The 144,179-nt window shown below is 42.9% G+C and overlaps 1 protein-coding gene across 9 annotated transcripts; it reads left to right on the forward strand.

Annotated features, from left to right (window-relative positions):
- Positions 1 to 44,402: 44,402 nt before the first annotated feature.
- Positions 44,403 to 112,314, forward strand: LOC143693919 (bifunctional heparan sulfate N-deacetylase/N-sulfotransferase 4-like). Of its 9 annotated transcripts, none has more exons than XR_013181933.1 (6): positions 44,594 to 45,731; positions 58,935 to 60,172; positions 79,473 to 79,556; positions 83,837 to 83,977; positions 86,354 to 87,879; positions 93,734 to 112,314. XR_013181933.1 is itself a non-coding variant. In XM_077176785.1 (4 exons), the coding sequence occupies exons 2-4, from the start codon at positions 59,192 to 59,194 to the stop codon at positions 79,691 to 79,693; spliced, it is 1,083 nt and encodes a 360-aa protein (XP_077032900.1). In that variant the 5' UTR covers positions 44,406 to 45,731; positions 58,935 to 59,191; the 3' UTR covers positions 79,694 to 82,276. The 9 variants fall into 9 exon arrangements, 3 of the variants coding, with proteins under 3 accessions (XP_077032899.1, XP_077032900.1, XP_077032901.1); XR_013181934.1 differs by lacking the exon at positions 93,734 to 112,314 and adding an exon at positions 91,962 to 92,507; XR_013181935.1 differs by lacking the exon at positions 93,734 to 112,314 and having other exon boundaries at positions 86,354 to 86,500; positions 87,740 to 92,507.
- The last annotated feature ends 31,865 nt before the right edge of the window (positions 112,315 to 144,179 follow it).

Consider the following 144,179-nt stretch of genomic DNA (forward strand, 5'->3'; position numbering starts at 1 on the left):
GGCAGCTGAAAGAACACAAGATGGCCCTGAGGAGAGCTGATGCCACACAAGGCTGGTGGAGCTGCCCAGTGAAGCACACTGACCACAGCAGCACCTCTGCCTGCTGCAGAGGCAGCTGGAGCACAGAGCCAGCAGACACAGCCCCAGGCAGGATGGGCACTCACAGCACTGGCAGAGGGGCCTCTGGACCCGACCTCCTCTCACCAGAACAGCCAGGGACAGCAACACCCTGCTAACCAACAGTGCCTGTGCCAATGGAAAGTTTGGCACCTTTATTCTGAGTTGCCTGCAGGATTAACAGAAACCACTGTGCCATTATTCAGCTCCAAACCAGACTTCATCACTGCTGTGACATTTGATGACAGCATTTCCCTTCTGTGAGGGCTTTATGGAGGTGCAATAGAAGCCACTTAACCAACCACAGAATTCCTCTTCTGTACTCAAATGTGATGTTGTTACAAGTTGTTGCAATGCCAGTTCACCTAGCAATAACTATGTAAAATTGCAATGCAATTGAATTAAATCAATAACCGGAAGATTGCTTTGGGGTTTTTTTATTGGTTTGAAAGAATATGGGGGGGGAAAAGGCCCAGATGCTAAACAAAATAACTGAGAGAAAGAAATTATAAAGGCCATTACACAGTGATGTAGACTGTGAATCTGAATTTAAATTGTTAGAAGACTTATTGAATTATCAAACTGTTCAAAGTGAAGCTAAGAATAGCTGTAGAAAGATCATTACATTCTCATGGTTTAGTGCTGCCATTTGATTATTTGAAATGTCCTTTAGACTTTCCAAACTGATGCAATATAAGAACAAAAACACTTATCTCGTGCTCAACTCAAAAGTGCTTTTCAAATATTACATGCTGTATAGTTTAGCATTTATGGAACAGTTAAAGATCTTACTGAGCTGGAAAATAAAGTGACTTTTCTTTTCTAATTTGTTCTTCAGTTGTTCTTCAGTCAAGTAACATAATCCTACTTTAAAACTTAGAGTCAGTAAAAGCTGTTGACTGTTCACAAGTTTCCAGCAGGACAAATTGACAGTTACATTTGATAAAATATGCGGCCCTCTGAAAGGAAGTTGTTTTGACAATTTTTAAAATATAAATTATGTAACTTCATGCATTTTATTGTATTATTTTCCTGTAACTGCCTTTTATGTCACAAGCCAGTATGTTTATATATTAGCATGTGTTTTTACATGTGTTTGTGTACCAGTAAAAATGGTACTGCTTTAAGTGGAGAAAGAAATAGCATGTGCACAAAAATAAAAAAAATCCACATGTTAAAAGAAATCTACACATAAAAGAAATTTCTGGCTTAATTTTCATTTGCTTCATTGTAAATAAGCACAAAGCCTACACTGTGTATCGCTGATGCAGTCAGCACCATCTGTGGTAAAAGGATTAATGTATCATAAATAGTTTTAAATATTATCCATTGTGTACATTATGGATAAACAGACACAGCAAACACATCTCCAAGCAGTGCAAGATCCACCTTTGCTGAAAGGTTTTGTTTCAGAAGCAGAACCCTCAGAAATGCATCAGTTTTGACAAAGCTCTGAACGTGAAGCTGTCCAGGGTGAACCTTCCCTGGTTACTCCTCACTGAGAGACTCAAATTGAAAACTTGACCTTTCAGACTGGTAAGAGACATTTCAACAGTTCCATTTCACAAAAATAGATAAATTCTTCTGTTTCATTCTCACCAAGAATGCTTGCCAAGGACAGCTGATGCTCTCTAAACATCAGCAGCCAATCATTTTAACAAGGATCATGTCATATTCTTTACTTGTAACTTTCCAAAAAACTAACAAATGCTAAGATGATGATATTTGAGTTTGGGGCTTTTTTTGGGGCAAGGAGGTTTTTGGTATGGATTACCAGGTTTATTTTAAATAATTCCTGTCCTTTACATTGTGGAGACATGCAGTCCTACAACCAGAAGAAACATCATCTCTCACCAGCTATCCAGGCAATTAAAAAGGTGAGAAAAGATAAATGAAATTTAAAATGTGAGCTGTTCCTCTCATTTGCAGTAGGAGTTTAAGCTAACCACATCACCATCCCAGAGACCTAAATGCAGATTGCTGCAATGTGAAAACTCATGACAGCCTGGCACCAGGAAAACACCATTTAAAGTACTCTGGCTTTGACTGCCCACCCAATTCCTCAGCCATTCCAGCTGAAATGTGCATTGTCCATTAGGTCCATGTAATACATTTTGGTGTCCATCCTGGGCCCACCCACACCCAGTCAGATGGATGTGATCAAGGCTGCTGCGCTCCTCCTGCACAGGCAGGGAGCAGCTGGCAGATATCCTCCATGGCATTTCCATCACTGCAGCCAGAACAGGCACAGCCCTCACACCCACAGCCAGAGCACAGCACAAGCCAGCCTTTCATGTCAGAAAAACAAACACCTCTTTCCAACACCAGTAAGAAGTTTCTGGAACAGTAAGGGCCTGTTAAGTAACCCAGACCTGAGCTGTGCTGTGAAGCTTCCATGGAACAGCTGCTCAACAAAGATGAGCCTGAACTTTGAAGATGGCAAAGCCTTCACCAGTGTTCAAAGGAGCTTCCAGGAAGAAGAAAACATTAATACCCTTTTTTTAAACACTAAAAAAGATCAGGCATATATACGAGGTATATCATCATAAAAGCAATCTAGAAATTCTAGTATAGCTTCTTTTCTTCAGCAGAAAGGAAAATGTAAAGTCCCAAGGCAAAAACCTCAGAACACAGGATTCAGGCAAGAAAGATGTGCAAATATTTCTGAAGAAGAAGAGCAGGCTGCTAGTAGAGATGAACCAAATGTACCAAATGTTCACATAGAATGGCTAAAAGAGTTTGCAATTGCTGTCATGTCACATTTTCTTGTTTTTGTCATGGGCCTCCATTGTCTTTTAGGTCAACCAAATTTCAGTAGGAGTCTGTCACCACACTTGAACTCAGCTTCAATCTGTTAGATACATCCTTGCACAAGTGTAAGGTGAGACAGTTTTGAAAGAAGATACTCCCCCAGTCCTTTTGGCCCCTCCACAGTTCACAGTTCTGGTACTGAAAGATATTATTTTCAAAGAATATGGGAGAAAAAGCCATATTTCCAGAGGGAAACATCAATGCATCCACATTTCCCTTTGTTTTTCCTCACTAAATTCCTACATATTGGTACTGCAGATTAACATACAGCTCCTCTTATCAGGCAGGAGCCAGGATCACCTATTCCGGAGTTTTTCACTATTATCTAAACACCTGGACTCAAAACCAGAACTGATAAATAATTAAAAGCAGCAAATGAAAAGAAATGTTTCCTGAGGTTCAGAGGAGAAAACATAAATGGGAAAGTTTGGATCAAATCAATCACAAATGAGTTGCAGCATTTTGCCAATAATTGATTAGTTCTGATTTCACTATGATGAGAGTGCACCTGCTCCTGCTCATGTCTAGTGCTGGTAGACATTTGCTGCTTCACACTGAGTGCTCTCTTTCTTTGCAAGCAATGCCAACTCACTGCCAAGCCAGCTTTTGAGCTCCAGTGGCACTGATGACTCCAGGATTTTTTTGGAGTGAGGTGCCACCAGTGTCATCCACAAACCCAGAAAACCAAACCTGTGCCTAAATCACTCTCCTGTTCTGCGTTCCAGGCTGGTTCTCAGAAGTTAAGGTAAATTCCTGGTACTTTTGGCCATTTGCTAGTAACTTGCATGAAAACAGAATGTCACTTTAAATCTTGCACCTCAGAGCCTCATTAAACATAGAATCTGCTACTGAAAAAATGCCATAAAGACAGTAAGAGCCAGAAGAATGAATCCTGGCTTTTATTCAAGCCACAGGCAAAAGGATTACAAACTTCATGATGTGAAATGATGTCTGCACAGAGTAGGAATGACAATTAAGAGCTGGGCAAGGGATTTATATCCAACAGGCACAGTGATGATGTGTTTTGTCTAATGTGTTCAAGTCCACATTCTCAATACATCTCTGTATTTAATATTAATTTTACTTTTCTCTGTATCAATTCCATCATTTATCTATAAATATCTGATTTTATTTTTCTCCAATTTTTAAAGTCTAGCTAAAAAATAAAGCCTATGCAGAAATTGCACCAAGCTTTGCCCCCAGTGACTCACCAAAATCCCTGAACCATTTAAGAAAACCTGCTCAAAGCTTATCAGCCCACAGCATGTTCTCTCCTTGACATTGGGCTTTGAAACATCTTCTGGTGCACTCCAGTGTGCTCTGCTGAGTTATTACCTTAGAGGCTGCATTTCCAAAGAAGGAGACTGACTTTTGCTTGGCTGTAAGGCTTGCCGATTGACAAGGGGAAAAATCCCCACAGTGCTTTAAGGGCACAAGCCCCCATCACCACCTTTCCTAAACCTTGTTTACTCTTCCTGAGAGAGTTCCTAGAGGTAAGTCAGCATCCAAGGAAAAGATTGAAAGGATTCTTTTAAAAAGGTACCTCAAAAGAGGAACTATTAGCCCAGCAGATAGTCTTCATTCTCCACCTCATGTTCTGAATTATGCATCTTTTATTCCATATGACTTTGCTTTAGCTCCAAGAGCAGTATCATATAATAAAATTGGAGACAAACAACATTTACCTAGCTCCGTTTTAAAGGAGTAATTATTTCAGCAGAGAACATGACTTAGAATTTCAAGCACATTAAACTATACTGACACATGCTGTTACTTTAGATATTTTTCTGTTAAAACTTTACTGATTATTTAGAAACAAGGAGGCAAAGTGAGTGTTATTTCTGGAAAATGAGCCATCTTTCAACACTAGCTAAGACAAAGTCCCAACAAATGTAAGTGTTTGAGGAGTAATTAATGCACTTGATGTCTATTTCTATTGCAGGACTACATGATTAATGAGCTGTCATGTTCCTAAGGCATTCCCTGGCATGTCTCTGTGAGCCTGTTCAGATAATGAGCCTTAAGAGATGAATGAAGCATGTCCTGCCAGACCTGCTGGGATGATTTCCTTGTACCATAACCAGGGGACATGAACTATCTCAGCTATTCCTAAAACAAATCTGTCTGCTCATTAATCACATCCTGTCTCACACTGTGTGAGAGCCACGATGAAGAGGAGAAGCACACGACAATAATGCACACACAGCATCCAAAAGCCTGGACTCCTCAGCTGTGTGGGCTTCCCCAGCTGGAGGAAAGGTGCACACAAGGTGTTGTCAGTGTGCAGTGACCATCACCAACAGATCACCTCAGACACAGCCAACAAAACTTACCTCAGCCTGATCAACCATTTTCCAGGATCTTGGGAGCAGGACTTCAGTCAGGAGACAGCACAGCCCTCCAGCCACTGTCCCTTCCTGTGGGCTTACCTCAGAGAGAGCAGGTGCAGACAGGACATGGGGGCATCACTGCTCCAGGAATGAGTTCTGCTCTGGAAAGCAGGATCAGGGTGGTCAGCTGGCAGGTTCTTCTGCAGAGACTAAGTCAAGAGGTCATTAGAAAGCATTTTTAAAACAGAGGAATTCTACAGCAAACACAGGGTACCTTTAAAGCCTCTTTGTCTAATTTCTGGGTGGTGGTGTAGTGTTTTGGTTGCTTTTTTTGTCTTTCTTCAAAACATAATCCGAACTGTGACTTCCTTGACTCAGATATTGCACCTAAAGCCATGTGGACAGAAGGCACTGCCCAATAGTCTTTGCTCACTTAAGTTATTTGGCAAACTCCTGAAATGCACCTGCTGATACCAGGAAATTATTTGGATGGCTTTCAACAAGTGTGGAGCTAGACACAGTGAGAGCTAGAACTTGTGCCCTGATGGTCCCTCTGTACCTACCAAGTGAAGGAGAGAGTGCAGCAGAAAAGCCACCCCTGCATCTACAATAGCAGCTCTGGGCTATTCATCACTAACACCAGCACCAAATGCAAAGTGACCAATTAGAAGTGAAGCCCTATCACCTCCTGGGTTTCTTTTCCCTGCTGTCATGAGCAGAGCTTTAGACTGCCTGAACAAAAAGGAAAGCTTGTGAAACAAGCTGTAAAATTTCACATCACTGTCACATCCAATGAATTTAGAGAGAAGCATCTCTGGACTGCAGTGTACTGTGAGAAAGTTGCCAGGAAACAAAGTATTCCTCCTGTTCTCTCTTATGTTTCTCTAACCTGGTTTTCCTTTCCCTGTTCCCATTCATCAGATCCAATGACTTGTCCACCTCATTTTGTACCATAATATTTTGACAGACTACAGGTTTTTGATAGTCAGATGGTAACTAGCTTTACTAGTTTTCAATTGCAAAAGAAAATAAATCCCAGCACAGCCAGCATTTCTTATAACTTGTCTCTTTTTGTTCTATTTCTTTTATTTGCCAAACATAAAACAAGGACTGAAACTAGATTAAGTAATTTTCACAGTTTGTTCCAGCAGAGCAACAGCAAGTTATGATGCTTTCTCTCACTTCCTAAAGATCTAGGAGACAGGATTTGGGTTTTATGATTTGTTGGTTTTGTTTAGGGTTTTTTTAAACAAGAGTTAAAATCTGAAGGATTAGTTTGAACAAAGAGGCTTTCAAAACAGAAACAGTTATTGTATGGTTAGCTGCAGAGAATCCTGATAGAGATCAGGGAAACTGGATGCAATGATTACAGCTCATCTCTTGACTGAAGTCTAGGCCAGAGAAAGAAAACTGCAATCTTCTAACTAGACCACTACTTTTGCAACACAATCAACCCATGCTGGTGCTCATTAAACAGCAAAATCTGTCCACACCAACTGAATGAAATACATTTCTAATGCCTGAGAAAACAAACAGAGGACAGGGGAAATCTCTTCCTAGTCATTTCTCAGCTAACTGGGGGGAATCAGCTTTACTAGAAGCATTTTTGCAGTAACAGGTATGGCTTAGCACATGATTTATTGTGATGCAAGGGAATGCACATCTAAGTTTACATCAAGAATTAAGTCCAATATTATGGGATAATTAATGTGACATTGACAGAGCAGCTCGCTGTATGCACACATTACTTAGCAAGCCCCAAATACATTTGTCCTTTTCTGATAAGCAGCTGTGCAATAAATTACAGAAGCTTTTTTGCCTAATTCTGCAAACTACAACTTAAGGACTGACAGAATTAAATCAGGTCACTTCCAGCTCCATGCAGGATCCAAGCAGTTTCCTGAACTGGGCATGGCCCCTATTGGAATTTAACCATGGCAGGCACCCGGGCCTAAACTCAGCAAAACATGGAACCACACAGGATACCACAAGGGAAATTAAATTCCCTATGTCCAGCCCAAAGCAGCACAACCCCCCCACACACAATGGCAACACCTGTCAAACAAGGCTCAGTTCTGAAACCTCAATAGCTGAGACCTCCCACAACAAGACAGGCCCAAGGAAACCAACCTCTCCTGTACTCAAATGACAAACTCTGGGGGATTTTGTGTGTCTGTGTGGGTGGGTGGGAGAAACAATGCTGTGTAGTTTGAAAAAGAAAACATGAAAACAAATACATAGAAACATTGCTTTCTTTTTGGAATTTACAGATGACTTTTCAGTAGGCTGCCTTTCAGCATCAAATGCTTCATTAAACTGAAAAGGTGCTGGAGTCTTAGGAAGCTTTTAAAAGAATAAAAACCAACAAAACAAACCAGAACATTTGCTAGTAAATAAAACAAGCTGCATCAGTTCTAGAGGGTAAAATAAGACACATCTCTCTGGGGTGGACACCATGAGAACACCGTTTCTGTCAGTCCTCAGAGCAGGGCCAATCAGGACCTGTCACCAGAATCACTTCTCAATCAGTACTAATGTGCCACGTGCAACACAGACCATGTGGAGGAAAATGAACAAACGCTGAAGAACATCACAGAGCTGCTGTGTTGAGCTGCCTGGAAGGCTCAGATCTTGTTTTGCTCTGAGCAAGACCACACCAAGTCTGCTCCTAAGCAAGCACAAGTTGGGTGTGCTTGTGGTTGCTGTGCTCTGCCCAGGTTCAGCTCTGCCCTATACAAACACACACAGTGCAGAAGGTAAAACTGAGTTTATCACACCTTGTATCTCCCTGAACTCCCCCAAAAAACCACTGCCACCCCAGGCTCTGTTCCTGGCGCCGTGTGCCCGAGCACAGGAAGCCCAGGGCCGGGGCCGAGCAGGAAACAGGGCCCCGCCGCGGGGGATTCAGGAGCCGGCAGGAATTGGGAACAGCCCCGCCGCTCCCGCTCTAAGTACCCAGCACTGCCCCCGATGAGCTGGAGCTGCTGACAGGTGACAGAATCATTTGTCTTCTATTCAACTCCAGCGCTGAGTTACTGCCGGCTGGATCTGTCTGGGGCCTAGAGGGAGGCATCGTGCTGGAGTTTCATTTGCTGCTATCGAAGCCAAAAGGTTTATAAAAGAAATACAGCCAGCAAAGAGACTGCAGAGGGTCTCCATCTCAGCAGCAGCACATAGATGCCTCTGGCTGTTACACAGGGCAGCAAAAAGGCACCAGCCTTTCCAGGCTCCAATGCCATCCAAAATATTTAACATTTTCACTGGAACTGCTGGTTTTCCATCATTTGACTAACTGCTAGAGCTGTTAATTTTCCTGACTTTTTTATATTTTAAGTCAAGCACAGCAAGCTTATAGAACGGACACTGAAATGAAGACAAAATAGCCCAATGCTATTGAATATTTTCATGCCTTAAGAGAGTCTCTCAAGCAGTCCATGCCTACAATTGGCACAGTTAAAAATCTGCAGTTAAAGATGTCTCCTGCACCAGCCTGTTGTTAGGGACATGGTCTTGACCTAAGGAACGAGTCTCATGTAGACTCTGACTACAAGTGCAAATCATTTCCAAAAATCTTTCTGACAGTTAAAAATTTAATCCTATATGAGGCACAGAAAGTCACATAATCCTAGTGTAAGATGAAAAGCAATTTGACAGAAAAAAAAATTAACATTGCTTTAGAGTCATCACCAAAAGACTTAACACCCGTTTACAAGGCTTGGTTGTGTGGGTTTAAAATAAATCTCACTAATACTTTGGGAGAAATCATGATGCTATTTGCTTTCTGGGATATAAAAAGAGATTAAAGTGTCAGGAAAAGCAGCACGTTTTCTAAGATGCACTATTTACTGATAATGGCTAAATAACTTTCTCTCATTACAAAGGAAAATGATTCTGTAGCAAAATATCCATGGATATCCAGTGTGAGGAACTCTGTCTTTAAAGCAGCAATGCTCTTCCACTAGAATAACCTGGGGAGAAGAATTGCTCACACTTTTCTCTTTCAAACGAAACAAGGGCAAAAAGGTTGACCTTGAATGTCACTTGTATTACAGCAGTTCCTCCAGCTCTGTCACAAAGCCCCAAGGCTCTGGAACCCAATTTCCCTGCACAGCAGCACCAGTGCTGCTCTGGCTGCTGAGCATTTCCTGAGCTGGGCAGGGGAACACCAAGAGGGCTCCAAAGGAGTTTCCCAGTGCCTTGCCTATCAGAACTCCAAGCCTGTCTTCTGTGCTATCAGAGCTGCTGCCCGCACACCTGAGCAGTGTCCCAGGGAAGGTCCTGCCCCAAACTGCACAACACTGAACTCCTTGTTCTTCACCCAAACTCTCTCTCCATAAATCTGCACACTCTGCCCCTTCTACAAGCACCACAGCAGAGCTCCTGCCGGAACACCACCTAACCCCTTCCCATCCCCTGCAGCTGATTTTCTGGGGAAGCTGAATGTTGCAGTAATTCCTGTTCTGCTTTTGACCATCTCAGTCAGAGAGGCAAATGAATAAACAGGACAAAACAGTGAGAATACAGGGGCAGGTGTATAGGTGGCCAGAGGGGAGCACAGAAGAAAAACTGCTGCAAAGAACCAAGAGAGGGGAGAGGAAGGGAGAGGGAAATTGTCAGAGGAGGGGAAGGAAGTGGCTGAGCAGCACCCCAGGTGAGGCTTTCCTGTTGCTTCTGATTTCTGCTACGAGCAAAGCTCCTCTCCAGTTAAAAATGAGCTTTTTCAAACTGCTGCAGAATAAAGCTGTACCCACACAACCCCTGAACTTCTCATTTGTCCCTGGGTGAGCTCTTAATTCACTGCAGCCAAGCACTGCTGTACAGCACCCTCCAGCCAGAACCCCTTATTCATACGCAGATACAAAAACACACCAACAGTCCCACACTTGCACATTTATTTACAGCTCCCTTCAGTTTTCCTTCAGCATTAACAGCAGTGAAATATCAAGCATTGTGGGTTTTACCTTGAAGGCTTCTGCATGTCTGAGCAGGCACACTCTTACCTGTAAAAACCTGGAGGCTGCTCCTCACCTGATAACATTCAGCCTTAGGCCAGGATGAAAACTTCCTTTGCAAAGAAGCTCAGAGGCAAACAAGCTTTATTTACTCACAAGACTTGCAGAAAGGTAACAGTGCATTCAGAGCAGAGAGAAGTGAAAGTTTTTCAACTGAAAACCGATGTAGGAACAAGTAAAACTTGAACAATGACTTCAATGTTCTTTGATGTCCATGAACTATTTTCTTTCCCCATTATGCTGTGTTGCAGATTCATTTAGTACACACCAGATACTCTTTGCTCTGTGGAAATGTAATCCTATTCTCTCCAAGTAAAGCAGATTTCTTTCCCAAGAAGAAGCGGGATTGCACCCTTGCAATTACATCCCCCAGAGTTACCAAAGTACATTAAGCACTCTTGTCAGAAGTAGTTTTATCAGTCTGTCATTTCATAAAAGACTAAATACTGTATAAATCCCTAGAAATGATTGTGTTGACCATTTTAATACTCTCTATACTCCGTTTTCACTGCACTGGAGAATGCTGCATGCATATTTGCCCACAGTGCTCTGCCTGAAGATACTCACTGGTTTTGCACTGGTGAAGAAACACACTCAGATTTCTGAAAAAAATGCTTCTCCTTAAAGTTTAAAGCATTTTCTTCTTCATTCTTGTTCATTCTTTGATATATCATTTCTATAAAATACCTGCTTTTATGCTGCTCTCTAATCTTGTTCAAGCACTTGAACAAGTTGATTTTAGGGGAAGTTTAGGGGTTTTGTTTTGTTTCTTTCCTTGATCAGTTCATTTATTTTTCCAGAAAATTTATTTAGTTGGTTTGGGGGTCTTTTGGTGTGTTTTTCTTTATTTGATTTTCCTCCTATTATCCCAGATTCAGATTTTTTATGCCAAATTATCTAGGTTCTCTTGTCTCACATTTTCCCCCTTTTTCCATCCATGGAACCAGACTGTCTTCACGCTTTCCAAATGCCCCAGCAGAAGCTCTGAAATCACGGGAGACTCCTGTGGAAGCTTTTGTACAATTGTGCAGAATTGTGTTTGCCCTGAAGAATACTTTGTTAAAAATTCTGAAGGTTAGAATGTGCTCAAAGCTCATGTGATGCTCAATTTTTTTTTTGTGCTAAGCCAAGCACAAAAACATTGAAATGCTTTTCAGATTATTGAGAAAATTGATAGTCTTCAACAAGCAGGACTCACCTTTCAGCACCTCACCATGAAAAAAGCTCCACAGGATTCCCACCCGTTTAGCTCGGCTTCAGAAGCAGGAAAGCCAAGTTTCTATAGCAGGAACACAGCTTTTCTGTCCTTCAAAAAATGACATAGGAAAACATGATATGCACACAAATTTGAACACATGTCATCAACCAGACACTCTACACTGAACCAGCCATGCACGAGGAATAAGGTTAATCCCGTGTTCCTCATTTAATCTCATTGCAAACACTTGGCTGATGTCTAACTGTGGAGATCAACAGGAAAACCAGAAGAAACCTCGCAGCAAAGACAGCAGGGCAGGTAATAAAACAAAATAATAAATATAAGTTTTTATTTCATGACCCTAGGGTTTAGGGCTGCCAGGCAGTGTGCCCATTCCCATCCTGCCTGTGCCTGAAGGAGCTGTTCCAGGGCCATGTTTGCTGGAACCCCCGCACAGAGGATGGAGTGCAGGGTTTCAGCTGGAGCACTCACTGCTCCCTTGGCTGATACTGACTGACACTCCTCAGTGCTCCCTGCTGGTGCTCTGCAAACCCCAAACTGGCTGCAGTGCCACAGTCCATGCTCCACAAGTGCCTCGGGCCAGGATTGCAGCTGGAAGTTCCTGCTAGAGCAGCCTGTCATTTCCAAGAAACATTATCATTTCTCTTCACCTTCTCTCCTTCCTCCCCCCTGGAAGACTTTGTTTAATCCATGCTGAAATAGGCTATTTTTATTCAGCTGTCATCAGATTTCCATACACCTGCTCAAGGCACTGGGGTTTGATGGTGATGCTAAAGGTCATCCAGCTGCACATGCAACTCGATTTTATGTCTATGAGCATCCACCTACACACAGAAATGCCAAGTGGGGTTTTTTTGTTTGATTAGAAGTTTGAAGTCTACTGTCACTGATTTCCCAAAACACTAAGCTTTTAAACAAAATTCACATGCACTGAACATACAACACCTTGAGGTTAATCAACATTATTTGCACTCGATTCTCCCAGGAAATGAGGGAGGGTCTTACAGAAAGAACTTCTGCATGACAACAGAACCAAGCAGATCTGCACTTGCCGAGCACAGTAACACAGCAGCTCACAGCTCCCACCTAGATGTGTGTCAGTGATTCAGTCCAACCCTGTGTGACTTGAGGAGCCCTGGAAAAACTCAGCTGTGGCTGCAGCCTGTGGCTCACAGCTCTGTTCCTCTTCTCTCTCTTTTCACTGCCCTCACACCCCTGCTCATTTCACCCTCCCACACTGTACCCAAATCCAGGAACAGACACACCTGATAATTCTGCACTGGGAACGTGCTGACTCCACACAGACTCCTCAGTCCCCCTCTGCCCCTTTTAGGAGCAACTTCAGGATCCCTGAAGGTGAAGAAGTTGAGAGCTAAGTCAGAAATCCAACAGCCAGCCACACTCTTTTCCTGTAGGATTGCTGTTCAGCCTATGTAGGAGCTCCCTCACTGCACTGGGTTTGTGCTTCTTTCACACCCACTGTCTGAAGCAGACTCTGGCCTTGTGAAAAAGGCTTTTCTGCAGCCCCCAAATGTATTAATTATGGGAAAGATTGCAGATTTTTACTATGTTTTCTCAGAGAAACTGAATGAAAAGTATCTGAAGATTTTCATTAAAACCTTGCCACAAGCAAAAAACCTTATATTCCACCAGAAAATGTGCTGGATTTCTCCTTTGTGGCATGCAGAAACAAATGACAGAATGGTTTGAATTGGAAGGGACCTTAAAGACCATCCAGTCCACCCCTCTGCCAGGGGCAGGGACACCTTCCACCAGCCCAGGCTACTCCAAGCTCCATCCAGCCTGGCCTCAAACACACCCAGGGATGGGGCCAAGCCACAGCTCCTTGGAGCAACAAACTGGGGAACACCAACAGCACTGCAGAGTCCTCCACACACATCTGCACAAAAGTCATGAGGAAAACTCTCCCCCTTTAAACCTTCCATCAAATGCTGCACCTGGTTTAATTGGAAGCCAGTCTCCCCCACTATAATGGACACTGAATTCTCAGCTCCTGTAGCTTTCAGACTCCTTGTCACAGGAGGGAACTCTTAGGACAGTCATTCTGTGTGGCCTTGTGTGCATTTACTGTTCACAGTCAGGCATTGACAAACACCAGTGTAAGAGTTTCTGAAGGGGATGTCCCTGCACAACAGAAACCATTGTCATTTTGGCAATTCAGAAAAGTCTTGAGCTTCAGCCCTGTTTAGGATGGGAAATACTCAGAATGACATGCCATGCCTTTCTCTGTTATGGGCACTGTTCAGGGAATGTGGTTAAGGAGCTGTCAGCTCTCACCAGAGGAGCATTTCTGCTGCACTCTGCTTGGAGCATCTCCTTTCACCAGGAGAGAGAAAGGAAAGGGTCAGAAGCACACACAGGTTTCCTCCAGCAACTTTCCCAGGCAGGGATTTGGAGCATTTTGTCACCACCCATGACTGGTTGGGCTCAGTCAGTACTTTGTACTCTGGCTCTCCAAGCTGTACCCAAAGGGAGAAATATGCTCTCTTTAGATAAAGATTCATTTGCTGTGTCACACCCGAGGCCCTGTCTTGCTGTGCACGGATTTGAGGCTCGGCACAAAGGGGGGTTTGTAACCCGATCTGACCACGGGGATGCCAGGCTGCTTCCACAGGGACCCTTGGATTTGGGAGGCTGTGAGCCCGAGATGCCAAACTCTTAAAGGCTCCTCCCCAACATCTTCTGAACTGCTTTACAAGTCTGACTTGAAAAGTCCCCAGCATGCATTCACAAAGCCAGCAATAATCCTTTAGGGGATGTGAAATGGCGTCACAGCAGCCAGGGCCCAGACATTTCAAGGCCCCAAGATAGAGGCTGGCTGGCATAAAAGAAAATGTCTTGTACAAAAAGCTTTAAAGGCTTTCAAAGCCTGCAGTAAATTCCTGCATTCATTCCTTTCCCCCGTTACACACTGCAGTGACTCAGCCCCCTGCAGTTACCCTGCACTTTAAATACTGTATCAACATCTTGTTTCAGACAGAAACAGTTTCACAGCCATCACAAAAATACTGTGTCTTCCTGCTACCGACACCAAAGCCTTGTCTATACTTACACCTTCCATTTCCTTTTCTCCTCATTTGCTGTAGTTATAGCGTTGGACCTAATCCTTATCCCTTCTGCTTGAGGCAACATTAACATCAAGGTATTTCCAAGCAGATGTTTGCCAGTTTACAGAAAACACAGAACCTCCCAAAGAACTTACAAGTATTTGCTTCCATTAGAGATAGGACTAGGCAAAAATGTAACTCAGTTAAGATACATGCAATTCGGTAAGTTTGTGCTGAAAAAACAAACATGGATTTTATACAGAGTAACCTTGAAATCAGCTGGAAAAGTAACAGCCCAAAGCTGCTGCACAATTACCCAAAAGAGTGGTAAGAGGTTAAAAGCAATACAGCTAAAATGCCATTATTTATTTAACATAGTAAGCCTCTCTCAAGAACATTTTAGTTTTTACTTTAGGAACAAAAGGCTCTCTAAGAAAAGATGTCAATACCACCATGCAAGTTTATCTGATAAGAATCGAGATAATGGTAACCAAAAAGCCAGGAAAAAGGAATTCCTAATTAGCCCTGTGCCCTTACAGCTGGAATGGCAGCCTGAGTGAACACATGGGCCTTCTTTTCTCTTAGGTTCACCTGAAACACCTGGTGGGCACTCGAAGGCATTTCATCTCTTGCCTTCACAGCGGCCCAAGCATTTCAGCATTGAAGCTAAAGATGCCAAACTTGGACATACACAGTAGAATTTACATAGTACTGCCAACTTCAAATAAATCAAGACATGAACTATACTTTCTGTCGCTGTTGTGAAATATACCTTATTAAATATTAAGCCCCGAATGTTTCGGGGTGTGTCCTGCCTGGCTTCGTCTGGCCTTGCTGCTGGACCAAAGGTGGCAGCTGTGGCGTTTTTCACCCCAGAGATACCTTTGGCTGGCTAGGTGCTGCAGCTGGGTGCTCAGAACAGGTCCAGGCAGAATAGGAACTCAGTTTACCTTTGGTGGAAAGGGTTCAGACGGTGAAGAGAAAAGGAGCGGGTTCTGCCATGTAGCTTAGATCCAGAGTTTATTGTAGCATGGTAGACCTCTGAATGTGGTATCCGCTCCAGCCAGACAGGCAGAGACCGAACCACGGCAGAGACAACGGCAGAGACCCCGACTGCATGGTCTCGTGTCCTTTTTAAGCCCCGGGCACAGGGGGAGGGGACGGATAGGTGAGGGCCAACCAGGTGTGAGCAGGGGAAGGGTCAGGGGATGTGGACGCTAGGACAAACCAATGAGCCCAGGCCTGGGGGGGCATCTGCCAATCATTTGACATCTTGCTGGAAGGTGCCAGGCAGGAGGGCAAAGGGGGAGGGGGAAAGGTTGGCATCCTTGAGGGGGATGGGATAGGTGAGACAGGAAATGGTGACACACTGCAACAATACCTAACACATACAATGACATGTAGCACATATAGTTCAGGGAGCACAGTATATTGGAATAGGAGATGTCAGGCTCCCCATGGCTGGAAGACACACCAGTGTTAGCTAGGAAGTGGAAGGAGAACCAACCAGGCTGTTCAAACATATGAATTAATGGCGTCCTCAATATATTTTACATCTCATACACACATAGCCACATTTCTGACATAGCTATTCTGCCATTAGGATGTGTTAAAGTGAGAAAGTGGGGATGGAAATTACAGTACGAGGCCAAAAAATTCACTTTAGCCCCCAGGGAAGGGGACAGAAACCATATCAGCCCAGACAACTGCAAGAGACCTGTCCTCACCACCCTGGCAGCCCTGAGGGGCCCTGCCCTGCGGTACCACCAGGCTGTGCCTGCCAGAGAGACTGCCGAGCCCTCATGGCCTCCCCACAGCAACCTCCTTCGCTCAACACCGACAGAACTCGCCCATCAGGCTAATCAAATACACCTACCTTCAGCACTGCAAAAAGTCCCATCCATCCATGTCTTTCCTCGGATCAGTTCCCTTTCCTCGGGTTGGAAGAGCCCCGACCCCCGAGGGGCTCCGCCTCAGCGCCTGGTCCTGCTGCCTTCGCACCTCGCCCCGCCCTCAGCGTCCTTCACGCCGCCCTATCAAAGGCCAGAGCTCGCCAAGACCTGGTGAAGGTCATTGGCGCAGTTTAATACTTGCCTGCCCCGAGCCGCCTCGTGTCCATCTCTTACCCCGGAGGCTCTTACAAGGAAATAATTCGAATTTACACCGCTCCTCCCGCTCGCCCCCCGCCCCAGCCCTCAGCCACCCTTGCGCGCGAACCACCAATTCCCGCCCTCAGGCGCCGCGCGTGGGGGCTCTCCCTCAGGTGCTCCCAGCCCGGTGGGCCCGGCCCCGCTCCCCTCAGGGGCACAAGTGGGCAGGTTGGTGACAGGAGCTGGGCAAAGGAGAGCGATCGAAGACCAGAGGCAGCAGCGGTGACCCAAGATGGAGGTGAGGGAACCCCGTCCCTAAGCCCCCGCTGTCGGCTGTAGCCGAACTGTTCCCGCTCAGGCCGTACCTGGTGAGGAGCTGCTGGCTCAGGTTGATTTCCAAGAGCGCTGTCCCTGGGACTTAGCAGGTGTGGTGGGCAGGCTGCCACTAGGTCTTTGAGATTCTAATTGTAGATCACAGGAAATACCACCAAACTGTTCCATTAAATCCCAGATAGATTTAAAATCATATTTCCTAGACTGTTATACCATGTGGTAATTAGTAATAACAGTAATCCAAATCTTAGTACCTGTAACCTCACCTATATGACCTGGAAGTGTGAGCAATCTCTAATTAAAGTTTGGTAAGTGGCAGCTGATTGCAAAAGAGTTGATAACCCACAAAAATTCAAAAAGTCTCCGTGCAGCAAAACAGCTCATAGCTTTAGCAGAGAAAGTTTGGGGAACATAGAAGGGTTTTTGCACCAGTGCTAAACCCAGTATATTTTGTACTCTGTATTTCGCAAAGTGCTGCAAAATACAGAGTACAAAACCTTGGAGAGGAGCAAAATGTTTACCAGTTTCCAAAACTTCCATCTTGGAAATCAGTGGTGGAAAAGCTAAACAGGGTTACGTAGGCCAAAATAAAACCGAGAGAAATGTGTTATGTGAAGATTAGAAAAATTAGGCCCAATTTTGAAGGAAGGCTTTACCAAGCCTTCCATTGATTCCATTGATGCTTTTCATGGCCATTACCAGCACAGTTTTTGTGAACAACTTGAAGATTAGCTTCCCTCAAAAGGCCCATCCCATTTCTTTGGCGATAAAGCTGATGGGATTAAGAATAAATCCATTACTGTGAATAATGCATCATATGAGGAGTTATATTGGCTGAGTCTGAGTACCCTCTCTGTCAGAGGTAAATTCAGCACAGAAATGCTGCCCACCCACTCTGCAGAGCCCAGTTCAGTCACACTGAGCTCAATGTGTTACAGCAGAAGACACCAGGCATGGCTTTTCCAGCAGAACACCGTGCAGGAGGCTGCCGCTCATGAATGTTTCACACAGGTCGGGTTAATTGCAGCAGTAATAATCAGCTTTTTGTTGTATGAGGCACCACAGTCAGATTCAGCCTGCCCTGCCCTGGCTGTGGGGACGTGCAAGGAAACATTCCATCAGTCAGCTCCCAGCAGGCCTCTGCCTTATCCCTGTGTTAAACAATTTCTAACAGCCTGTTCCTAAGCACAGCTTTCTCCCAGCCTTCAGAGCAATCCAAACTTGCAAGCAAAGCAGGAGTTTAGGGGTTAACAGTAATTGGAGGAAAAGATTCACCCATTGTAGTTGTTAAATGGGGGTTTGTTTCACTCTAATCACCCATTAATAGTGAAACATTATTTGTGTGCCTCTATATAATTCAGAATATATAGCTCTATACTTAATGCCTATATTTAGACATGTATAAAGTATATGCATTTATAATTCATACTATATAATGATATAATCAAGTTTAACTTCTGAAATGAACAATTCATTTACATTTTTACCAGGCACCTACCAGAAATACGGGAATGCTTAGATTAGCCTGATCCACTCTGACTCAGCTTGGTTATGGAATGAGTGGATGGCAGCAAGTGTCCCCTGAGATGTGGAGTGCAAGGAAGGATCCAGCACACCTCAAAGTGGTTTTGTTTAATTCATGCAAGTCCATGGGTCTCAGGAATTGGTTTAAGGCTTTCTTGATCCAATTTTGTGTAGCTTCTTCCCCTTGTATGGTGTTACTGTGCTCAAGGGGCCACAGCTCAGGGGAAAGTGGTTCTGTTCTGCTCGTGGCATTCCAGGCTTAAGGCCAAATGGAGCTGCACAGGTGTAAATAAAGAGCAGATTTGGTTCCCAGTGTCCCTCGTGCAGGACTTGAAGCCTAACTCGTAAGAGAAAGGAAAAAGTGGACTGAGCTCCTGCCTTATTTAATTCCCCTAGTAACTATCCTGTTCTTTAATTACATTTATGTAATTGCAGAACCTAGGAAAAGACTGACATGTAGTCCCTGTGACTGGAGTTTCTGCTTTTAAATTTAGATCACTGGCTCGTTAAATACATCCTGTAGTTGTATGGCCAGGAACTGACTTAGTGTTGATCTGTTTGACATGATAATTCCTCCTGTCACTGAGTTTACAGCTTCTCCTTGGAGCAGGGCACTCCAGAGAAATCCCTGCTCAGAAACCTTCCTGCCAGGCAGGGCTGTGGCTCAGAAGCTCTGCAGCACTGCTGATCCATGAACTGGCAATTAAGGGCTGGTAATTCAGGTACTGCAGGGCACTGAGTCTCTTCAGCAGCACAAGCACACCAAGGTATGAGTCTGTGCTGAACTCACCTGATGGTCCTTGTTCATGGATGGGCAGAGGAGCAAATGTCCCTTTATTTTTCCCAAATGGAAAAAGGATCTCAGGAGAAACAGGCTTATTTAGTGTTTGCCTCCCAACTACATTTGACTTTTCAGTTTCAGAGAACTGATCCTGTTTTTACTGAGGAAAGGAAGTTTAAGAGCAATCATTCTATGCCTCCGTGCAACTTATCCTTCTGCCAGGTTTTGGTTCCACTAAAGAGGGAAAATATCCTTGTATTTTAGATTTGCTCATTAACCAGAATTATGAGATAGCAGACTCTGAACCTGAGCTGTAGAGGAAGCAGAAATGGCTTTGACAACACCCACTGCAGCAATTTTGCTCTGTGGGTATTAATTAGACAACATGAAAAAAATGCTGAAAAGTTCAGGGCTGAGCTTCTCTGGCCCAAGGAAGGAATTTAACTGTGAGAGCAATTCCTCACATTTCCAAAACCAGCTCCTGGTCGGTGCAGTGGACAAACACCATCCATGTGTTCTCTGGCCAAAGGGACATGCTCTGATTTTCTCAATGCAAACTCCTCCAGTATCCATGGAGCAGGACCCCTGGACTGCCTGGCATGAGAGCACGTGGCCTGGCTGTAAGGCAAGACATCTTCATCCTCATGCACACTGCTAATGTTTAATTTAGGTGTGCCCAGTGAGCAAACACATGAGTGTATTAATTCCTTTGCAGTCTCCTGATGTATACAGCAGCTCTGTGATTTGATTTGAATTGATTTTGCTGCTAACTCTGGTGACCTCCAATAAGAAATGGTTGCATTTGCCACAAAGTGATTTATGATGGCAGAACACTCTATTGTATAAATACTTTGCAATGCATTAGTCAGAAATCCACTATCTTACTTCATTAAACCAACAAATACAATCAATTCTTATCTGATTTAAAGTTTTTATGCATGGAAAAATGATTTTACCTTTATGCCAAATGGAGTTGAAACGTAGCTCACATAATAAGAAATGTCTCTGCCTCAGTGTGTAAGTGCCACTAATCGCAGTCAGAGCCTGCAGTCCAGGACCGAGGCTCTGATCACTCTCTGGCTGGCACATTACAGGAATGAAATGCACATGCATGTTTAGGTAAACAGTGCTGAGCATTAGCACCGTGCCTGTTTGCAGCTAAACACCCACCTCGTTTTAATCACAATGGGAAATGAAAGGCATGGCTGGAATGCCAGCATGGAACAAATGGCATTAGGGGACCAAGTGTTTACCAGCAGTACATTATTAGTTACTGTTTCTCCTCTCAAATATCCCCCAGGTCTGTAACAGCTGATATGTGTCTCTTAAAAATATCATACACAGGAATCACTTCAGTCAGACTTGAAATGCAGAGCTAGGAGTTGCTTGCTGTATGTATGCAAGCAGAATAACACATTTTCAAAAGTAATGCATCTTCTAATTTAAAAGGATGGATGTGCTGCTGAATCTATGGCTCGATGTTGTAGTGCGTTTTTATATTTTGTAATACTTTGAAGTAGTTTTGTTTTGTATTCCCATATTTTTCCCAAATGGTTTATCCCAGACTGTACCCCCCTCCCTTTACCTGTGTAATTCCTCTCCCAGGATGAGATCATCCCCAAACCCCCACCCTGGCTCTCTGTCAATCACTCAGCATCCCATCCCCTCCATCCAGAAGTTTTGGTCCAAGTCATTGAGTGATTAGCCAGAGGCCAGGGGTCAGCCTCCCCAAGCCTTGCCCCATACGCTGTCCTAAATGTCCATCCCCCAGTACCCATCCCTTAGGGATACCTATTGGTTGGTAAAATGTTATCTACTTTTGGTTTCCACCTCCCTTTAAATGTGACCTTGGCACATCTCCCGGGGCTCTCGGCAGGAGGCCCCCTGAGGTGCAGGAGCTCCTTCGGGACTCCTAATAAAACCTTGGATTAACCCCTGCTAAGTCGGCCCTTTCTCTTCTACCGATGTCTCTGCTGTCTCTTCTGCAGTGAAGGCAACCAGCCTAGGTGCCCTCAGTACCCTCGGGGCACAGAGAGTGTCCCCCGCTGTCGGCCGTGTCGGGGCTGCCCTCCCCGGTGTCTGCCGACTCGGGACTGGCCCAAGGTTCTTGAGAGGCTTGCAGAGGGACCGAGACAGCTCCTTATTACAACACAGAGTCAATGAAAAGAGCTCTCACCCAACTGCTCTGCAGTCCATCCATAATTCTGCCAGAACCTCTAAACACTACATTGCCCATGGAGTCCCTCTGTCCCAGTTATTTGCATCATCTTTTTGAAGTAAAACTACCTGGGGCAAGGTATTGGATCCTTTTTCCCACACTGACCCTGGCCCCTTGTGCTTAGAGTGTGGGGAACAAGAAAGATTTTAAAAACCTAAAGCAGAAAATGGAAATAATTGAACTTTTCTGTGAGTGATTACTGAGATGCTGTAAAGAGAGGTGGCAGAGGAGAGTTCTGTGACGTGTCCTCTCCCTGTGGCAGATGTGCTTTGCCAAGAGCTCGGTGAAGCCACCTCAGCCCTCTGGAGGTGACTTCCACACTCAGCCAAGGGAAGGTGGCACTTTCCTGAGGAGGAGTTCCAGCACAGCAGAGCCACCCTGTGCTGTAGCTCTGGCAGCCCCCAGTGGGTGAGCATGGCCAGCCTGGGTTCAGGGCCTCTCTCAATGCTGCCTGTGCTGAGCTGGCTGCTGCTGCCATGGCCATGGGACACAGCCCAGGCACAGCTTTGCTGTCACCCTGCCCTGCGTGAAACCTGAGCCAGCCCACCCAGGCTCTGAGTGCTGGTGCCAGGGCTGCCCCCAAACCCAGGCACACTGCAGCCTGAGCCTGTTTGGGATTCTGTGCAGGGATCAATGATTAACAGCAAACCCCAGCCATGCTCCAGGTTCTGCTGATGCACAGCCCTCCCCTCTCTCCCATACTGATGGGGAAAGGGCCCTGCCCGTGGCTGCTGCTGCTGCTGGGAGGGCTCTGCATTTCTGTGACATCAGCTGCACCTCTGCAAAGGCACATGGCAGCTCCTGAAGGAACAATCCCACACAGATCCGTTGCCCGCATTCCTATTTGTGGGCACAGGTCAGACACCAGTGGGGCACTGTTAGCAGCACACTCAGCATCATGTCATTTGCCAGACAAGTTATTTTTGAGCTTTTAGGACCCAACACTTCCAGTTCCACAGTAGGCTTTTTTCTGTAAGGAATGGCAGGACCCTGGACAGATGCCTGGAATGTCAGGGGACACTCACAGAGGAATCAATCTGTCTCTTTTTGAGCCCCTCAAGCTAGAGCAGTAACTAACTTACAAAACAGTAATTTCCTGCTAGCTGTCAGAAAATCACAGCCCCCTCTCTCTCTCTCTGAAGCAAAACACCTGATCTTGATCATAAAGCCTGTGCCCTACACCATTAATAGGAAAAAAATATTAAAAAACCAGGAAACACTTGATAGCTGGGAAGGAACAGAACCAAAAATCTTTGTGGCCTCTAAGAGTAGTTTCTGTTCTCTCTTGATGCAAGAACAAGAGGGAAAGGATAAAAACCACTGGTATCAAAGAATTTTTCTTGTCAGAAAGGCTGCATTGTTGTCCTTACTAAAGGAATTTCAAGTGGGTTTGATTCATCCAGACAGTTCAGTGATACCTGTCATACCTATGGACTTTTTCCAGCTCATACATTTTTTATCAGCAGGTAAAATGTTGCTACATCTTCCAGGAGTTCCTAAACACTAAATTGCTGTTTCTGGAATCAGAGATCCTTTTGTACTTTTGTACATGATCCAAGAGGTTGGATTTCCACTAGTTCTAAGAAACCTGCCCAATTACACTGCAATACACCATGAAAGCATCTTCATAAAGATGAATTAACAAAGATATCAGATGAATACATAGACAAAGCCTGACTTCCAGAACCAAAGTCCATTTAAGAAGATATTTCTCCCAGGCAAGGAGATTTCTCAGCTTGATGCACTGTCAGAGCATTTTCCTCTAAGATTTTTATCTTAACTTCATGCACAACTGAGTGCACAATTCATAGGTCAAAACTCTTTGTTTCATATTTTCCCACACGCTCCTTTTCCCTTTGCCCCTGTCACACCGTGGCACTGCAGACTGTGCCTGTGCAATGTCACAGGGGGTGTGCTGGGCTGGGACAGAGAGCAGTAACACCCTCCTGGTTACAGGGTACCCCTGAGGAGTGGCCAGGTGTGAGCGCAGCTTTTTAAGGGCTGACCTTTGGAGAAAGGTCAAAACAGAAACTTACTTCTGATTTGGCATCCCCAGTTTTGCAACTGAGTCCTCTTGCTGAAAGGTGAGAATGAACAGCAGGGACATAAATGGCCCTCAAAGCTCTTTAGGCTGGGGCTGACCAGCTGCTGCAAACACAGCTGCTCACAGGCACAGGGCAATGAAGAAAAAGAGTTTTACAAGTGCCACAAAAAAGTCTTGCTGGTTGTTCCTCTGGCTCCACTTCTCACTGGTGGAAATCTGTGCTTGGGAGTGACAAGTAGTGCCTGAGCCAAGAACCTGACACCTGGTGGAGGGGAACTACCTCATTGATAAATTAATGGACAGAGTGCTTTTCTGGCTGTGCATGTGCTCCAAAATGGAACCAGGAATAAATAAATGTTTGGAAGATCCTCTTGATTATGAAAAAATGAGAGTTTGCATGTGTTTTCAATGAGATGAAGGCTTATTTCCTGCCCATTTCCCCACTGAGAGCCCAGTTGTAGGGATGTCTGCCCCTGCCTAATCTTTCCAGAGTGGGAAAGCCACTTAGCTTATACACCAAGAAAAATATTTGAAAAAAAAAAAAAAAATTTAAAAAAAAAAAAAAAAAAAAAAAAAAAAAAAAAAAAAAGATATGAGACAAGTTTGATGTGAGCTGCAAAACCCCAGGTATTCATTCTGTGACCAGGTGAGAAGCTCTCATTAGCAGGTGCAGTGCTCTTACAGAGAAAAATGGCATTTGGAAATTACAGCCCACATGCTTTCTTCAAAGCAAACAGCCAAGGGCACAAAGAAAACTCCTCAGTGAATCATGAACTCCTGTAGTGCAGTGTGCCTTGTGTTCAGAGGTTTGGCTGAAAGGGTGAAAAAATCACCTCCTTTGGTGGAGCTGTATTAGCACAGTGCCGGACAAATGAGACAGAAGAAATTTCTTGGTGGCCTAATAGTAGACAAGCCTTGCTTAAATGATATTTTGCCATGTGAAATGTGTGTTTTTAGCTATTACCTGTAGATATTCCTTTCAAAGGTGTTTTCTCTAGAAAGGATTTTGCCCTCAGAATGATGTGAGACCATTTATCCATGAGTTTCAGGCCTATCACATGAAATTAAGCACCAGAATGCTCAGTAATTAGAGACCTCACCCTGGAAAATGGATAATGACAGAGTCCTTGAAATCAATGAAGGTTAAAGCTGCCTGTTTATAACAACACCTCTATAAACCCAAAATAAGATGTTGATTAGGATATTGTATCAGCCACATAACAATTCTATTTAATGCTGTAGGGAGAGTTTATTTTGAGCATTGCATGACCTCACAGGTTTATCCAGCAAATAACCCCCCTACTTTGCAAAGACACAAATATTGTGCTTTGTTTCAACTTGTCCCATGTGCATACACTTCTCCCAGATAATCATTTAGGGGCATAAAGGACACATGAGGGGTTCCTGAAAAGAAATGTCTGCAGCATATCAACAAGTCCAATGTTGTTTTTCCCAATAGGAATGTGTAAATGAGCCATAAGTCAGCCAAAGCTCAGACAAAAGTTCCCTACAAAATAACTACAAATTGTATTTAGGTCAGTTTGGAACCAGCTGATTGTCAAAGCAAATAGATGTGGTGCTCTCCTCTTGCCCTGCCTGCCTGAGAGGCTGCCTGGCAGGTGGCAGATGTCCCACCCTGGAACCATTCCAGGCTGAGCACCCTGATGTGGCTGCAGATGTCCCTGCTCAGTGCAGGGAGCTGCTCCAGGTGCCCTCTAATGGTCCCTTCCACCCCAAACCATTCTGTGACTCTGTGACCTTCCCAAGGGACTGACATGGGTAAACAGAAACTATCCCTTGGCCTTTTTCTCATGAATTCTCATTATTAAGTAATTACAGCTTTTGGAAATATGTTGGTTTAAGTTATGCTTTTAAAAGAAGTTTATAAATATTTTATGATTTTGCTTTCATACAAGAATTTTAATCTCACAGGCAATAAGGTTCTCCAAAATGATCTGTACAACCTCATATCTACCCCTGAGCAAGGATTCTCACACAGGCAGTGCCTAATGCAAGGTAAGCCCACATTCTTCATTTCTCTGTTTGCATCATTCCTGCAGTTAACCCTTGAATGTGCCCCTAAAGTGTTAGGAAAGATCAGACTTCCTTAAAATTTGATGCATGCTGTTCATAAAGAGTTAAAGATTTCAGGGGGGGGTGGAATTGTTTTAGTACTTCTCAGGCCTTACAAGCATTTGGGTGTTTGCAACAAGATGTGTTTTATTTTCCTGGTCAAGAACTGAAAAATAGGATTATGAGGGAGAAGGAAAGAATATCTGACCTTCTCCAAACACTGCAATTTTTGTCACCTGAAATCAGATCTGCCTTCCATTACATCCACACAGCACTGTCAGCATGTACATGACTGGAAAGATGAGCTCTAAATCCTTCTGAGAAGTTCAAGTCCACAGGTTTGCAATAGATCTTCCTTTGCGCTCTTTTGTCTTTAAATTTGCTCTCACAAAGAATCCATGAACTGCAGGATTTATTATTTCTCACTCCTGGCTGCATTCAGCTTTTGGAGACCAGGCCCTGATCTAATTTTGGTGGTTGTGAATAGTTTCTTTAACTGAAAAGAAAATCACCAGAGAATTTCATTGTATCGCCCTGTCTCCTAATGAACACAGACAGTACTGCTCTAGAAAGTTCCAGATTTCAAAGGACAAGGTTTTGAGTTTTAGTAGTCCATATTGGCCAGTCAGAGACTTCCTTCTGGCAGCATCAATAACCTTCAATGCTGCAGATCTCTAAACTGTGGAACCTGTCAGCTGAGAACTTGCTCTACACTGACTGTGATGAAAGTGCTAGGTGATAAAACTTTCCAGCTCAGCCTAACTCTGTTATTAAGCCTTTTTTATGATTTCTAAGCCAAGGCTCATCGGGGATTCTAAAGTGAATGGAACCCCACACCTGCAGCTGGACAAGAGGCTGTCTACACTCTGCCTTGTTTCTATGCCAGAGCCTAAGTAACCAAGGAATTCTTCCTCAAACATCACTTTGTGAAAGGTTACGTTGTTTAAATAACAGCTTTAGGCCCAGAAAGATAAAATAAGACACATCTGTTATTTTTTCCTCTTAGCCTTAGTATCTGGTAATAATAAGAATCGTTCCTTCAACTGACTCAAAGCAGCAGGCTTGTTTCTTGTGATGTTCCTGCTTTTGCTGGAAGGTAAGTTAGCAGCATCAATTGTATTAGTGCTTCTGTCAACGCCCACATTAAATATGTTTCTGTCTAGGAGACATCACATTCCAGCCTACTCTGGACATCTAAATTTATCAGTCTTTCATCACATCCATATTGAAATCCAGCTACCACCTGGATTCCTGTAGGGTTTACTTCGTGAAATGTTCAGAATATTTCTGCTCCAAATATCAAATTAAAAATTAACTAAAGTTTATATTTAGGCAGGACAGCCAGTAAACCACAGACACTTTCTCTTCTATCTTTCTGCTTTTTTGTAGTGTCAGAGCAAATTCCCATTATCCAAATCAGAATTTGGTACATGCTGTGCTTTTTTGATATTCCTTTATGCTGCATTTATTTTCCCTTATTTTCCAAGTTTAGAATGCCTTAGTGGCACAGCCACTCAGCCCTTTGCACTCTTGACTCCAAAACCAGCTCCAAAAGGGAAATATTCCTGCCTACAGTTTTGTTTGCTGATTCCTTCCAGTTTTTTGTAAGACAAGACACTCTTGATTCAGGCCAGGGAAAGCCATGACAGGCTGGAAACAAAGGTGGAAATTCTATAAGCCTATTAAAATCCCAGCTGAATGCAAAATTTAGCCCAGGCTTAGCTGTAAACATTTAAGTGGCCTTGTTTTGCTGAACTGGGGTCTAAAGCTCCCTACTTCTAATGGACAACATAATTTAACTTTACACTCAGGATCACTATGAATGAGCTAATGCAGAAATCAATGGTAAAACCTAATGGAAAGTGAGAAGATTTGAAGTTTCACTTTTTCTTTCCTTTGGAAAGAACTATGCCCTTTTTCCCTCAGTCCTCCCCACCTACCATGGCATACCCATAAATGCACATTTAGGAATGCTAATTAAGAACATATTCAAAGCAAGAGCAGTAGAAGGGTGGACGCAGACAAAGAGTTCAAGCACCAAAGGGCAAATTAATACCCATAAAGAAGAAACAAAGACAGGAGAGAGAAAATGGCACAGAGTTTGCTCTGTGCCAACAAATAAGCTGAAAATTACATTCCCAGATGGATACCAATAGCCTTTTCTGTCTGCAGAACACCAGGATTACTGCCACATGATTGAACATTATACATATTTCTTGAAGTTTACAGGACTTTATGTGAGCATCCAGCAAAATAATTAAGGAGCCACTCCAAGCTTCCCCCATGAAAGCGCTGTGGTGTCTGGTTTTGCAGAATAATAGGGTATTAAAGCATCCATGGGAATGCCCATTTACCTGCTAAATGGATGTGTGCAGCCCTAAGTGTGGATACAAATTCTCCAGGAGCAGCTTTTCAGCTGCCATTTCGGGTGATGCTTGGTAACAGCACCCTGTGCCTGGGCAGAAGCACAATTGCCTGAACAGATGTGGGACACTGACTACAATTTTCCTTTTGTTAAGGTCAAGGACCAAAATTTCTGGTGTAAAAAAATTATTGCAGATAGCCAAAACATCTCAATCATTGTAAACAACACAGCTACTGCTCAGAAATTCTGATGACAAAAAGTAGTCTTTCAATTATCTTTGAACACTTGCCCTGAAGTTTTGTTCATGCACACAGGTATTTGTATTCAGGGATGTTGATTTGCTGCCATGGGATGAGACTGCTGGATCCTGTGGTTATCAGCATGTGGTTAATGGAAATATAAAAATGTGGTGGGAAGAAAGCACAGCCCCTTTGGATCCTATTTGATATCAATTATTTTTTGAACAAGCCTGTCCAAAAGAGTGATGTGCTGTAAGGGATTTCAACTCAGTCCTTGTTTCACATGAGATTTGGAGGTGGGAAGGGGATTTTGTTATGAGTGCCTGGCAAAACACCTACACGCAAAGGATACTATGTAGTGTACAAAGAGTGACTCCTTGTTCTTGCTCACCAGAGTCGGTAAGGGACACTTGAAAAACATCATTGTTACCTGAAATGCCTTGGTAGTCTCCAAAAAAATTTCACAGTGCCCATCAAAAATTTATTAGCTAGAACAAGTTGAAATGGAAGGTCAGAAGTGATGCATTACCTATAACAGATTATGAGTATGACCAAGGCAATTTTTATCCACTTTTAGGGACCTATTCAGATTAATTATGAGAGGCACTGCCACCAGAAAACACATGAGCAGAAGAACAGGATGTTGTAACAGGTTTAAAACGTGTCCAAGAAAACACTGAAGGTTTGGATTAGCATTTCCTTAATTGCTGGAGCTGTGAGCTGTCAGGAACCCCTCCCATCTAGCTCTGTGCCTCAAGCTGTTTAAAACACTGGTTCATCCAAAATAACAGCATTGGCTGAGTTGAAGCTGTTGCCTCAGCTGGAATTAAAGCTGGAGCTCCTCCTACACAAGAGGACTTTTACTGTAGTCCCAGTTTCTCTGGGAAAAATGGATGAGTAAACTGCCTTTAGGGCAAGGGCACCTACAGGCTGAGCAGACCTTAGTGCATCCTACTGCAGCTAACTGAGCCAGGAATGAGCTTCCCAAGGAGTGCCAGGCCAAAGGAGAGAGACCCTGCCAATGAAAGCACAGCCCTCCTTACAGACACTCAGCATTTCCCCACTGCTGTGACATGTTCTGGCTCATTTTACAGAACCGACACTGCCTGCAGCAAGGGATGGCTTGGAGTCCCACAGGTATTGATGCTGGAGAAGCCTTTCCCAAGTGCTGAGTGCTCATTTCTTGAAAACCAGCTACTTGGAAAGTGCTCCAAATTGAGGAGCCAAAACCACACCTGTCTTAACACATCAGGTTTGTCATGGAGAATGCCAAACACAAAGCTTTTCCAGTCTTTACAAGGATTTTTTCCGTTATATTTGGAGAGCCTGTAGAACACAGAAACCAGCTAAAACCCAAGCCCTGATTTACTCCATGTGTAAGCTGTGCTAAATCACACACTGAGAAAACACGGCATCTCTAGTATTTCCAGGCTCATTTAAAGTTAGATATTTAATATTCTGTCTTATTTGTTGGATAAAACTTTTAATTTCTTGGATTCAGATTATTCCTGAGCAACCAACATTTGACATGAAGAACATTTTGATGGAACATTTGGTGCTCTCAATATAGGTTGCATGCAAGCCCTTAGAAAATCAGAGCCATGCTGCTTGTATTCACAATTCCAAATTTAATTGCTGAAACTGTTCTGCAATTGTTGCTTTAAAGGCTCTGGTTTGACCAATGCTCATAGTCTCACAAGGTGAACTAATACAGTTCAAATACAAAAGACCTTGGTATGGAGCAGGAGGGACAAAAGCTCTCTCCATCCATTTTCATGTCAGGTTTCTTCAATCAAAGTCCAAGGGTCACAGGCACCAGGGCTGGGACAGGAAATTCCCTCCCACAGCTCCAAGGACAAGCTCATCTCCCCTGCAGTGCACCCCCTGCACTTTGCTCTCACTCTGTTTCCCACTTGTGAGCATCTTTTGCTCAGGCAGGGAAGGCACCAACTGATCATCTGTCCTTCTGCACTGGGAGCTGCTCTGTCTCATGGCTGGGACAGCAGCAGCTTCTCTGCTTAACAGCTTTTCAACTCTGTTTCCACCTTTTTCCCATCTACCTTTCCTGCATTGTGAGATTTCCAATATGAACAGGACTCCTGCTGGCTACTGGAAAAGTGAAATACCAATAAATAATTTTGCTGGATGGCAATCAACCACACTTCTCCCACCCATCACTATTCAGACATGCAAGTAAAGCAGAAGTATTGGAACAGAGATCCCTTATTTTTATTTTCTTTTTCCCCCCTTTCTCTTCATTGTGCTTTATTGATAGGTGAAAGGCTAATTCAGTCTCAAGAGTGTTCTGTGTCCACCCCAACTATTTCACTGCAATAAATGACCTTGCTGTGAATACATTTTAATTAGTGATATCATAGTTGGAATTGTGCAACTGGAATACAGTAGGCGTGAGGAGCAATTGAAATAGTATAAAAAGGCATAATTATTTTCAAAAGTTCTGTGGGAAAAACACAGGTAAAAAAAATCCCCTGCTGGCACCTGTTTTCTGTGTCCAATGTATCATTAGCACCTCAGATTCTCTCTGTGTTCATCAAAGGCTAGATCACAGGTGCTGCAGGATGCTCCCACAGCGCTGGAGATTTTTCCTTCTTTGTTTGCTGTTTCTTGCTGAGGTCATTATAATGAAGACAAGATTTTTACTTCATCTGACAATTCTGTTCTAATTGACTGAAAGATATTACAAAGAAAAATGGGAGCAAACCCCAGAGATTCAGAAGGATTTTCCTGACTCTGGGCCTGGCCTGGGATTCTTTCATGCAATGTGGAGTAAGTGAAGTAGGGCCTAAGAATAAAAAATCAAACCCTCTGCCTTACTCATCCCTCTTTGGTGTTCAATTGTTCCACCATTTCTCCTGACTGGCTCTTAAATTTCTCCAATCCAAATCATCAGCTGAGAGGAGCAGGACTGACAGAGGAGGAGCTTGCTTGGGAGTGACCTCCTCAGCACAGCACAGCAGCATCCCTCCCTGGCAGCAGACTGCTGGAATTAATTACCTGGGGATGGCTCTAGGCAGGAAGTCATCGAGAGCACCAAACAAACAGGAGTCCTGTTTGCAGAGAAACCTCAGGATAAATTATGTACAGGTGTCATGGGATCTCCTGCCTGAATCCATCTATACTAAGGGCTTTGGAAGAGGAAGAGAAGGTTCAAAGATGGGGACTGGGAGTTCAGAAAGCAGCCAGGTCACCTGAAATGCAGCAGCCCTAAAACCTGGGATCAAAAGCAGAAAAAGGCCAAAAATCATAAAATAGTCCCAAGTATGAACACTTGGTGATGCAAGACATGAAGACTGAGAGTATTTGCTGTGCTTTTCTATAGAATGCTTGGGAGGAAGTCTGAGCAGCCTGCACAGACTTGAAAGGAACATGTAGTAAAGCAACTCAACAGCAGAGAGTTTAAAAACTAGAGAGGGGTGGATGAAGAGTTAGGATATAAAGGTCCCTGTGCAAGGATCTTGCCAACTCTGTATTGGGTGCTTTCTTGGCTATCTCAGTTCTAAAAGGGAAGAGAAGCTCGCTCACTCAAGTTGCAATGTGGAATAGACTCCAGTCTGTTTTGTACAGATAAAGCTCCCAAAATGTTGCGTATCACTGAGGAAATCAAAACACAAAAAAAAGTTCTTCTGGGAAAAATAAAGACTGAAATCAAGAAATAAACAGAAAAAAATTACCCCCACCTGCTGCCTTGCAGTTGGAAATTGAACATCTTGGATGCATCTGTCTGCCCTGGACAAATAATTGCTGTTTACCATCCTAGGGGAAAGCCAGGAAAGCAGGGGAGTGAGATCATAATCCTCAGAGCATTCCACTCCTTTTCATGGAGTGTACTCAACAAAGCTGTGATCACTTAGAACCCCTGATGAGATGCCTTCCCTGGTGATCAAAGCTCAGCTTTTCCCAGATATGGCAATCTTAAAAAGAGGAGAGCAAGGAAATTGTCCACTCCATTTATATATTGCTGAAGTCTGAGTGAGAACAAGTACCTCCAGCTGTTCAAGGAAAGGCAGAGGGATGCACCACGTGCTCTCCACCTCCCTCCCTGCTGTATAGGGCTCTCTGTGCACATCAGTAAGAAAAGAGGCCGAGTTCTATTCCTTCCTGAAGTTCCAGAGAGGAGCAAGTACCTAGGACTGCACACCAGCCTTACAGAGATTGCACTCTGCTCCTACAGAACAACCCCCCCTTCTCCTGGTACTTCCTGAATGGAGGAATGAGATGTGGGGGCTGTGTGGTTGAACAGAGGGAAAACACTGCTGCTGAGACACTCAATATTAGCACTACACTTTCTGGGTCTCCAAATTAGGATGCAAAAGAAGAATGCAGTCCCTGCCTTAGCCAATGTAAAGGGAACATTTTTGCATATTTTTGATATGTGATCTTATCAGCAGACAGCTTTTTCTTTTCAGTAAAACAAATCCTTGTAATTCCACAGTACAGAAATCTGACAGTACAGAAAGGAATCTTTATGATGGCTGAAAGTCTCTGCATAGCACATATTGCAGCTTAGGGTAATTATTTATTACTGGTGCTACTATTCCTGAGCCTTTAATGCACTTGTGGCCAGTGGGCAGAAAATGAGCAATCCCTGGTGACAACAGCAGAAATGCACTTCTTCCCATGGCAAGTAACTTTTTCAAGTTCCTGTCAGGCTGCAATATTTTTCCCCTCCATGCAAGAGTATTAAAATGAAAACTTTGGATATATAAATCAGAGTAGGGTGAGTTCACTTCTGTGCCAAGAGGGAGCCAAATGAATCCTGGGGATGTTAAAGCTGAGAGGGGCCTCCTAGATCATCTTGGTGTGCCTCCCTTCCCCTGGCCATGAAGAGCTGCTGCTGTCACTGGAGCAGAATCCTAAACAGCCCAGGGATGGGGAAGGAATGCCAGGCTCTCCCCTCCAGCTGCTCATTAGTGCATTAACATTTTCTACAAGATATTTACTACAACAAACTACTTCCTATTTACTTTTCTATGCCTCTCAATTTTCTCCTGTACCTTATCAACTACTCACATCATCACCTCTACAGTTTCACAGTGAACTTTCTCTAGCTAGGTAATTGTCAGACTGACCTTCCCTCAAGAGGGCCTTTTTCTCCTAAAGCATAAAAAGAACTTTCTTTGTTCTGGTTTCCGTCCATCTTTTAACTACCCAATAATTCTTCAGCATCTTTAGAGTCACTACAGTGCAGGTATTTATAGACAAGCACATCCCTCCCTCTCTGCTCCAGTATGGAGGCACAGAAGTGACAGCCATGTAACAAACAGCCAAGCTGAGGAACCACGTGGGAGCCTTTCAGAGCCATGAAGAGGAATTATCAATCCCCAGTGCCAGCATGTGTGCACACACAGGTGTGCCAAGGCAGAAGCAAAGAGAGCAGGGATTTGCTGCATGACCAATATTCCTCCTCCAGGAATGGCTCTCCTAAGGTGCTTTCAGAGCAGTCAGATGGATCTCTTGGGATGCAATTTCATCTCTTTCCACTTCACAGAAACAATCACTCTGGGGGTGAAATAAGTCACATGAGGGGATCCCAGCCATCTCTTTGCCATTAGGCCCTGCAGAATAATGCCTCATGTTTCCTGAATTCAGCTGCCCAAGCCTTAAACAACAGGCTCTCCTTGCTTCCTGCATTAGCACCTGAGGTTTAGCCATGCCATGCTTCCTTACTGGCTGGACCAGGAGCAGAGACCTGCCAGTGCCCAGCAGGAGCTTCATCCCCTTCCCCTCTAGGTCTTCTGCAGCTGCAGCACCCAGGTTATCCACCACCACTTCCCTTAGGTGGAATTTATCATCCACACGTGGCCCTGCTTCCTCCTGGTGTAATGGTACCTGTGTTTTCCCTGAAAGGACTTTGCAGATGTGATCTTGAAAGAAATCTACCACAATGTTTTACACTCACAGCTGACTGCATTTCCTGGTTTTCCAAAAGGAAAACTCTCTTTGCCATGTTCCTTCTCTCACCAATCTCCTTGTTACAGCTTTTGAATATCTTCAGACCCTTTACCTGGTATTACCTTTCTGCCTCCTGAACACCAGAGTACCTGCCTAGCAGTTTTCTGATGGATCATCTGAATGCAGGCTACTTTTTCCCATTATGGAATTTTTTTTTTTACTGAGACTTTGATCTATTTCCATGTACATTAAAGAGTATAACAGCTGGTGCTCTTATGAGTAGCTGCAACTTAGACATATCCTGAAATTAACACCATTAATGCTGGTAGTATAAGCTTAGTAACAGATAAAACTTACCAAAAAGTGTTGGAAAAATAAAAAAAGTCCAGTAGGTTTGGAAGAAAAGGCTAGCTGAATCCTCAGAGTAACCAATTTAAATATTGCTAAATATAAAGTTTTATCCACTATAAAAACTTCACAGGATGGTCTCACGTTGGATTTGAGTTTAGTTCAGGTCTGTCATTTTCAAAGGCTTCTTTTGCTATAGTTCAAAGCTCCATAAAGTAGGTGCAGAGATGGTAGCATAGCAACCACCACAAAGTGAGTTTAAACACTGAGAAAATGAGCTTTTAGCTTTCTAATAGCAGAGCTTTCATATTCATATCTTCTTGCTGGCTTTGAAACACCTGTATCTATCTCAGCTGACTGGGCTTCATTCTATCAGTAGAGAAAGCTGCATGGCATTACTGAACTGCAATTAAATGAACCTGGTTTATGTGAATATTCTTTGGTCATGGACAAACAGAAAACTGAATTGTCAATGGTGAGGAACTAATTTAGTTTTTAAATTAAATTATCATTTCCTTGAAACAGAAGAAGGGTGGTTTTGTGCATGAAGCAGAATTTGTTCCCAGAGTGGGCACAAGAATAAACCTACTTTTTCCTGCTGACTCAGGAAAACCAAATAAACCCAAACATTCACCACTGTGATTTTAAAAATCAGTTTTGAGGTTATACATGTGCCCTGTCTGCACAATAACATGAACTCTGTCAGAACAGCTGAGGGACCAAGAGTTCAGAGTTTTGGCACCTTGGTGACTTTTCCTGTTCACCTGAACCTGAGTTTAAAACCATGACTGGTCTTGGCTTTGCATCTTTGTTTGAAAACATCTTGGTGCCTGGAGAAGTGGATGTGAAATGCTGATTTAAAGAGCATCTCCAGCTGGTAACATCTGCATGCCCATGCAGACACACAGCCAGAAAAGCAGTGGATAATAATCAATGAACACTTTTGAACTCCAGTTTTGCATCTTTGTTAGGCTTGAAGCCTTTTGCCTTCTCCATTATTTTTTCTAATGAGGGTGATTTTTCCTGCTGATGTATTAACTGCAATGGACACAGAAGATCCCCTGGGAGGTATCTCACACCAGGCACACCCTCCAGCCTGGATTTATCCTGGAATGAAATGATTTCTACCCCACTGCAATCTCCCTATCCCCACAGTGCAGTTACTGACAGGGGATCTTGGGTCAGTGCATTTTCACCTGCTCTCTCTCCTGAGCAGTCAGCCCCACAGACACACACAGGAAGACTCTAAACCTCTAATAGCCAAAATTGGTTCCCAACACACCAGTGCAGATGGTGCAGCTGGGTGTGATCCTCTGGGAATGCCAGAGGTGGCACAGACGTGTCCAGGGCACCTGGATCCTGTCAGTCCCACTGCGGTGCCTGGGAAAGGCAAGGGTTGGATGGCAGGGCCACGAGGCAGGATGGAGAGCTGCTGGAGTGCACTCAAATGAGCTTCCACCTCCAGGCTTGTGCACAATGAAATAATTCCCTACTCTTACACCCTGCATGCAAATCTTCACTTCCTCTCCTGCCTGTTCCGTACCCAGTTTTCCACAAAAAGTCAAAATGAGAAGTTCTTCAAGAGAACCCCACCACTGAGAAGCAGCAAGCTGCTACCACTTAGACATAAAACCTTAAAACTCCAGTCAATCTTTTGCATGACTAAGCTTCTAGGATGCCCTTTACTATGGAATCTTCCACTTGTCACCCAAACATTCAGTTTTCCTCTTCCAACAATAACTCTGTTGGCAGCATTTCAATAGTTCTAGAAATGGTGTTATAATTCTTCTCATCAACATGTGCAAAGCCTCTCAAATTATGGAGCTTTAGAAAGAACCTAAAATTCTTACATCAGGGTTACAGGGGATTATCCAAACCCCCGAGGTTATGCAAATTGGCTGTAGTTATGCAGAACAGAGCTCTGGAGAACATACTCATGTCCTTACTCCACACCTCATTCCTGTCTGACAGGAAACAGATCCACTGCCATAATCAGTGCTCCTATTTATGACTGACATCAGCTTTCAATATATGCTGCTTACTCATCTTCATTTTCCATAAACATTCTGCATTGGAATGTCATTGCCAATGACTTATTAGCAGCAAAATAACAACAGCAAAAAAGAACAGCTGTGTTGGATAGTTACTGATTATTGAAAAATGTGTTATTAAAAATGTCAAGTGCCCATGTCATTCTAGAAAGCCTCAAATAAATTTATCAGAGCTCCCTTCTAACTGTTCTTTTGGGTCTAATATAGGTATTCTTGTATTCACCAATATAGGGGTGTGTTGGGAAGTGTTGCTTTTCCCTACTCTATGCTCCATATTAAATCAGGATCATACAGATTGATGGCTACAAATGCCATGAGGTGTCATTAACTCATTTTTAAATAACCCCTGAATGTGTGAATTAATGAGATGTAAACTGCACAGAAGTTCAGAGAAACCCACTCTGCCAAATCTCACATTAGTTAAGAGCTGGAAATGGTCATTTACAGAGCACAGACCCCTGCATTAACTGTGAGTTTCCTGTAATTCTTCTCTTTCATTGCATCCACCTATTTTGAGACCCTGGCTAGTACAGCCAGCCACAACCTGCTCTTTCCCACTCTCTCCAGATTCCTGAAGTAGCAGAGAGCAGAAAATGAGACATATGGCTCCAGAAAGGAGGCCTAGGCTGCCAGCACAGACTGCCACATCAGCAACAGGAGAGCCCCTAGGGATGCATCTAGATGCTCAGGAGGGGACCTGGCTTCAGGTAAAAAACCTGGATGGAAAATTGAATTCAGAGTAAAAACCCAAACTCACTCATACACCCAACTATTTGATAGCCCATATTCACGTCTTGGACAAAGGGGGTTTTTTCTACTCCTTTTTGTATCTCTGGTTTCTGCTCCTGTTGGTTACTTTTCTTTCCTATTCTGTGAAGAATTCCAAGATACCAGCAACAAGAAGCTGCTGTGAGGCTCCCTGGATCAGTTCTGTAGGGAAACAGTGAAACAGGGAGTGCCACGGATTTCAGCCTCACTGACTGAGCTCCAGGGCTGAGTACAACATTTACAGTGGGGCTTGTCCTTAGTGTCACTGCTGGAATAGAGATGTAATAAAAATAATTTAACCATCTCTGTACTTCCACAGCTTAGGCAGGATAACATAGGAGAGATTTCAGGCAGTAAATAAGTATAGGAGAGAAATTTAGGATATGAACTTGTTTTAAAGGGGCATGGATCTTTCAGTGTTCCAACTACCCAGGGGGTTGAGACAGATGGAAATCAGAGCCTTGTGCTGAACAACACAACAAAACCAGAGAAGCACAAAAGGAAAGCATAACTATAACTGTGCTCATGTGTCCCACAGGAAGGGAACAGGGGATACAATCAGAAATGCAGAGGATTCCATGCACCCCAGACACATGTCTACAAATGCTGTGTCCAGGACAGACACCACAAACTTGGGTCCTTTTTCTTATGGCTTTGTCCAAGCACCTGTATTAAAGGAGGGCTCACACTTGCTGTGACCTGGTTACTGAACAGAACACTGTAAGCTAAAATGGGACTTTTCCCCCTACAACCTACAATTAGGGAATCTACAAAATTAATCTCCTTCATGTCTAACGAGGCTCTGTGATGTAGTTTGGCGTGCATTACTGTGTGTGTTAGTCACAGCCTGGCTGAAGGGAAATGCACCATCAAATTTACTGTAACAGCGATTTTCCTTAAGGTACATCAGCACAGATGAATTGGCAGACCCCTAATCCAGGGCTTAAAACCATCTGTGATACAACATTGCCCTCTATGGGAGCCCAAGGTGTAACAGATTTACAACAGAAACACCACGCTGCTGCTCTCTGGTCCTGTTCATTTTTTTAGCATAGTATCTACTTTCCTAAAACACTTCTCTTGAACATAAAAGCTTTATGCCACCAGGAGAAATCAACCTACTATCATCTCATCATGTAATTTATTTCTTTCAAGCCTACCCTTCAAATTGTAACAGATATCTCCATTACTGGTATTTAGCTTTTATGTGATAATTTCAGTTCACAGAAGCCCTGCTCCAAGTGTGTCAGCATTTCTGTCACATTCAATAAATAAACAAAACTTAAACCCAAGTGCACACAAGGCAGTAGCCTCAGCACTAGTATGAATAGGCAAACAACACTTGGAATATTATTTCTAAAGTGCCCCAAACTCTTCAGAGAGACAAGATGTAACTCCAGAATACATTACAGATATTTTCAAATGTAACCTGCTGAACATTAGAGCCACAAGTAAAGCAGGAATGAGCATGATAAAGAAGTACAATGGTTAAGTATCAAGCTCTTATTCACTGGAATGCTCTCTGGATTATTCCATCCATAGTTTCCTTTGCTTATTTTAATGAAGTCACCTTTGTTTTCTTTCCATGAGAAAAATATATTTTAAAAAGAAACCTCAGTCAAGAGATGGCTGGAGAGCAATGATCACTGGACCTTGTTCACACTGAACTGTATTGCATATCCAAAACAAAAACCCAACCATTCCTTCTGCCACCATCCTGATATTTTAGGGTTAGTGCTGGAAGTCTGTAAGCAATTCCTACCTCCAGCAAAGGGAATCAATAGCAGGGAGACATTAAAAGCATTTCTTTAGCTTATTAACTCTGTTCTAGCAGATGTTGCAGAGAGATTTCACATCTCTAGAGAAGGCCAGTTCAAAGTAAATATAACATTGTGATCTTGATTTCCCTTGTCAGACTAGAGCATTTTCAAGTCTTTAGCCTCCCTTTTGCTGAACACAGGTTTGTGTGCGTTTTTTAAATTTTATTTTGAAGCACAGCCTAGTCACATCAGTCTAAAAAGAGACCTTAGGGCGCACTTCCATTTGAGGATTTCCCACCCTACTGGAGCATGAGCACGAGGCCTCCTCCTATAGCACCAGATAAAGCAGAAAACAAATTATAATAGGATGACCTAAAAAATTAAAAATTAAACATGGCTAAGAGGTGAAACAAAACCCTGCACAACAGGATCATTTATTACAGCAATTCTAGAATACCAGTTTGGGAGTGTGTCAGTAATGGATTTTTCACTTTGAGGGTTTTTTAAGTTTTAAATTATGGGATATAAAAAGCTCTGCTTGTGCAAGCTAACCTAGAAAAGAGTCATCCTTAGAATGCAATGGGAGCTTGATATCTAGATGGTAAGGACAGAAGAGCAAAAAGAGAAAGATAAATGTTCTTTGTAGTTCCTCCTTTGAAACTACCATTCCTGGTTTCACCTTTAATTCAGAGGTGGATTAGAGTATTAAAAGAGTCTCTGTAGACAAGTTAAAGGGGACTCCCACTGGAGCTCTGGTCTAATTAAGCTACTTTATGAATCATTCCAGTTTGACTAACTCAATTTCTTTTAAAAAGTAATGACTTAATACATCAAACTGAGAATTCAAGCCCCTTTGTTTTTAATAATCAAAGAAGAAATGTTTGAGATTTGTAAGCCATCACTTCATGTTATGGATGACACTCTCTATGATAATTGCTGTGCCAGCAGCTGGCCTGCATTGCTGTCTGTCAGCAGTCCCCTTTCCCCTGCCCTCCTCAGCAGCCCTCCTCAGCTCAGACATGGCAGCAGAGTGCTGCTGTCACACAGAGATCATTGACCCGACCCATGGAGATCATCAGTCAGATTTTGGTGCTGGCTTGGCTGGAGATCAGCAGGAGCTGGAATGGCCTTGCTGAAGTTCCTGCAGGGAACAGCAGAGCCCTGCCCACCCTGTCAGGAGCCCCTTGCAGTGCTGGGGGCAGAGCTGTACAAAATGTGTCACCACCCAAGCCAGCCCCTGGCCAGCCTGAGCTGGGGCTGGGAGCAGCTGCACAACGGGGTAACCCCACTTCTGTCTGCAGCACTGGGGACCAGAGAAACCCTGTGGTGGTCCCTGGTGAAGCAAAACCTTTGTGAGTCACACAGCAAATGATTCCCTGAGCTTTCACAGGAAGGGGACATGGGGGCACAGCCAAAGTTCCTAGATCTGGTTTTGTGACAATTTGCCATGCAGGGGGACAGCAGCCAGCTTTTCTGGGTGAGGCAGTGAGGTGAATGGGACCTGCACCTGCTTTTAGTCTTGTTCTTGCAAGGATTTACAAAACCAGACTGACTTGCTTACCAGCAGGGAGGTCACAAAAAGAGTCATCATGGAAACAGAGCAAAGGGGACACAGCTCTTAGACAGTGTCACATGCTACAGGGACAAACAACAAATCCAAGGGGGCTGAGCAGAGCTTAAACCTGCTTGCTGCTTTAGTCTCTGCTGCTACATTCAAGTGTGGCCTGGGAAAAAAAGCTCTTCTCGCTCCAAGCTCCAGTCCTGCCCCCTTTCACTTCCCAGGAGCTGTCAGCTCCTTCAGGCCAAAGCAGATCCTGGGAAGGGTTCTGTTAGGAAATTGTGGGGCAGAGCCCAGAAGGCTCCATGGATGCACACAGACATCCATCTCTCTCACACATCAGGAGCCCTTGGCTCAGTGTCACAAGTGGTGACAAAGGTCAGGCTGTGGATTAAGCACAAACCAAATTTTTGCTTTGATGGTATCTCAATAGGAGCACTTAAAACTGCAGTTTATATTTTCATAGCTGAGTAAGCACCTAAGACATAAAACAGTACTGTAATTAGAGATATGTGGAGAGCTCTAATGCTGGATGTAAATGAATGTGCATTGGTTTAACAGATATTTCTACATCAGTTTCTATCAGCACCCTCTCTGAAACTAATACACCCAAAGCCATACAGGAACAAAGCCACATTAGGATATCAAAGTTATCTTACGGAGGAATAAAAGCATAAGATAAAGGTCATTACAGAACTGGTATGCACTGATTTGCCTTTATCATCTGTACAAGTGTGTCCAGACAAAAAGAGGGGATCATAGAAGCTGGAAAAGAGATTGTGTAGCTGGAGAAAGTCAACAGTCAGGGAATCCACCTATTTTTTACATTCTTTAATTTTACTTGAGGACTGAGCAGCATTTTGGCTGCTGATGTTGTTGCAAATCAGCACTTCATGCTTAAATGCACCACCAGCAGCATGTTCTGCCCTGACATCTGGGAAACAAGAGCAGTCTAGGACAAGGCAGGCACTTCCAGTACAAGACATGAAGGCCTTAACCAAGTTCTAATGCACAAACCTCAGCTCCAAGAGTATCCATATTTCATCCCTACATTTCTGCTTCTGTAAAAGCTCTGACATGTTTTGAGCCAGAGCCAAAATATTCAGATGAAAAACCCTAACAATTTATTGAGACATCAAGACAACAACATAGACTTTTCTTAATGAAATATATGAATACTCAAAGAAACCCAAACCACATTCCAGTATGCCTTTGTGTTTCTTGCACTTTTGATGTTAATTAAGTTCTGCATATCTCAAACTGCTGCTGGAGAACTAAGACTAATCTATAACTCTTATAAGTTGTCATAGTTCCTCTGAAATCAAGGGAGGTTTTGACAGTTTACACCATCTGAGGAACTGCTCTGTGTGTCTAATAAGGCACACTGCTGTTTAATTACAGGCAGGTTCAGAAGGAAGCTCCAGAAAAAGCTGGTTCTGCCAGGAAGAATAATTTTGGTTCTGCCAGGAAGAGTAATTTTTCTTGTTCTCTTAACCTTATTATGAACTTCAGTGTCAAAAGTCATCTTTCTTTCACTAAAGACCATAGATGTGTCTTGAGCTGAAAGAAAAGGTTCTGTATCCTGCAGGCAGCTTTGAAGTGTGGCCTTGGTGCTGTGAGGGGGTTTTTGAGAGCAGAAGAAGGGAGTGCCTATTCCAGTGTCCTCAGAGCACTGGAATAACAGGTGGGGAGACTGGGAGCAGCCAGACCACAGAAACTCAACATAGAAGCAACAGAACATCAATCCAGACATTCCTGTGACAGTTTTCAGACAGTCTGGAGAGTGAACCAGGGAGATGCCACATCTTCACACACTGACTTTTGAGAGGATTCGCCCACTCTGCAGCACATTTAGGAACATCATTTAGTGGTAGGCTTGGCAGTACTGGGTTAATAGCTGGACTCCATAACCTTAAAGGTGTATTCCAACCTAAATGGTCCTAGGATTCTGTGTTTCCAACCACAGAACTGCAGGAATTGTGTTTTCCACATCTGCTGATGTGAAGATGAATACTTTAAAATATGTACAGACATTGCAGTGAGAGGTGTGTAAACTGCAAGAAGATTTGGACACAAGACAGCAACACTGACTTTCACCTGACCAACAAAGCACAACGACAAACAACCAACCACCTAAAACAACCCCACCAAAACCCAAAAAACCCAACCACTGTCAAACCCACAGTTCAGAACCAGAAAGTCACGTTTTCTACAAAGTTTTGGGCAAAGCAGTGGTAGGTTCCATCTCTAGGTTTTGTGCTACCAAAATAAGTCGAATAAGCTGTTGTAATTGCCTGCCTGTACAGGGAGGAAACAAACCACATGAGGATTAACAGCTACAGAATAATGTACATCACCCAATGCAAAATCTGTGCTGCAGGGTAAGAGCCAGAAAAACTTATATCCCGGGGCAAGGATCTCAGCATAAGTATGCTGCTTCATTAATAGAGTGTTTTATTACTAGGATTTCTCTTCTTTTCTTGTTTCTCTTCATCCACACTCAATTTCTCTTTCTTGCTGTCCTGTTTTCTTTCTTGTCTATTTTCCCCTCAAGCAGAGCTTGAGAATTATGTCATGATCAGAAGGACATTCCAGGTACCACGAGTGCATCTGTGATCGAGCTGGAAGAGTTCAATTCTCTCTACTACCCAAAGGAGAGGGAAGTGAAAATTCAAACTGCACTCTTGTCTCCCAAGGGTTGGTGTGCTCTTTCTGCTACACAGAGTTGGAGCAATTCCGCCAACAGATTCCCACATGTTTCTCATGAGGGCAAACCCTGGCACAGTCATTCTCCTGATCCTGCACTTGAAATGAATCACCAGCAGAGCAAACAGCTCTAGAGGCAGCCCTGTGAATCCACAGCCCTGCCCCTTCATGCTGAATTCACCCAGCACAGCAGGGCTTAAGCCAAGGATTTCAGTTCAAAGAGTGACTTTAGCATCTGAATTAAAACACTCTCAACAGTTTGTGCAAGCACTTGGCCGCTGGCCCACCCAGGAACATCCACAGCGCAGCGCTGGCTTCCAGGGGGCAGAGCGCTGCTCTCACCATATCTGGATCAGCACAGCTGTCCCTCAGCCAAACCCTCCTGCTCACAGGCACCTCTGCAGTGCTCCAAGTGCAGCCAGGAGCCAAGGACAGCAGTACCAAGAGCAACAAACTGGACTTTTCACACCATCAGAAAAGCAATGGAAGCTCTGGCACTTTTCAGACAACCTGCACCAGAAGATTTCCTCGTGTTGGGAAGAGACACTCTAACTCAGTTTGGCTGTTTTAGTTTGCAGCCTGACCAAAGCTCTTGCCTTCACATAGAATGCAAGGAGGCACCTGCTCACCACCCAGCTGCAATAGGATCTCCATGCCCAGCATTCCCAACAGTCTTTGGAAAACAAATCCCAAATCCAGAGCCGGGCCATAGGTGCAAGGCATTTTTTAAAGATCTCTCAGCAAGTGCTTTATAATTAGGAATTGCAGGAAATTACTCAGTGGTTTGAATCTTAATTTTCCCTCAGTTTCCAATTTAGCCAGAAGGAATCAATTAGTCCCCAGTTCAGAATCTCTACCATCTCTGAAACTTGGATATTCACAGAGAGCAAACAGCTCTTCATGTAGAAGGTCCCAGCTGAAGGATGTAAATGCTGAACTGCGTGGAACACCATTTATTCACGCTGCTTTGGAAACACAAAAGGTTGAGCTGACCCTCCTATGATTCAAATCTGAGTTTACAGCATCATTCATCATCTCAGAATGGGTCTGTTCCCGTCTCCTTGAACAAAACTGTTTTCTCCTCACATTTGCTGCACAGAACTGGCTGAATTTCAATTCCAAGGTGTATTGTACAAAGAACAGTTTTGGAGTGAAAGATGTCAAGCTGGCAAAAATTGAAAATTAGATTGGAATGAAATCTAATTCTTTTAATATAGAAAGTGTTTAGTTTTGCCTCTGTAATATAATTTGAAGTCACGTAGCAATCATGTTACTTGGCTGTGGAGGTTGGTTTATTCTCCAGCTGGATGAAATGAAGGATTTTAATGAGAAATTATGCAACAAATAGGTGGAACTTGTGTCACATAGAGCAAGAAAATACTTTTCATCTCCAGGCACTGAATATTCGCTGGTGCCAGGGAATATTTGCTGGGTGACTCCTCCTTGATTTTGGTCGTGCACTTAAACCCACCTTTTATTGTACCAGGTGATCTTATCAGTGACCTAACAAGAATAGGAACCAAAAACCTTCCAGCGCTGGGATTTTGTTAAGCCTCTTTTTTTAGTGCCTGGAGACAGTGAGAAGTGATGGGGGGCACTGGGGGCACAAGCATCCTCCTGCCAGAAAAATGACTCTGCCAACTTTGCCTTGCTCCAAGGCTTTCCGCTGCAGGCTCCAGGTGTAAAACCTGGAGCTGGAAGAGGCACTTCCCTCCCGCATTTGGGGCGGGCAGGAGGGGAGGTGGTCCAGCCGCACGATGACAGATGATGCAAATCCTCGCGGAGCGCGGAATCCATCGGGGCGGCGGGAGAGGAACGCAGCTCATCTCCGAACCAGCCTCCGCCGCGGCGTCCTCGCCGAGCATCCCCCCCTCGGCCGGAATGACATCAGAGCAGCTCCGAGTCCCTGCAAGTCTGCGGGCTGAGTAGCGGCAGGAATCGGCCGCTGCTGCCAATCGCAGCCCCGCGAAGCCGCCTCGCTGCTGCCGGAGATCCGCGGGAGCCGGAGGCTGGCTCCGGCACTCGGAGCGCGGCGCCGGCGGCAGGACCGCGAGCAGCGGCTCCTGGGCTGATCCCAGAGTTCTCGCAGCCTTTCTGCCGGAGCCTGGCGGCTCCCCGGCGTCATCCCCGTGCCCAGGAAGGAAGCTGCATTTGGAACGCTGTGCTGAGCAGAGGTTTGAATCGTTCCAGCTGGCTGCTCGCTCTGAAAGGACAGGCTGCGTACAAATGAGATGTGATTGTGCCGGTGGAGTTCAGTGGCTGGGGCCGGAGCAAGAGGAGCCTTCCTGGGATGCTGCTGAGAGCTGCTGGCAACTGAGAACTCTGCCTGGTTCACCTGGAGCCCTGTGAAGAGCTTTGAATAACAGGAGTCTGCTGCACACCAGGAAAGAAATTCTTCTCTAGGTAAGCTGTTCAGCTTCTCAACCTCTGCTTGTGGGCATACACTCACACCAGCACACAGACAGTGCCTACACTCAGAGCAGGTACAAATACCCAGAGTGTGCCCAATGATCTGCCCGGAACCTCTGCACAGTGCTTCCAAAAGCTGCCTGGAGCCTGGCATCCCAAGGATTATTTGGAAGTTTGGGATGAGATAGTCTTTGTCATGCAAGTGTCCCTGATTCAAAGGGATGTTGTTCCCAAGGGGAACAGTTGTCGGCCTACATGCATGAAAGACCACAGAAGGGAGAGCACGGGAAGTTAGGTGAGGGGGAAAAGAGGATACAGTTGCTTCTTTAGTCTTCCCCACATCCTTTGCCTTTTTTGCTACCATCCAGTAAAGTCCAGCAGAACTACTGGACTAAAATGACCTGGTAGAAGCTTTCCAGGAGATACATTAAATCTGCAACAAAGTAAGAGTAATTGTACTGTGAGGAAGCCAAAACCTACGGATTTGCTCTCTTCCAGCACTTTGATAGCAAACTATATCTATCTTTTTTTTTTAAACAGCATGATCATTTATAGAGTGGAAGCAAGGATTGTTAGAGGCAGTAAGAGCTAAACTGAAGAAATCAGTGGGGGCTCTTCAGATGCTCCAGAGCCCAGTCCAGCAGCAGCCCAGGGGTTTTATCCCACAGCTGGCACAGGGGCTCTAAGTCACGGCTGCTGGGTGCTCTAAGTCACTCCTTTCCTTTCACACACAGGAAAATGCTCAAAGGTGAAGAAGTCTCTTCCCACAAGCCCTGCACTGTCCTAACCACACATACCAACAAAACCCCACACTCAGGAAGTTCTCTTTTCCCCAGGGAATTTACCAGGTCATTTTTTACTAACTCCTGTTAGTAAAACATTAGTTTTCTACATTCTCATTCATATTGGCTGAAGCCTCCCTCCTTCCCTCTGTGTGAATCAATGCTGCAGAATCTGGCCTGTAGCAGGTTACTCCCCCTCTCCTAGCTGTGAATGCTCTCAGAGAACAAGAGAAGTAACAAAAGAGAAGTAACTCATTTTCACCCCATTTCTTGAGTAGCTTGAACCACGATCCACCTGCCATAAATGTTCAGCCTGTGCAAGGACAGCAGGATCTCCTTGTTCACAAAGTTTTAATAGCTGGCCACATTTCCAGGTGGCTCCCTGTCTTGCCCCATCCTGTCTGTGCACTCTCCCCATGCACCTTTTCCCCTCCCTAAAGCTGCACTGCCTGCCTTGCTTTTGGGAATGCTGCTCTAAAGGAGGGGCTGCGGTGGGCTGTGAACTGCCAAGTCCATTTAACTAAGGAAATTCTTGGCTTTGAGTTCCCTCCTGAATCTTATCAATCAGATCCTCTGATATCTGCTCAGTTGGGTTGATGTTCCTCATGCCATTGCTCTGTGCACAAATCTACAACTGTCTCTCAGGTTTTGTGCCATTTCCCCAGAACACGGCCCTTTTTTTTTTGGATTCATAATAGATGCCTAATGTCTGAAAGCCTCAGAATTGAAAGCAGAGTATCTTCATGCCTTGTTGATACCACTCTCTTCTCCAAGGCTGGGGAAATGCTCCTCTAACTTGCCTTTTATGAGAGTAAATCAAATTCAAAGGGTTACATTTCAGCAGAGAGCAGGATGCTTCAGTGACTGACCACTTGCACACACACACACCCCACATACAAGTCCTTTTCAGCCTGAACACCCTATTAACTCACACTATCAAGTTCTGCAAGTCCTATTAAAACTTTATGGGTGTTCAGAGGCTGTGATATCTGCTGTATCACTCTCTGTAATGGCCATGATCAGCCTTAGCACCGTGCAGGAATCATGAGCTGCTCTAGAGTTCAACTGCCATACTCACTATGAGCAGGATAAAAATATGCTAATAGTAAAGATGGGCTTTTTTAAGGTTGCAGTACAGGAATTATCCCAGCAGTGTAATGAAATACTTTAAGGAAAATGTGACCATATATTGCAAACCCATGGCAATACTGAGCACAGAAAATGCTGATGAGTTCCTATTATTCTGACTATGAGTTTTCAGTTAGATAAACAAAAAACTGCATTTAACTCTATGTCCCCAGAAAGATTCATCATTTCTCTACAAGCAGTAAAGGAAGCCATATCATGAACTTCTACCAAAAAAAAAAAGTATCATTTCTGTTCCAAATCATCCTGATTTGCCCACAAACAATTTTGCTTTGACTGCCTCTATGACCATAGGGATGGCTGAGCTTTAGCTGCATGAATAATCTGCTGTTTGCTTCCATCAAGTGTTTGCTTTGCAAAGTTTCCATAATCCCAGAATCTAAGAATGGTTTGGGTTGGGAGGGACCTAAAAGAGTATCCAATCCCAACCCTCTTTCTGCAGCTCCATAGGTGCATCCAAGAAACTGCTTTCCATACCTGCATCATTGGCTTTTCTGGACAAAGCAAGCCCTGGGCTGAGAGCAGCAAGGCACTGAAGCCGGGGTCCGGATGACTGAAGGAAAGGTTACCTCGGAATTGTGCAGGAAGCTGCACTTGGCCCAGCCTGGGGAGTCTTTCAGGAACAGGGCATTGAGCTTAGGGTGAGAGCCAAGGGCTCTCCACACCTCCCAAAGGGAGGGGAGCCTGGGTTGAAACCGTTTGCACATGTAAAGGAGCACAGTGTATGGGGGCAGCCCATCAGATCCCTTGTTCTCAGGCCTGGGATGCAGTTGAGGACCATTAGAGCAGGCAGAAGGGCTGGACTCTTGGGGAGAAGAAGGGTCTCTGCTGGAAATTGGGTGGAACATCAAAGAGTCCTGTCTCCCATGTTGAGATAGGCTGAAGAAGGCACAGCTCCCAGCAACAAGTCTCTCTCTCCTATTGAGATGCTAAAGCAATGTCCCCCACCACGGTAAGCCACCCAGAAGAGCGCTAGATAGAAATTCAGAATCAATTCTCCATCTATGTCAACATTCAAATTAGAAAAATTGAGCCATTAAAAGCATCAGGTGCTGGAAGAAAATGAAAATCATGCAAGTCAATCCTAAACATTTATTACAACTACTGTCTCTAATAATTACAATGGAATTGGAATTCCTACTGAAACTAACAGTTGCTATAGAAAAATAATAATATATTACCTAAACAGCAATGCCAGCAGAATTACATGGCAACAGCACACCAGTGTAGAAACCATGTCAGTATTTGATGAGGAAAATGCATTGGCACCACAAGTCATGGATGGCCATTTGAACTCAATTCAAAAGGAACAGAGAAATATTAAAACCTATTCCCTTCCCTCTGGCTATAGAAGGGGTCACAGCTGCTCTCCCCAAGTGGAGGCAAAGGGAGCAAATTCATCCTCCCTCCTCTGCTGCAAGGATGGGTTTAACAGAGCCAGAGCAAACACAGAAGGAGAAGCCAGAGCAGGGTGGGCTTCCTTCATGAGGAAGGAAGCACAAAGGAAGGGATTCCCTCTTCTTCCTTGGATGCTGGTGGCATAAGAACTCTCCTTACTAAACCTGGCCAAGGGGGATCAGGCTGATGCCCCACAGCTCCAGACTCTTACTAATGGCTGGGTTTTCATCTCCCACATGTAAATATCAGTACTAGGCACAAACAGCAGAGAGAATCATGTGGACAGGCTCTCCCATGAGCAGAGCTCTGCACAAAACCTCCCCTCCTGAAAGACTATCCACAGCTACTTATTACACACTCTGCCAGGCTCCGCTGAAAGGACTGAATTTAGCTTTTAGTGTATAAATAAGTGTCCTAATAAATAATTAATGGTAGCTGCTGGCCGTAAAAGAGGCGGCTGTTTGGAAGGTTAAAGCAGTCTGTCATGAAATATGCACCCATCTCCTCTGTGCTCTACTTCCAGGGGATGTTCCAGCCAACATCTTGTCCTTTTCCATGGGACCATATTGTGCAAGGAGGAGGCCAGAGTTCAAGTTCCAGACCCTCAGGGTATTCCTGAATTTAATCTCTCTCACTGGGGTATAGATCACACCCTAAAAGCACCAGAAGGGAGGGCAGGTGGTCAGTGAGTCACAGAGAAATGTTTGGAAATGAGAGAAAAGTGCACTCTTCTAGGCTTCTAGGTAAGATACAGAAATTAGACTTATTGATCACATTTGATTTTAAAGCCCTCAGAGCATCTTGGGGTTTTTTAATTTAAATAAAAAAAAAAAAAAAGCAGGGCCCACTGCCTTGATATTTTGCCAGACTACTTGCCCTCCACCCCCCTAAATAGCTGGTATAACTATAGGGCATTTTTAGTTATTACTACTCTGTAGACCTTATTTGGGGTGCAATTTTAAATGGCTCCACTACTCTGCCCCCTTAGTGTCCTGCCGTTTAGAGCGGAACTATGCATCAGCGTCCTGGTGAATTAATCACCTGCAGAAGGGCATGGTACCATTGTTTGTACCTCAAAAATCACAATTAAAGACTAAGAGAATTCTGGCAAATCCAACGTGCACACAGCAAGCAAAGTGAGCCATGCATGCCTCCAAACACCTGACAGGCTCCCATCAGACTAACTCCCCATCAGCCTTGGTGCAAGCTCCATGTGCCTGCATCAACCACAGGCAATCATTCTGCACACTCAGATTTTTAACTGAAGGACCTCCCAAAAGGCTTTCTCCCCCATGGAAAAACATATTTGTGTTCAGGCAGAAAATAAAGTCTCTACGTATATAGAGTTACCTAAAACTGAGCTTTATGGATTACAAGATATTGTGTCAAATGATAAGACACAATTTTCTCAGCCCCTTCCATAACCCAGAAAGCCAGGCTGGATTTCCTTGTCCATGATACGCCCTGGAGATTGTTTTTGAAAACCGAGTGGAGTTATACATTCAGCCCCCAGGAGAGGAGAACAAGGATATAAAGACAATTCCAGCCTGATTCAGTGGCACTATGTTCAGAAAGACTGACAACCATTTGGATTTTTTTTTTTATTCCACACTCTGCCCCTTCAACAATCAGTTAATGCCTCAGTAGTTCAATAAACAGAGATTTTTCATGAAAGCAAGAGGTTAATCAATGCCTCTCTATTCCATCACAGAGCTCTAATGGCATTAGTTCTAGTTCCAGTCTCTGAGCTGAGCGTGACTCAACAAAAAAATCCCTTCAATTCCCAAGCAGGACCCTTATCCTACTAGTGGCATTTCCAAATTGAACTTTATCTAGACAAAACAAAGAATAGATCTTTCAAAAGGAAACATTTGTTTGTATTTTGAACCAAGAGCAAAACAGTATCTATAGGTCACAGATGACACACCAGAAATCTCCACAGAGATCTTTCATTTGGCTGACAAAGTGGCTCCTCTCAGAGAAACCCCATAAAGCAGCGGCAGGAATAAACACAAAGGAATTTAACCAGGGTACAACAAAAAAGAAGAAACAGGAAGCAAGCACAGCAAATACATTTGCCTGCACATCATGAATTTTGCACTGGCTTTCCCAAAAGCACACTTTGCAATATCCCTGCTATACACATCCAAACCAAACATAAATAATCTTAGAGCATTTTACAGCTAATGCCCATGTAATGATAGAAAAGACTACTATTCCCTCAACAAAGACAGGGAAAATGAAATACTGAAAAAAATCATTGGCCTCCAGAGGGCAAAGCATGATAGTGGCAGAGACAGAAATCAAAGGTTCTACTCCCTGCCTTATTTTTTCACCATAAAGCATTTTTCCTCTTGATAGGCAAACAGTACTCCTCCAGTCATTTCAAGGTAAGAATTTCAATTTGTGTTCATTATCTTACATAAAACTTCCTCTGACTGTCTTGTCTGCAACACTTAAGAACATTAAAGGGAAAGTCTCTTGGATACTGTAGTATTTTTGTTACATGACCACATTTCTCTGTCTAGATTAGGTTTACTGACAGCAGTCATGTGTGCAGCCCTAAGTGGTCCCCACAAAAAGCTGATCTTGCCTGTAAAGAACTGGTCCTAAGACTCAAAATTTTCTTGGAGGACTGCCTAGAACCTCGTGTAGAACCAAGACTAGGAAGAGACAGGAGAGATATTATAAACTTAAGTTGCCGCTCCCCAATTGCCATGCAATTGAAGCAGTGCTAAATGTAAGTATTTATGAGCAAGGTGGAAGAGACTGAATTTTCCCCTTTAGAAGGTGTTTGGAAGTCCAAGAAGCACACACATACACAAAAAAAGTAGGCACACATGGTGGGTCACCCTGGCTTCATTTACTCTCCTTGCTTCATTTTGCTTGGAAGCCACTACTTGCCAAGCCCTGCCAGGTTGTCACCAGGACTGGGGGCTTGGATGATGCTCCAGCCCTCACATCTGCTCTGATCAGAGATTGGTGGGACCAAACTCTGTGTCTTCTCCCTCTTTTTCTACCAAATCCTCTCAACAATAACCAAATCCTTCAGCCAGTGAGGACAAAGATAGGGATAGGGGACTCCTAGCAGAAATTACTCAAAGAATAAAAAAGGGAAGCTGTTCTAATGAGAATCAATGTACACAGAGCTTGAAAACTGTGTCTGACTGGCTGGAACTGGGCTTGAGCAAACTCAGAATAAAGCCCTGTTTAAATTTCATGTGGCAAACGTGCTGTATGAGAGATTTAAGTACAAAGTCTTTGTTATCTGGGTTTAAATAGACTTCCTCTGCAGTAGCAATAGATCACTACTATGTGACAGCAGTAGTCCCTCTGAAATAAGTTAGTGGCCTCCTTTTAATTCCTAGCACAGATGAGACCACATCTGACTTGCTCACAAATAGTCCCTGTGACAGGATACAGATACCACAAAACACGTTATTCAGTGAAATATATTGGCATTGGTATAAGAGTGGACACATTTTAATTATCTCACATGGTGGCAAACATTTTTAGCTCCCAGAAAAGCAATAGGACAACAAAGTGTGGGAAACAATTAACTACTAAAAGAAAAAAAGCCATAAAGACCAAATAGTTCAGCTTCTAACAGGCTGTTCCAGAGCCTGGGACTATATCTCTTTTTTTTGTAAAAGTAAAGTTTTAGTAATCACCCACAAACCTGTAATCCTTAGTAAATTTTCAAAATCAATACAGAAAATCTGCAGCTACTTAGTTCTAATAGAACTATAAGAAAGGGGTTTAGCAATTTTTTTTTAAATGGCTTAGCTTGTCTACCCGATCAAGCAACATATACAGAGTTTGGCTACTGCATTAATTGACTTTTAGGAGTCCTAGTTAGGCAACCATTCTACTGCACAAATGTTGTGTCTCAGCTGAGTTCACAGCACAAATCATTCTCTTGGAACTGGATAGCTAATTGACAGCCTTAGGAAAGGGGAAAACAGTACCAGAATAGATGGACTATAATAAAACATCTGATACAGCGTCTCACAGAAGTTTTATTTGAAGAGTTAAATGAATTCAAATTGGCTTCCATTGGAGCATTAAACTATGAACTGAAAAGTGATGAAGAGCCATTAACCAAGCGAGAGCAGGAGATTTGCTGCATCAAGCAGGGCAATGTTTTGTGGGCTGCTTCAGAGCACCACGCAAAGCCTGCTTTTATTCACCTGTGCTTCCCTGGGCTGGGGCACTGACAGTGTGGTGATTGCACTGCTCTCTCCAGTAATTCCACCAGGAAAGCAAAGCAAGGACTCAATCCTGCAGGGCACACACATCTGTGATTGCAGCCCCAACTCCCTGCCCTGGCATTTTGGTTCTGTCATCGTGGCTTTGGCTGTAAGCTGCTGCCCTTCAGATCATCTCTCAACACCACCTTCTCAGCCTTTTGCTGTCCTACACACATCATTTAGCTTTCTGAAATCACACAAGATTACGTGTGCAACATCAAGAAACAGCTGCTGAAGGGCATCATGCAAGGGGCTGCTGTTTTCAGCTCAGCCACGGGGTGTCTGAGTGACCTTGGGAAAGCCAGGCTTGATCCCTTTAATGCTGTTTAGCTTTCTGAATTTTTGGTGAGTTACTGGTGAGAAGTGGTAGATCTTAACACCATCACTCATGCTAGAGAGACATTCATTAGAAAATGCATTGAGAAGGTATATTTAAAATAATCATGAAATTAAGTCTGCCCTGAGAGTTAAGATGCTTTGCCTGTGACATCAAAATATCATGTGTATTGTGATAATTTTGGTACCACCACACAACATCTGGAGCTGCTCAGAGGGTGAGTGTGGTCACTAACACTTATCTGTTGTGATGATCACTAGACCCACTCTGTCAAAAAACAGAAAACACATATATAGGTTCTCTCTTCATGCATTGTTCTCCTCAGACTATACCTTAATTACTGATTTCTGGGAGCTTCCACACCTGACACTCCAGAGAAAGCATGAGTCAGAAATTCCTGAGGAAATATTGCAACTACTCGTTATGTTCAGAACTACCAATGCATTAGAGACCCATAAATGGTTCCATTTGGAGGAAGCCTCACTGAAACATCCCAGATGGGATATTTATGGGATTTCAGGGTGGTCCAAATGACTGTGGGACTGCTGGAAGTTAATGGGTCACAAGAAGGAAGTGGTGAGGCTGAACATCAGGCAACACTCAGCACAAGGGTGGTCTGGCTCAGCCTTAAACCACATTTCTGCAAGGAGCTAAGCCACATGAAATGTCACATTTGGGCTGGGGAACCAAAGGATGTGCACAGGTGTGAGAAGATCTCTATGGGCAAAACTCATCTGCAAATCACCCTCCAACCACTGCTCCACCAGGGAGCCTTTTCACCACCTTCTGAAATCATCTGGAAAAGCTCAAAGCCAAAGAGAAATAGAAGTCAGAAGGGTCAAACAGCTCCCTTCCAAGTACTGTTTCATGCTAAAAAAAAATCACACCAGCTTTCATCAAGTGCACAAGTTGAAGTATTTCAAACTCTTTGCTTTATATTCATTGATTATTGACTTCACCCTCTGGCATCATTTAGCTTTCTGAAATCACACAAGATTACGTGTGCAATATAGACTTGATCAAGCAGATGAAAACACCGAAAAATTGGGTGTTTAACTTACACATGATTATGCATTGAAAAGAAACAAAAGAGGTGAAAGTACTGAGCAGCCTCTCCACTCAGAAATGATAAAATAAAAGTCAGAAGGTCGGCAACAGCCCTCATCAGCTGAAAAACTGGCCTTATCCTAGGCAAAAAGAGTTTTCTAATACCTTGTGATGGGCTATGAGAAGCTGGTACCGACACCCCTCTCAGGCAAAGCCACATTTACAAACACAAAACACATTGCAGCTTGGTTAAATCTGAAAAAAAAAAAAATTTACTTTCAAAGAGGATGTCAGTTTTGTGAGCTCAGCCAAAAAATCTCCTGGAAACTTTGCTGAGAGAAAGAAAAGAAAAATGCTCTTTTTCTCCTTCCTCAGTGAACAGAAACCCTGAGTTTTTGTATATGGTCACCAGGAGTCATTTATCACTCAAATTAGGCTGCTTGTTTCTGTAATAAATGAGGAGTCCCATGCAAGGAGCAGCAAGGCAGCTGTCATAATTCATTGGGCTGGTAGTAAATGACAGGAGTCATACAAGCTTAGAAAGAAAAGAAAAAGGAAAGGCTTTACATTAGGTTTTTAGCCTAAAGGGAAGTGTTATATAGATAATAAAGACATTCTGACTTCTGATTTATGACAGAATAAGGAAGGGAAAGCTCTGGCCTGCCTCCAGGTCAATTGCTCCCAGCAGTGCACTGTGGTGCAGACAGGAGATTGGGAATGGCCACAGTGCTGTGGAACAACCAGGGTCCTGCTGCTCTGCTGGGCAGTGCCAGCACTGCCACACTCTGAACCCACTGCAGATGTCAAGCCCATTAGCTCCATCCTCAGGGTGAGCCAGCACAGCTGATGGCTTCATATCCATATTTCTACTTCCCACAAGCTCAAGGAGCTCAGAGATCCTCTGCCTACCATGATCAGAGGTAAGAGGAGCTCCCCCAGCCCACACACCAAGTGTGCTGGCTCAGGCACCGAGCTCTGGGGGAAGCTGTGCCCGTGGGAGCTGGCCCACGAGGAGCCAGCTTGAATTCCTGCTGCACAGCTACTACATGGCATTACCAGGGGGCTGCTTCTCCTGGCTGTTGTGCCATCAGTTTTAAATAGTCAAGTCCTAATCTCCCAATCAATCATCTTCAGAAGCAGCACGCTTTAGTCATCCATCAAATGCCTTTCTGCGGGCAAGCAGGAAGTGTTATTTAGCAAGGAGGCAGCAATTTTTAAACCTCCATTTTTCTTCAGCTGCCTGAATTAAAGAAAAATTAATTAAGAGTCCCTGCAGATGTGTCTGACATCACAACAGAGCTGTACCACAGTGCTCTGCTCTTGCTGGGCCAAGGCCCCACATGGAGGAAATCAGCTGAATGGACAAGATCTACTGAAGGACCAGCCCTGGATGAGTGCAGACTTGATTCCTCAACCAAATGTGCCCAGCTTTGGCCTTTACCTTCCTGGAGAGTCAGTGGATGCTCATCAGTGACCACAGGAGCACAGGACCTCAAATACCAGTTACCAAAATGAAACTCCATAAGTAACACTAATTATGAAATATGGCCTATTTTCATGTTGCTCAAATTCATCTAGCACAGGAACTCTCGAAGATAGTTGAATTCTGGAGTGAATGTAAAGCTGTTGAACTTTCAGGAGGAGAGTTTCAAAGGCACAAATGGCACTTAACTTCCAATTATGCCTTGGAGAAAGTTCCACTAATGGCTATTTTAGCTGATTTATTTTCATAACCTTTAATTACCTCACACCATTCTTTTTTTTACTGAACAGTATAATCAGTTCAACAGATCAGCTGAAAAACAATGCACAGATGGAACACTGTCTGCTCCAGTGCCAGGTTTCCTTATGCAGGTTTAAATTCTTTATCAATTTTATGTAATAATACATCTCAAGAAGTGGGAATACTTGCACTTAATTACAACATCTACATACAACAGATAGAAGCTAACATGAAATCTGATTATTAATATTTTATCTCAATGAGATTTTACCAGTGTTATTGGGAGGAAATAATTAGGGATGAAGACCACAGTTTTGTTTTGACTAGTATAAAGTCAGGGGCTTCTCCTGTTTTAGTAACACAAGCTGTAATATTCGTGAAGTTTATTGTTTTGACAGCTTGCAATACCAGTACCCAGGAGATCCGGCAGGGCCAAACACTGAAGAAAAACCGTGCCATTTTAGGTCTTCTCACAAGCTATTCCCTTGTGCCACAGGTGGAGGCTGGAAGATTTGCAAAGTATTCAGGGTGATCCAGCGGCACATTTCTTCGGGCAGAACTCCTGGCTTTTATTTAATTTTAAACATGGGAGTCTTAATTAAGGTGTTTTACGTGCCCTGAGGATTTGCGAAGCCTTTTGGCGGGAGCGTGGCCGCAGGCAGGGAGGGCTGCGGAGCGAGGGGAGAGCCGGTGCTGCCTCGCAAAAGCAAGAAGCGATTGCCCTCTAGTGCCCAAAGCAAGCCGAGGATGCACAGCCCGGCGAGCGGGAGTTCAAGATTCTTTCCCAGTCACCTGCCTGTCTGGTGCTGACCGAACAGGCTTTTTGCAGTCACCTCTTTGAGGGGGGACACATGACCCAGCCCAGGAGGCTGCCCCTCTCACGGACAGCAGGAGTCCTGATCTGATAAAGCCCTGAGTGAGTCCTCAATGTCACCCAAACTCCAACACTGTCTTGCAGAGGATGCTTCACTTGATCCAGTGTTATCTTTTGAAGGAATCTTAATTGGAGGTTTAATAAGAAGTGAAATCCCAGCAGGCAGACAATTGTAGAACAAGGGAAGCACCAAAGCAGGGCAAATACTCTTAAGATTATCAGGACAACTTCAATTTCCTAATGGTAGCTGTGATTCCTCTTACATTTGTTCTCTCACACATAAGAAATGAGTAAATGCAGAAGAGGTTTCCTATTTCTGTCCCTACCTCACTCCCCTCTTGGCCAGTTGTGTGACACAACAGGATCACTTCTGGAACACCCCACAGTCCAGGGGTATCAATATCTCCTTCCAAGCTGCCAACTGAGGAAAGTAAATCAGATAAGAGCTTGAACCTGCCAGAGTCACAAATAGTCTCAGAAAAAAACGCCTTCTTTCTAAATGCTTCTTAGAAGCATTTCCCAGTTTCAGGTACAAACCTTAGGATGAATGAATAGTTTTCAGAACACAAGTCAAAAGTGTAATCTGAGTTAATGGAAGAGGACACGTCAACTGGAAGGATCTGCCTGGAAAAAGCATTTCTTCCCAGCAGTTCCAAAATCGTTCCTTGTTTACTGTCTCACATTGTTCCAACAGACAAACAATATCAATAATTCACAAAGATGTTAATTCCTGCTTAAATCCATAGAGAAGCATGGGCTATTTATTTAGTTAGCTTTAACTGTCTCTGAGTCATCGGGTTTACTGTTACCAGTGGCAATTTCTCATGAACTTAGGCGGAATTGCACAAGGGCTTCAGAGCAATGAGGTTTAGGTACCCTATACTTCATGCACACAGGGGCAGACCAGAGGCTGAGGGCTTCAGCCAGAGGTGCCATGGACCAGCACACACAGCACCTACTTGCCCACCTAGCACTAAAACAGCTTCCTTGAGGTACATCTCCTGCTACACAGCACCTCCCATTGATCCCTGGGGGAGGCAGAGCCAAGCACAGCTGCACCCCATTAGTAGCAGCCTGCTCATTCACTTGGAAAATCCCCACAGAATCTTTATAGTTCCTAAACCGGACCATGAACTCTGCTTGCTCCAATTGCAGAATGGAAACTGGAGAGAAAGCCCTACAAATCTCTCCTCAAGCTCCTGTCATGTCTTTCACTTTGGTCACATTAGTTTTCCAACCCAACACAGAATTTATCCCTTATGCGGTTTGAATTTAGTGTACAATATGGTCCCAGATTTATCAAAGATTGACTTTGTCCAAATTTTGCCCCTAAAATCTTCCATTGTTCCCATCTGCAATAGCAATGATGCATTTTAGATAAGAAAAGCAGATAAGGAGATGCACATCCTCAACAAGTTTTCTTCAGAATTAATTTCTGTATCGTAAGAACACGGAGGAACTGTTTAATGCAGCTTATCTTAATGCACCAAGAAAGAAAGTGACACTGAGTGCTCCTTGAACTACTCAGGAACTTCCCTCTTTACTCACATTACCAATACCAATCACCGGCCTTATTAATGTTGGTTTTAATTACTTTATGGATTTTGTTTTACTTACTCTTCTTTTACTTCTTGTTGCAGATAATGTTAAGAGTCCTCTTCATTGATTATTGGCAGCTGCTGCTCTTTGAGAAAACCTCTGCCAATTTGTCTTTCTGGATCCTTTGACTTCCCGCTCTTACAGCCTTACAGCCTCCCCGAACGCCCCATAAATGCACTGCAATGGTCACATGAACACCTTGGAAAGGGCACCTCTGCAACTCCTCGTTCCCATGGCACATTAGGTGGCGCATCTGGAAGAGTGCTAAGTCCAGCAGGAGCTGGAAGCCCTGCCAAAGATGAATCTCATCGGGAAGCTCCGCAGAAGCTTCCGAATGCTGGTCATTCTCCTGGCCACCTTCTGCTTGGCAAATATTGTCATCTCCGCCTATTTCCTCTACACTGGCTACAAGCAGGAAATGGCCCTCGTGGAAAGCACTGGGCAAGCAGAGTGCGAGGACCTCAAACTTCTGCCCTACAGGTCTGCGGAGCTGAGAACACCTAAGCCAATTGATCCCTCTTGGACTGATCCCACTGCGCTCCTGTTTGTGGAAAGCCAGTACTCCCAGCTGGGGCAAGACATCATAGCCATCCTCGAGTCCAGCAAGTTTCAGTACCACATGGTCATTGCACCAGCCAAGGGGGACATTCCCCCTCTCACAGACAACGGGAGAGGGAAGTACACCATTGTTATATACGAGAATATTTTAAAGTACGTGTCCATGGACTCATGGAATAGAGAGCTTCTGGAAAAATACTGTGTGGAATACAGTGTTAGCATAATTGGTTTTCATAAAGCCAATGAGAACAGCTCCCCCAGCAGCAGGCTGAAAGGGCTGCCCTTGCAGCTGTACAACAACGTGGCGCTGCGAGACTGCGTGGTGAACCCTCGCTCGCCCCTGCTGCGCATCACAAAAGCGCCCAGGCTGGAGCAGGGCCCCCTGCCTGGTCAGGACTGGACGGTGTTCCAGTTCAACCACTCCACCTACCAGCCCGTGCTGCTGGGTGAGCTGCAGCCCGCCAGGCCCACCCCGGCCTCACTGCCCCGCGCTGCTCTCCATGCGACCGTCATCCAGGACCTGGGCCTGCACGATGGCATCCAGAGAGTCCTCTTTGGGAACAACCTGACCTTCTGGCTCCACAAGCTTATCTTCATTGACGCCATCTCCTTCCTGTCAGGGAAGAAGCTGACGCTGTCCTTGGAGAGGTACATTCTGGTGGACATTGATGACATCTTCGTGGGGAAGGAGGGGACGAGGATGAACATCAAGGATGTGAAGGTAAGGCAAGAACTGGAGGCTACCATCCCAAACATGGGTGTGTGCTAATGGGGGTTTAAAAGGAGGCAAAGCTTGAAAAAGCTCAGCAGCTCTTTTTCCTGGTAAGGGCTGGAAGTGCACAAGTGCAGCCAGCAGATACATAAACCACAGCCTGAGATTAAAAGCCATTTTTCCCACATACATGCAGAGAGATACACTTGTGGATGTGTACATGTAGGGGCATACACATGTATGTTGCACATATATAATATCTTGCACATATATAATATCTTCTAGAGGCCTGTTCTGTATTATTTCTCTCACTATTGCTGTCAAGTAGCCAGAACAGTACAAGACGGTTGCCTTTTAAAACCTCACCATCACTGCATTTACAAAAACCAAAAAGAGCCAAAGGAAAAAGAGCCTGAAGAAGTCACAGCCCCAGCATGACTCCTAAGAGTTAGCAGGATCATTTTCATTACCAGACTAGCAGGTAAGCATTTAAAGTTACCAGTTACAGGGTGGAAGCACAGCATGCACTTGAGCAAGTGACATAACCATCTGACAGAGTGAAAGGCCCACAGACTACTCACTGGGGGCTCCTCTACACTTATTTTCTTGATTTGTTGTATCCAGGGACACCATTAAATTTGTTCAGAGTAATTCTCAAAGATGTGTGCAGCTTGGAAAGAATAGACAGAGCTCAGCAGCATGACAGTTAGTTCTTGTCATTTTCCACATGTGGGAATCATATTCAGACATTAATTGAATCCCTAAGCATGCACTATCACATTCTCCAGCCTTTATTCTGGAGGGTTCTTCCTGCAAATACCCAATGCTTTCAGGAAGAATAAGCAAGCCTTTTGTTTTTAAAAGCAGATTTCTTTTTAATTTCCAAACCCTTATTTCCATTTCTACAATTTCTATATTCATTTGCCTCCTCTCCAGACTGTTGCAGTAGCCAAATACCCAGCAAGAGCAGTAGTCTCACATACAACTGAAACAATTTTGTACATCAGAACACTTGGGGTAATTGCATTAGCCACACCAGGTGTATGAATGCTCCTCAGGGCTGATTCTGAGCACCAAGCATGTGGAGTGCCTAGTGCCTTAGAAATCTGAGCACTGTGCACAAGCCCAGCAATAAAGTGCTTTCTCTCTGGAAATACATAGGGAAATGCTCTGAGCAAGGGCTCATACACAGGAGAAAATTCACTCCAAAGGCACTTGTGAAACAAGTTTTTCAGCAATAGCTTCCTGCCTGCACCTTTTTGAGAGAGTCTTTCTGACATGGTTTGCTGCACTAAGGAAGCCTTAATGGTACTGTTCCACAGCAGTTCAAGAGCCCACACTACCAGCAGAGCAGTGTCCACACAGGGACACTTGGAGATTCAGAGCTGAGCTCTCACTGGAATCACCTCATTATGCAGGAAAAAACCCAAGTCACCCCCCATTACTATCCAGCAGTCAACAACATTGCCAGGCAAACCTTTCCAGCTGTGCTTGGCACAGCAGCCACACTTCTGTGCTCATTACAGGAGACACAGCAGAAAACTCCACATCCAGGGGCTGCAGAAAGAGCTGGATGCTGTTAAAAGCATTCAGAATCATATTTATGTGCTGCTTGCCTTTATCCATCTGAAAACCAACCAGTCCTAGACAATAACAAGGAAAAACATCTGCCTGGGATTCAGACCTTTTTAATTGCTTTTTTTTTCAAGCAAGGCATGGTGAGCCTTCTTTCATTCATTATGTTTGAGTCAGGGTACAAAGGGAAGCTTTCATTTTTCCCACACTTCTCCAGTGCCAAATTAGCAGCCCACTTTCCTCACAAAACCAGCAGAAGTGCCACTCACAGGATAAATCCCCTCCTCACCTTACACAATTAATCACGCCACAAACACCAACCACAGGGAGAAATCTTCTGCAGGCACAGGCTTAGAACCAACCTTCTCCTCAAGCTCTCTTTTGGGGACAATATAAAGTTGATCTCCCCTTTTTAGGTGAATGTTTCACACATAAATCCACCCTGCAACTTGAGCACCCACAGATACCCTGAGGAACAAATCTCTGCCAGGTTTTAAATGAAATCTATAATGTTGAGGACAGAGTATCTCACAAACACTTGCTACACAAATCAGTCTGTTCCTACAGACTGGACATTCCCAGCATACATTAACCTACTGAACAGAATCCTGTTAATGAGCATAACATAATGAGCATAACACTGAAAGCAGAGTGCACTTTGGTTAGCTTACAGAAAAGGGTAATTACAGCCAATTAGAGAACAATCTCCCAAGTCACTGGGGAAGGAGGCAATTAAGAATCAGCAGACCTGCCTTCACCCTCTAAGGCACAGCAGCTTTGCTTGAGAGGCAAAAATAACTACTTAGGAGGCTGATATTTCAGTGATGGCAAAGCCTTGCCCTGCCTTTGGGAGACGGGGCTGTGGCTGCTCACAGAGAGCAGAGATTTAGGGACTCTCTGCTAGGCTCTCCAAATGTGCCATGCCCACCCAAATCCCTCAGAAATGCTTTAATACCCAGCCAGTCTCCTGATAACAATATTGGCATGTAACAGTAATCAAACAAGTCAACCTGTGCCTGTGTAATTACTTCCTGCAACCTAAATGTTCTTATTCCCTCACAAAGCCATTTCTCAATTAGGTGCCTCAGGGATATATATATACATATATATATATGTGTGTGTGTGTGTGTGCGTGTGCGTGCGTGTATGTGTGTGTGTATATATAGACACACACACACTTTTATAAAGGGTGGCATCAGCTACAGAAACAGAGATTAGAGAACAGGGTTATTATGGGCTCTGTTTACCACAGAAGATCTCCTAGTCCCTGGTGTTGAAGAAGTTGTGCAAGGTCATGTCTGGCTAAGTAATTAACAGGAACTCAGCAGAGCCACAGAAACCTGTTTTTCCCAGCTTTGTGGAGTTCTATCTTGAGCCTAGCGAGCCTCTGCAAATGAATTTCTCCCTTTCCTGCCTGCCAATATATTATCTCAGCGCTTGATTTTCAAAGGCAAAAGAATTCTTCAGTTAATTTGCAGAAACAGTGAATTTGTGCTCTTGTAAATGATCCTGCTTCCCAGCTACATGAGTCCAGTATCACTGGCATCAGTGATTTGGCAAAAAAACCCTGGAAATGTCTTTTTATGCTGTCTCTGGGAGAGCCACACAGAAAAAATACAAAGCTTTCACCTTTAAAGTTTGCTTTTAACTGAGCACAAAGAGGGCTGCATTTCCCAAACAAGGAGTAAGAGCTTGCTGAAGTATTGCTATTTTTCCTGTTGCCATAGTATGAGCCAGTACAATATTTACTCACCCAGGAAGAGCTCCACACAGCCACCAGGGTTTTCCAGCACCTTTCACAAATACACTTCCTATTGTTAACCCAAAAGCCCAGCAAGAGCACAGTGCAAGCTAAGGCATTTACCCTTCAATAAATAAAACAAACAAAAAACTACTCTAAATGAAGAAAAAATCTTGAACTTTTCACTTAGTACCCTCCTCTCAGCTCCAGGATTTAGACTGCAACAAACCTTCTTCCAGGGGGAGTCAGGAACCACCTGTTCCCCTGTCTTATCCCACTCTTCCAGCTGGAGCTGATGAGATAATCAAGGAGAAATTGCCTGTCCCAGCACCACCATATCCCAGAGCCCCCTTCTCTAAAAGCTCCATTTCCCCTTTCTGTAACCCCTCTAATTGTCACTGTAGGGATGGGAGGATCCTGGGACTTTCTGAGCTGCAGTAAAGTGATGGAGCCATGCTTGGGAATGTAATTTCTGTTAGTGCTGACTGCAGGCCTCCCTTCTCCCTGCAGCCTGTCTGCCTTCTCCTGCTGCCTCCCCCTCTGAGCTCCACTTCCTTCAGTGGAAATAACAATTTGTCTCTGACACCCCCTCACTGCCACAGTCTGCTCTTTATCTTTGACCTTCACCATCATTAAAATGCCTGGAACACTTAAAGCCTGTGATTTCTGGCTCACTTTAGTGTTTTCAAGACAAAAAATCATGTTGGAGTTGCATCCTTCCTGGCAATTCCAAATTAAAAAGTACTGGCACAGCAGGGAGCTGAGCTCAACCACTCCATCTCTCCAGCATATGATTATCCCTGATTTTTGTGCAAGGACAGCTGCTTTTGGGTGGAACTACTGGAAATGTCTGGGCCCCGTCACCAGGCATGGCAGCATGGTCAGTCCTGAGATAAAACACTCACCCTGATACCCTTTTAATCATAATAAGCCCCTTGCAGTAAAGTAGCCATGGCCATGGCCAGCCCAGGGAGAAGCTGAGCCCAGGAAGCCAGAGCAGAGCCAAGCATTAGTCACTGAGGCTGGGTGACACTTCTGTCACCTTCTGAAGCACTTGAGAGTGACACAATGAAGTGGAGTCTGCAGCTCCCATTTTTGGACAGTCTCCAAGTCCTTAAAAATGAATTCAAAAAGCAGCTGAGAGGCATTACATGAAAACTTTAATAATATTTTTTTTAAATGGGAGTGCCTGCTCCATTCTGCTTCATCAGAGATGACAGTTAATTCAGTATTTTCCTTGTTCAGGTCTCTTGAATCACCCAATTCTTTCTGTAATAATTTGAGTGTTGAATACTGCTCAAGTGCCTTGTCAAGACACATCAGACAGAATGTTTCATACTTCTTTTGTTTCAACAGGGCCTGTGATTTCATTCAGAACTTCAGTAGCAGTGTAGTTAAACACCACAATTCCCTTGGCACCAGCAGAACCTGTATTCTTCTCCTTGGCAGCCTGATGGATTGACTGTCTATCCAAGGACCCTCCTGAATTCTAATAGATTTGGGGTTCTCTCGTCTGCCAGCTTCCCACTCAAAATTAGGTGGTCTTCAGAGTGTTTTATAGAGTCTTGCCAGAAAACACATTCTGGTGGCTCAAATTTTCCACCTCTTGAATTTATTAAACAATTATCTCCCTAGCAAGATTTTCCTCAATGTTCAAAAACTCACTTGGTATTCTTCTGTCGCAGGGAACACACTGGTTTTTGATCTGTAGGGTTCAATTTGGTATTGTTTGTACAAGCATCACAGAATTAATCTCAGAAGTTTGAGGTTTTTTCCCCAAGAAAAAAAGTCTAACATTCCACAAAAGAACAAATGAATTATTAAAAAAAAGTGAGAGAAATCATCCTTCATTCTGGCTATAAGAACTCAAGAGAACTTCATTTTGAAAAGCATTTTAAAATTTGATGTTTTTAAAAACATCACAATCCTTTTTATAATATAGAAATGGCAGGTCTTCCAGGTCAAATTCAGATTTCTGGTGCTCACATCCTGTGCCAAGCTGACTTGTGTCACATTGCTCTTCTACACTTGCACTGATTTCCTGGATTTGTACTCATTTCTTGAATCCTTTCTCCAAACCAATTCTGAAGTCATAGGTTATATCAAAATGGAATATATTTCCAGGATACACGTGGTACTCTATTTAATTTAGCCTCACTTAGGGAATCCACAGGAGCCAAAAAACACATCTGCTTAATATCAGCCCCTCCAGAGACCTGCATTAACCTGAGCTTTAAAACAACACATATTAGTTAAAAAGGAGCCCTAGCAGCTGCTTCCTGCAGAAAACAACACTCTGCAATGATGGAATGGCCTTGTAGAAGAGCCAGGCAGTGCAGACTGCAAGAGCAGTCATAATTATTGCCTTAAAAGCACTTGAAGCAGCAATAAACACATTAGCAGGAGCCCATCCATAATGCAGCTCCTTCAGGAGCAACGTTACTTAAGTGACTTTAAATAAGCCTTTGTCATCCAAATGGGAGCAGGAGGAACACTTGGAGCAAAAGCTCAATTTAGCACTCTTGGCATTATTCAAATGATGTGCAAGTGGCAGTGCCCAGGACAAGGGTGGGGACAGGGAGGGATGAACAAACAGGTGAGAAACTGAGAAAATCTCCCAGAGAAAATGAGAAATTTGAGACTCCAATTACTTAGCAATAATTAACCAGGAGTTTTCTGTCAACCTCTGTGTTACAATGAAGTATAAAACCAAATATTTGACTATGTCTGGCTTCAAATCCTTAGACATATCCACCCACCTCTATAGCTTTACATACATATCGTCACAGAAATTGTCTTAGAGTCTTTGTCTTTTCTGTGAATATGGCCAAAGATCCCTTCAGTGACTGCTTTTACTCCCAGTGTTCTACACCTCCACCTGTCTTCTTTCCATCCAGGCAGAAAAAAACCCCAAAAAAGTACTACAGAGTTTTTTTCACCTCATGGGAAATTCTAATATAAGACTATTTAGTAATTTAACTTTGTCATTTTGTGTCAACAAAATTTCTAATGTTAAATATGGTAATTTATAACTTAAATAGTCACACCCATTTTAGAGATAATGTCTTAAGATATAAAGTTAAGTTAGTTAACAATTTCTCTCCAGAAATGTCAGGGAGAAAACAAAACCATTTTTATTCAAGTCCATTAAGAATTTAATTTTCAGTACTTACAAGAAAATTAAAGGACAAGCTAATAAGAATTTCCTGCAAACCAGTGTATTAGTTAAAACACTTCATGGCTTTCTTTAGGAAACAAAGCCATTGATCAAGTATTTTTTTCCTCTTCAGAAGCACAAATTTTACATGTCCCTTACCAAGCCATGAAAATTTTCTCTAAATAATTGTAAGCCTTCCTCTTGTCTGTGTTTCTGTTCTTTCTGCTAAGTACCAGCACTTTCTTAGTCTGCTGTTCCCATTTTTCATCCAGACAACATGCAAACACAAGTGGGATCTGTGGTGTGGGACACACTCAGCTTCTCTGGCACATCATATCCCTGCTATTTTTAACACTTCTGATTGGAAAGGATGAATCCCTTATATCAGAGTTTAATTTTTTAATTGATGCCATCATTTAATTTGAATTTTAGCATTTAGTTTTGAAAAAACACAAACTAAATCTATTAAAGCTAATACCACCCTCCTAATACTTTCTGACAAAGGTATGGAAAAATTCAAAGAGTTAGAGGTTAGGATTTTAATTTTCCCTCCATCCTACTTGTTTAGCCATTTATCCTTATACTTACAAATGGGTGGAAAATCCTTCCAAAATGTCAAAGTGACAAGGCAGAGGAAAATTAAGTTCATATTCCTTTTACTTGATCAACCTGGATTGCTCCAGTGAAACAGCTTCCCGTGGCAAAATATTGATTTATGAAATGCACAATGTTTCACTGGAATATGATTCAAACAAAATTGTGTTCTGCCAGCTCCTCTGCTCTGGCAGACTAAAGGAAAAGGGGGCAATTTGTAGAATATTAAAAAAAAAAAACTCCAAAGATCATAATTAAATGTAGCCTTGGAATTGCTGATCTTCCAGAAATTAAAAAATGCAAGTAATTCACACTTTGCTGAGACACTCCTTTAATACAAGAATTTCCCAGGAAATGGATATTTCAGGTTTTTGCTGCCTCTTCATTTTACTTGAAAGACAGAATTATTAACGTAGCTTTTACATTACATATTAAATCTAAAATAGCAACACTGAGGCAATTCCTAAAAGTTGTCTCAATATTCCACTTGAACTGCTGGGATTGAATCAGACTCCACTAAAGCCATTGGCTTCAGCACCTGTGTGTTTTTCACCCCAAAACCTCAGCCCTTCTAGTAAAAAATGGTATAAAAAATGATGGAATTCACATTTTTGACAGCAGACTATTTGCCTGCCTGGCCCAAACCTGATGAAATATTGGCTCTTCAAGCTGTCAGTGATTCTTGATAGCACAAATGCTTTTTTTAGTGGAGACCCAATTGTTCTTTGAGGGCAGCAAGTTGTACCTGGGGAAAAGCAGCCTGGTGAAGAGCAGGACAAGGGAGACAGGCTCAGGGGATGAGGATCAAAGTGCTTTGTCCATTTTCCAGTAATATTTAATCCCTGAGGGTCACAAGACTGGAGACCTCCTTTGTAATAATATTTACTGTAGGTTTTTCAACAAATTAGCACACATGTTTGGGAATTAATTGAATATACATGCATAAATTAGCATTAATCTATATGAATCTACAATTAATAGAGATTAAATACTCTATAATCTTATTAATTTAGGAGTTCCAGGGACAAGTGTGAACTGCTGAGGCTATGCTCTGCATGGTTAATAGTAACAATAACAACAATAATGCATTACATTTAAAAAATAGGTTCATCTGTAGAATGTGAATTCTTTAATAAAAAAGCTCTGCATGTCTCTTCCTAGTAACACATCCCAAGATTTATGTGCATCATAAACAAACATGTCTGTGGTATTATCAAGTGTAATTCCTCTGTATTTGTTATTAGGAAAGGGAATATGGTTTCCCATATGCTTTCCCTCTTATTTCTGCTGTATCTGGGCACAGGCTCCCAGTACATTATCAGGAAACAAAACCCACCCATCCCTGATGTAAATATTGCAAGGTGAGTGTTAAAGACCAGAGGAAATTTTGGGCAGGAAACCTGTGCCTGGGAAGAGCCCACTGTAGGATGGTTAAAACCACCTTTCTGTCTTCAACTGCTCAAAGCCATCTGAGATTGCACCCACAGAAATATTCTGGATTATTCATTTCACTGGTGACCTAACACATGGGTGTGCTGAACTCCAGCAGAGCAGAGAGGGGGCAAACAAGGGGAATGCACAGCTCAAAGGAGAGCTTGAGGTGTAAGGAAGGTTTTCCACTATGGAAAAAAAGCACCCAGCTTTTAGCTCTTTCTCATTTTACAGCTGCAAATTATATCCAGGCTCTGGATGTACACCTTGCCAAATAGACCTGTTGGGCTAGCAGAGCATTACCCAAGCAAAGCCTGTCACAGCAATTCAGTATTTCTCATTTCTAAACAGCTATTCCCATATAATATAAAATTATGGCATTACCCTTCAGCTGTGAGAGTAACAGAATCTCTCACTTCAGAAATGAGTGGAAATTTAGTGTAACAACTATAATTAAAAGCTTAATAGTTTGCGGAACATATTTTTCCCAGTTTAATGATCCTGTGTTACATGAATTCATACTTTACACTGTAAGTAGCTACAGTTTTCAATGGGAATATTTAGAGGGAAAAGTGCTGCCTTTAATGATTAAGATCAAAAGCAAGTAGATTTAAAAGTTAACTGCCTCAGCCACTTTCTGGCTGCCACCAAAATGCATATGAATGGCTCTGAAACAGCAATCTGTTGTAAGCAAAAACCAAACCTTCCCCCCCAACCTTTCTGTCTCAATTTAGCACTCTTGGCATTATTCAAATGATGTGCATTGTCTTTTTTAAGACAATGCCATACAAGTATTCCATGTGCTGGTGAGATCAGCTCTCCTCCCTGTTCCCACGTGCTGGAGACCTATCACCACAAGGGCTCACAACCAGGGCGCTCCTGGATGTGAATTCAGAGAAAAGCCATGAGTTTCAACTATTAGGAGACTTAGGAAAGGATCACAAACACTGATTTTTCACTGGGTTATTATTGCCATCAGCCATTATTACTCTTGGAAGACATACTGCTCCTCTAGGATGTGCTCAGGGAGCTTGGGAGCAGCTGGCTTGCTGTGGGCACTCACACAGAATCACAGAATAATGAGGTTGGAAGAGACCTCTAAGATCATCGAGTCCAACCTGTGCCCTAACACTTCAACTAGACTATAGCACCAAGTGCCATGTCAGTCTTTTTTTAAACACATCCAGGGATGGTGATTCCACCACCTCCCTGGGAAGAGCATTCCAGTACACATAGAAAAAGGCTGGAAAAGCCATGTAGAAGGGCTTCCTGTTAGCGGGAGTTTCCTCCCTAGGAAGCTACCGCAAGGACTGAAAGATTCCATCACTTTTCCACAATTACATTGCACCACTTGAATTTCTCAAGGTGCAGGTTTGAGTTTTTTGCCAGATTCTATTCCAGAGTGATCTGAGGAGCAGCAGTACTTCAGTTTTTCTCTGAGTATAATTTTCCCACATATAGGAAAGGTGTGGTGATACTTTTGAACATGAAACATTTCCTTTGACTGTTAAAGAGATTTGTTCTCAATTTTACCTGAAATCACCTAATTTTATGAAGAAGTAGCCTACTGAAAGTTCTGCAATGGTTCATTTCAAATGTGCCAGCCTCAGCTGGTGGTCTGGGTTGATTTTGTTGGACAACATACCGGCCTTTCATGTTTCTGGTTCAAGAGAACTGAGTGGAAGTGTAACATGGGCATTGCCATTTAACTTTGGATCTTCCAGCCTCCTCCTCTGGACAGCTCACTATGCTGTCTTCATGCTGGAAAGGATAATAAAGCAGTGGTAAGCAGGAGGATTTTCTGGGATGGAGGGATTTTAAACCTATCCTGAAGGACAATAAAGGCTTTAGTTCCCTCTGCACTGAACCTGATGGAGCAGGGGGTGGCAGAAGCACTCTGATCTCTGGTGAAAGAGATGCAGTGTAAAGCAAGAACATTTGCCTGGAAATTCCCTTTTCGTTCCACAGAAACATCCAATTCTAGTTATCAAAACACTGAAGCCAGCTCCCTGGATAATGGAAGGCAGCATCACAAAGAAGGAAGAAAGGTCAGAGAAGTTAAGCTCTGCCAGACAAGTATCAAGCATCTCAAAAATATTAAAAAGCAACACTTAATCCTAGTGGTTTTTAAAGCACACCCTTACTCATCAAGATTCTGCAAAATGAAAGTTTCACAATAACCAAGGAAAACAGTTCTCCAGACTTCCCTGGATGCTGATTTTTATGGAGAGGGTGGGCAATGGGCAGACTCACACAGGGAAAAGCCCCAAACATGGAGGCACTCTCTTAAAGCCACAGGACACATCCATCCTTGTGCCAGCACGCCCATTCTGAGCCCTGAAGGACACACCTCAGTTCAGGATGTATCACCTGCTCCAATCTCTCCTCTATGATTGAATGTGTGCAGAAAAAACCCCTGAATTCCCCACCACAAAGCATATACAGCAGGTAGTTTTTGAGCAGTAAATTTAAGGCAGGGATTTGACATTGCTGGTAGGTGCTCAGAATTTTGAGATGAATGTACATGATGAGAACTTGAAGAAAGTTTTATTTTTGTGACAAGCTATCCAAGTGAATGATTTCCAAGGGCAGTGAAGGAACAGAAAACCACTCTGATTAAACCTTAGTAGATCCAAGTCCATAAATTAAAGAAGATAAATAAGGTAGCCTCCATTAGTCTGGCCTTTAAATAATTTATAGCAACTGAGTACCCACCTGTAACAGATTGTAGAGCTTATTTGTAATTTTTTTTTTTTTTTTTTTTTTTTTTGCTTAAGAAAACAAGTCTGAAGCACCAAAACACAAGAAAAAGAAAGAATATACAACTCAACCAAAATGCAGTTGTTGCTGTTACTTGTCTTTTACCCTATATTTGTACTGCGCCAAGGAGAGAGAGGGACTTTGATCCTTTTTTTTGGGCATGGCCTAATCATGACCTGAGCTAACTAATGAGCAGTGTGGGTTTTAGGTGGGTGACATGCAGCACAGTGACTGACACCAGCACAATTTTCTGCCACAGGACCACTATGGCTCAGCAACCATTTTTTATTAACGTACTACTTTAGACCTTGATGTTGTCCCTGTAAAGCCTTGAGATGGTTTTGCCATTCAATTTGTATTTTAGGGATTAATTTTGTGATTGATCAGAGCTGACATGAGGACTCTCTCCCTGCCTTTTGGGCCTCTTTCTTGGGAGCTCTACAGTGGAATTAGAGAGAGACAAACCCCACCTGCCTTGTGCAGATTGGATATGGGGAAATAGAGCATCTCTTCTTTATTTCATGGAGCTGTTGTGCTGGCCAGGCTGAACTGCAGCCACAGGGAGCAGAGCCACTGAAATCAAAACAAGCATTCCTGATCATGTTGTTTCAAAAACTGGACCAATAATCCTTGATCTCCCACTGGCAGATTGCCTTCCCCTGATTCCCCTGCCTGAAGAGTCATTCCTCAAGAGATTTCTATTACTGGAGATGCTTAAACTTCTCAAAAGTCAGAACTGATAAGAAATAATCTCTAAACCCCCTCACTGCTCTGCTCCAAGTGCCACCAGCTCCTGACCCTGCTGCATGGACCTGCAGGGAGGGATCCTGCTCAGCCTTGGGCTTGTGCCAGCAGCTCCCCACAGCCCAGGGGATTGCCCCCTGCTCTCAGCTTGGGCACAGGCTGGCTTTTCCCCTCCGAGCACTTGGCAGCACATTTGGTTAGTATTCCTAGAAAATCCTTCAGCATCAGCAGTGATTGATACTGGAGACCCTCAGTGCTGCCCCAAACAGGCTGTAAATCTTCTCTCTTCTGACACAGAGCAGCAATCACTGCTGGCAGGGAGCCACTGCAGCCACTCCCTGCTCCTGCAGCTCCTGCAGCAGCTCCTGTGGATGCTCCCAGCCAGGCCTAATGCCTTTGATCCTCCCCAGAATGAGAGCAATTGCCTTAATTCATCTGTGTGGCCCTGTTAAAATAAACCCTGCTTCTTAGTCATGCTCCCTATTTTCCATTCATACTTTCTGCCCTGTTAGACTGTCCCCCTGCTCTTCATTTGAGCTTTTTGCTGCTAGATGCTCTAACAAGGCCAAGAAATCCTTTTTCCAAGAAGAGAGACTGGATGATTGCCATGGATATTTTTATGTATGTGTGCACCCACACTTGAGCAGTTGGTCAGGATGCTCTCATTGCCAGGCTGTGTCACACTCAGCATCATCTCTTCTAATACTAAATCAAGAGCCACCTCCTGAGTTCTCAGGGATGTTATTCACCACTTAGTCATCAGCAAGTAGTAAATTTGCTGCAGGATCCCCCCCATTCATCTCCTTCTGCTGCAACTGGTTGAACCTCTACTGGGACAGATGCACTCCTCTAGGTCAAATTAAATGCAGGTAGGCTCCTGACAGTTTTCTGACTTCAGGACAGAGTTACAGCACAGCAGCAGAAACAGATCTGATAAAGTGGGTTATTCCATTCAAGAAGTAAAAACATCTTTTTTCCTGTTTCCAATAAACATACTACACAAGTATTTGCAAATCATCACCTGTTTCTTGCTTCAAAGAAACCCACCTATCCTGTCAGACCTCACACAAAGGCAGCAAACTCCAGGGAAATGCTGAACAGGCTCAGGTAATAGCTCTACAATGAAAAATAGATCTGCAGCCAGAGCTGGCTGTGTTCAGCCCCAGCTGAGAGCTCCCTGTTAATTATTTATATGGCACTGTGGATTAGCAGGCTGCTTCACAGGAATAAAAACAGAAGGAAATGCAGTCCCAGCCCTAGGGAAGGCAGGGCCAAAGCCCTGGCTGTGCCCAGTGCTCTGCAGCCAGCACTGGGAGTGGCACCATTTGCAGGAAGGACTGGGTGAGAAGTGTCTCCAGGTCTGTGAGGTTTGGCAGTTTCCCTCTGATCCAGCCCCTGCAATTCCAGTCAGGTTTGGCATAGGGTACAGGATAAGTGATTTCAAAATCCCATTAAAGATTTTACTAACACCAATGCCTAAACTGCTTTCAAACTCTGGCCACTAAGTCAGTAATGTGGATTCTTGCTAATTCCTACACTCTGGTATTATCTGCTATAAGCATGGGAAGTTGGCTAAAATCCTCACCACACAGAAATCATCAACTCAGCTTCCCTGGGCTTAAAAATTCCTCAGCAAGCTGAGTTTTAACAAGTGCAGATACAGCTGAGTTGATTGTCCCCCTTATGACAGAAATTTATGGTCCAATCTCAAAGCTGAAAATAAGGAACTTAAAATCCCGGTCTTGCAGTGACCCCATCAGTAATGTCAGGCTAGACATCACTTTTTTACTGACAGCTTTCCTGTCGGAAAATAGCAGTGGCTAGTTATTTCACACCTTCCTTACAGTCATTACTATGATTTTAACTGCGTTGTGGTATTCCTATCAATTCCAATTCCACCAGCTTTGAAAATTGCCAAGACCACAGCACACTTAGTCAGATTTTTTTATCCTAGCATAGATTTCAGGGAGGGAGCAAGAGCAGGAAGAGGCAATCAAAAAATCACATCCTGACAGCAGCTGCTTGCAGTGCAATGAAATATTGCTGGAAGTACTCTTTGCTTTTTCTTTTTTCCTTCCAAAAATTTCAGCTGGAAATTTAGAGTAAAAACTATTACTTTGTAGCCCTCCAGCTTTGCACAGACCAGCATCAAATTGCTGCACAGAACAGCTTGGGAATAAACCACAGGGCTATGTAGCTGCACAAACATTAAGGACATGTTAGGGACAAAAATGAATAAATGCATTAAAAAGTTGTTATTAATACCATGTTCTTGGTATTAGTAACAACTATGTGCCACAGAAGCCTGAGAAAACTGTCTGGAAGTTCCAATTTTGGTTGGAAGGAATTTCTGGAGGTGATCTAATCTAAGCCCCAGCTCAAAGCAGAGGTAATGTTAAAGTTATGTATGTGCAAATATTTGCACGTATTTTCTGCCCACAGTATAGATAAATAAAAAGTATTGTGTATATGGTGAGCATATCCATATTTTATACACACACACCAAAGAGCAGAAACTTGCAGCAGTGCAATCACTATCCAGCACTAGGATCTGCTCCCAAATGAATAACAACTTTGAGTAATGGCAAGAGAGCCCATTTTGGACAAGATTCTCAGTCATACCCCTCAGAAGGCGATGGGACAGCGTAACCTTGGCCAGCACCCCTGGGAAGCCAGGCACTGGCACATCCTCCTGTGCCAGAAACACTTCCCCCAAACAGTCTGTGCAAGTCAACTCAGGATGACAACAAATTACAGATACACTGCAAAGCAGGGATATCCAACTTCCCCTCCTTGCCTAGATCTCCTTCCAGACTGAGTGAAGAACTTCCTCACCTGCCTTACCCATTGTGCATCCTCACCAGGAGACTCTGCAGTAAATTGGGATGGGGTTTCCTTGGGCAGCTCTCCCTCATGAATGCCCCAGAGCACCACAACCACACAGATCCTGCCATGGACCTCCAAGATCTGGAGGTTTTGCTGTTTCCCAAAATTCACATTCACAGCATTGTCTCTGGAAGGGCACAGGTATGAGCAGGAGCCCTAATGAAATGCCAGGCTGGCTGCTCCACGCTGGGGAAATGTTCAGTCCTGCAAATCTTATATTCCTCCTGTGCTTTTCCTGATGCTCTCAGTTTCTGGCAATGTTCCTGAGACACCTCTGAGTGTCAGGAATTTGGTTCTACTTTGCAGAAATAATGTTTAGAGGTGTCATAAAGATGTTCTGACAGCTGCAGTTTTCAAGCTAAACAATGTCTACATCTCAGAGACTTTCAGGATTTTACCCCCAAAACTAGACTAAGTTTTCACCAGCTGATCTCACAGGCATCCTTTCTTTCCCAAGAGCCTTTCTTGTCTCTAATGCTGTTACCTGCTGTGGGAACAGAATGAAAGGCATATGAAACAATACTGGCTAATAGAATACTAGAAGAAGGACAAGGATCTGTGCATCAATTCCCATAATGAATCCTTTTTTGGTTTAACTGAAGTTTCAGCAAGCACCAGTCCCTGTCTGTGCAGTTGCACACACACCAGCCCACAGCTGCATGTACATCTGTCTCCCTACAAACAGCCCCAACATGGAGCCCCAATATCTGCCTCACTTTCCCCAATAAAAATATGAGATTCCATTGTGCTAGCTCAATCCATGTGGCATCTGTCCCCCTCACCCCAAACACCACTGCCCATGCAAGGAAGGGCTCGTGCTTTAGCAGCTCTATTGATCCACTCAGACCTTCGGGTGGGGAGGAAAACGTCTTTAATTACTTTGGCTGATTTTCAAGTTCTGTTTTGCCTTAACAATATCTTCAGAAATCCAGTATGCATTTTAGCATTGTTATCGCTTAACTTAGATTTGGAGTTTTGCTCCCTAGAGAGGCACCTTCTACCTCAGCCTGGCCAGCCCATGCTTGGCATCAAAATCACACAGTGTCATTCATTTGCCTTCTCTTAGGCTTTGATAACCTCTACACTTCCCTCAGCCAGGGGTGTTTTGACCTTTAATTAAAAGGAAAATTTGTTGTCTTCCACTCAGAAGGCAGCAAATAATGAACTCATTAAAATGAGGTTACTGTTCAGGCCTTAGAGCAATAAGAGCCAAAGTCTCATTAGCAGCTAACAATCCAGAACATAGCACGTAAATAAACCTAGTTTGGCAGAGCAAAATGCCTTGGTGCATTAAATTTGAGCAGAATCAAATGTTTACAATGATGTCTGGGGCATGAAGTTTTAATGTACTTAATGAAGGAAAGCAAATTGCTTCTTATTAGGCATGAAATGTTCCTGCAGAAATTGCCCCAAAAAGTTTATTATGTAAATGAGGGATAGAGTTAGAATTAACAAGGACATAGCAGGGAAATATCAACTTCTTCCTAATAGACACACCAGTTATGAGGAATAAAGACACAGCAACTTCAAATTTAGAAAAGGTAATTATATGGATTAATGTAAAAAGCTACTGAATGCAATATAATGTAGAAACTGTATTTTGTGAGTGTCAGAGAAAAGCTTCACTGACAAAGCAAAGAATCAATTAATCAAGTTAAATCCATGAGTTTTGAGAGATTCCAGGCAATTAAGGGCTTGTATTTGAAAGTGCAGCTTAGATTACCTTAAAAAAAGCCCTGTCTTTGTTTAGCCAGGCACAGAGACGTGCCTGTTTGTCCCTGCACTGTGTACTCCGTGGCTCTTTCCCTGGAAAGTGATAATTAGTAAGCATGATCTATTCAGCTGTCCAAAAATAACCACCTGTGGTTCGACAGGGAATGCTGGTTTTACTTCCACAGGCATGCAGTGGCGACAGGGGTGGGATGGAGGGCACTGAGCCCCCAGGGAAGGGGGGGATACCTGTGAAGCCAAGGACAGCAGGCAGAGTGGGAATAGCTGTGTGGCACCTGGCCTTGGAAAGGGAACAGCTTTCCAGCTGTTAAAATTCAATAGCCCTTCCCCACCTTGCAGAGCCTTCAGAATCAAATAAAATATATACCTTCTGCCTCCCATGGAGCCCGTGCAAATCCCAGGAAGGTTTCTGGCCCTGGGTGCCAGGGATATGCAGCTTCTGCACTCTTTCATTAAAGATAGGGAAGGCAAACCCTAATCATCTAAAAAGTTGTTCCATATTAAGGGTGTGGAATAAATGAGTGCCCTTCCTCCACACAGACAAGCAGTGACAAAATAAGTTTTGACAGCCTTAGTTGACAATATCTTCTTAGCATTAAAGGAGGGGAGGTCATGATAGCAAAATTGAGCTGCATATTATATAAATTAATATGCATATATGGAAATTGAAATGGCAAGAAAAAAGCCTTTAGGACCAAGCCAAAGCCAGTTTGAGTGACAGATTTGCCCTTTAGACAGAGGAAAAAGCTTGACACGCTGCAGGTTCCAGGATTTACATCTTAATCCTCGCTCTGTGTTTTTAATGAGCCTGGCTGAGCTGGAAGGCTCTGCCTATCCTGCAGCTCTGTCATCTTGCTGAGATGTGAGGGGAGCAGGAGAGGAGCCCAGGTGATGAAATGACGTTTGTTCCCTGCCCCTTCTCCTACTGCACCTTAAGCGATGATAATTTCTCAAGATGTTCTTCCCTCAAAGGAAAATTAAATTGATTTTGCTCAGCCCATAAGTCTTTCTCAACATATCTAAAAGGCTCTAGATAGCTTGGAAAGTTATGTTCTAAGATATAACGACTCTGATTCTACGCTTCTGACTTTAATGGTGTCAATTTAGTGGTGGTTTTTACCAGCTGGGGATTTTCCTCAATGTCTCAGCTAACAGTGGTGTTCATCTCCGAGGTTTTGCATTTTAGTGAATGTTTACTTGTTATACATTGTGTAAATATAGTCCCACATGTGAAATTGTCACAGGATTGAAATAATCAACTTACTAAATGTCTGGCAAAATAGGCTGGAAACCATACAACCACCTTAATATTTAATGCTAAAGCACAAGATTTACTGTCATAAGATTGCTTTATTTCCTTCAGCAAGGAGAGGAATTTGCTTGGTGACTGTTGCAGCTGAGAAACACCATCTCAATTTTACATCTTCCTTGCCACCCTAAGCATGTTTCTATTTTAAAAAATCAAGGCAGATGCACCCTGCCTGGAAGTCTCTTGTATTACACTCACCTCAGCTGCTTAAACCCTGCTTTCATGGTTTATCCTGCACTGGAGATACTTTTGGGTTCTGGTCCCAAGTAGGGGGTGCTGGTCCTTGCTTAAATTAGACCAAAAAACTATTTTCCTACGAAGTTAAGGGAAATTAAGGCCAGACAGAATGTAATTTTTTCAAATGAAGGATATTAGCTGGGCTGGGGTAGGGTGTAAACCACTGCAACCATTTTATCTTTGAACTCTACAAGAACATGAAGGTCCAATCAATAGGAGTGTTATTAATAGATAATAGGAAAAGTTCTCAAGGGCCACATAATGGAGGCACAGAAAATTGATGGAAACAGAATTTATAACCTATTCAGCATTGGCAAGGCCAATAGGGAGAGAAATGCACTCCCCATCTCACATGCAGCACCCCCAAATTCCAGGGGCTGGGAACCCAAAGCAGATCTGCACACAAGGAGCAGCTCCAGGAGCAGTGCAGAGCTAACAACCAGTAGTAAACATCAAGTAAAGCTCACACAGGCTTAAGCATCTCCTTTTTCCTAGGAGCTGGAATATATGTCCAGAACAAAAATTAGACAAGTGGCCAAGACTATTTCTTCCATAAGCAGCACCCTTTCCTTCCTTTAATTTCCAGTGGGCTTATCTTAGCTTGGATGAGAGACTAAGCATAAACATTAATTAAATTTAAAATGCATTTATGACATGGACACAACTTCTACCACAGGCCAAACCTGAAGCTTTGCTCATTTCCACTTAAGCCTGAATTTGCTATTCAGACGAAGCCCAAAATGGTGCTGCAGGTAAGTAAATCCCAACACCTTCATGCCTAGATGATGAGTAGTACTCCTAATTTTATTTTGGGGTTTAAGCATATTTTCTCAAGCTTCACTAATGAAGTGAGCCAGGATATTGCTGCCTCTGAGTGGCTGGATTCAAGTCCTGCCATGGATCAGTGCTCCAGGGGAAAACATCCTGGGCCAAGGCACAGAACCATCACCTCCTTGGACACTCAGGCACTCCCACTACCTTTCCTAGCCCATCAAACTCTCATGGAACAAATTAAGCTCTCTGTAATAGTCCTATAAAAAAAAGATGAGCCCAAAATAATATTAATTTTTTTTTAATCCACGTTAATTTCTTATTTATTTCAGGCTTTACTAGAGAGTAAATTTTAATTTCTTATTTATTTCAGGCTTTACTACTCAAAATTTACTGCACACTCAGGTTACAAAATTTACCTTCAACCTTGGATTTTCAGGAAAATTTTACCACACAGGTAAGAAGGAACTTCATGCAGTTAAATAGGTGACAGAATTTAAAATGTAGCTTTAAACATTCCCTTTCTAAATATTCAGAGGCTCTGAGACATGATCTTCCCATTCTTTTATATTTCAGCATACCTATCACACCTGAAAAACCTTACTCTGTCTCCTGAGGAATTAGAGAGATCTCTGCAATCACTTTGCCTCCCTTATAACACTAACATTTACCACCACACATCTTTCAGGAAAACACCAAGGGCATCCTTGTGTACCTGAGCAGCTTATACATAGTGTGTCTTTACCCCTTTGGACACGGAAATGGTGGAACCTCTATTTATTCTTCTTTAAAACTGAAAGCATTATGCTTCATGTTGTTTGGGTTTTGTTATAGTAAAAGCGCAAAGTCCATGTTTCCAAGATTATTCCCACCCCTTCCCCTAAAGTGTGTTGGAAAATGTGGAGAGGTAAAGAGTTGTTCTGAAGTGACAGAATGGCAAAATCCTGAAGGACAACAGATGCCTGATTTACTTTTAAAACGATTTTAAAGTTTTTTAGCATAGAGATTTCTTCCTCCTTCCTCATCCCTCAGATGTAAATAGAGTAACTGAGTGTAGCAGGAGTAGTTTTGAGCCCAGGATAATGGAATGAGTGTGAGAGAGGAAGAAAACTCCACAGACTCCTAAGAAATGGTAAAGTACCAAGGCAGATATTAATATTTTTGAAAAAGGAAAACAGTATTTAGTACAAATTACAATAAAATATATCATTGTGAGAAAAGAAATGAGTTCTTACTAAACGCTGCTGCACACAACTCTGGACAGCCCCAGGCAGGTTCAGAGGCTTCTTGTTTAGTTTAAGTTAAAACTTTAGATCCACTACCAAGTTTTGAATTCCCAGCTTCTGAGTAAGTACCAGAAATCCACAGACAGCCCAGCTCACTCACATAGGAAAAGCCTACAGAACATCACTAAGGGTGGCAGGACCAAGCCCTGACTGTGTCAGCATCAGACAAATCACTGATGTTCCAGAGGAAAAGCTCCAGGGCTGGGACTTTCTGGGGTCTTGCTGCAAAGATCATGCCATGGGAAGGGCACTGAAAATGTAGAGTTATCTGGTTTTGATTTTTTACACTAAGATGTGATGACAAAGGGTTACAGAAAACCTCTTGCATTTCTGGGTTGGGATCTCAACAGCAAACACTGCTCTGGACTGCTGGGATAGACACGAGGAGAGAGATTATTTCCAGTGCTTTGCATGAGGCACAGGCTGGATCCAGAGCCTGACCTACAGAGAATCTCTACACAGACTGTAACAGCTCTGCTCAATTCTGACTAAAATACACTGACTAAAAACCCTCCATTCCTACACCCTGTACTCCAGAAAAATTCTTGTGTTATGTCTAAGTCCCCATACTGATGCTTTTGGAGCTGCAGCTCCAAAATGCACCAGGAACCAGTAACACAAGAGCAGTGCTAGGAAAAGCACAGCTGAGTTGTGGGAGTCTCCTCAAGCACCAACTCCTCCAAGCATGCCAGTAACTGTGGAAACTAAGATCATGCATGAATAAAGATCAAATCTCCCCTGCTACAAACACCTCCCCTTTGCAGCACAGCACTGTTAGAAAATTTCCTCACTGCTGTTTAGGCTGTTGTCTCAGACTTTCTGGTACCTTTTTTGTGAGCAGCATTAGGAGCTGTGTTGTTTTGGGTTTTTTTTTTTTTTTCAATTTGAATGGAGGGCAGCAGAACATATAGATGAAAATTAAATTGGGAGTTTGCTAAGAGTTAAGTATTTTTCGTGTTCTTCCTCCCCCTTTTGGGCTATAAAGCAGAGCAATAGGGACAGGAGTGCCAGACTCCTTTTTACATGTGATCTGTGGTGTAAGTTAACACCTGTCTGCACAAGTGGAAAGCCAGTTTATTATTCTGTTACACCACCTAACCCCTGATGTGATGTCAATGAAAGCATCACAAAACCATTCTACCAAAACTGGGAACGTTTTTGTAAAAATAGCATTGATTGTATTCCACGTGTAGTATATGGTAGAGATAATTCATGCTATATAGGTGTATATATATGCGTGTATAAAATATTGTGAAGATCCAAAGTTATGTCTTTGACCGCTCCAGCTGGGAACAGAGTTCTATTTTCATTCAACCAGTTCCTGGACAGCGTTAAGATAATATCAGGTCTGTTACCCTATGAATGGGACAGTCCTGGGCCATCATCAATGATTTCCCTGGCATCTGCACCTGGGAGATAGCATCTAGACCTTCCTGGAAGATGATTAATGGAATGTCTCAGATACTCACAAGACCTGCACCTGGAATGATTACATCTGCTGTGTTCAGGAACTGGTATCACCCTACTACATATGAATACAGCTTCTGCCTGGATGCTCAGACGTTAGTTCGTTAGTTGTTAGTTCGTTAGTTCATCTGGATCTCCAGATTCGTCTTTGTCCGTTCCTGTACATGTATGGAGCTAGCTCTACATGTGAAGAGACACAAAGAAAGGTGCGGTCATCCCTGTCTCAGGCAGAACAAACTGTATATAAGCTAGCTGCTGGAAGCACTCGGGGTGAACCCCTGGGGAAACGCTGTCACTTTGTCAGTCGGACCCTTGGTTCACCCAGCGTCTGCACCCGGGGCTGACGCTGTCTTGGCTGTGGTGGTTTTTCAAAATTCTATTTTTTGTTATCAATCCAATAAATCTTTGTTAAATTTTTCATAAACTTGGCTACCGATTTGATCATTTAGAACACATGCGTGGAATACTGATAAGACAAAATAAGAACAGGAAACATCCAGCCTCTTTTACAGAAAAGCTCAAGTTTTTTATGAACTGCTTCTTAAAGGAGCAAAAAGCAAGGTGAGTTTCAGCTGGTTTTAGAAGGCTCACTCTCCCTCTCCAACCCTTCTATCTACCACATAAATCCTCTTGGCTTTTTCCTAGTGCCTTGCCCAGAGACACAATAATGGGGATTGCACTCAATCACTCACTGCAGGGACTCCCTCATCCCTTTTCCTTCTGAGGGATTGGAAGGATGGTCAATGGATCTGCTGCTAATTTACAAAGATTAACCACTCCTTAAAAGAAGCAGGTGCTAAATCCCACATAAAGCAGCAGATTACACTCTCCAGTATGAGCTCTCCTGCTCCTGCTCATCTTCTGGCCCTTGTGCTGAACACAGCAAGGCCTGTACTGAAAGAAATAAAAGCTTTTCTGCAGAATTCTACTGGCAAAATTAGGCCAGATACAGCAACAAAAATATTGGAAGCTACCGACTGGATATATTTCTCATTAGCTTTGTGTTAAACCAGTATCACGGAGAGGCAAACTCCCTAAAACTTGTATAGAATTTCAACCAAAACCAACTTCAAATTGGAGCTGGAATGATGGAGTGACTGCCACAGGAACTTTTCTAACAAATCTCATCACCAGATTAAAAAAGAGCTTTCAAGCAGTAACACATGTAAACAGAGAAAGCAAATGAAATCAGATATTAATATTGAGGCACTAAACTGAGTATCACACACAAGCACCATCCATGTGTGGCATGCAGTGCTTATGTTAGTTTTTGAAACACAAGGTGCTGAAGAACACAGCCTCAAAAACCATTGATCTTCTCTGTTTCCTTAAGTGCTAAATTCACTGCATTCAGGCTCAATTAATTTCTAATACATTTGTCCTGCCTTCATGCTGTTAATGCAGATATGAATTACAGCTTCTTCAATGCGTAGAACCTCTAGCTTAATTCTGCTCTTCTCTCACGAAGCACATCTGAACAGGTAAACAGGGGATAAAAAATTCCTTAAAAACTCTACCCATTCTGTCCCAGCCCAATAAAATTCCCCTCAAAGGCTTCTGAGCAGGACCCTGCAGAGCAGAGCACAGCATATGTTACTGTGAGAAGGAGGAAGTGACAGATGTTGCTGGCATTTTGGAACAACACAATTAGGTCCACAGATAGATACAACTCCATCTGATTAGGCAGACAGCTCCATTCATCTCTCTGTACACCAGCCAGGAGGTCTCTAATTGTTTGCAGATCACTTAGCAATTAATGATGCTGTTGCCCTTGGACAGATCATGGTACAGATCTATATTTTCTGTTCAAGTCAAAGCACTGAGGAGATATAGGGATACCAAAGTTACTCTATCAATGTAGCCCACAGCAAAGATTTGAGGGGGGGAGCTTCTCGGGTAAGAATTTATTTCTGTCACAAACATGAATTTTCTCTCTCAAGTTCTCATGTCAAATAACTACAACCCTTTACAAATTCCATTTCAGAAAATAAAGCCCACACAAAATTTTGCACCAAGTCAGATGCAAAGTTGGAAAGAGAAGAGACTGAAGAGTGAACAGAAGTGGGAACCTTAAAAGTGGGCTGGAATGATCCTACAGGGATCCAAAACAGAAGGGCTACAGAGGGTAAGAGAGCCTGGGTGAAATGTCTCCCAGCACACATATACTGTGGATATTGCTGCTGTGTAACAGATTTGTTTTAAAAGATAATCCCCATGCCCATAGCATTAAAATTCTTCATTAGAGATACTGACTTATCCCTACTGACAAAGCAGGTCTGCACAAAGCACTCTGGAGCTAAAGTGACCAGTCTAGTTGCCCACAGTAAGCTCATGAGAGCCAGGGCTGATATTTTTTTTCCCCTCATTCTAAGGTGAAATCTCAGATATAGGGCACTAGATAAGATTGGATGTCATCCAAGCCAATGGTAAAGTTAGAGCTGATGACACCACAGTGGGGCTCTTTATTCATTTTTCCCCCAGTAAGAAAAATGGCCTCCAATTTCCTATCTGGAACACATTTGAAAACCAAATCAAAATCAATCCTAATCCAATAAAAAAAATAAAGTTGGACAACTTACTATAAAAGGGATCGTTTTTTACAGCTCACATGACTCAAAATGGTTATTGAATCTAAAATATCAAGTGAGGACTTGCTTGTATTTCTATTACAACTTTATATTATAGCTTTTGAGTGCCTCAGGATAATTTTAATTGAAAAAGAACTGTAGTTTAAAAATCATTTATTTTCAGTAATCATCTGTTTCGGTTCTTCATTAATCACCCATACAGCTATTTATGTAACACAAATCTTATTAGCCTGGTATCAACTACTTGAGAGCATCTCAATAAACAATCCAGCATCTCCCACACTTGGTACGACACGTGTAGCCACAAATTCTCCAGCGGTGGGAGTTAATTAAATCCATTAGGATTATACCAACAATGTGGCCATGAGAACCTGCCCGGGGGGACAAGTGTGGTCTGCTCTTGACTTGCCACAGTGTCTGGTCTGTGACAGCAGTCTGGACTGAACAAGGTGCTGCAAGCCAAGAGCAGAGAGCCAGAGGAGGAGCTCTAGGTCCTCTCTGCCACCCTTCCCACTGCTTAAGCTCACAAAAGCATTCCTCAAAGCAAGGGCTGGAGAAGGGGAAGTCAGGTGCAGACCCCTGTTTTTTCAGCCAAAGAATTTGCCTGGTGTGGACACCAAAAAGAAGCTGATTTGCTGTTTCTATGATTTTACCACTGCTGTTTCATTATTTGGAATGGCTTGTTTTCATTTCAACTCCACCTTGTTCCGATGTTTAATTAACATCTCCACTAGGAAGTTTTCATAATGTACAAGATAAATTTAATTGTGTTTTAAGTGTATTTTTTTTCCTATCCGTAATGCATATCATAATTTCTCCCTTACCACGCTGAAACTACCTTTCATGTACCATACCTTTATCTTCTCTCTGTGAAGTAGCTCCAGAAGTCTTTCCCCAGAGGGCTGATTTTGGAGCTCTTTGTTTTTCCTGGTCTCCTATGGCTTCCTTTCATTCTGCACAGACTTTGCCTTGCAGTGCAGTGTCCTGACTCTGCCCAGGGACTCTGGATGAGATCCTGCCCACACTGAGCAGAGCAAAGGAATTAGTGCACACCTTTTCTGAGGGGCACTGCCTACCAGATAATTCCCCCTGCAACAACTGGTCACAGCCTGCTCTGGCTCCTTAGGAGGGCTCAAACTCCCACACCCTATTCTAATGAAGGGAATCCTGGAAATTCAGCTCCATTATTTCAGGGCAGACTTCATACAACCTGTGGATAAAGTCTTAAACTGAAGATTCAGAATTAAAAATCTTCATGTTATCATTTTGATTGCTTAACTTTTATTTTTGCTTGTTTGGTAATTTGTAGATTATAAGAGCTTTCTTTTAAACTTTCCATTATTTTCATGCTACAATTGATGATATTAGTTTGCATTAAAAATACAAACAATTTTATGCTTCTAAGGTATTTTATGCATTATGGGAAAACTATATAGTACATTATATGATTATACACATTCAGATACTTGTGTATTTGCAGAAAGAGGCAGCTAGCTGTGCTTGCCCATATTTGTCCTTCAGAAGCCTGTACATATAGAATTATGCAAATGAATTTAAAGTTTTCTATATACTAAATTATAGTTCTCTTCCACATTCACTTTCTATAAAGCACATTAATGCAGAAATACAAATTATGTTCAGGGAAGACTGAAAGGTCAGCATCATTTTTTTTTCTGCAGTTCACAGTTTTTTCATGTACATTTTCTACTCTACAACTGGTTTTGGAAAGAATTATTTGGAAGCAGTTAAACAGGTAGGCAAAATGGAGAATTCTGTATAAGTAAGCAAAACATTAAAGAGGTTTTGATCAATCAAATTTCTCTCAAATCTCTCCTTAAGCATGACCAAGACACATTCCTAACAACACTGATTTCTATGGATTTTTATGGATTTGGTCCTGATTTTTTCCACAGAGTTAAGAGGTCTCCTGGAGGACACGGACACATCGCATCAGTGAAAATCCCGAGCTGGAATGCACGCAACTCTTGAAGGGCATGCAACAAGGAAGAGTGCAGGTCACATGCTTACAATGAGAAAAATGAAATGGTCTCTAAGAAAAGGTAGCTGCTCGAGCCACTGCTGACTCCTGCTGGACACACATAACCTTTCCCAGGCACTCTGTCAAAGCAAATGCCTGAGGCTGCTGTGGAAGGTTCACCATGGCAAAGCACATGGTGAACCAGCAGGTTCCAGCTCCTGAGAACTCTGTTTATTATAAGCTTGGCCAAATCACTAGAGAGTTGAGAGCTCAGAATGAGGTTCAGACAGGAGCAAAACAATCTAGGTAGGATTGATGTCCACATGCTGCAAGTGGGAACAGCACCCCATCTTCCTCCATGCTAAAGAAAAACTAGGAGTGGGGAAATCTGTACTGGCACATAACAACAAAATTGACAACAGCAAGAAACCACAGATCTAATCCTAATGTTGGAATGAATCCAAGAAAAATCTGCAAAGGAAACTTGCAATAACTTGCAATAACTCTCAAAACACTCATCAATATGTCTTAAGTGTTTGATCAAAAGCATTACAGTCATTACTGTTTCTCATTTGGAGAAAAAATTGAGACACCTTGCAAGCAGGAAAAATTGAAAACTCTCCCTCATATAAATAAGGCTGAGGAACTCAGGAAGCTTATTTTTTAGCAGGGGTTTTAGGCAGGAAGATGAAAATGTATCTGTTTTCTATTAATAATCAATGTTTCATTGGTTTATCTGCTGCCTGTATGGGGCATGCTGGGTCAGCAGCTCTTCAAAGAGGGTTTAGCTCTGACTCATAAGGTGAGACAGAGTCTTGCATTTGCAGGTCTCCTGTGTACAACATCCAGGTTGCTGATGAATAAAAAAAATCCCTTTCCAATGAATATATGAGACTAATTCTCAGCTGACAAGGATTTATATTGCATAAATAAAACCCATCAAAACTGGGTTCGCAAAGTCTCTGGCAGTTTCAAATGAAAGCCAAGAATTAATTGGACACAGAGACAAGCAATTTTTCCATTCCGAAGATGAATTCCTGCAAGTCAAGGTTGAGTTACATTTAACATTGCCTAGAGGATTTTCATTTCTGGGAGTGTTTGCCTGGGACTTATAATAAAGACTAGGGAGAATATCCTAGGATTCTATTTTACTGAGATTTTTACACAATTTTTACACCATCACCATGGTAGCTGGTTGATATATGGGAGCCACGGGGCTCTTCCAATTCAGATGGCTTGTTATTCATAACAACGACTCCCAGATTACATGTACAGAGAAGGAATTCTTGCTCCCCTTCTTACTGCAAAATATCTTTTCCAGAGTTTGGCCCAGTCAGAGAAAAACTGTTAAATCACGTCTTTGTTTTACTATCTGGCAATTCTGTGGAGAGATCTACCTAAATACCACCAGTCACTTGTCGGGCATTTTTAAAGGAAGAAAATTGGCACTTTATTTAGAGGGTAAGTTAATCTCAACACACCTCTGGTTTACAATTCTGTCCTTCCAGGTAATTAAGAGCTAAGTTGCACTGAGATAGCCATTTATTTATCCCAAAACCATGTAACCAAATTCAAGCTATTTGAGATCAGCTAGGGAGTGCATTCCACAGCCCCAGAGAACAATCTCTGCAAACAGCAGGCTCTCCTGTAAACTGGCTCTATTTTGCAAACTTTCTTTGCCTTTGAAGGCAGACCCAGCAGAAGAAGGTGTTCAGCAGGCATGCAAGTGAGAAAAGGACAAGCTAAGGCACGCTCTGCATTGCTAAGTGATGATATCTCCAGAAATTCAGCATGGAAACAGAGAAATGTGGCTTTAACAACCTTTTGAAGTAGACAGGAGGCCACAGGAGGCGACTTTGGGTTTTGTCTGCTTTCATGGAAGCCTTGACAAGAGGAGCTTAAGGAGAAACAGGGCAGCTGCAAGGGATGGGCTTTATGTGAATTGCTGAGGCCTACTAAAGTGGACTGCGGCCTCCAGAATATCTCAAGAGATCTGCAATATGGCTGTATTTGTGGAATGCTTTTCTTATTGACTTAAAAACACCCAAAAATCCAAATTCAGTGCAAATTATTATATACAGACAGGAGAAAAGCAAAAGGGAGTTCTGAAGAGCTCCCTTTGTATTAAGCTTTCCAGCACCAGCAGTGTGTGCTGTCCCTCTGCCCCTCTCCACCTGCAACCTGCATTTTAAAATCTGCTACAGAAGGGGCACAGAATATACACGAATGAAAAATGAGAAACAAAGCAGAAACAGACAAGTAACATCTGAACTTAAGTAATGAAATTATGGGAATCATCCGTATGAAAAAAAACCCCTTCATTATTTCACAGGAGTGAAACTGTTGGAAAATCCACAGAGCATGCTAAAATCTAAAATCTACAGGGTCAAGGATATCACAAGGGTAAAAATTTTAGTAAAATATCTAAATACAGAATTACTCAGTGCTGTGTACTCCTGGAATTGCCCTTGATAATATCACATTACTTTCTATGTTGTGTTCAAGTTTGAAAGCCGTGCATCTTTGCTCCAGCGCCACTGACTGCCTTTGCCTCCAGAATCACAGACATCGTGTCCAAATCTCCCTAACTGCTGCCACTTACTGCCCTAATAGGCCATTACCGTAATGCCATGCACAAATTCAGCACTTGTACAACTGCTGTGCTGGAACCATTGCTCTTTTCCCAAAATTCAGTGTTCTGCTTTTGCTCACCTGTCTCTTGCATCCACCTGTTCTCTTTCCAAAAAGTGTGCCTTTAAATAAATGAAAACCAGTAATTTTATTCTTATCTGCCTGCATTTCTTATGAGCCTGAAAGTATTGACCTGATATAGAAACTTCAATTGCCTCAGAGGACAGAGAAAATCCTCAAATTGACTGGAAATGGGAAAGCATCTAATACTCTTCAGAATAGAGCAGCATCTTGTGTCCATGCTGGGCAGCAGCAAGTTTATTTATAAGCCCATTCTACTGAAACAAAATGAGAGCTACAGCCATGTTTAATACATTATGTAGGAGGTCAAGACTCAGGTGTGTTCCTCCTTTTCTGATACTAAAGTCTATGATTAACTTCAGGGACTGGAGCAAGGAAATAACTTCTTACAAACTGAACATGCATTTTTCCCTATCAAAACACAGAGTGACGGGAGATGCAAAACCAGGAATGAAATTACTAAATGGCTTCATAGCATTCCCCTACAAAAAACAAAAAAAAAAAAAACCAAAAAAAACCCCAAAAAAACCCCAAGAAAACCAGAGCACAGAAAATGAAAATGCAGGCAGCTAAACAGAAAATAGGATACAACTTGAAAATAAATGTATCTCTTCACAATATATCCATCAACAGAGCCAGCAGATTTTATGAGCTGATTAGGAGTCTGCAGACTCATATAGCACAGGTTAACAGAGACTACCAAAAAGAGCTCCAGGTCTGCACCTTTACATCAACTAATAATTCAAACAATCCAACTACTTTATTAAAGCTGACTCATTGGCAAGGCTGAAGTTTCTGCTAATGAGGACAGAAGGCAAAACTGAGAAAATTATCTGGAGACAAATGAAAATCATGGGCGAGGAGGAAGGAGGAGGAAAGGAAAGCAAAATGCTGGTTAAGTGCATAAGGCAAAAATCTACCATGAAGTGAAATGAAACTCCTGTCTGGCAAAAAAGCAATTTAGCTTTATGAACAGCTGCCTCAGAGAATCAGGCATACCAGCAATTAAAATGAAATATGTTGATTTTAATACACCTTAGTAACTGTGATTGATCTCACAGAGCTGCTGTTGACTGTACATCAAGAAATAATTTAGGATCCAGGTTAAAACGAAGTTCATAGTCCTCCTTTAATGTATTTCAGAACCTGAGGCAGTACAGTGTTCCAAAAATTATTAAAATGTACCCTGTCTCTGTGTAATCAATAAGCTTCCCACTGTAAGGCTGGTGCAGTTCCAGGCACTCCTCAGCATGCCTGGCCACGTTGTGTCTTAGAATTCCAAATAAGCCATCCATCGTTATTTCTATACACAGGACTCATTAAATACCTCATCCTTAAGCTTATTAGCACTCAAGTCTGCCAGACAACACAAACAAAAGATCACCTTTTATCAAAAGCAGACTTTGCCCAAAACGCACACCAAATCCCGGGCAGATTTATGTACAAATACAGCCAGGACAGATAAGTGAATGATGCAAACACTCAAGATGGGAACTGTAAAGTCCCAATAAATAGAAATTGGGATAATTCACTCTGGTTTACCAGGTAAAGTTTAAAATGTGAGGGTAAGCAACAGGTTACACATCAGATGGGAGAAGGAAACCCCACCTCTCTGACCATTCAAACTCTTACACTCCTGAAAGCTCATTTGTTATTTTTACAATCTGCTTCTCTTTGTGTCAAAAATTGAGACAGGGATCTGGAATCAGATTTGGAGCTTTCTATAAGGAAAAAGCAACAAGCGAATGCTTAAATATTAAATAGCCTATTACCTGGATAAAGAGCAAATGAAATCACGCTGTTGACATCAGATTAAAGGCAAACATGAAACATGAATTTTGTAGAAATCTGAAGTGTTGTCACTGCCTGAACTTCTACACAATGAAAATTCACATAAAGCAAGATCACATCTTCTCTGTATCACTTATTTTGTTCTACCACTAAATGTCCCGTCTTTTTGGTTTTAATGGAAAAATAAATACAAACCCTTGATGTGTGACAAGGAAAAATACCTTTTCTTGGATAAAAGCTTGTTCTGCTTTCCCATCAATCTCAATGTCCCTTCCATAGCTTTTATATCTCAAAATAAACAGCACACCTGTGTCTCCTTCCTATTTTTTTCTGCTTTGAAAATGGTGTGATTTTTCATTACATAAAGCAAAGTTTCTGATATGAAGATGAAGTACCTTTTAAATCAAGCAATTCAGAAATGAATTATCTCCTTGTGCATCTTTTGCCATTGCAAACACACTGATGTTCTTAGGTTTAATCTGATTCTTTGCTTTATCCTGTATTTGGCACAGAGCAAGTTACTATTCTAACCAAAATATTGAAAACCACAATTTTTGTTTTTCATAGCTGCAGACTTTGCCTTACCAGTCTTAGCTCACTGGTTTTTTTTACCAGAGTATTCATCACATATTATTGTCTATAGTCATGGGCAAAAAGTTGTGGTTTCCTGCAATAATTTTGTAATGATGAAATGGATCCTGCTGAGAAACATCACAAGGAAATGTTTTCAAGACCTTGCATCTCTAGCCTGTGGGAGATCTGGTTTGGTATTTCTCTATAATTACTGTAATCTATATACAGAAAGGCACAAAAAACAATAGTAAGGCAGAACACATAGAAAAATAAATTAGATATGAAGAAATGGCTGGCCTAGAGAAGCAACTGTTCTCACACTGGCCCAACTAACAGTAAATGAGGTGTTTGAGGGGCAGAAGGAAAAACTCAAGTTCACAGTAAAGTGAAAGATTCTCCAGAAAAATCCAGCCGGAGGCAAGGAATTTTCCTTCAATTACCTATTTATTCTTTATTCCCTTACTCAGAGTTCTGGCTGCCATCAACACACAGAGTTTAAGGAGTAACTGAGATTTCAGCAGCCCTTGAATGATAGCCCCCTGTGAGAACAAAGAGTAATTTCTGACCTCATCCAAAATCACCGTGTTCTGTGGGCCAGCTCCATCTCAGCTCATGAAAGGGTAACAGGTGTGGCAGAGGCCACAGAATTGCTATGCCAGGGCTCTTCAAAGGACAGTAAATCTTTAGAGATGATGATTTATGCTTTCCTCAAATGCTGTCCTGAGTATGTACCTTCCCTTAAAGCCATGTGAGAAATCCTCCCATCTTCACAATATCCAAAAATGTTACTCTGACATAAGGAAGTTTTTCCAGTAGTCCCTGATACCATCTCATTTTGCTTTATTCTCTGTCCTCATCTCTTAAACGCCATGTACCTCTTCCTCCCTACTCCTTCTAATTGTAATAATTATACGCAAGGAAAAGACATTACAATGTTCTGCTCATGCAAAATCATTGTTATATTCTAAATGTAAAGGTAATTAAAGTTGACAATTTCATTTCCTTTAGCATAATCATGGAAATTGAGTCATGGATTAGGTTTTAACAGTTCTTTACTCCCCATTACAGCTTTCTCCTGATGAAATATTGCTACAAACATCCTAAAACTTTTTTTTTTTTTGGGGGGGGGGGGGGCGTTCTTTTGGTTATATTACTGTTCTGGAAATCAAAGAGGGAATGTTACATAACATTTTGGTGAACATTGGCCAACCAGAGACTAAAAACATACAAATGAAATGAAAAAAAGCACAGAACCCTATTTTTGGCCTGATCCTGCACTTTCCCCCATTATGTGCAGTAGGAGCAGAAGCCTATTGGAAGGGAAAAGCATCTATACAAATTGCAGGGTTGTTTCCTTTAATTAATACATCTTTTCAAGCAATTAGTCCTAGATGTAGGCAATATTAATTGGTACTTATGTACCAAAACAACCAGTGATAACAGCTTGTATTACACCAGCACCTTCCAATTGGAATTTTGTTATTAATTATTTATTAATTAAAATAATTAGCAATGATTCATATAACCTAAGGGACATAAACATATTTTTCTTTATTTTTACATCTACAAGATTTCATACTAATATTCTTACCTACATAAAGTTTCATTTGTTTTCAGAAATAAGCATTTCCTATGCGCAAAAAAGACCCTATCTAAATACAGTCATAAAAAAACTTTAAACTGAAAAAAACCAAAAAACTTTTGGGTTTCTGACATCCAAGTCCACCTCCCATAGATACTTCTCTAGCATGCAGGCCTTAGCATTTGTAAGAGCATTAATAATACAAACTGGCCACAATTAAATAAAAAATATGCTTCAGCTAATTAAGAATTGAATTATGCTCATTTTACTTGGAAAATAATGGGTAACAAATAACATCAAGTTCTTACATGAAAGATATGAAGACATATCTTCATATTCAATTATATTTCAGATTAAAAGATGCTTTTTTACAGACCAAGACCAAATCTACTGAACAATTCAATCAACTAATATACAAAGCCACTAAATGTAATAAAAATAGTGGCTAGTATGGTCATAAAATCACAACAGCCAACACCTTTAAACTCCAGGTCTATTTCTGGCCTAAGAGAAAATTAGAGAAATGACTGAAAAAACAAGAAAGATAAACAAAGGCAGTACAATGTATATGCCCAGTATTAACCTGACCTTTTTTAATGTGCATCAGTAATGACTGATTTCTTCACTTAAAGTGGTAAAATCTCTAATTTTTTTCAGTTTCTTCCAGTGCTTCCTCTGTGCCCTTTTCCCAGGGCAGGGGCAGAGCTGTGGCCTGGAGACAGCCAGGTCACTTCTCATGGCAGAGAAGAGTTCCTGAAGCCCTGGCACCAGGCACCATGAAGCACATGTTTTACCAGAGTTACCAGGCTGCTCAGGAGCACTGTGATTCCAGAGAAATGCTCTTTGCATTCCATTCCTTTTGCTGGGGCCAGCCAAGAGGCCACGGAAGCAATGCTGAAACACACAGAGCTTTAAGTGCTTTTCAGCACTTAAAATAAATGAGATCATTTGAGTCTTTTATGAATGAGCAGAGTCCAAGGAAATTTTGTGGATCCTAATTTGCATAATTAACAGTGAAAAACCCTCAGCTGTTCACCCTCTGAGCCTTGGCAATCCAGCGAGTTGGCAGGAAATTAAAGGCCTTGCTGGAGAGGAGGGTTAGATTTTTCTGGGAAGGTTTCTGAGTAGGTTGGGGCTCAGGGACACAACCTGAGCTAGAACCTTGAGACCAAGACTGGAAACAATTTTGGAGCAGCCAGTGCTTGCGCAGTTGCTGGAAGCCGAAGAATGACAGTGCTGGAGAAGCACCCTGGATTTCTGCTAACAGAGGAAATTCTTGGTAGCATCAATTTATTTGTACTTCCAGTAAGTTCTGGATGAATTCTTTCATGATGATAGGCAGCAAAAGATTCTCCACCAGCAAACAAGGGCTGGCATCTGAGCTAACTTCCAAGAGCGGGAAGCAGGCAAAGCTTCCAGCCGAACCACCTCTGCTTGTTAGCCTTCAGAGCAGCAGGGCAGCCTGAACCATGACACTGGCCTTTAGCAGACACTGAAGAAGTCTGCAACACGATGAAGACAAGACTCTTGAAACTGGGACCATTCCACCATCAGATCAAACTCTTACTCAATGCCTAGAAGCTCATTTCTGCAGCCAAACCCTTTAAACCTAAAGCCTTTATAAAATAAACTTTTCACATATATGGCCAAGACTATTGGACTGCAGGAGCTTCATTTCTCTGATTATCTGCTGTAGAGCTGCAGAAAATGTATTTTGTGGTGTGAATGGTAGTGGCATTTTTATCAAGGAAAGAAACCTAAATTGGAAGGAAGTGAGGCTTCATCAGAAAAAGATAATCCCTACTTCACATGCTCATAAGGTGAACATGAACGAATGCACTTAGAAGTCTGATTATGCACAGCTTCAAATCTTGGGTATGTGCTCTCATGGCACAAAGGACAGCATCCTTTTGTAGACTGAAGGACTATTTTTTTAGGGCTGAGAGAGAAAAGCATTATCAAAACCTTTTTACACAGAATAACTGAGACTAACATAATGATTACAACAGCTAGAAACAATCTTAGTGAATTGAAAGAGATGGCACAGCACCTTTGGATACTTTCATTACCAGAAGTACAGCCTGCAGTCCTTCACTGCAATACCTGAATTCTTTCTCCACCAAGCATTGGGTTTTTTGGAAGTCTCATTATCAGCAGCTGAAAAAACCCCACACAGTAGATGACTTACCCTCTCTCAAGGATGCATAAGTCATCCAAATGAATAATATTGATTATTCTGTATCATCACCTGCAGTTCCTAAATTTACAACATGGGTATCAGAGAATTACAGTATTATTTTAAAGAAATGCATTATACAAATATTTGTACTACTAACCTGCATGCCCAGCCTTTAAGTGTCATAGATTCTAAGTTCAGCTGACCTTACAATTTGCTTTCTCAGTCCCCAAATAGAGACCAAACCATATACCTTGCATGCTATCCAATTATTAGCTCAGAAATGTACTTTTAATTCCACCAAATCAGTTATTTTACATAATAAGTCCCATGGTTACAACTAAACTGCCTCTAGAGAATTGAGGCCGAGCACCAGCAGACTGGCTGAGCAGTCAAGCAGCAAGAGGCCCAAGTCTGGTGTAACACTTTGCACCAGCAGGAGCTACTTACACATTTCTTTAGGTGAAGGAAACTTTCATTTTGAACAAAATAAATTGCCAATTAGATGGCAAGGCTATACACAGAGTGTCTACAGAGACTACAAACTGCAGAATTTTCTTATATGTAGAGAGAGTCATTGTATCACAGTTACAGCATGACATCCAGTTGTCCTGGAATTTTACAGAATTTCAAGTTTATATGAAGTGAAATTCTCATTTTCCCTGGGCTGTTTTGGCTGCTTTGTAGGTTGCATTGTTGCAACCCACAAAGCATTTTTGTTTGCTTGGTTTTTGTTTCTTTTCCTTTTTGAATTCAGTGCTGATTAATGTAATAGTAACTGATTCAGATAATGGTTTTAAACAATCCTTAGGAAATACTCCAGAGATGCCAGTTCTCAGTTTCAATATCCAGCACCTAAGAAGCTTTATTTAGAGAACGAAATGTGCTTTAATCAAACTGATAGAAGCACTGTGAATTTCAGATTCTATCGTACAGCATTTTGTAGCAGGAACAAAATTACTTTCTGTTGGCTGTTTCATTAGTTCTCATTACGCAGTTCTATCATACATAACTGGAAAAATCTTATTTAATCCTTACTAAATATGAGAAAGATCTCATTTAAACCACTTTAAGTTTACATCTTCTTATCAGAAGCCTTCATGTTAAAGGCACAAAGAGCTTTGATTCTAAAGAAACTGTCTGTGCATGAACACTTACATAATAAATGAGATTATTGCTACCCCAGAACTCAACATCACCAGAAATCTTTTTGGAAACTAAACTCTCAGATGTCTAATAAAATATAAAAACATCTGTGCTTTCAAAGTGGCTGTGACCTAATGTTACAGAACTAAACCAGACTGCTATTAAGTGACACATTCACTTCTATACCAGTTTCCACATCTCTGAAAATGCACTGAGTTGGCTTTAGACTGTGAGTAAAGCTGGAACTCGGTTTTTCCAGCTGTAGCCAGCTGAAGTGGCTCAGCAGGGTGCAACAGCCTGGAGCCAGCACAAGGAAGGGAGTTGGCCTGAGGACTGGGAGCAGGAATACTCCTTTCAGAGCCAGGGAACAATGCTAGCCACAGTACATGGTTTAGCCAAGGATAAAAGATCCCAGGTCAGCTTTGTCTGAGCTCACTGGAGTCGTGTGCATTTACACTGGGCACTTACCTTCAGAAACTCATACTTCTAAGAACATACAACCCAAGGGCATATACTGTGACAAGAGGAGATGCCTCTCATTCCTCAAAGTAGTCACAGGCCTTTGCTCAACAACAGCTTTTGTCAACAGCTACTTGTCCTATCAATAACCTAACCATTCTGAAAGACTGGTGGAAAAGCTTCCCCAAGAAAGCATCTCCATTCCCCTCCCTCCTATGCTATTCTGCCTCCCTTCCTTTTGCTTCTTGACCCTATGCTTTGATGATCCCATCCTGTTCCTTATATCCAACCTCCTTCCCCTTGCACCAGCTTTGGGGCTTCTCGCATCCCCCACTGACTTGTTTCAATTTCCCAAGTCTGCAGGAAAAAAACTCCCTGGAAAATTATTTACACACACATTGCTTTATCTTCCTGCCAGCTCAGTGAGTTGCACAGGGTCCCAGAGGGGTGTGCAGAAAAGCAAAACTTGTGCAATGAAGTGCCCAGAGCATGTGGGCAGCAGCCAAGGGGGGAGCTCAGTTGTGGAGACAGCAAATGCAGGGCTGGGAATGTTCCTTTTGGCAAAATGAGGTAATAATGGGCTCAGAAACACAGACAACCTGTACTTTGAAGCCAGCAGATATTTGGAATGCTGTTTGGACCAGTATACAGCAGCACCAGACATCAATCATTTAGGCTTGGTGTCTCTGCCTAAGAATTCCATGTGCCACACCACCTCTTTACCACATAACCAAAAGACAAGAACACCTAAGTCCATCCTGAATGAGGAAAAGGGAAGCTTAAATGCTTTTTGCACTTTCAACACAGGGCTTTCTTCCAATAAAAGACACCAAACAGCACTCAGTGGACTTTAGGCCAGTGTAATGACTCCAGTAAACATTAGGAAGATAAAAATCAAAGCACATATTTTACTGGATGCAACATAGTATGTTCCAAAATGACTCCTCAAGGATGCACAGAAACAGCAGATCATGTAGTGTTAAAAATGAGAAAGCAGAGAGAACTCTATCTCCCATTTTCTGAGTAGCTTCAAGCAGGCAGGCTCTCTGCAAGGCTTTTTACAACATTCAATGGCTACAAAAGCATCCTGATTCTGCTGCACCTTTTGTTCTACTCTCCTGTGTGGCTTCCTCAGCTACACATTTGTCTCCCTGCATTTCCAGTACCTCCTACACAGACAAGCTGATGGAATGGCTCCCTGTAGCTCTGACCTGTTATCCTGCCTTGGAATGAACAACAGGGTATGACATGACAAGATGAAATGGTAGAAGACCCTTCACAGTCCAAAAGTTGCCAGGGTTTATCCTCATTGCAGTCCAGGTCTGAACCCTATGACGCACTCACAGTCATGGGTTCTGTCAGTGTTAGCAGGGAAATCCCACTGATGTCACTGGAATTGCACCACACATCCCGAGCGAGGGCACAAACAGACCAGAGACTCCAGAATCCCCTGAAGAATCTCCTCAGCTTTAGACAAATGATAAGTGAAAACTCCAGGGCTTTTTCCAGATGATTTTTTCCTGCTTGTTGTGGTTTGTTTGGTTTCTGTTTTTACATAGTTATCTCCTGCAGCCCTCTTTGTTGGTCATAGACTTGCAAAATTCTCCATCTACCTCCTACTTGCCAATCAATGAAAGGGAAGCTGGAATGAGTAAGTATTCAACCCCATGTGTCTAGGTTTGTTGGGGTTTTTTATTGTTCATAAAATACATGGACAGACTTCCTAATCAATGAAAAGGTATAATTCCCTTTTCTATTTGCAGTTAGACACGCACAAGTGATATTTAGGCACAGCAATCCTTCAGGGCAAGATTCCAATCTGCTCAATGTACATGTTGCAAATCAGGTCAGGGACCTCTGGGAGAGCTGGTCACAGTTCCAACAAGCTCTGACCAAACTCCAGTGCTAACAAAGTCTGTCACTTGGAATAGCAAAGACAGCACAGCAGAAACCCTTTGAGATTGCTCCCTGTTGGTCCCCAAAGGCTGCAAAAAGGACAAGGAAGATATGCAGAGAAGTTCAATACCACAGAAAAAAACTTCTCTTTATACACCAACCTTTAAATAGCGTTACTGGGACAATGAAATTAGTTTCAACATTAATAGTGACTCTTGATTTCCAGCTTTCTATGCTATACCAATGTATCGGGCTTATGAGGCTATCATGATACTTATCCTCAGAGATAGAACTCAGATTTGTCACCCTAACCCTTATTATGTAAGGTATTTTCTGTGAGAATTTAGTTCCCTAACACACTTTTATAGATTTCTCCAGCATCCTATCCTGGAGCTTATTGTGGAAGGCAGTGTCTGCAAAAACCCTGGCTGAATTGTGGAGGTTATGCTGCTGGGATAAACAACACACTGATCACTTGTTTATTCCAACTGGTCTAAGAAGCAGAATCAAGTGCACTTGGAAGAAAACAACACCTTTAACAATCCTGTTACTTACTCCCTTTTGACCCCAGTGTGGGGGTGGAACAACTTGCTAACAAGGCTTAACGAAAAGCTACAAAACTCGACCCCAAATGACTAATGTGACATCCAGAAGCTGCTGCCACTGAAAAACACCTCTTGTGTATCTGAACTTCAGTAGATTAAAGTTAAGATTTTGATGTGAAGAGTCAGTTGCAAACCTTCTGGTTGTTTTTTTTAGAACCTTATCATGGATGCACACAGAAAAGCCTAAATCTCTGTTTCAGTGTTAGCAAATGGTACATGAGATGGCTCTAGCTGGCATATTACAATAAGGGATTCTAATTCCTCAAATTCATATGGAAAAGGCTACTAATGTTAATGCAAGAGGTTAGAAGCCTAATTTAATAAATGAGATTAATAATGTGGTATTAAGGACAGAAGTCAGAGTGTTGTCTACATGAGCTTTGTTTGGTTAGTGAAGAGGCAGATACTGGAAGGACTCTGCTTCGTAGACTGAGGCTTCCCTATAGGATGCCATCAATGACAGCCTGCAACTGCTTCCTTTGCTTCATTTACTATAAAAGGAATGTAGATGACAAGCTCAGATATTGATATAATACATGCCTACACTTGGGCAGCTGAATCCTGTCTTAATGTCGCAAAAAGTTTTGGAAAAAGTGTATAATCAAGATTTTTTGCCTTTACGTTTATACCACTGAGATTTCATGGTTTGCCTTGATATACAATCAGAATTGGTTGTTGAAGGGATAGCTTTCATATATTCAAATAATTCTAATTATAAAAAAATTGTTAGCATGGGTTTGGATTAAAAACAGTTTGAAGGCCATAAATTAAGACTGTGGCTGAATACCAGGCATGGAGCAAGAAGGGACATGGAACCTGGAACAGCCCACATACCTGGTTGTGATTAATTTTGTCACTAGGCAGCTGGAAATAAGCAGCAATACTATTTCAACCAATCTGCTCATAATATTAAGTTTCAGTGAAATTGAAAGTCTAATGTGGATTAAAGGAAACATTATTAGGGAAATGAAAGAAAATAGGCAAGAGTTCCCCCAGGAAAATATGATTCAGACTGGAATACGTGCAAGCTAATAGCTGGAGAATCAAAATCCAATATAAGGGTAATTCAAGAGATGTGAAAATTTGGAAATCAGTAATTTTGAAATAAACCTTAGGGTGACAGGGGAAAGATAATTAGGGCTCTATTCATCGTGGGGTGTGTAAGTCTGAAAAGTTAATGCAATTTTATGCTACAGACACATACACATTATACAAACCACAAAGAGCTAACAGTCTGCTCTCCAGAGCCTGGCTACACCTGACACGTTGCCTTGGGTTCTAAGGAAGTTGTTACTATGACTTAGAAGAGCAAATTATGACACTTAATCTCAATGTTTTTTTAACAACTAGGTTCTGATTAAATTTCTCAGCAGTTTTATGAGGGTTTTGTCAACTTTAATAAGCTGCACACTAGATAAAACAGAATGACTGCATGATCCATAATGACTAACCAAGTTTTCCATCTGATTTTAGTCTATTTTGAAAGTTTTCCAGGCCTAATTCAAACTTTGCCAATTAACAGCTCCATAAGCAATGAATTCTACACACTACATCATCTTCCTTTCTAAAGACACTGCTTAGTTACTGGTCATGTGCATCTGAGATACTGGCGCCTGACCGGTAGGCTGTGATGTTACAAATTTCAATGTTTTTTTTTTAAAGTATGCTGACATTCAGTCCACTAACATATTGGTTAAGCAGAGCCCACTGTGTTATTATTTCCTCATTGCTCTACCTGTGCTAGCAATCCAACTACTGTAGTCAGTACTTCAAAAGTCCTTGCTCTTATCATTGGGAATTTCAGAAATTGCTATTATCATATGGGAATTAAATAGTAAAATTTGAAACTGTCTTTCAAAATAATTTGAAGTGAGACTTGCCAAGTTCATAAGCTCAGGGTGCTTGTTTGTAAGAATTTGAATCCCTGGAGCCAAGCTGGCTGTGCATTTTAACATGTCACTGATTTTCTCTCTGCAGAAAGGATGCTTCAGTTTGGATCCGCAGCCTCTACCCACACATATTTGAAAAGTAGATGATTGTAATTTTCTAGCTTAAGAGGAGTTCTATAAATACAGCCCAACATTCAGTTCTACTAAAGATGATGCGTCTGGAAGAACTATATGCACAAGTGTTCTGCTACTGTGAGTGAGTCTTGCTGGGAAAATGGCACCAAAACTCGTATTTCTTCCATAGCTTGCCCATGTGTCATTAGAAGCCATTTCAGAAAAGAATTGTTCCATGAAAAACAAATGCACCACACAATCAAGCTTAAAAGAAATTGTGAAATCAGCAATTGGTTGTGAGGTAAGCCAATGGTGATGTAAAGTGAGACAGGGATTTTTTATCTCTGCTATACTTCCATTGAAGCAGGGTATTACACTGCACTAGGAAAGAGAGCTGAAGCAGCACTCACCACAACACTGCCCACTGTGTGGCCAGAACAAACCTCCTCCTGTACCATCACCTCACAGACATATTTTTGTGTCCCACAGAGCGGCACAGCTCCAGTGAGCATAACTTGCCAGCTAAAATCCTAACTGCCTCTTAAAAGGTTAACTGCGTCAGTGACACTAAAAAAAATGCTGCTGATGAAAAAGAAAACCTAAACCCACTTCCTTACCCAGGATATATCAGCTCTAATGAACATGTTGTTAATGTTGTTGCATTTATTTGAGGAAACTGAGCTGGCTAATTGCACAAAATGTAAGGAATGATATTTAGTGAAGATGATCATAAGTAAGGTAAAACCCTTTAATCAAATTTACTTTCCTTCCTCCATATTTTGAGGAGAAAAATCAGTTGGGTTTTTTTTTCTTACTTTTCTGCCTTTAAAAAACTCTGGTAGAAGCTAAGAAGAGGTTTCCTTCAGTATTCAGAGGACGCATTTTGTCAGCTAACTCCAGATCATGGATATTTCAAGGCATTTTCTAAATAGAATTCAACAGTCAGGGCTCTTGTTCATCCCCATCAATGTTGATAGACTCTTCTATTTCAAAATGGTTAAAATCTTCCAATTTAATGTCTTTGGGCCATGAAGTGATTCAGGTGAAAATGTGAAAATTCAGAAGTGATGAAACATGATGACTGCATAGCTAGTGCTGCTGTAGAAGAATGCCAGCCAAGAGGCGCTTCCCTAGGCTTTTCTATTGTGCCATCCTGGCTGGCAACCTCTCCTGATGAGGAAAACAATAATGTAAAAAGGGCAAAAACCCTGCAGTATTTCCATCCTGATTACCTGACACTGCAGATTACAGCACACTAGTCAGACAGCTAGCATAAGCATGTTTGAAAATAAGAAAACTTGTACAGACCACTAAGGCTTTGTCTTGCTCTCAAGCACATTGTTTCATTCGATCCAGTTAAATAAATAAGTACACTTGATCAAGAGCCCTTTTGTTGCCGCTTCCCAAAAGCAGCTGAGACAAGGCAGAAGTGCCCATTTCCATATGCAGACTATGGCAGGGGTGGCTGCACAAGCCCATGCCCCTAAATGCTGATTACCCCAGAGCCCAGGGAAAAGCAGAGCCAGGCTCATCAGCATGCAGGTGTCAGTCAGGCATGCCTGGCTCTCTGTGCCTGCCAGCACAGGGCCCCACAGGGGCCAGCACAGGGGCAAAGGGCCCCACTGCTCCAGGCAGGGGAATCAGCAGCCCCTAATGCTTGGCAAATATGCTGGAGAAGAATCTTGCCAAGCCAATTATTGACTAAGATCTCTTCAGATGGTTCTTGGCAATGATTTATTAAACAAGTTTGGTGTTCATCTCCAGCAGGATGTTTCCAAGCAAAATTTTGTGTCTAACTGAAAACAGATGCTTCATAGGAATGTTTCAGGAGAAAGCTCTCTTTGTTTTTATTTCATGGAACAAATTTGGGGCATATTGAGCGGAATGGAGACAGCTTCTTAAAAGATATCCGGGAAATTAAAGCATCCAGATTGGCCAATTCCCAAAGTGGGTTTCTGCTTGGCATATCTTTTCCCTGACAGGGGGAGCAGTCCTTGCAGAATAGCTGGGCTGCTGCCACAGCCTCCCTGTCTGACCTGTTCCTATTCATCACTTGCAAGTTCACACAAAATCCCACAAGCAGTGATCAACCACACACACAATCCATTTTTTTCCTCCACTATCTGAACTTTTCACCAAGTCCCCTCAACAAAGCCAGGACAATGGATGGCGAGGCTTTCACTGTGTGTGGAAATAACCTGGCCAAGAGCTCAGGTTATGTCTGCCTTAAAAACATTTCTTCAGTACTAGAGAAGCTCTAACTGGTGATATCCACCATCTTCACACTACCAAGATGCTCTTCACATCTGCTTTTCAGTGTTTCTACACCTTTCATTCACATATACATACTCACAATATGCGCAACACAGTGCAAGTGGAAGCAAGGTTGCTCCTTTTGCTCTCTGAGAGGAGAGGAAAACCTAGGCTCAAAAGAAAAACGTGTGACAGCCTAAGTGATACATCCTTTCCATTTATCATCTTGTGTTGGCGTTGAAAAGAAAGCTGATGCATGCCCAAGTCACACTTCAAAATTGTTTGGGAAGGTGTTTGTCAGGTCTAAGCCAGGCTGAGTCTTTTTGTCAATGTAACAGCAGAGGTCAATCAGATACAGATATAGAAATGTTTGAATCATCAGAAAAGTCCAGCACCGCAAATACATTCAGGAAAACAACAGAAACTCATCAGTTCACTTCAATCTCTTTTCTTCCCAGCTGGATACAGGACAGAGAGACCCACTCGTGGGCGCCGGTTTCACTGTCTTAGTATGCAAAGGTAAACAGCAAATGACTGAAACAAAAGGCTAGGCCAGGTACACCCCCTTCCCCCAGCTCCTAAGTCTCATTTAATCTCTTCTCTGTCTTCATTTTACAACAGCAAGTTGACAAACAAAGCTCGGCTGCATGAGACAGACTTCAGCTTGTAAATCCTTTTCACCAAAGCACAAGCATTTCTTTGATATTTCTAATAGTCCCTGCCTGATCTCTCAGAGAAAAAAACTGAGGTTTCCTTTGTACTTGTGTTTTGGTTCACTGCATCTTTACCTGAACATACCCTGTCCTCCAGTGCATCAGGTGAGATGCTTGCAGAGCCTGAAATGCACAGAGAACCTCAGGGCCCATGCTGTATTTTACACTCCCTTATAGCTGTGAAAGTAAGTACACACAAACTTACATTTCCTAAGCAGTCTTCTGGCTAACAGAGCCTGTCCTGACTTATTCAAGGGTTACTATTTGAGGCTTTTTCTTTTGTAGTGATGTATATTTCTTTAGGCTCTAGTACAAAGAATGCACAATATTTAGCCACATATAACACAAAAGCTAAATCATTCTTGCATGTCAGCAACAGCAACATAATTTAGTTATGAGAATAACTGCTAGTAAGTGTCCATACAATACAGTGAGTGACGTATAAGCAAACATACGTACCATGGTTCGTTTTGCAAGAACTGCAGTCTTTTCCTATTCTCCTTTTCTATTGCATTGCTAGCTAACAATAATAATTCGCTTTTTGAGTTGTGTTGTTAAAGTGTGGTGGTGGAAGAAGGTGTGTCAATTAATGTCAAATTCAGCTGAGAAATGTGATGATTAAATGGTCAGCAGCAGGTGAGGATTATGAAAAGTGGTAAAACCCGCAATAGGAGCCACATTTAATAGCAACTTTCTGGCACAGGAATAAACATGAGCATGTTGCTGAGGTTTCCAAGTACAATTTAGTTTGACCTTGAATTAAGCACCAATCTCTGCAAGGTAACTTAATTACCTTTTCCCTAGGATGATCATGTAAGGTAGGCAGTATTGTTTGTGTGAGGTAGTTGTTAACTATATAGGCATTAGAAAAATATGCAGATAATGGTGAGAACAGAAAATGTATCTGCTCTATTCTCCTGATTGACTATTTTTTTCCTAATGGTCAGTTATGCAAGTGTCCCACAGGAATCTTTCACAGTAATTTTGCTACAACGAACATAGTCAGCTCAAAAGACTTTTTCTTTCCTACCCCAAGGAGCAATAAAAATGAGAGATGACAGAGTTGCTAGGTCACCTTACCCTTTATTCTACTCTACACTTAAGACTATGTTCCATACAGTTATATTTATTACTGGTCTGCTACTGAAAGAATTTTTCTGATCACTGTAATCCCATGGGAGGGAAGTGGACAACAAATTATTTACTTCAGATGATGATCTAGTTTATTCTCCTTGGTAAAACAAAACATTCACATAAATACATTCACATCAACAATTTCAGTCAGAAGAGACCATGATTTTACAAAGTGGTTGTTTGAAGCTGTTCCCATTCTGCTGATTTTTAGATCTGTTTGTGGGGGTTTTTGTTTTTTGTTTTTTTTTTTTTTTTTAAAGCAAGGTCAAGGAGATGGTAAATGTGAAATCAACAAATTATAACAAACTTTTCCTTTAAAAATACTCCTTTGCCTTTCAGTAATAGACATCATTAATCCCTCTTACTGATTTTCAGCCAAACACTAAAATCATAAATACATAAAACCTATTCCAAATTGCCCTTGTGCCAAAACTGAGAAACACTTTACTTTAGAGCTCAACTTTGAACAACTCAAAAAATTAAAACTCACCTTTAATTCATAATTTATTTATTTGAACTGGTATGGGTTTCTTTCGCATAACACTTGCTAAAATTTAAACAACATTTTTTAAGCAGAAAGTACTCAATACAGACCACGGAAGAATGCTCTCAAACTGCTGGTTGCAAACAAAGCTGTTAAGATGGGCCATTAATGCCATCAACTCAGTGACAACAGAACAACATTAAAAATCTCAAAATATACCATTTGAGGTAAATGCTCCAGGGACCTGCTAAGCTGGAGTTCTGCACTAATGAAGTTGTTAAAACTAGTTTGAATAATAGGCTATTATCTTCTTCCAAAGCTTTGGAAATCTCAAATGAACCCAAATACTGAAACCATTACTTCACTTGCAGCAGAAATTCCAAGCTGAAGATTACCAAAGCTATCTGTATTTTTTAGCATCTCAGGCCTAATGTGGTCCATAGATTTGCTGATGGCTCTAGAAAAAATAAGTGCCAATGGAGTGCTGAGTCGGAACTAAATGATAGAGTGAGAAAGGAGTAATAAAGCTGTGATGAAACACAAACCCAGATGGGCATCAGCTGCTTCAGCCACAGGAGAATCAACCACTACACCACAAATACTTGCAAATCCTCTCTAGGATTCTGAAGTTTAATAACTCAGTTTTGCACATAGTTCTAAGGTGGGGGATGGAAACTGTGAGAAACCTACAAACCAAACTAAAGGAGAAAGGAAGTATTTTATTGAACTGAACAGAAACTGAGGTTGTCCTTTTAGATCATAGTTGCCATTAGAGAGATAAAAGCTACTTCATTGAAGAACCTGAAAATCTGTTTGGCTCATTATAACTGAAACTCCATACTGAGGTGCATGTTTTAGCTCTGAGATCCGCAAATTACAGAAAACAAAAGCAGCTCAGGTATTTGGAAGCTGTAATTTGCTTGCAACTGAACTAGCTCTGAATGGTCCCAGTCAGAATCTGGGCCCCAATATTCACATATTTCCCCATCCATTTAAAATAAATTCTCTAAATTTCCTTCCAAAACAACTGTTACATATTCTGTGTCATCTCCCTTAACTTGATATTCAGCACAGGCAACCTTACTTGGCTTCCAAATGCCTGTGGACTGCAGATGTTGGATTGTAAATTTTCCCTTTACACTATATATGTACTATTAGATCTTGTCAGGGGTCGGGCTCCGTGTGTTGGCAGCTGGTTGGAGAAAGCTGGAATTTCTGGTACAGTCAGACAACTCTCCAGCTGAATGAAATGGTATTGACAGTTACTGATTCAAGATCTGAAGACATCTAAGAAAACAGGAACTTATCCAGGTCACAACTTAAGAGTCACCCAAGTACCTTTCAAAAACATTTAACAATAATTTCTAATTTGAATCTTACTCCGCCACAAGTGTTATTCATCAATGGGACTTTTTCAGAATTAAATAATAAACAGGGATTTAGCTTTGCAGGGGAATTAAAGCCAGCAGACTCTCACAATAATGTTCGAAGGAACAAAATATGTGATGAACGAAAAGAGCTAGTGAAGATTTGTATCAACTTGTGCTGTCTTATCCCAAAACCTGAGATTTTCCTCTTTTATTTGACAGAGATTAGTAACCAAACCAAAAGAAAAATTAAGTAAGAAGTTAAGAAACTTCAAAGGAAGTGTGCTGCACAAACCTCAAAGCAGAGGTTGAAGGAACTTCCCTTGCACCACAGTTTGATGAGAACTCAATTAACAGAATGCCCAGTTAGTAACAGCATCTGCACATCCAATTGCGTTGACATTGAACAACTCGGTATACTGCCCTACCATTCAAGGGGGTTCACAACTACGGATTTTCTTCTCAGTCCCCCCAAATAAATATAATTTCTGGTCCCAGTCCATGACATTACCATTCTGTTACAGTAACAGTAACCTGGAGCTCAGAACAAGGTAGTACACATGATTTTTGTAGTTGCAGTATGGGTTTAAGTATCCACAGTTTAACATAAGTAAACTACAATGTGGTAATTGCTCAAAGGCTTGCAATCCAACTTATGGGAGGCTTTCTAGGCTACTTTCTGCCACTTCTGGCTGTTTTATCCTCATTATTAGAACATATCAATAGCTGTCTAACATCCCCATGCCCACAGACTTCCAACAAAGCTATAAAGACCCATTCAGAGAGAACCAGCTATATTTATGTTACATACAGCCCAGGGGGTTCTTAAGGCAAGAGCCACTTAATTCCTGAAATATTCTGAGATAAAGATGCCTCAATAGCATCTTTATCTGCTACCTGCTTGTAGTGAAATGAGGGAGCAGTGTCTAATTTCTTACACAAATGGATGGGGAATTTAGATGCTGAGTATTTCTGAATGTGCTGGGTAAAGCCAAGCTGATGTGAGGGACCAAACTTTTACTAACTTCAAGAGCAGAACATTTATTCCTCTGCATCTGCCTGCATTCTTGTGTCATTTATCCATCACCATGCTTTAATTGTTCTTGTCCCTCAGATGACAAACACATGGCCAAAACATACATGTACGTAAGTATAAATGTACATTATTTTTCTTTTAACCTAATTTCCTTCCTCTCAGTCATTAAGTAACTCTAAATTATTTTAAAGTTTATCATACACTTCTGCAGAAACATCAACAGCCTTTTATCTTTCCCATGTTCAGCTTATGCCATAGACCCTTATCTAACTCAATTTAATTCCACTGTTTGGGACAATGATGGGTAGGAGTAACACCACCCCTAAAGTGTCTTCCCTCTGCTTTCAGGAAGTGAACCTTTTTACACAAGGATCATCTTCCTGTTGCATAAAAAAAATTCATTTGTAAGAAGGTGTAAATCAGGAAGAAGTGGTCACTGTGAAATTTTAAATATATAAGACTTACACATATGCATTAGAAATTAGATTTAACAACCATTCTGACTCATTTAAGATCATAATATCCCACTGAACATTGTAATGAGAAAATAGTGAGGATTCAATAGAGAACACAGGAATTTCCTCAGTAAATGTGATAATTTCTGGCACATTGCTTGAATAGAATAGTCCCAGGACATGGAGCAGGAGAGCATCAGCAAAATGTAAAGGCAAAGAGAAAGAGAAGGAAACAGGTACACACAAGAGCAGCTTTAGAGATAATGCAGCTGTGGTGTTCCCACTTCTATAAGCATCATTCTTGCTAACATTCAATTCCCCATTCTAAACTTGGTAGAGGGCAATGACAACGTCTGGCCCAGCGCACCAGGGCTGGGCATGCAGCATGACACGCCTGCTGCCCTTCCCCACATGTGGTGCTTTGGCAGAAGAATCCTCTTCCTGACACCCTGCAAAGCCCTTTCAAGCACAAATCAGAAGTGCAAGCATCTATTTCTAAAACTGTATTTATCTCACCTCTTCACACCCAATTCAAATCCCATAAAACTGTTGCATGCTCAGGTAAAAATTACATTGGAGCTCTGGCCCCAGAGGTCAGCAGCATTTCTGAAGGCAACACATAGAGGATATACAGGATTTTTCATTTCAGAAGCTGAAACAACCAATAAATAATAATAAAAACAAAACTCATTTAAACACAGGCAAAATAGAACATGTTTCGAAGTGAAGGACCTGCAGGGGGCTTTACAACACAAAAAGCTGAGGCTAGCTGACTGCCTCATGTCATGTCATGATATGTTATCTTTTACACACATTAATTCTGCTAACCAGTGCCAAGGGATTTTCACAGCCATTTAAGCACCTCCAAGGTGACACCTAAGAGGAATTACATTTCACATCAATAACTAAGTGTAAAAGCACATAAAAACGTGTGTGGATATGTGCTAAAATGCACTGTCACAGGATCCTTTAAAGTTCTTTAAATCCAGCCCTTGCTCTTCATCTACCTAATACACTAGTAATTTATATCTTTTTAATCAAGGTTCTCCACTCTATAGAACGAAAAAAGGAAAAAAAATAATCAGCATGGAAATGAAGTAGAAAATTATGCATGAAGGACTAAGTTGTTCTTGCAAAGACTATACTATGGCTGTGCAGTGTACAGCTTTTTATAATGTGGGTTAAAATGTGGTTCTCCAAGTACTTTTGGATTTCCCATTGACAAATGATTCCGGTTCTATCAATCTGAACAGACCTTTCCCAGTTTCCTGGCTGCTTTTCTTTGTTTTCTGTTTTTTCTACCTTCCACTTCCCATACTGCTGCAGTGGTGATCTACTTGCAGTCCAGAGAAAAAGGAGGTGTCCCTTGGAGACCAGCTGTCAGCACCATGATGAGAGCAATGGGAGGGCTCACAGAGACACAACGGGTTCACACCAACACCCTGGAGAAACTCCTCAGTTAGAGCTGACTTAACACTAGGCAGTTAGAAACATTTATTACAAGTTATATATATGTCCTAATTTCTATGTACTTTATATCATATTAAAACACCATGACTTATTTTAATAATTGGGTTATAACAAATTGAAGCTACTGAACTGCACGATGTTTATAAGTATTAATTACAGTTGTTTTTTCTGGCATACCTTTAAAAAAAATTCATTATAAATTGCTTAACATTCTGCGGGCTTTGAACAGCTTGGGCAACAGTCCACAAAAACTGGTTTAGGAAGTTTAAAAAATAAAAGGTTCAGCTTTTTCCAAAAACAAAACCAGAGAAAATATCTAAGTTTAACAATTACAAACAAGGAAACAAACTTACAAGTGCTTAGTTAAGGAGCTTTCCAGCATTCATACTTTTGCAATGTGCAGTGGATTACTTTTTATTGCTAAATTACTGGCAAAGATTCAGGAATTATGGATGCTTATTGACGTCCAACAAATCTGCCCAATTTTCACTGAATTGCAGTCTCTGAAACTGCCATTTGCAAATATTCAGTGATAAATAATTAAAGACTGGCAAGGAAATTCTCAGATGAGCCCGTAATGATACCAGCACTCAGAATGAGTTGAGAAGATAAACCTGTTAACATTTGAGAAACACTCTGATGCTGCGATAAGGAACTGCACAGAAAGCCCCTGAGACCAGGATTAAATCTGTAAGTGTGATATTAGGGCACTGCGTAGTAAATAGAACTGTGCACCGCACATTGAACACTAAAAAATGACTGAATTTCCCCACATTCACTGGCAGGTATCTGTGGGCTGCCTAGAAGGAGCACCATAGAAAGAAGAGGTACATACTGATACAGGAGACAGAAATAAGGGTTTGGTAAATTTCATACACAGAAGTGCCCGACTAAATTCAGAGATTCAAGACTGTGACTCTGTACTTCAACTCTTGAGGGCTTGCCTTTGCCAGCCCAATCCCTGAGTGTTATTGAACCACAGGGGTTTTTTCTCTCTCTGATGGAGCAGTGTCATCACTGCACCTGAGCAGCCCAGAACTGCTCTTACTGCACTTACAGCTGTGGCTGAGCTTCTTGCATGCTTGTACAGATTTATTGACTGCACATTCTGTTCCCTACCAGATCCTTGACCTATTGTACACTACAAATTTATTTTTCCTGGCAGCCAAAAGGGAATGATTAAACCAGGCGAAGTGATTACAATACTATATTAATGTATTAAAAATAGCTTAAATACTTCTATCTAGGATGCCTCCCAATGTTTATATTCATACCTGTACCTGTGTTATTTCTTGTTTTGTGCTGAGACACCAAGTCTAGCCAAACAGAAGATGTCCAATTGTCAAGGCTTTTTTACTTTAGCCCAAATTGAACTTCTTAAGCAGTACAGATAGATATGAGCCACTATTTCTCCAAACTTACATCTCCTTTCTTTATATAAACATCTGTTGATTCAATTACAAATGTCTCAAGCAGGTTTCTTCAGCTATCAACCAGACATGCAAACATGATTAAAAAAAAAAATAAATCCATTTGCCTTTGAGGAAGAGCATGGCAGCATATACAGAAACCCACACCTCTGGAGCTACTCCATGCACACCTCAGGAGGGTCTTCAACTGGAAAAATAGTGTAAGAATCAGGTGCTTCCTGAGAAAACTGCAGGTAGAGTCAAAGCATTCATTCTCTGATCAGGGAAAGAGAAAGCTCTCTGTCTGCATCTTCAATATAGGGATGGTGCTGAAGGATAAAATGTATATCTTAACCTTAAGCCCAATAATTTTAGACAAAGACAAAAAACAAAAGCACTATTTTATGTATGTACCTTTGTAATTCATTATAATTCTGGGCAGCCTTTTTGATTCTCTTACTGGGGCAGTTAAAGAAGGAAGGGCTTTCAAAGCTTTTCATTAAAAGAAACTTGTGTGATAGAAATTATTCAATAAGCGTGCTGTTCCGTACAAGAGAAACCAGTTAATGGAAGACACAAATTGTTTAGTTTACTGTCTGGAACAAGAGAATAAACAAAACTAACACAGATCAGCTGGGACTTCCATGCGCCTTCAGATTTCATTCTTCTGGAGAGAATATTCCTCTGAAGATATTTGCCATGTTTGCCTGATGAGTTAGGGTAAACAGATGAGGACTGGCCTAAATGAAAACAGTGTGGCACAAATGACAGAGCAGCTCCCAAGCTAGCAAAGCATCTAGCAGATATTCACTGTTCTCTGGAAGCTAAAGGCTGCCCTTGACAATTTGTGTTCCTGTGCATTTTCCCAGCTATTGGTACCCTCCTCTTGCCTCCTGGTCTTTGGTTCTGGGATCTAGAAACTGGAGCTCATCTCCAGGGCCTTCGTGGCAGGTACCACCCAGAGCTCACCAGCAGAGTTGACAGCATCACTTGATCTCCTTCAAACCCTTGAACACGACTCATGCTGTAGTACCTCGGCTGCTCCCTGGCTCCTTCCCTCACATCTCTGCTGGGACAGTAACCTACTTTCCAATCCATCCTTTTATTTCCACAAATTCTCAGCTTTCATTCATCCCCTTCCACATTTCTCATCCCTCTCTTAATTTCTTTTGTATGATAAAAATAAAAGTGAACTACTTGACAAGTAGAAAAGCTACTCTCACAACCCTAATTGCCTCAATAAGGTCACATAATTGTCTCAGCCACAAATTCACCTCAATCCAGCCATACCAAATTCACATTTAACACGGTGGGTTCCCAGATCTTTATGAAGGCTATCTCTGTGGCCACGATACAATAAAGTAAGGGTGACACTGGTCTTTGTCTTGTTGTTTTCTCTGAATATTCCCTGTATTTGGCCCACAGTAACCAGAAGGGAAGTACTCTAGATGACAGTATTGCCACAGTTCTTTTAGCAGATGGTATTTAATTTGTTGCAGTCAGAAACCTCCAAGACAGTAATAGAGCTCTCTGTTGAGAAGGAATTCCAAAGAACAGCAACTGGGCAAGTTTTTGCATATTATGCCATGTTTCAGAAACATATTTAATTATAGACCCACAAAGCCTGTGACTAAGATTCTATTTGACCTCTCCCAGATCTCTCAGAGACACATTTCTATTTCTGAATTGTGAAGGATGCGTGTTAAAAGTCAAGATTTTAGCAAGAAAAGCCAAGTGGGAATTACTAATTAATTTAACACCATCTACCTACTGGATTCCTTACTCTGATTAGCATGCAATATCAGCTGAAGAAGCCCAAATATCACTTACCTGGGAAACAACTAACAGTTTTAGAGCAACTTTATAATTTATGATCATTATTAAACTGATGAAATACTGCTTTTCACAACAATATACAACTAGGTGAGAGAACTGGGTCTAAGTGGCTTGAACTACTTCATTAGCAGTATTTACTGAGAACTAAGAGCTCAGTCCAATTTTGTTTCTCTCTACAAAATGTCTTCCAACGTCCTTTATGCTCTGGGATAATTTTGCTTAGCCTTCCAATAGCATTTTTAGACAGTTTCAGTTTCCTGTACTTTTGACCTCTGTACTGTAGAAGGTCTTGAGGAAAGAGCTAATAGCTCTTGACCAGTGTGACTCCCAGCTCCCATGTGCCTCCAGAGAATGAGCCATTCCCTGTGAAAGCAGGGGTAAAGCAATCCCCATTGCTGTGACACTGCCATGGACAGACAGACCTTCAATGCTGCTGCTGCGCCAGCAGATTTGCGGTGGGATGTGATACTGATCTTCCTGCAAATCCAGCTCACACCCTAATGCAGGGACAAACTGCCTCTGCTCCCGGGAATTTACCTGCCTTAAGAGTCTGCCTTACTCAGCCCAATATAATCTCCAGTTAAAAGATTTCTTAACTTAAGCACAAAGCATTGGCTTAACTCTTTGACTCCAGATAGAGGCTTCTGTAACTTCAGGGTGTCAGATCAATACTGAAAGCTTTTAAAAATTCCACAGCAAGTTTACGATCTTCTCTGCCTCCCTTTCCTTTGCACTGGCCTTTTAAGCAAGAGAAAATAAACCAGAGAAAAGCTGCTGATTTACTTCCCAGTCCAGAGTCCCTCACTCAGTCACCCTGCCAATATCCATTTACTGGTGCCAGCACTAGTGTGTGACACAAGCTGCTCCTTCTGCTGCATTCAGGATTTCTACCACAGCTGTGCCCTCAAAAGGATTTGGAAAAAAAGACCAATCTGCTATTAAATGCTTGGTTCGAAAAAGCCTTTGAATAAACACAAAAGCCATAGTCCCTCACCATTTTTGTGCTCCAAGCCTTTCCACATTACACGTGGAGAAGGGGGCCTATGTTCTGCACAAGGTAATCCCTGGGAAGGTGGCATTGATAATCACCATTTAATTTCTGTTCATAAAACCTGCAAGCGTTGCTAGGTCAGCAGTAGCAGTGTTCTACACTATGGGGGAAGATGGTCAAAGCCAAAGCTAAAGTAAAATGAAGCACTGCCCTTCTTAAAGCGCAGAAACTGGCCTGCTAAGAACCAATGGACAGAGCTGCCTGATCAATTTCCTCCTTCAGTCATCTCCTCAGTGCCTAAGTTGCAGATGTCAGCAGCGCTGATAAAGGAGATTAAATGGGTTTAGAGTGACTTTGTGGAACAAATGTAATGGATTCCAAAGATTGCTGCTTAGGGCCTCGCATGTTGGAGTTGCTGCATACCAAACAGCACACTGGGAACAACTGCTGTGATCTGCACTTTGTATTTCCCCAAGTTTGCTTCCCAAAAGGCCAGGACAGTCTCCTGCTCTCCACGAGTACAGAATTCACAATTGGCTATATTATAATTTATTTTCTTTCTACCTATTTCTACTTTCTGTAGAAATATATATAAAAAAAAATGAAAAAGGCTCTCGGCTAAAATATGCTGTCTCCCTCCTTTCCCCTTCCCATACCCCCATCACAAAAACATGCATCATATTTTCCCTGTGCTAATTGAGGACTGTAATTGAGAGATATGGGTAAGAATTTAAGGCATTCTTTTACTAAACAAAGTATTTACCAGATCCATGCCTCAACAGCAGTATTACCAGGATTCAATTCAGTCAAGTCTGATTCAGCACTGAGTTCACTGAACAGAACTCACATTTACTTTGCTGATGCAGCATCAAACAGAAGAAAGATCAAAGCAAGCCTTCAGCTCTTAAACACCAAGCTTGGAAGAGCATTGAAAGAAGCCCCACTTGAGCCTGTCTAGATGCAACACACACACAAAGGCGCTCCCAGGCTGTCCCAGCAGGCACTGAACTGCCCAGGTACCAACCACTGCCACCAGCTGGCTGAACCCAAACTGAAGCACCAGAGCCTTGGAGCCATGAACCAGCTCGGTGTGCCGGGCATGCCCTCCAAGTACAACACACCTGATGCACTGCAGCTCGGGGCTGAACGAGCCTGGGAGCAAACCCAGCTCAGCTCAGGTCCCAACCTCCTGCCCAGAGCACTGTGCAGGATGTGGGAGATGTGCTCTGCACACCACAACCAGCAGGAGCCCTTGAGGAAGTTCTCAGCCTCTGGTTTTCTGGAGAACCCTTTGCAGTTGGTGGATTTTGGGCAGTTTCTGTGGCTATCTGGCCACCAGACAACTCAGGATGTGAAATAAAAGGGAACCAAACCCTTTATCCTAGCAGGCAGAACCACCTATTGGTAGGGAAGATGTCCAAGAATTGTATTCTTTTTTCCTGAACTATGAAGGCTGTATAAAGAGTTCATACAAAATACACATGCTGTGCTTTCTGCATAAATGAATTACGAGATTAGCATTGGTTTATTAGTAGTAAATGTAACAAATGGATGGACTCATCCATCAAACTCTAATTGTTCCTAAGAACTCAGTATAAGCACCAAAGCTCTGCAGTAGGCAGCCAAAATTGTTCTTTGGCTTCACAGAAAGTGGCTTGACAGAAAGTTCCATGCCCTAAACCCTGCCCCACAAATAATCCCAAACCAGTGCTCTCCCCCCCCAAAAAACCCCCAAACTCCTTAAATAAACAGATGAAACCACAGAAGTATCTTCACCACTCAGAACTGTTAGCTCTGTGTTACAACCTTGCCTCAAGTGAGAAAGCAACTACTCCCAAGACAGTGATTCCAGAAGTGGATATACCTATCCACACGCCCCCAAATTCATGCTCTTGCTGGGAAATGTGAGTGAGAAACCCAAGACTCAGGCTACAGCTGGCATTTTTCCCCTTCTACCTTACACAATCAAGTTTGAAAAAATCCAAGGAGCTGCAGCACGAGAGGGCTGTGCCAGATCCTACTTCCATGCTCTCTGAAAGCAACAAAGCCTCAGCTCCCTGCCTTGGCCATGCCAACACCTCCCTCTATGAAGTTACAGACACGAGGACAGATGGCCAACTCAAACGTGCCTTTCTGTGCTTCCTTTCAAATGGCTCTGGCATGACCAGATGGCATTCTGCGTCTGCCTGCTATAAATTACAACTTACAAATAACTACAGCACTGCCAAGAGCAAACACTTCCCACATCCTTTCCGACACACTCTTTTCCAAACCTGGGATGTCCCTTTCCAGATGATGGATATCTGCTTGACATCTACCAGAGAGGAAAAAAATCCCATGGAAAACATCACTATGGAAATAACTCCAGTGAGGGAGTAAGAACAGTGATGTAGTCACGTGGAGTGCTGATAAGGCACTGGCAAGGACAGAACAAGAAAAATTTAAGTGTTTGTCACTGTGAATGTACATTTGCAACCATGGAGTCCGGATCCTCCTCTATCAGTGGTCTCTTCATGCAACTCACCAATAATTTCAGTAATTGTTACTAAAATGTCAAAACTGTTAGAGAATCTGAAAGCCCTAAAAATCTCAGGGCTAAATCTAAACCTTGAGATAATAGAGTTGTTCCTCACTGGATTTTCCTTCTGCCTCTATCCCTACGATGTGCTTCCATTTTTCCCTTCACTGATGTCAATTTTCCTTAATCACTTGTGATTCTGTTTTAGATGGTTTTCACCACAGAAAAAAACAGCAATCAAATATTGAGGTTTTATTTGTCTTGGTTGAGGAATTTAGCATCTTTGAAAGTAACATCAATAATTCCTATTAGTTTTTCCCATGTAATTCTGTAATTTTGCCAGCCAACTCCTAATAACAGCAATCTTGTTACACTAATCACCAGTCTCCCTGAAAGATCTCATCGCTGCTGACAAAATCCTATCATGTCTTATAAACTCATCCAAATCCGCCAGGAGCGTTTCTGGGAAGATGAATCTGTTTCTTCCTGGTGAACAGTGGAACCAAAATCACCTATAGGGACAACAGAGGTGTTTCCTCTGCTGTCCTTCCCCTTTCTGACACGCTCCTTCTGAGCTCACCAAGCATTCCAAGCCACAGGGCTGTAGCAGTGTGTGTGCACTGAGAACACCACCAGGGCTCCCGGTGCCCCAGAGCCGCGCTGTGATTTTGCCAAGCGGAGACAGAGCAGCACCAGCAGCTGTAATAAGCTGGGACCCTTCATCTCCTTCCTTCTCTGCTTCTTTTTATTAGCTCATCCCTCCTCCTGCTACTGACTTTTCTATATCACTGGCATCATGGATGTTATTGGTTCTCTTCTACTCTGCTCCCAGTTTGAGTTTGCTTCTTTTCCTTACTTACAAATTACTGCCTTAGGGGAAAGAAATGTTCTGACCCTCTGAGCCAGTCTGATCTATTTTGGTGCAGTGTTGTTCATTTATTAAAACAAGTTCTCTCCTTGCTGTGACTGCTCCTTCTAAGTTTTTGATTTCCACAAAGCTGTTGTTTACTACTGTGAGTAGTACAGAACACGATCGCAGTCGGCAGCAGGACTGGAGCAAAAAGCTGACAAGCCTTTACTCTCAAGTGCTGGTCAGCTGGAGGCCCAATTCAGTACCACAATGGAAAGCACAGAGTAGGATCTGGACTAGAGAATGGGAGCACTTGACAGGGAAAGTCACTACAGGTTACCTTTCATGCACAGAGGTAGGAAAAAGCCAAAGCGTAGCAGCTTCCTTAGATCAGCAAATCTCAAACACTTTTTCACATGAGGGCTCTCTAATCCACCCCTGAGGCAGGCTAACTCTGATTTCACTTCCCACCCTAGGGGATGGGAACCTTCTCTGCCTCTCCAGGAACCACAGCACCAACAGCCTGGAGCCCAAGAGTTTTCACCTTTGACAGCTCCTTGGTTAGTATTTTTTTCCTTCTGGATCTAACTTTTCCACTGATTTCACTTCTTGTCAGCTTATTTCTGCTTTCATCAAGGAATTAAACAAAACAGACTAACCTGATATAAAAAGTAAACACTCACAAAACGTGAGATTTGAAGATGAATCTCATAAAAATTTATTTTCATCCTTTAAGCTTTAAAAATCTCTTCTCCCTCACACAGCCAAATACATTTTCTAGCAAAACTAATGTAATGGAATTAAGTGTTCTCTGTACAACACAAACCTGTTGATCAACAGCTCAAAGACTTTCTAAGGAACAACAAGGTGCAGGACATGACGTGCACCCATCATCACCTAAAATCAAGAAAACAAGAACCAAAAGCCAAACTAAAAATGATAATAATTATGAATTAATCTGATTCTGTCCAAGCTCTGTTAAGTGCAGCAAACCCCAATAGCACATTTTTTTCCAGCAGAAATGCACTGGCAGGCTGCTAATTTTTTCCCGGCATCAGAGGAATACTAAGGAACAGAAGCTTTAATTATAAATGCAAACACATTAAAACACTGTGGACATTTAATAAACACGAGGGCATCCTTATTCCCTCCTGCGGGCCACGTAAGAGATGAAGACGGCCCCCAAGAACTCAGCCTCAGAGGTGCAGCAGGAATTTTCTTATTGATGCTGCTAACTGGGCATCCATGAGATCCATTCCTATCCCCACAGGAGTCAGCAGAACACAGCCCAGTTTACTTATTCAGCTTTTTAAGACACTGAATGTACTCACTGGCCTTCATAGAAACAAGTCACATTGAATTTTAGTGCCTTGCACTTGTCTGTACACACATATAGCAACACATTTTAACTTGCCCCCTTTGCTCCTCTCTACCAACACCTGTCTGTAAACGTGCAATCCAACAGCAACCAAGAGCCCTAGGATATGAAATCTCATGACAAGTCAGATCGTGCTTGTAAATGCTTCAGTGACTCTGAAGAAATGGTCTGTGGACAAGACCAGTGGTAAAACTGTAACAGGCATGTGTGCAATTGTGCCACCAATAATTAATTAGCTCAACTAACATGATCAGCAAACAGCAGCACCAAGTAAGAAACACAGACTGGATGTTTTGCCTGCTGGAAAGGCACAGGGGCTGGGAGGGAAGCAGCACAGCTCACTGACTCCTCCAGCCCATCACTGCAGCTGCTCTTGCACACTGGGTAAGGCTGGAGCTGTGTGTCTGTACACACGGCACCGGCCACACGCCGCAGGTGGCAAACTCTGCACAACCAGCACGGGGGCAGAAAGGCAGCGTGATGCTCATCACTGATCCAGAAACACACAATAAATGCCCCTGCACTTGGCCTCCCTTCTGAAAATGGAAAGAGCAAGAGAAAGCAGATGTCTCTTGCCCATCTGCAGCACACCACAGTACACTTAACAAAAAGGTCAGCATGTTGCTCTACAGTCAGAAATAACCCAATTTGTTATAGTGCCACCAGTACTTGGTAGGTGCTCTATAGCAAAGAGAACAGATCCACACAGGCTGTTTTTTCTCTCACAAACTGCAAACGCCACTTTTGTACTGGATCATATTTGAGCTGCTGAAACAGTCCCTAGTCTGGATTTAGGTTTTTCATAAACTGTACTTCAGGTGGGAGTTCAGCAGACACTCTGTCCAGAGGATACAGTCTTGTCTGAAATCCAGAACACTGTAACTCCCTACTAGCTGATCTACAGTTAGGACAAAATGGAACCTAATTTGGGCGTTTCAAACTTCATCTCCATTTCAAGTGGCACTTGACATTTTCTACAAGAAGAATGGAATAAAGCAAATGCTGAAGGACTTTCTTAGGCTTGATAAGCACTACTTGAATTTTGACTACTTGGCCTGGTTTTGGCTGGGATAAAATTAGTTTTCTTCCTAGTAGCTGGTGCAGTGCTGTGTTTTGCATTTAGGACTATGATTAGCCAAATCCCATGTGGTATATACCAACACTGTTTGCCTTTTCTATGTAAAAAACTCCTAGAGCTCTCACTTCTTTGGATCAACTGACTGGTTCTTTGTTCACTATCCCAGTCTTAATTTAGAGTAGCTCTACTAAGTCTTCCAAACACTCAAACTGTCTGCTGCAGTATTTAGACACGACAAGTTGTACATATATTTCTTTCCATTAAGTACTCGATTGCATTTTGGTTTAAACACTTCTAATAACTGAAAAATGTTACACAGCAAGTTCTTTCCCTATATGCAATATGAAGTGGCAATAGCATTCCTGTAACCAAAATAGCCTCAGAGTACAAAGCAAGGTCAGGCTTTGGTTTAGCACCTGGGAACTTGTGAGCAGGTCGTTCTGGACGCTCCCTCTCCCACAGGCAGGAGTAGCAGAACACAATGAGCATCTTCTGGCTCCACCAAATTCCTTTCTGACTGGTTTTAAGACTAAAACGGGCTTCATGCTGGCATTCTCACTTGGAGCCAAAGTTTAATTCCAAGCGAATAAGGACTTTGTTTTAGAAGGTGCTCCTGCTTTGTGTTTTGCCGGGAAACTGAAACGCTTTGCAAAAACTGCTTTATGGGTATTGTCTGATTTCAGTACTTCTGAAACCAAGGGAAAAAAACAGCAAGAACATTGGGTTTTTTTCCATACAGAGAACTTGTGTCTGTGTAAGCTTCTCCCCACTATCTGATTTCACGTCTGCTATAATTTGGGGGCTCTCTCCTTACTTATGCTATTAAATGAATATATTGATCTATCCTAAGCTAAGGAACCCAAAGGACAGTTCAGATCCCACTTTGAAATCTGACTGAAGCATTACAGGCATGGATTATACTTGAGGATTGAGAAAAGCAAACCCAGTACAAGAAATACTTCCTTCTCCCTTTTTCCACCAAAAAGAAGTCATAAATTTTAAGACTCCAAGATGCCAGGGCCTGAACATAGGTTCAGTGATTTTTAAAATTTCTCTAATATGCTGTGACTTTCAGGAGATTGCTCTCGGTAAAGCCTTTTTTTGGCCTGGCTTTCATTTCAGCTCTCGGCATAAAGATTCTATTTAGAAAAGTGTCAAATGCATTTATGTGCAAGAGGCAGTTTCTCCTCTCTGGTTATTTTTTTGGACTGAATGGGATTGACAAAGGGCTGTGTTGCTCAGGGCATTCCTTCTCCTTCAATGCCTCATCTAGACAGATAACGATACGCTGTATTTGTTTTAGTACATCTTTTTGTGCCACACAGAGTAGTTTAATAGTGCTGTTTGTGAAGAATGCTTTGGTCTGCATTGCTGCAGGCTAGGAAAGCTGTGCTTCCAAATTCTAATGGAGAAGGATATAGAGCTATTTTTTGTTTATATATTGCAAGGTTTTGGATAGGCAGTAACACAGTCATGTAAGAGCTTTAAATACTGGTGACACAATCATGGAAATGTATGGCTGGAAGCTCTAAGACAAGATTAATTACATATATATATATATATATATATATATATATATATATATGTGCTTCTGAATATAGTTATATTTAGACATTCTCCCTAATTTTCCTAAATACTCCTTGTCATGCTCCAAGGGGCACCAAAATCTGACTGTCCCCTCTGAAGGACCCCCACTTTGTTTTCCCCAACATTATGGCATTTGACCTTTTCAAGGAAACTGGTGAATAGAACTGAATTGAGAATGAGAGGTTAATTTAGTCTCAAGATTAGAAAATTCAACTCTTTGTCTGAGAAATTTCAGTAAGCTTCCTAATTCAAAACACATTTCCTTCTTCCTGTTTATCTGTTCTGCTGCCTTTTTGATCTAAAGAAGAAACTAGATTTGTTTGATGTGGTTTGTGCTCTGCAAATCTGTGCTGATTATTCTTCACAACCTTGTTCCAGTTGTTGAGGCACAGAAACCAAATGTTGCCAAATGTAACGTGGTACCTGTCTGAATTACCCAGTTATTTACACCTAGACTTGACTCTTCAGGTCCTCATCCTTAATCTTTGATCTCTGCCAGCCTGGTAGGCCCTAAACTGTTCCCAAGTTCTTTACAGTAAATGCTCTCGAGTTCAGAAGCAGCTTGGACACACACTCCTTAATAATACAAAGAAATTCACATGACTGAAAATCAAGCTTGAGTTAATGTACCCCAAAAGACTTGAAACTTATTTTCAAGTCACCAACTTGGTTCTCTATTACTCTTCTTATAATTGTTTTATCCAACTGACAAACTTCACAGTAACAAACAGAAGATTTGGCCAACTAGAAACGCCTGTGAGAAGAAAATCCACAAGTCACACACAGATAATTTTCCTGGATGCAGCTGCCCCAACAGCATCAACATGCTCCATGTGACAAACACCTGACAGACAAACCACAGAAGGAGGAAACTAAATCATGAGCTGAAAAAAGGATGGCAGAAATGGTGAAAGATAGAATCCCAGATGATTTCTAAATGTTTAGAGTCCACATATATTTCCAAAAAAGCACAAACTGTAATTACAATATACAATCTATGATAATATATTATTCATATATTTTAGGTTTTGGCTTGCTATTTTATTCAATTTATAAAATGTATTAATACATTAAATCAATCAGCACTGAATATAAGCCAAGCTGCATAGATTACTAAATACTTTCTCGGTCTTCAGGACTAATTTGATACAATCACAAATGTTAGATTTTCATTAGCCTGAAGCTGAAATGCATAATTGAATACAGCATAATTCTAGATAGAATTTATTAAAAAAAGAAGGGCTAGGTTTAATGAAAAATGAAAATGGTACCACTCTGCCTAGAATATGTTTTTCTATGCCTCTTGAAACTACTTTTCCCTATTTTGTATTTTGAAAAATGAGACAAGTTTACAATACGAGCAGAGATTTTACAGTGTCAGGTCGCTCATCAAACGTTTCCCTTTCCTCCATGTTTGAAAGGCTTGTTTTTTTTTAAGGAAAAACCAAACAAGAAAACTCTTGATTTGGCCTTTCGGTGAAACAAAGGTTGAGAGACGGGGCATCTCCTAAAATTTAACAGAAACCAGAGCCAACTTGCTTTTGGTTACAACAAGATTGTACTGACTGCAAAGTGGGAGGTACATGACATGAACCACTACATAATGGAACAGATAGGGACCTAATATTCATCCCAATTATAGTCTGACTCATGCGCTGATGCAGCCATTTAACATCTATGAATTTGAGCCCAACTGCATCAGGTGCTCCTGCAAACTCTCTCTGGATGGGATCGGTCAAAAGCTGTGTGGACCCTGACTCAGACACACAGGGGCATCCCATGGCCATGTCCTAGCCTGCATGTCCTCTCCCCAGCAACCAGGATGGAAAATGAGACCCTGAAACAGCAGGTATCTTCAAAGCTGGAAGTGAAGCTTGCCATATTTCATCAAGTGTGGTCAAAGAGCTCAGGTGCTTCATTTTAAGTCCTGCTGATTTCTAGAAAAGCTCAGTAAATACTATTAAGAATTCAGTATATATGACAATAATACACAGTTCGTTAAGTGGCCACAGAAAATGTTTGTCATGTGATTGTTGAAGATTCTATGTTTCTCTTTTTCGGGAAAAGTTCCAATGTGGGGCCCAGTTTCACTAAAGCACTTCTACTCATTGCCTAATAATTACAAAGTTAATGACCGGGTTATTAAAATGCTGCTTCAGAGAGCCTTGTAAAATCAATATATTCTTACAAAGACTGGTAACAATGTTTTCTTTAGGATAAACATCTTAAATGAATGTCAAAGGACCAATGACATCTGAATATATCCCAACTTACTATTTTGTTGCAGGTGATTACATCAAAGACAGGTTTTTCACTTTGAGCAGATTTCTGAAAACATGCCCATGGAAAAATAACCTAAACTTTAAAAAACTGCATTCTGGAGTTCATTCAATTACTTTGATATCTTAGACCCAGATCTACAAGAAGACTAAAATGCTGAAAAGAAACTAAAAGGGAATAAGGCATCAATATCCCAGCAGGTAAATCTCCAACCATCATCAATCCTCTACAGGTCAATGTTTTTAGCAGTCCCTAAGTGTTCTTGCATGTGTGACTAAAATGATAATTTGCATGCTATACCGAGAGCTGACTCCATCTTCATGGACCTGGAGCAGCCTGGTGGGTATCAACACAGATGCCCACCTGCTTGTCTTCCTCTAAGTCCAATCAAACACACAGATACCCTTCCCACCTGCAGAATACACACCCAAATAAAAAGCACAGCCCTTGAGTACTCCCTTTCACCAGTGCATAAAGCACCCACAGTGAATGCAGAAAAGCCACACTGTTCTCTTTGATCCAAAAGCATTGAAATTAGGACATCTTAACTGATTGCTTCACACATGCAAATGTAATTTGTCTTGGCCTCAGGAAGACACTGTCTACACTTCTGCTGCAAGAGAGGCCTTTCTGGGTCCCTATTTAAAAGGAATCCTTCATTGAAGCAATATGTGAGAGCACAGGTGGGCTTGACACTGCAGCCCAGTGATCACACAGGTAACCCAATGGAGAGGAGATCTGAACTAGAGCTCAGCTTGGCCCTGCTCCTAAGGACTGACAGCACATTTCATATTCACCAGTTACTGTATGAAATGCACCCAGCTGTGAATTCTGGTCTGACATCAGAATTCTGGGCTCCTTTTCCTACAATCAAATTATTAACTTAACTTCTGGAGAAGGAAAGGATTAATACATGTCCTTCTTAGCCTATTCCTTTTATGTTAAGGAAATGCTCTACAGCCACTGAGCTGCCCTGCTGTGACGCTCCTCCTCAGTACAAGATTACAGCTGCTGCGAGGACCAAAGCAAACAAAAGTTCAGGATGCCTTTGTTGTTTCCAGCCATTGCCACCTTGGTCTCTGCCACTGCCATCATCTGGTATTTTTACAGCCTTGTGATGTTTTGCAAAGGCCGTTGTCCACCTGTGTCTTCAAAGGAGGAACAGGCAATGTCAGATGCATAATATTCTACATTGCACTTATATACATGAATGAATGATTGAAATAATTTTCTACTATCATGACAGTTCAGTTCTAAATAGCAGCTAATCAAAGTTCAGATTTCCTGACAGAATTTTATTGCATAATGGTAGTTGTTTATTAATCTCCTTCATTCTGAAAAAATATTTAAAAATCCATTTACTTCAAATTTCTCCAAGTAGTCTAGGAGATACCATGTTGAAGTATGCTGGTCCAAATGTACTTAGAAGTAGCATGTGAAAAATAAAACAGAAAGGTATATTTTTGATACAAAAGGACATAAATGGAAAGCCCTACAAAATCTGCAGTAGTATTTTCTTGTGAAACTACTTAAAACAGTCCCTAAACATACAACATTTATGTCATGTCCAATCCTACAATCCTACTGTGATAGCAGTGGGCCCTTCTGAAGGAAAAAGGAAAACTCAGTTACTAAAGTCTATATTTAAGTGTAAAACTATCAATGAGTTATTGGAGCAGTGGCCGGTGAAAAGTGAAACGCCCAGGCTAGATAAGTGTCCAGCCAACCTCCAGCCAGTAAGGCACTTCCCCAACCCGGAGTCAGGGCTTTGTGCCCAAGGCGATGTCAAGCCTTGCGGACGTGTGGCCGCAGTAAAGAGCTCCGAAGTCGCAGGATGAAATGAAGAGGTGACCCTCAGTTTCTTCGGGGGGGTGGTTTTATTGGTAGGGAAACGTGCAGGTTCGGTGGAAGAAGCTGAGAGCCCCGAGGCAGGGAAAAAGCCTCGGTTTTACAGAGGGTGGGAGGGGTGAAAGATAGCAAATCAGAGAGGGATACATGAAGGATTGGCATGATCGGAGAACCCATCAAACACAGTTGCGGGAGGGACCCTGGCCCCTAACCCAATCACTCGACACCCTGGCCCGAACTCTCTAGAAAAAGAGGCAGGGGTGTCGAGTGACAGGCAGGCTGCCAGGGGTGGGGAACAAGAAAGATACATTTGGTATCCAAGACAACTGGGGAGGGGTTTGGGGATTGACACAAACTGGTAACAGGGCAGGACTTTCTGAGAGAACAATGGAGGGAAAACTGAACAAGCATAAAACACACCACAACATCTCCCCCTTTTTCGTTTAAAAATAAAGGAACTGTAAGGGCAAACACTGTTCAAAATGAAGTTTCAGCCTGCTCCGCGTCGCTAGAAACCGAGCTGGAGTCTTCAGGATCGGAGTTTTCTGATGAAGCAGTGTCAACTCTTTCTCCTTCTTCTTCTGAGACTTCCGCTCGGCTGACGTCTGGGACATTGATGGTCCTGGATATAAGTCTCTTTACGAGTCCCCAGACTACGGAGCAGGCGATCAAAACAATAAGTAAAACTAAAAGGGTGGAAAGTATAGTTTTCAGGATGGACTCAGCCCAGCTTGACAGACCCCATCCTTGAAAGAGGTCCCCCAGCCAGTCTGATGTCTGTTGTTTTATTTGGTGGACAAGGCCTTGCATTTTATCTATGGCCACCCTCGCGTCCTCGGCCCGAGATGACAAATTAAGGCAGCAGAGGCCCTCAAACTCTTCGCAGCGGTGGTGATGCAGTAAAAGCAGGAAGTCAATTGCCGCGCGATTTTGGAGGGTCGCCTTCCTTGTAATTTCCTCGTCTGTGAGGAGGTCTGATAGCGTCGCTGACGTTAAATTGGCTTGCTTAGCTACCCAACACTCCAGGTGGGCCAATTCACCTAGAGACTTGGCCACAGACACCCAGGGCAAAAATAGGGTGAGGGCTACAGTTTTTGGTTTCGACCAATGTTCAATTTGGGAGTCACAATCCGGGTCGAGATCTTTGAGATCTCTTTTGGAGCGGGCCGAATTCGGTTGTGCTCTTTTCATTTTCCAATCGCGAATTTGGGTAATGTTGGGTGTAAGCAGCGACAGCCGCCCAAAAGTGCAGATACCTCCGGCTAGACGAGCGGGGATGCCAGCCCAAGCTCGGTCTCCGCAAATGAAAAAGATACCTCGGGGCAGGGACAGCGGTTGGCTACCCAGGGTGGAAGCAAGTGGCATCTCGATGGTCATTTGACACCACTGGGCAGCTTTGTACTCGGGCCTTGATGGTTTGATCCACGAGTACCTGCTGTCCCAAGGGTTAGGGGCGAACTGAAACCAAATACAGAGGGAAGCATTGGCTGAGCCGAGCAAATCAAGCTCTGGAGGTTCAGAGCTCAAAGGGGCCAGCCCCTTGACTCCTTCTCCCCAGGCATTTTGTGCATTGATTTTTAGAGGAAGGGTCTTGGATAGGAGGGAGGTAAGGGAAGTATTGAAAGGGGAGGGAAACTCATTAAGGGAGAGAGGGATCCCCACAAGGCATGACGACATCGGGTCCTCTGCTGAGCCCATATCTAAACATATGTGTTCTTGGCCAAGGGCACTCGCGAGGGTGCGCCAAACGTTGGCCTTGGGCTGGGGGACGATCCATGGGCCCACTGATGGCATCAGGGTCCAGATGAGGACGGCTGTCAAGCGGGCTAAGATGTAGACACGTTCCATTGGGGGAAAACTAAAAACAAACAAGAGACAGACATAAGGAATGACTCTGAATCAGGTCCTGCCCGGGGCAGGGAGAGGGTTAAACTGGGAGTGGCTCCATCCCTGGGAGCTTCCGCCGCCGCCGCCAACATGCTTCCGTGACCTGTTCTACGTTTTCTGCTCTCAGAGTCTTCCCAGGGCGGAAAGGCTTGACCCACTTAGCGGGGATCCATCTCGGACCTGAGGGGGTGGACACGCAAGCGTATCCCCTCCCCCAAGTCACTAGATCGAAAGGCCCCTCCGTTTTCCAGGTCTCCGGATCCTTAATCAGGACAGGAGGCCTGACCCTGGCCTGCAGCTGCTCATGTCTCCCGAAATGTCGCACAATAGGCGGATTGAGATTTTCGAAAGAACAGTTTAGGAAGTTAATGGTAAAAAGCGCCTTCGCGAGACGGATATGGGGGGACTCCACCTTCACAGCCACTCGCTGTTGTTCTAAAACTCTCTTTAGGCTCTGGTGGGTCCTCTCCACCACGGCTTGGCCTGTCGGGGAATAGGGGATGCCGGTCTTATGCTCTATTCCCCATTGTTGCAGGAAGCTTCGCAGCTCCCTGGATTTATACGCCGGGCCATTGTCTGTTTTCAGGACCTTGGGGATGCCCAGGACAGCGAACGCTTGAACTAGGTGTTTTTCACAATCTGCTGCCTTTTCCCCTGTGTGGGCAGAGGCATAGACTGCGCCGGAGAAGGTATCCACCGAGACATGTACGAATTGCAGACGGCCAAAGGCAGGGATGTGGGTAACATCCATCTGCCACACCTCGCAACTAGATAGACTTCTGGGGTTAGCTCCCAAGGGTATTGTTGGGAGCTGGTGGGACTGGCATTGAGGACATGTAGCCACGATCGCCTTGGCCTGTTCGCGTGTAAGATGGAATTGTCGAACAAGGCCAGGGGCATTCTGATGGAATTGCTGGTGGCTGATCTTGGCCTGACTGAACAGATCAGGGAGTGGGGCAGCTTGAACAGGAGCGGCAAGGGCATCAGCACGCCTATTGCCTTCCGCAATAAACCCAGACAAATCGGTATGTGACCTGACATGCATCACATAAAAGGGCTTCTCTCGGTGGGAGACTAAGTTCACAAGTTTAGAGAGCAAGTTAAACAAAGGGATGTTTGATACCTCCTGTAAAATTGCATTTTCGGCTCTGGAAACTACACCCGCGACATAGGCTGAATCAGTGACCAAATTGAATGGTTCAGAGAACCTCTCAAAGGCTCTGACGACTGCGTCCAACTCAGCAACTTGAGGTGAACCTTCCACCTCGGTGACATCTGCCTCCCACCGCTGAGTCTGAGGATCCTTCCAAGTCATCACCGACTTGTGGGATGCTCCAGACGCATCTGTAAAAACTGTCAAAGCCTTCAGAGGGGTTCTACTCTGAACTGATTTTATAGACAATGTGAATTCTTGATTGAATAATTTGTGGGCCGGCTGATCTACTGCAATTTGGCCGGTGTAGCTGTCCAAAGCCAGTTGAAGCATCTCATTTGTTTCCAGAAGGTTATCAATCATCTTTCTTTTTAGATGGCCTGAATCGAATTTTAAAGGAATGTGGATGCAGTCAAAGTCACAACCTGCCAACTCTCTGATCTGCGATCTAGCCTTTCTGATCAATTCTGCCACCAGCTCGGCTGGCTGCGTCATCCTTTTGGACCTGTGATGGCTGAGGAACACCCACTCTATGATTAAGAGGGGATCCCCCGAGCCCCGGTCCTTGCCCTTGATGGAATCATCCCACTGGAAAATCACCCCATGGAGGTGTGGCAGCTTACCTAGAACAATGAATTTAAATGGCAGGCCCGGGTGATATCTGTGGGCCTGCCTGGCCGAGATGGAGTTTTGGATCTTCTCCAGCACTGTCTGGGCCTCTGGGGTAAGGGACCTCGGAGAACTAAGCTCTTCTCCCCCTTTCAATAAATTGAAAAGGGGGGCTAGGTCTTCTGTTGGAATGCCTAGCCAAGGCCTTACCCAATTCAAGGACCCACACAGCTGGTGGACATCTGCCAGGTTTTTGATGTTAGTTTTAATAGCCAATTTTTGCGGAACAATGGTCCGCTTCGTTATTTCCAGGCCCAGGTACTTCCAGGGTGGCATCTGTTGAATCTTATCTTGCTGGAGCTCGAAACCTGCAACAACCAATGCATCGATTGTCAGGTCAAGCGCGTGGGTAAGTAGGTCGTTGGTCGGAGCGCACACTAGGATGTCATCCATATAATGGTAAATGATGGTGTCTTTGGTGGCTGCACGTACTGGGGACAGCAAGGAGGCGACGTACCATTGGCAGATCATCGGGCTGGCCTTCAGGCCTTGCGGAAGGACCCGCCAATGATAGCGCTTGCTTGGGGCTTCACGGTTGATGGCAGGAACCGTGAAGGCGAAACGCGGAGCATCATCCGGGTGTAAGGGAATTTGGAAAAAGCAATCTTTTATGTCAATTACGACCAAATTCCAATTTTGGGGGAGCATCGTTGGGGACGGCATCCCTGGTTGGAGAGGCCCCATATCTTCAATGATGTTGTTAATTTGGCGGAGGTCGTGAAGGAGCCGCCACTTATCTTTGTTGGGCTTTTTGATAACGAACACTGGGGAGTTCCACTCTGACATGGTCTCCACCAGGTTGCCCTTGAGTAGCTGCTCCTTAACAAGCTCATTGAGCGCCGCTAATTTTTGCTTGTTGAGCGGCCACTGCACTACCTGTACTGGTTTATCAGATTTCCAATTCAGTTTCCAGGTAGGGCGCTCATCAGTGACCGCTGCCCGAAAAACCTGGGGAGCTGCTGGGAGGTCAATTCGGGCTCCCCACTGGGCCAAGAGGTCTCTCCCCCACAGGGGTTCCGTGTAATCTAATACGAATGGGCGCACTGAAGCCAATTGCCCATCCGGCCCTGTAATTTGTACAACGCTCTTTGATTGACGTGCCAATTGTAAACCCCCAACACCTCGGACGTGGCCAGGCGCGTTTTGCAATTCCCAATGTGACGGCCATTCCCGGGAAGGAATGATCGTTACATCTGCTCCTGTGTCCAACAAGCCTTTAAGAGGCTTGCCCTCTCCCCCTTTTGAGATATGACAGGTGACATGAGGCCTTTCCCGCCCCAGGACCTGGGCCCAAGCTACTGTTGGATTTTGGAGTTCAGCCGGAGGAAACCCCAGGGCCCAAGTTATTTCGGGAACAGGGATCGCTTGCGCAATCACCTGTCCCTTGGGCAGGAAAGTGGGGGGTTGGACACAGTGCAGCCCCACAGCGAACAGTCCTGGGTCAGATGGCAGAAGACCTGGAATTATGTTCACCTCTAAAGGTGTGTGCTTAGTGTCTCCGACAACAACGTACTTACACCTTATCCGCCCCCAGTTTCCTGGGCATTCCGGGCTGACTGACACGAGTTGAAAATCGGAGTTCTTAAGATGTAGCGGCTCCGTCAGCTGCAGCCGGAAGGGTCTGAAAGCAGAAAAGGTAGTTAGCACGGGTCTAGGTTGGAGACATGCAACATGTGACAAGTCCGGTGAGAATATGTCTTGTTTGGCAGGCGGCGGTCCCTGAGATCTCCCCTCCCTGCGTGGTGTTGGTTGTCCCGCCCTATTTTTATCATGGCGCAGGGGGGAACTGCGCTCAGATGTTAGTTTTTTGTCTGGGTTTTCCCCAGGAGTCCCTGCCCCTTTTTGAATTCATAAAATTCCCGCCGCAGCGGGCAGTCGGGCATCCAATGCCCGAGCTTTCCGCACAGATGGCAGGGTGATTTGGCGGCGGAAGGACCGGGAGCAGGCGAGCGGCAGGTGGCTTCAGAGAAGGTGTTTTCAGGCGCCTCTTCTGCGGCGCTGACTCGGGGTGGCAGCTGTTTTCTCTTCTCTCCCTCCCTAGATGGCATGATTAGGACCTTCCGGGTGCAGACCTCGAGCATATCGTGCAGCGAGGGGGGTGGGTGCATCGGGAGGCTGAGGATGGCGTCCCTACACGCAGAGTTTGCATTCGTGGACGCTACTTCCTTCAGGATATGTTCCCGGGCAACCTCGTCCGCCACTTGCTGCTCGACAGCTTTTCGAACACGTTCGACAAAATCGAGGAAAGATTCCTCGGCGCCCTGAAAGATTCTGGAAAAAGAAAGGAGAGGAGCCGCCCCCGGCAGCGCCAGGAACGCCTTCTCGGCTGCCCGCGCTGACTCCCGGAGTGCTTCCTGGGGGATGGCACTCGCCTGCGAGTGCCCATCTGCCCAGTTGCCGGTCCCTAGGAGCTGATCAATGGCCAGGACATTGCCTGTTAGGTCCAGCCCCGTGTGGGGCTGTTCCCACAGGCTCGGGAGGACCTCCGTCACTCCCCTCTTCCAGGCTGCCTCCCACATAGCCCGCTCGGTGGGATTGAGCAGACACGTGAAGAGGCGCCGGATGTCAGAGGGGGTGACATCGGCTTCGGTAAGTGTTGCCTGCAACACTCCCCGAAAGTATTCGCTGTCCCGGCCGTAATCTTTCTGTGCCTTGCACAGCTCCTTAATTTGTGAATGGTGTAAGGGGACCCACTGGCGACGCACCCCACCATCTCCCTCTGGATGGTAAACAACCGGGGCTGCGGATGGTATCGCAGCAGACCCCGGTTCCCGGTTCCCAACTGCCCCCCCCCTCCCGGAACCCAAAGCGCGGGGGCCGGCAGGGAGAGCGTGGGAACCGGGAGAGGAGGAGGTAGGGGCGTGGCTGGGAACTTGAGCAGGGCGATCCGATATCGAGGGACCCTCCCAGGAGGCGGAGACAAGGGGTGGAACCTTTTGACTGGCAGGGGGTGGAGAGATGGGAGGTGGTATGGGAGGGACCGAGGGAGGAGCCATGGGCGGGGATGTGGGAGGAGAAAGGGGAGGGACTACTGAAGAGGTTTCTGGAAAGGAGGAGGGACCAGGAGGGGGGAAGGACGAGGGGGTAGAACATTGGGAGTGGCCGAATGGCAGGAAGGGGTTGGGGCTTGGGAAGAAGGGATTCTGGGGAGAAGAAGAGGGCTTTCCCGCCATTTCAGCCATGTGGTCGCCTCCATCTTGGGCCCCATAGGAGCCATTTTGGGGAATTGGAGGCGACTGGGAGCAAACTGGGGACTTAGAAATTAGGGTTTTGGATTTTGGGGTTTTAGAAACTGAGGACCTGGGGACGGGAACAGGGGAGGTAGGGGAAGACGAGGAGCCCCTAAGAGACTGGCCAGGACTCTTAGGGCGGGGGGGCCGAGGATTTTGAAGGGGGCCAGGGGACGAATGGTCACCCTGCGCGGGGCTGGAGCGCGCTGCACCCTTCAGAATCCCGGTTTTACGTTTATGGGGACGGGAAGAAGGGTTAGGGGTAGAGGGAGAAGTAGAAGAACTGGGGCACGAACTAAAACTGACCGAAGGTTTTTCTGAGTTTCCTCCTGCTTTCAGGATAGATCGAATTTGTGAAATCCAAAAAGCTAACGGAGAAAGCGAGGTGTCTCCTGATCTAATCAAGTTTGATAACTTGGCATTTGCCCTCTGCCAAAAGGCAGGATCTTTAATTTGATCGGGGGAGACTTCGGGAAACTCAGAAAAAAGCCATCGGATTAATTTTTTAACTTCCTTTTTATCAACGGAGCAACCCCCCCCAACTAGGATACCCACAACTTGGTAAAACAGCCCCTTCTGAGCTGCCGAGAGCGAAAACTTTGCACCCATCGCTCGATGTTATAAGTGGCAGCTGCGGTAAAGCCCCCCCCGTTCCAGTAAATGCGAAAGAAAAAAAATAAGGGTGCCCACCCCCGGCCCCTGTCTAGAGAAAAAGAAGGGTGGTGACGAAACACCAATAGAGGGGAAGGCGACAGGGAGAGTAGCAGAATACTCACGAAGTCCGGAGGCGACAAACGAAAAGCTGGAACGAGGGGTTTCCTGCGACAGGACGACTCCCAGGTGCAAGGAGCTGCCGTCCAGGGTCCCCGGGGAGCGCTACCTCGCGAACAAGGTCTGCTCGACCACAGGGTAGTTCCGCGACCGCTGGGATTCTTGAAATCCCGTCCGTGGGGTCCACGAATCCGAGAAAAGGGGGGGCCCCGCGCTGGGCGCCAAAACTGGAGCAGTGGCCGGTGAAAAGTGAAACGCCCAGGCTAGATAAGTGTCCAGCCAACCTCCAGCCAGTAAGGCACTTCCCCAACCCGGAGTCAGGGCTTTGTGCCCAAGGCGATGTCAAGCCTTGCGGACGTGTGGCCGCAGTAAAGAGCTCCGAAGTCGCAGGATGAAATGAAGAGGCGACCCTCAGTTTCTTCGGGGGGGTGGTTTTATTGGTAGGGAAACGTGCAGGTTCGGTGGAAGAAGCTGAGAGCCCCGAGGCAGGGAAAAAGCCTCGGTTTTACAGAGGGTGGGAGGGGTGAAAGATAGCAAATCAGAGAGGGATACATGAAGGATTGGCATGATCGGAGAACCCATCAAACACAGTTGCGGGAGGGACCCTGGCCCCTAACCCAATCACTCGACACCCTGGCCCGAACTCTCTAGAAAAAGAGGCAGGGGTGTCGAGTGACAGGCAGGCTGCCAGGGGTGGGGAACAAGAAAGATACATTTGGTATCCAAGACAACTGGGGAGGGGTTTGGGGATTGACACAAACTGGTAACAGGGCAGGACTTTCTGAGAGAACAATGGAGGGAAAACTGAACAAGCATAAAACACACCACAACAAGTTATAATTGCATTATCTTTTCTGGGAACAAATTGAAGTAAAACCTTTCCTTCTAACTGACAATGTTGAAATAACATTCCTCACAGCAAACCAGCAATGTGCAGGCATTCCAGATCAAACCCTCTGACCAAAGGCCATCCCATTTGAATCACAAAGCATAAAAGCAGTGAGAGAGTCCTCAAACCTGTCCAAACACCTGCAGCAGGTGCCACACTGTGTCATAATTATTCATCCATTGTGCTTCTCACAATGCCAAACACCTCCCAGCACACTCAGTTACTACCTTACTTAAAAGGAAGAACACAGCCTCATGCTGCGAGACAAGTTGACTAAAGCAACTACAAACCACTGAAAAGAGCTGTGTAAAATCCTTACAAATGAAAAGAGGATTGGCTGATATGCCTCCTCAGTATTTATCACTGCTGTTGTAGTGTATTAAAATAAGCCATTAAAACCAACCTAGCATTGGAATTGTAATGAATTGCAGACTAGACTCAAACCGCTCTTAAACAATTGCTCCTGCAGGAAGCACTTGTGACCACTGAAATATTCTCAAGATGGAGGTGTTTTGTCTTGAAGTGAGGAACAAGTTTAAAAAGTAAAAAAATATAGATTAAGGAGGTAGGAAGAAAGCAAACTGCTTTCCTAATTATCTCTGTCAAGGCTAGTTACTGCAAAAAAGGCTCCTCTTCAATATAGAAAGCATGTGGGAAGTAGAAAAGTACAAGGTTTTAGTAAGTCTGAAGGTTGCATAATTTAATTTGATAAACTGACATTTTCCTAGGAAGTTTTAAAATTTCAGAAGATAAATACATAATAAAAATAAACCTAGTTCAGCAGCTTTTGCTCTGCAAAATTATATGCCTTCACTCCAGAAAGAAAAAACATACTCATGTCTCATGCTGTTCAGAGTACAGTCAGTACTCCCTTTCCTGTTTATACTCTTCCTCAATACTTTCAAAAGCTACGTGAGAAATACAAGGCAACATTAGACTATGGAAAATACCTCTTCATGTAATTTATGGTTCTGCCAACAGAAAAGAAATGTAGTGACTGGACAATGGGGAATGGCTTCCAATTGCCAGAGAGGCAAATAAGTGTAAGATTAGGTATTAGTAAGAAATTGTTCCCTGTGAGGCTAGTGAGGCTCCAGCACAGGTTGCCCAGAGAAGCTGTGGCTGCCCCATCCCTGAAAGTGGCCACAGGCTGGTTGGATGGGGCTCTGAGCAACCTGGTCTAGAGGAAGGTGTCCCTGCCCAGGGTAGGGAGTACAATGAGATAATCTTTAAGGTCCCTTCCAAACCAAACTGTTCTACAAAGTCACATGAAATTCACGAATCTGGTGTGATTCTATGGAGTCCCACCAGAAACGTGTTTTTCTACAAGCTTCAGGTCTACCTTATCAAGGAACAGTAGAGACAAATACTGCACACCAAGAAACCAAAGGACACTTTTTGCAGTACCTGGACTGCTTCACAATCATCTCCCCGCCCCCACCCTTTCTGACTCTTTAAACCATGACATCATGCCATTTCCACAGCAAAAGTTCTGAGAACTTCCAGCTTATGCAGATCAGTTTCTATTGATTCAGGTTGGTTTTCTTAAAAAATCTTGAATAAGATGATAGATTACTAATTCCTGTCTCTTAGGTATCTACTGGTAAAAGCAGAAACAGACTTAGATCTATGTTTCTCTATTCCTCATGTCATTGCTGACACTTGGAACAATCCTGGATGCCAACTTTTAAGGAAATTCCTGGATCAGAGCCAGGACTGTGCACAGCCATTTCTGTTGTCAATGTTTCAGTCCTCAAGCGGCAAAGAAAGCCCCAGTCCTGTAATCTGGGTACACCTAAACTGCAGACTGGATCTCTCATCTAGCCTGGCCCTGAGGTAGCTCAGTTGCCTCCTAAGAGTGAATTGACCAGCCCAGAGGCTGGTCAGAGCAAAGTCAGATTCACTTTTTACTTTTCAGGCAGCAGTCTGGACACAAACACAAAGTTTCCATCCAACATCACTTTTCCAGTGAGAGCACAAGCCTGTATAGAGGAAATTATGATGAATAGCCAGAAACTGAAAAGTATTAATTTGAATGTAAAAAAATCCATACTTTTCTGCATTACAAATGCAGATGAGCTTTTCAAATCAGTACAGAAACTTTGAATTCCAAAGCTGAAATTTCAAAAGGAGTTTGTTGGGAAATGAGCACTAAACCTCAGAGCCTCAATTAGTGTTTAGACACGCAACTCCCTATGAAGCCAACAAAAATCCTACCCTGAAAGCTGGTTTTATTTCTCACCTCAACAGAAATAGTCTATTCACAATGACGCAGATTGAATAATTAGTCAAAACTACGGAATTCAGGGCTGTTGGCTCTCATGGATGGGTTACATCACATACTTGGTCTGTAGGCTGCCTTAGGCAACATGCAAAACTTTTCCTCCACTCTAAATAAATAAGCAGCGCAGTATCTGGAAAAAATGTGGCCTTACCAGTGGTGTACCTCAGGACCAATTTGCCCATCAGAGACTTGAGGTTGTCCCCTCTATAGTTTCAGTTCACAAAACGTGATGTGAAATCATGACTGACTACATCAGCACCAAGCGCCACAGGTAAAACACAGGTGACTTTTTCAAAGAACAAAAGACACTAAGGAAAAAACTGGAACCATGGTACCCATTTGTCTTACAGACAAGGACAATGAAGCCCCGGTGTTGGGCCATTTAAGCACAAGCATCTTGAGGACACAGCCCAGGCCTTAGAAGTTGCCCAAACCATCACTTGGCAGAAGCGTGAACAAAGCGAAAATTACAGTCATCTGCATCTCCCTTCCTCATCTAAACCAAGCCTCATCAGATCTCTTACACACAAATATTTTTGTGTCTGGCTTATTCATTCACCAGGACTTTAAAGGATACAGGAGCCATCCCATCTGCATTTAGCCACCTGTGCCTATGTAAGCCACTTATCTTTGTCTCCTTAGGTTGGTTGTGGCTAGAAATGGTCATGGGTAGTTCAAATCATCACTAACTATAAAACTAACTAGAACTGAACAGCTTTTACCTCTAGCTAAGTGGTCAAATTAGCAGACATAAATGCTTACAGTTAAGCAAAAGCAGGCTGACAATTCTAGGGAATTTTCCAGCTTGACAGAGCATCTGAGCTACAGTGATATAAATGAAATCCATTCCAATTTGATAGATCGTGCCCATATTTTTTCACCAGTAGAGCTAAGAACAAAGCTGTTCTTTTCTACTCACAAATGCTTCTGACCTCTAGAAACTATTACCCATTGTACAAAAACAGCCATATGTGTGACTTCTCTCAGTGCTTTGATTTCTTAGAGAAGCACATTTCCACCTAAAGAAAGAAGGAAGGATCCAAGCAGTTTTGCAGTCTCTCTAGCAGTCTCCCTACTTAGCTGCCAGTTTTCCTTGGTTATGTTCCCTGCTTTATCTCTGGGCAAAACCAAAACCACATTAATAAGCCACAACATTGATAGCTGCAAACCCTTACAGACTGTAACAGGTCAACTACAGAGACGGGAGCTCTTTGTAGTGCTAATGAAGGGCATTGGGAGGTTACATTCCTTGAATGCAAGCTTCCATTTCTCTCTGACTTTGCTGAACAAGAAACTAAGTAAGAATCAACCCGCCCATGCTGGGCCTAGTGAGTCAGCCTTTCATCTCTCTTATCACTCATGTTCAGCATTGATGCAAATGCAGTTATTTCAGAGTCACAACACACTAAGTAATTATTAGACTCCAGCCTCACGATTTTCATTTTAAATCATGCCAAGGGAGAAAAGAGGAAAAAAAAGAAAAGACAACCATCTAGTTGTGTATTTTCATGACCATGATTGTGTTTGTTTCATATGTTTTAATTGGGAAAAATACAATGCACAGAACAATTTCTGACATCAACCAGCACCACTCAGTATGTCTCTAAAACTGAGCAGAGTTGGAAATCTTTCCATATTCTACTCTCCTCCAACAAGAACAGGTTGGCTCAGTAAGGATTTTAGCACCTCTGCTCTCTGAAGAGATTTTACATTAATTCCTGTTACACAGCTGGTGTCAAAAAGGGTAGTTAAGTAAAACATCTCCTCGTAAGTCCATGTTGGTCACACCATACAGCTGCCGTATTAAAAACATTTTCCTAATGCCTCTCTCATAATGTGCTGGCCTCTCAGAAGACAAGAGGGAACCTCCCAGGGTGACACAACTATTCCTCATCTTTTACTTGACAAAGTTTAAGTTGACAACTTGGCACTTTTGATTTCTCCTATCTGCAGGCTACAGAACATGCATGAAGCACCCCATGCCTGCCATTGCATCTCCTAAAAATCTGGTAGCCACAAGTGTAGGATGTCTGCCTGTAGTTCTCCCACATCTCCTGTGATTGTGGTACCACAGTGCAAACCGGGGCACTGCTGAACAGAACCAAAGTAACTGCACTAAATTAGGGAGCCACTGATGCTTTTGTATTTCTGGAGATGACTGTTTCCTTCTTGTATCTTGCTGAGGCTGACTGCAGAGGAGGTTACCCAGTGGCCATACAGTGGTAAACAACACTCAGCAGGAGTGAAATACTCAACTAACCTCAGCACCAGGCATAAGGGTAAGGGGCCAAGAAAGACAAAGGCTTGAATTTTGAAAAGCTTAAAAGAGAAAATTTTAAACCAACAGACTTGTGCGGTAAAATTACAAGCAACTAAAACTATCTTTTAGGCAGGAAAGTCCCTAGGTTTTAGTTTGGGGTTTTGGGTTTTTTTCAGTAGGAGAAAATACACTACAAACCCTGCCCACAATGTCTGCACAGGGAGACAAAGGCTACATCAGAATTATTATTATATTGTTTTCCATTTAATGTTTTCTTAATTGCTTTCTTTCTAGCAATTTAGCCAGACCTCCAAACAGTGGCTGGAAAGCCTAGGCAAGGACCTGGACAAGCTGTCTGGAAACAACTCTTAAGACACATAGAACGGTCCAATGACAGCCACAGAACTTTCCCATCAAAGCTGGATTTTCACGTTCAAGGTTGTTTTACACATTAGATCATGCATCATCCACTGAATCAATGTCTCAGAAATATATCTGGAATCTCAGAGACTTAACAAGAAATTCTTCTTTAAGAAGCACATCATCTGAAGCTAAAACATCTCAAACGTGATGCAGTAAACTATTACAGTATGGGATATGAGGCAGAAAATACTTACTTTCATTTTATTTTAGAGGAGAACACAGCCATAAATATCAAGTCTTATTTCTTACACTATGGGCAAAAAACCCAAAGTAAAGGAAAAAAAAAACAAATTCAGAAGTCAGGTCCTGTTGGATTTCAACTATACTAAGAGCAAACAGATACCTTTTCTGCCAGGTTAAAAAAACCCCAAACATCTCCGGGTCATACAAACAGCACTACAAAACAATGAGAAGCTCTTCTGTGAGTGTATTATGAGGATGACACAAGGCAGAGGTTCTTCAGTGATTAACTGAACTCCAGAGATATAATCTAGCAAATAAATTTAATGTGCAGTTATTTACCTGAGTAGCTTCCACTGTGAGCTTTGCATGTTTCTACTCACACTTATCTATTCCACAGTGATATCATTGTACTAAAAGGAAAAAAAAACCCACAAAGGACTGTTTTCCATGGTTACTCAATTTATACTCAAATCAGTGCGAACCAAGTAACAGCAAAAGTAGATTTGGGTCTCCAATGTTCCTCAAGGAAGAAAATGATTTTAAAAAACACATTATCTGAAAGTCCTCCATGACAAGTGAAAAGAGTGAAGCTTCCCAATGCCCAATTATAATGTGCACCTTGATAACTGAAATGTTAAATCCTCTTTGTTACCATCAGCTATCCCTTCTTTATTGGGCTACAAACAGTGACACATGTTTGTTTGTTTGTCCCACTGACACATGTGGGGTTCATCCTCATATATGGCAAGTCAGCAGTACTGGAGGTGGATCCTGTCCTTTGCCTGGATTCTGCCATTTCTCTAACCAAACCCAACAAGTCACCCCAATGTGATCCTGACCAAGTCCTTTCAGGAAGTGAAAACAGCAAGCTTCAAGCATATTCTTTCTGCAAAGGAACAAGACCACGGGGAAAGAAAACCTTTTTGCTGTTCATGTGTTTTCAAAGCATGTCAAAATAGTATTGGTACAGAATCCCTTTCAAAATTATTTGAAAACAACTCAGAGAGGTTCACAAATAAAACAAACTTTAAACATTCAATGTTCTTTTTTTCCTGCAGTGAGGATATCACAAGGCAGATCTCTTCCGGAGCTTACAGGACCGGCTCCCATCCCATAAGACTACAAAGAGCTCTGATCCTTCTTTTTTCTAACTACAATAATCCAAAGCACTAAAATCCCAAGCACAGTGAAACGCATTCCAAGGCATTCCAAGGAAGCAGTAACTGCAGGAGTTACTGAACATGCACATAGATATTGCCTCTTCACCTCTTCTTCCCTTCCCTGCAATTCTATACAAATTCCAGGTAGCAAATTCTTCCTAGAATATAGAAAGGGTTAAATAAAAAAAGCAAGGAAAAAGGAGTTGAAAAACCCCCAGCTTTCCAAAAATCATGAGAGGGAGTTGAATTAAGCAAACTTGTCAGGGCTAAATATCAGTACTGTTAACACAGTTAACACTACATCAAAACTGTGTTTGTAGCACTTGGATTCTCAGCACAGTTTACATTCATACAATTTCTCTTTCAGTTCGAAAGAACGGTTCAGATGGCAATGCTTAAGAAGTTTTTGGCTTATTATCTCCTTATGTCTTCCCCATACATCCAACTCCAAGGTGTGTGTGCGGGATGTCAGTTAGCTCTATTGCAGCCTTGAGTAAAATCTGAATTACGGCTCTCTCGCGATGGTTAAGGGGCAGCTGCTGCTCACTGCTGCCACCGCGTGGGAGCAGCACAACCCAAACACTGCAAAACACAAAGGAATTTTCTTTACAAACAATTTTACAGGTGTTCGTTGGCTTGTAAAGCTGGGTTGCTCACCCACATGTAAGCATCCATTATAAAAATTTATTAAATATAAAGGCATATAAAGATTAGATCAGGTGTCAAGGAATTTTCCACTTTTTTCTTCCCACAGAAGCTTGATGTTTGGCAAGCACAGACAAATTCTTGAAAACAAGTGAATACCCACAAAGTATCTTGTAGTAGCCCTAAGAGCAAAGCTTGCTGTTGGTTTTCACATCTCTGATAACATTAAGGGAATTGTCCCTTTGGGAGATGGCTCAGCACATGCCAAGAAAACTGTGACACAGAAAACAGAAATTCAGTGAGGGAGCCCATTTAATATTAAAATAAGGAAAAGAGACATGCCAGGATTTGAATATTTCTTATTTAAACAAATGTTTCTTTGAGAAATCCAAACAAAGTGAGGATGTTTTCAGAGCAAAGCCTTTCTGCATATTCCTTTCCAGTTTTCACTGCAAACCTGAACTTGGTGAGCTCCAGCCCAGATCCCCACAGTAAAGCAAAACATCTACTTGAACAGAAGGACCCAAAGACAGAGTAAGCAGCAAAGGAAGTGACTGAATAACAGCCCTGGGTTGTTTTCTTTCAGAGAAGCAAAATGCAAAGTCACAGTCGGGGAATCTAATTCAAACAGCCTGAAATGCATTGGCAAGATCACCCATGTATTTGAGCAGAGACAAGGACACGGTCTGAGAAAGATCTGAATTAAGTAAAACAAGATCTTAAAAATGACTTGGACACAGGCAGACAGCCCTAGGAAGACAAGCAGCAGACAACTGTGGTCCTTCACAACAGGGAGTCCATTTGCTGCTACACTCTAGGTCAGCTGCAGCTACAGACAGACACAAATTACTGCCTTGTTAAGAATTCATATTCAAGTGCTAGCTCTAAGTGCACAGAATGGGCACTGTCACTCAGCAGATGCCACAGAACCTATCAACTCTACAGTGAGAAAAATGGTGTCGTATCTGAAGCTCTCTGACATTTTCTGTAGGCAGAATTGTGAGTAATGCCACTTCCTGCACATTATTGACTCAAGCCAACTGCATGGTGCCACATTTTGGGGCTGCCAGTGCAGTTTGCTGAGGTGCACAATCCCCTCGCAGCACTGATGTCATCTCCACATACAAAGAACAGCTTTCTTCCAGAGCAGAAAAACCAGGAGCAGCAATTCCAGCACTACCTAAAAGAGAACTGCACAATACATATCACAGCTCCAACGAAGAATTAATCGTTTGCTCTTCAATTTGTGACTGTCATGTAAAGCTAGCTGGTAAATAGGTAATTATTTGTATATTACTGCCTTGAAGACACAGATTATTTGTCACTTACAAAGTTATTCTCCTACTCCCTTCGCTCTTCCTTGTAGATGATGAACAGCTCTGGAGCTTCCTGCAAGCCAGGCTCCCCAGACTGCACCATCTCAGCAGCTGTTGCTGCCAAATCCATGTCCTGGATCCATTAGAACACGACCATGGCACGATTATTGGGTTCCTGCGGAATAACCTCCCTCTGATTTAGTGAGTCAGGCTGGCAGCTCATATGTTCAGCTTCCTATATTAGCTGAGGTGCAGTTATGCAACAGATAAAGTTCCCTTTAATGCAAATGTCATCTCTTTACGATGCTATATGCGTGTTCATTAGAACTCTTGGTGTCTGTAATGTTTTATGAGTGTTATATCTCCAGGTTCTCAAGGAGAAGTGATAAAGTCATAAAAATTCTGGTATTTTCTTCCTTCTTCTCACCTTTCATCTTCTATTTACATGAGGTTGCATTAATGCTGTCAATTATCCAAGCATCATTTGGTTTTGGGAAGATATACTTTTCCTACTTAGTGCTTAGATAAGAGAAATGCTCTGAACTGTATCATTTAAATTCCTTACAGCATGTGTGGAAAGAGAGAGAGGTTACTGCTGAATTTTAGGACAGTCCTGATTTTATTTATGACTTCAGTGCTGCTTTCCATTGTCACTTTTATTGATAACAACTTGCTATCTTTGATAGGAATCCTCAAGGTCCTTTGTGAACTCTTCCTTGCTATGTCTCTCGGACAGATTAAAAAACCCAAAACTCTCAACGCTTTACTGTTGTGGTGTGTTTTATGCTTGTTCAGTTTTCCCCCCATTGTTCTCTCAGAAGGTCCTGCCCTGTTACCAGTTTGTGTCAATCCCCAAACCCCTCCCCAGTTGTCTTGGTTATCTTTCTTGTTCCCCACCCCTGGCAGCCTGCCTGTCACTTGACACCCCTGCCTCCTTTTCTAGATAGTTCGGGCCAGGGTGTCGAGTGATTGGGTTAGGGGCCAGGGTCCCTCCCACAACTGTGTTTGATGGGTTCTCCCATCATGCCAATCCTTAATGTATCCCTCTCTGATTTGCTATCTTTCACCCCTCCCACCCTCTGTAAAACCGAGGCTTTCCCTGCCTCGGGGCCCTCAGCTCCTTCTACCTGAACCTCCACGTTTCCCTACCAATAAAACTACCCTCCCTGAAGAAACTGAGGGTCGCCTCTTCATTTCATCCCGCGACTTCGGAGCTCTCTACTGCGGCCACACGTCCGCAAGGCTTGACATCGCCTTGGGC

Source organism: Agelaius phoeniceus, chromosome 4 (genome assembly GCF_051311805.1).
Source record: "Agelaius phoeniceus isolate bAgePho1 chromosome 4, bAgePho1.hap1, whole genome shotgun sequence".
NCBI classification, from domain to species: domain Eukaryota; kingdom Metazoa; phylum Chordata; class Aves; order Passeriformes; family Icteridae; genus Agelaius; species Agelaius phoeniceus.

Bases quoted from the DNA above. Each gene is read 5' to 3' on its own strand.
- LOC143693919 (XM_077176784.1), top strand. From the start codon at position 59,192: ATGAATCTCATCGGGAAGCTCCGCAGAAGCTTCCGAATGCTGGTCATT. The intron at 60,173-93,733 runs GTAAGGCAAGAA...AATTTTTTTCAG, and splicing joins TGAACATCAAGGATGTGAAG to TTTCTTCCAGTGCTTCCTCT.